The 144179-nt window shown below is 38.5% G+C and overlaps 1 protein-coding gene and 1 pseudogene across 3 annotated transcripts; one reads left to right on the forward strand and one right to left on the reverse strand.

The window, feature by feature from the left end:
* Positions 1–10391: 10391 nt before the first annotated feature.
* On the reverse strand, positions 10392–115633 carry LOC136879002 (lipase maturation factor 2). 3 transcript variants are annotated; one of them, XM_067152684.2, is made up of 12 exons: positions 115431–115633; positions 99009–99189; positions 86840–86941; positions 76355–76560; positions 74874–75052; positions 59596–59716; positions 52246–52374; positions 37562–37767; positions 28465–28705; positions 23974–24190; positions 21364–21640; positions 10392–10765 (listed from the first exon to the last, which is right to left on the reverse strand). In XM_067152684.2, the coding sequence occupies exons 1-11, from the start codon at positions 115525–115527 to the stop codon at positions 21379–21381; spliced, it is 1941 nt and encodes a 646-aa protein (XP_067008785.1). In that variant the 5' UTR covers positions 115528–115633; the 3' UTR covers positions 10392–10765; positions 21364–21378. The 3 variants fall into 3 exon arrangements, with proteins under 3 accessions (XP_067008785.1, XP_067008786.1, XP_068085023.1); XM_067152685.2 differs by lacking the exon at positions 21364–21640; XM_068228922.1 differs by lacking the exon at positions 10392–10765 and having other exon boundaries at positions 10925–21640.
* LOC137501860 (piggyBac transposable element-derived protein 4-like) lies at positions 90813–92106 on the forward strand (annotated as a pseudogene).
* Positions 115634–144179: the final 28546 nt, after the last annotated feature.

The raw sequence follows: 144179 nt of genomic DNA on the forward strand, positions 1-144179 counted from the left end.
AGGATTATTCAAATAGGTCCAGACGTGAATATACTGTATTTGGCAAGAAATAGCAGCATTCAGCACGAGTGTTATCAATAATCTTTCAGCTGATAGAATAGGATCCCTGAATCTGGTATATTTGTTAATTAGTGGTTTTGCCACATGCAGTAACTCTTGAAACATCATCCAGTTCATTCTATAAAATGTATGAAATTGTGAAGGGTTTAAGTTTCTTAGCCAACACAAGCATTATTCTCTTGGCAGTCCACGTTATATGAGTAGAGCCAAAATTTCCTTTTTCTTCTAGTCACCCATGTTCTTTGTAATTCCCGAAGTACTGTAACAAGCCTTCCAAATTACTAGAGGACATAATCACTAATGACTCACAGATGTGTATGTACGTGGCCCATGGGACACAAGTTATTTGTCGTGTCTCCTGTCCCATGTCCAAGGAGTGTGTGCTCTGACTTAAGTAATAGGAAGGAACAAACAGATGACAATACAGTGAAACGTCGTTAGTGACTTCCTCAGTAACAAGTTTTCCCGCTTAGCACGTCGTAAATTCGAAGTCCCGATTCTCATCATATTAAATCTATATAAAAATACCTCACTTATCACGTCACGAATTTTCGCTATTACCGCTTAGTATGAGCACATTTTTCCTAGTCCTTAAAATGTTATTTGTCATCCCTGTGGAAGGAACGTGATATCCAACTCGGGCAAGAGCCCTTGCCGTAGTTGCGTGATAACTGGAAAAGGCCTTGAATTCTTGAACTTAACAGGATAAATTGCACCTTCGAGGGAAAAGCCATTAGCCCCAGAAATGCTCAGTTTTGCCTGCTGGTTAGCAGTGAAATTGCAGAATAACACAATGAGCCTGTTTGTGCTGGAATTTTGCATTCCATTCAGAAGTTAGAAATGTATTTCTTGTTTATTTGTACAGTAACGGGTAGCGAATATTTGTCACGTGATAGCCTACATCTGGAACATAATCGTGTGAAGTTGGTCAGCGTGGTGTGGTGTGATAGCCTAATTACGGATACAGAAGAAGTCTTGAAATTCCTTGCTAATGAAGACAAAATTAAAGTTTGCCAACAAGTCGACTGGCATCTACATCTTTAAGCGCACAGAGTGGGTGGAATGTTGAAACTCTTACCTTCCAATTTTGATGTACAATATTATAGGAACAATAATGAAGTTTTTAACTTTAAATTCCAATTTTGACTCGATCTTGGTTGGCCGAAGTTTAGTTTGATTCAAAATGGTGCCCAAAGTCATTTTGTTGCAGTCGCACATGGCCGTGTATAACCTCCAATTCATTATCTAAGTGTGAAACCAGAAAAATGATGTGTAATTAACCACTGGTCTGAAATAAAAGGCTTTCTTTAACTTTGTTTTAGAAAGAGTGTGATCTGCAATAATACTTCGATATTTTTATGGGCCCCGTTCAAATGTTTTCATATTACTTGTTTGATGTTTTTAACACTTTTTAGTGCATTATTGTTATGTTATAAGCCCCAGTGGAATAAGTTTTCATATATTTGTCCTCTTGTGTTGTTTCACCCCTTTTAATACTCTCTTCTCATAGTTTCACTGTACCCGTGGATACATGACGCAAAATCCCCTTATTACAATTTACGAACTTACGTTTCTTAGTTTTAAATCCCCTTATGTCGGAAAATCGTATCTACGCATTTCCATACCCCTGTTGGATAGTTTTTATTCGTGTATTCAGTAGTATATTTTCTCGCTTAACACGTTAATTTTCCTTGTCCCCTGCAGAAACGTCTGAACGAGGTTTTACTGCACTATCACTAGGGAGCGGATTTTTATGTACTAAAAATGTGAAAAATATTTATTTTTTATGTGCTGAAAAACTTTAAAATATGTGATAAAAAATTGAAATTAATTTCCCTTAAACATCACATAACTACTCGCGCTCAAGAAGTAAATAAGTATAATGTTTTGTAATAGAATATGGTGCTACCAAACGTGCTCCTTAAGGCAAAATGGTGCCTGTGTATGGAAATGTGCTGTATGGTATATTCATTTTTGATATGCCAGAGTAGATATTATGAATGGTTATTTTTTTAAAGGTAATGTTTTGTTCAAATATGGCAAAAGCAACCTATCATCTTTGAAAAAATAGTACCAGTTCGTACTCATCCATCACACGCTGGAATATTAGTTGCTAGAAGTAGTCTCAGAATTGCAGTGAACAACAAAGGTCATCTCCAAATTGTCCATCACAAATTCATGCCTATCATCTCTAAAGAACGCCTTATACTGCGAAAACGATCGCTCCACATCATAGGAAGTCAGACGAGCATAGTTAAAGAGAGGAATGTCACCAACAATAACGCCATCAATTTCGCCAACATGAGCACCCTCTAATACATTAGAAATTTGGCACATTGTTTGAAATCCTCTGTTTTTCCTGAACAAATTTTGATACTTGACCTTTAACAGTCCCTGTACCTGCGAAGCCGGGAGTAAATCTAATTTATTTTCAACAGCGCGCACTTCCTTCACTGTTTCGGACAATAGGTTAGTGGATTTTTCAAGTATGTCTATTAGTTTTACACAAGAAGCTTAGACTGGCAGATATAAACGCCAAATCATTTTTCAAAGAGCTGTCTTTTAGTATCTCTTGAAGAATCTCAATTGACGACGCGTCGTTTTTATCTAGCACGTTCACAACGGATGCAAAACTTTCAAAATTGTCTGCGTAGTATACCACAGTGCTAAGCCAAGTACCCCACCGCGTAACAATAGGCAGAGGAGGAAGCGCAAGATCCGGGTTTTTCTCTTTAAAGAGATAGATTCTTGAGGGTGCTTTTACGAAGACTTTTTTGCCATTAGACACTAATTTATCCACTTGAGGATACTGAGCCCGCACAGTTTCACATAACCTGTGTAGAGCATGAACAACACAAGTTACGTGTATCATTTTCGGAAAGCTCACAGAAAGGCCTTCGGCTGCCTTTTTCATGTAAGCTGCACTGTCAGTAAGGAAAAGCAATACGTGGTCGTATTTTATGCCTTTTGGCCAAAGTAACCTAGGTACAGTGACATGGTTTGCAGCAAGCATTTCTTTACATGCTAGCAAATGAGAATGTTCGCAAGCAGGTTTGTCATTCAACACACCAACTACAACATTTCCTACTTTTCTGCCCCTTGAATCAGTGGTTTCGTCAATACTCACCCACAGTTTTTCGCTATCACATACTGCCCGAATTCTCTGTAAAGTTTCTTCGTAACATTTTGGGAGATAGTTTTTCCTTAATGTGGATTCGTCTGGAGGCTAAAAATTAATGTTATTTGTTAGGAAATTTCTCAGTCCCGGATTATTTATTTTACCAAGAGGAATGTCGGCACAAACAAATGCTCTGCACACATCTAAATAATACTGGGAATATTTAGATGGGCTTGCATTTGAAGTAGCTGGTTCAGCTATTAGTAATTGTCGCGAACCCACACGTGAAGCAGCCGCAGTATGCTTATTTCCAGACAAATGATGGGTTACTTGAGAACGTTGATCTGCACGTACTGTTTTACCACACGGTTGGCAAAATAATACTTTTCCATCGGTAGTGAAAATGCTTTTAAATTCCACTACATATTGTTGAAGACGCGATCTTGTACTCGACTTCTCTTTTGGCATTATTTTGCAGGTTACGACACACGCATTTACGGTGAATCACTGTTTCAATAAAAAGAATAGCAGCGGACACTGAAGGAAATATTTCTTATAAATCCACACAAAATCACACGACCACGGGAATGATATATGGACCCGAACAGCTAACCTTACTCTTAGGAGTGATGAAATTCCACTACCTAATGGTGGGGCAATATTCTTCCGAGTCTCCCATGTTGTAACGGAATTACGTCACCTTATCTCTCCGTGATTGCCTTTCGCTGATATTCTATAAACAAAATCCGAGAGGGCTGACTCATAATGACATCATGCAAGGAAACATCTTGTGCAGCAAATCAAATCGCTGTCTAAATGTAACGACTTAGCCAGTGACCAGCAAGTTTTAGAACTTATGGAGGGAAGTCCATAAATAGCCTAAACATTCAGATACATTATGTTAAATACACTGTTAAAAACAATACCGTAATCTTAAAATGAAAATATGAGAATTATTTTATAACACAGAAGCATTTTCAATTTTATTGATCAACAACAAATATTGCCGATTTATGTGCTTATTATAGATTTTCTTAAAATATGTATTTGCATTTTTAAAATGTGAAAATATGTGTTTTTATGTGAAATAAGATTCAGTTTTTACACTTGGGGATGCACAATAGGAATTGTGAACTTCGTAACTTGCGTTAAAACTTATGCAAAAAAAATATGTAATTACATAAAAATCCGCTCCCTAATTATCACTATTTATCTGGTTCCTATTCGCCTTCCTATATTTGATTTGTTTTATAATTATATTCTTGTTCAAGTTTCATATATAAGATATAATAACTGTTCCGTAATAATAAATTTGGAGCTTAATCTATAAGGAAAATAATTTATTGTACAGGAATATTTCCTAACACCATCATTGACAAAAGCACTTCCACTGGAACATAAAAACACACGCATTACGCACTTCACGACTGTAATCTGTTTTGAAACAAAACTTAAGGGAGGGCTGTCATGGTACCAACCACTACAAACACATAACAGGATAGAAATCAAAATTCTCTTAACATCCTCCTCACCTTGCAATTTTGTTTACACTAATCCACAGAAAAAATTGCAACACAATGAAAATAGACAGCAGCATTCTACAATAAAACATTACAACCTTTCATTTGACACCGATTCTCATACAATGCTTGTCTCTTCTGGAGTATTTATAAGTCCAAACATTTTGGTGTTTTCACTATTCTACCACTTCTTGTAGACTTTACTTGTGGATTTGCCACTGCATCCGATGATCCGTGCAAAGCCTTCTCTGGATGTATCTCCAGGATAGAATCTGGGTGATTGCTCTGCACTACTGCAGATTCATCTGATGAGGCGACTTCTAAGTGATAAAGCCTTTGAACTGGCCGCACCCTCTTGCCCGCAGCTGTTCTCAGTTTGACAACCCTGACGACGCCATCCTTACCAGGGTACACCTCCTGGACGACACCCAGTGGCCAATCGGCTCGTTTGATGTCATCAGCTCCGATCAGCACAACATCTCCAACGTTCACTTTGTTGGATGTCCTACCTCCCTGTTGAATAAGAAGAGCCAGGTATTCTTTGCGGAACCTCTGCCAAAGATCGTCCCGCAGTTTCTGTAGATAACGCCATCTTAATTCTATTCCTTTTCTGTCCCAATGGCATCCAAATCTGGCACATCAGTGCTGGGTATCTCATGAAGAAAATCAGCTAGTTTCAGTGGTTTAAGATCGTGTAACTCATCGGATACATATGTCAATGGCCGTGAATTTATAATAGCTTCACAGTCACACAGTATCGTGCTTAACTCTTCGCAAGTAACCGAAGCCTTGCCCAAATTACGACGAAGTAGCTCTTTCACCATTCCAATAAGCCTTTCCCACCACCCTCCCCACCATGCAGCAGTGGGAGGGTTGAATTTCCAAGTTATTCTTTCTACAACACAACTGGAAACTATTTCTTCCCAGTTTAACCCTTGCAAAGCGTGGTTAGCCCCTGTGAAGTTTGTGCCATTGTCGGAGTAGATAACAGACACCCTGCCCCTGCGAGCAATGAATCTTCGTAGGGCTTGTAGGAATGCGTTTGTTGACAGAGACCTGACAAGCTCAATATGAATTGCTCGATAGACGGCGCATGTGAATAACACGAGCCACGCCTTTTCTCCAGTCTTCAGATACAATGGTCCAGCAAGATCTACCCCGGTGACTTGAAATACTGCGGTGCAGTTAACTCGCTCCTTAGGAAGTGGGGCAGATTGTGTCTCCATTGACTTGGACCGATACCTCTTACATCTGACACAGCTCATTATGACTCGCCTAACCAACTTTCTTCCTCCTATGATCCAGAAGTCTTCTCTAAGCATTGTTAATAATGTTTGAAGTCCAACGTGCTTAGACAGGCAATGTTTTTCCATCACCATTCTCTCAACGACGATGTTATCTGAAGGCAGCACAATGGGGCACTTGAAGTTTTCTGTACAATCACCGTAGGCTTTGTTCGCAGCCTTAGAATTCCCCGACTGTCTTCAAAAATCTGAGTTTTCTTTTTCATCTTTTGCTCTATGATCTCTCTGTTCTCTGTATGAACACATCTTATCAGACACTTTTCTGCCTCGACGACTTCTACAGATAGTTCTCCATTCCTTTTTGCATCTCGGTTTCGTAGGTTGTAGACAAATCTCAGTGCCCAGCCAGTCATGCATAACGTTCTATGGTAACTAGAAAAATAGCAGAGTCTCGATGTAAACTCTTCCTTATCAAATACTGCATTCGTTACGAGAATCTTTCTATTCTCCTTGTTGACTTCATCCTCAGGAGCCGCAATGTCCAATTTAGGCCATCGTTCAGTGTCATCCTTGAGCCATGTGGGACCTTCCCACCATTTACTTTCTACCAGAAACTTTGCGCTCATGCCTCTGGATAGTAGGTTAGCAGGGTTTAAAAACTCTGAAAAATGATGCCAATCCTTTGGGTTACTGAACTTGCGTATTTCGTCACAACGATTTCCTACAAATACACTCCAGTTTCCTTTCGTCTTGATCCAGGTGAGCACCACTGTAGAGTCACTCCAAAAGTATGTTTTACAGTCTTGGAGGTTTAATGCCCCTTTCACTTGTGTGCATAACCGAGTGGCTATGACTGCAGCTAACAATTCTAGGCGGGTTATAGTTATTGGTCCTAAAGGTGCAACCCTAGCTTTAGCTTGGACCAACTGTAATGACACAATAGAGTCCTTTTCTGCCCTTAGGAATATACACGTAGCATATGACAACTTGCTGGCATCAGCAAACACATGAATAGTTAATCCCCTGCTATCAAATTCCCATGGTACAAGTCTTCTTGGAATCCTGCATTGTTTCAACAAAGGTAAGTGTTTCACCCAAGAATGGAATTTGTTATTCGTTCTGGTAATTCCTCGTCCCATCCACATTTTTCTCTCCAGGCTTCCTGCATCAATAATTTAGGGATTAATGTTACTGGACACAGGAAACCAGGTGGATCAAAAATACGTTGTACAATTGACAGTAAGCTTCTCTTAGAAGTTGAAAGTGTGGTTAGCTCAACTGTATTAATGATACAGAACATCTCATCTGACCGAGCATCCCACATAAGACCAAGTATTGAAACAATGTTCTCTGACTCTGATTTTTCTGGTGAATTGCTTATCCACCCTCTTAATTCAAAATGTGCTGAACTCATCATTTTAGTAGATTTTTCAATGAACTCGCTCATCTCTTCTTTGGTTTCACAGCTAGTGACACAATTGTCCACGTAGAAAGAATTCTGCAGCTTCTTGGCCGTTTTCAGATCTTCAGCTGAAACTTTACTCAGGTGATGCGCTATCGTTGCTCCTAATAGGAATGGGCTGCACGTAACCCCAAACACTACTCTGCAATGCCGCAATGTGATGACCTCGTCTTTGGAATAATCTTTCCACCAGAGAAATCTTAGAAAATCCCTGTCATCCTCATAGAGGCTTATCTGCAGGAATGCCTTTTTAATATCAGCCGTGACCCCTATGGCATGCTTTCGAAACTGCAACAAAAGTTTGGGAATAATCTAGATTAGATTTGGTCCCTTCTCCAAGCATTTATTCAGCGAATTGCCACGTCTGTCCTTTGCCGAGGCATCAAACACGGGCCTAATTTTGGTAGTTAAACTTGATTCCTTAATTACTGCTCTGTTCGGTAAATAGTGGCCTGACGCCTTGTCATTTTCATTTACAGTCTCCACGATTCCACATTCTATCCACTCCTGAATCACATCATCATAATCTTTAAGCTTGTCCAAGTTTACCAATCTTCTAGTGACTGCTTCCAACCTCTTCTCAGCCAACTTCCTGTTATCCAACAATTCTGAATGGCCATCCTTCCAGGGGAGACGAACCTCGTATCTCCCTTCTTCATTCACTCCTTACAGTTTCATTGAAGTGTTTCACGACTTCCTCTTCCATCTCTTTCTTTGACTGAGACTCTGCAGGGTCCTTTTTGCCAATAGTTTCTAACTTCCACAAGCCTGATATATCCATTGCTTTACCACAAGTGAGACTGACTAGTGACTGATTGCCCTGAGCCGGATCGCGCTGACCCATCACTGTCCAACCTAACCTGGTTTCCAGTGCATACATATTTTCATCCCGCTTAATCAGAACTCCTGTAAGCAGCTTCCCCAAAACATCTGCTCCAAGCAACAAATGCACCTCTGGAACATTGACCCCAACATCTGTTAACTGAATGTTTCTAGTTGCAAGAACAGGGTAAACATGTTGAGTTTCTAACCTTGGAACATAACCACATATTTTCTTCTTATCAAGCACCGAGACTGTGCATTTGAAATCCCCTTTTAGCGCTTGTAGTGTTACATCATAAACATTATGGGTCTCTTTGCTAGTTTCTACACCCCCAAACAAACAATGAGACATCACTTCCTTTCCCAGTTTTTGTAGTCCTAACTTCCTAGCGCTTTCTTTGGTTATGTAAGACATTTGTGACCCAGAATCTAATAAAACTCGTGCAAGCTTGACCGGTCCTTCACTACCAGAAACCTTCACAACAAGAGTCTGTAATAGCGTCTCTGCATTTTGATAGGCAGTTAAAGTCTCAGTGTTTTGATTATATTGATTATCCTTTCCCTTTGAACTTTCCCTCTCCTCTTTCTTAGTAACTAAATCAGGACATAATATAGCACAATGATCCCTTTTTAAGCAAATCATACACTTCACAAATGCTTTACATTTGCTCGAGTTATGCCCCTTCCTCAAACAACGAAAGCAAGCACCCCTTTTCTTCAAAATATCCTTCTCTCCATTCTGGAGATTCCTCACTTTAAAACAATCAGCAGATCTATGGGAACTCTTGTCACACCAGATACAACCTGTTTCAGTTTTCTGACCCTCACCTGAGTACAAAGCAGCAGCAGTAGTAGGAAGTCTCTCTTGTTTACCTGGCTTGCATAACATGTCATCCCTCTTCACAATAAAACTAGAGCGAGCAAGTGACAAACGTTCTTCACTCTCCACTTCTTGTTTTATAAACAGTAACAACTTGCTTAGGTGATGATCGTGATCATTTTCTGATATATGAGATACACAAACTCTCTCCCATGCCTTCATAACCTCTTCTGGTAATGCAGACTCCACCAAAGGATACAGCATTGCTACATACTTATCACTAGTGACTCCTAAAGATTCCAAAGCTCTCAGTTGTGTTTCTAATTTATCATAGAGGCTTCCAATACTAAGGCTACTACCTTCGGTAGCTTGAAGCAGAACAAGATTTAGAAGTTCTCGGACATATACTTCTATAAGTAATTCTTCCCTGGCATACCTGGATTTTAGGTGATCTATTGCTTTTTGATAGTTTGCTCCGGACGGAGGGAAACTCTCAACTAGCTCCCTGGCCACGGAACCTGGAACAGTAGCCTGTAGAAGATACTGAAATTTATCTTCCGGGTCGATATCACTATCGTCGTTTATTTTCTTAAACTGTCCCCAAAAACCAATCCAGTTTTTTATATCTCCATCGAAACTGTTTCAGCTGTAGCTTGGGTAAACTGAAATTCCTTTTCTTCGTCATCTTGATCTCACTTGCTAATGCCTCACCTCCAACAACAGATAAATTCACTTGAAAATTACTTTCGAACCTAACCTTAGCTTGTAGCCACTTCTCCCGGTACGTTTCTGCCGTGTCGAATTCCTTGGCGTCGTCTTTTTCTGTCGTTTCTTCAACGCCCCTAAGTGCTTGTACCTTTTTATCTAAAGATAACATCCTCATTGCCTTATCTTCTAAAATACGGAAGTATGTCAACATTTCTTCCGCATCTACGACTGCTTCAGATATTTTTGTTTGAAACTCGCCATGTGCTCTCGTAAACAGTCTACGTATTTGTGATCTTTCCTTATTATACTGTTTAAGCTCCTGCATCTTAACTAAATCCTGTCACGGTCGCCAGAAAATGTTCCGTAATAATAAATTTGGAGCTTAATCTATAAGGAAAATAATTTATTGTACAGGAATATTTCCTAACACCACCATTGACAAAAGCACTTCCACTGGAACATAAAAACACATGCCTTACGCACTTCACGACTGTCATCGGTTTTGAAACAAAACTTAAGGGAGGGCTGTCATGATACCAACCACTACAAACACATAACAGGATAGAAATCAAAATTCTCTTAACAATAACTTCAAACTGTTTGTAGTCTAATCCTAGATTGATTCTTCTTCTTCTTCTTCTTCTTGTGTCGTCTCCGTGTCTGAGATTGGCAATCGTCATTACAATCCTTAAGAATTATGAATTTCATTATGAATTCATTTAGAGGCTGCCGTTTGAAACTGAGATGCAGAGTGAAGTTCAAACCATTCCTGCAAATTCTTGAGCCAGGTGAGATGCTTCCTCCCTGGTCTGCGCCGTCCTATCTTGCCTATCAAACAAATATTAGCTGCTGGAGGCGGTACTTCTTGTTTCAAGTCATGATGCCAAAATACTGGAGTTTCTGTTGCTTGATATTGTCGAGCCTTTCCATCTCCTTGCCTATCCAATCTTATTCTCTACAGATAATTATAATCACATTCTCCCCACAACTAAAGGAGTCGAAGACAAAAATCTGAAACAAAGACAAAAAAGGCTGCTAGACCAAAGTAACTTGTATAGAACCTTACGTTGCAAGTGGTAAAGGGGTAAAAAGAAAAAGTTATGCAGAGGTACAGGATAAAAGATAACTTGTACAACTGAATAAACACTATTTGGAAAGAAAGAAACCAAGTTCATTTTATTAATTTTATTTCAGATTCTTATTTGAAATTTAAAACAGACTTCAACATATTTTCTTAAGCACACAACTAATTTCATTAAGTATAAAAGGACTCAGGGTGATGTAGGATTGGGAATTATAATGGTGGAGAACTGGAAGTGGTGCATAGAAAACCATGCCATCTGGAATAACCCCCGTTGTAACAAGAAAACTTAACTTCCATGAAAGCATAAAATAACATGATTCAGAAAAGCTTCAGAACAGGCCCAAGGAATGATTACTATGCACAGGAACAATGTAAAGAAAGGAGTGGGATAGGGAATACATTAAAATAAAGGCCTTCACAGAAAATATAGTATCCCTTAGTTACTGCAAAGAACAAGCTCATATGCTTGATAAAAATAGCCATATGGCACCTCATAGGCCTTTTAACAACAATACAGTCTTTGGACGTCATCACGCACAACCACTAGGACAGCAGCTACACTTCTCCAACAGGAAATACATCTATCATTCAATTGTTAAAGATAAGCTCACCAATACAAACATACTTACGAACCTCATACATACTAAACAAGTGCAAACAATTCACCGTATCCACCAGTTGAAGATGTTTTACAAGTTAATTTATGTCATGGAAGTGGTTAACTCAAAATTTCTTTAATCATCACTCTCCTTTTTCATAGTAAAACATTTCAGAGAACAAAAATACAGTTAAATCATAAATTAACATAAACTAGTTAACTGCTGAGAAAAGCACAGGGTTATTTGATTGTCATGAGAAGTTCTGTTATTCTTACCACCAACTCATTCTTAACAGCCTATAATGTATTGTTATATTAAAGGAAAACTACTTGACCAGTTTATCTCAAACACATTCTGTACTTGCCATTTTGTCCTCCAGAGCATACAATTAAAAACCCTACCCTTAAAAGAAAATTCCTCAGTCTCTTTAGCACTCTTAACTCTATTTCCCAGAGAAATGACAGTCACATTACCTTACTGAAGGATAAAAGAACTTTCTCTTTATGCTGGAGTTAACAGTCAAGCTACTAGTTCTACAAATGACAATCACCTTACCCATTTTGTAGCTTATAAAATACCACAGATCTCTCTTGTACATTCTTGGAACATCCAAGATTAGATTAGCAATAGCTAAAGACCCACACCTTTTTCAAGGCAAGATCAGTGGGCATTTAGCTAAATAATAAAGTGTTTGTAGCTATTTAATAGATTTTTCAAAGTGGTGTTTCAAAATAATGTGAAATAAGATTCTTTTGGTAGCATTATATATAGCAAAAAACTGAAAAATTAACTGCAGTTTTATGGGAAAAACATGTTTATTTGCGCATATGTTTGTAAAGATTAATTAATGCATTTTGGTTAGTTAATTCAACAACTGAAATATTGTAACTGAATTTTACTGACCAGCCACACAACACTTATTACAACTAGTGAAATTCGTTTTGGTTCCGTATTGACAACACAACACTTTTATCAATTTCAGTCAAATATCAAGTATCCCAAGCAACACCCTATAGATTCTTTTCAAGCAGTTCTAAATAAAATTCACTGAGGTGGTTTGTTGAACTGAATTCAACAGGTTTCCACAGATTAACCTGTGTAACAAGAAAGAATTTTTTTTTTTTTACAATTGGCCTTACGTCGCACCGACACGGGTAGATCTTATGGCGACTATGGGATAGGAAAGGGCTAGGAGTGGGAGGGAATCAGTCGTGGACTTAAGGTACAGACCCAGTATTCGCCTGGTGTAAAATGGGAAACCTCAGAAAACCATCTTCAGGGCTGCCAACAGTCGTATTTGACCCTATCTCCCGAACACAACCTCACAGCTCTGCCCTCCTAACTACACAACCAACTAGCTCGGTAAGAAAGAATTGTAGTTGTGTGAGAATAATCTCAAGACCAGACCCTGCTTGAAAAATGCGATATTTTTCAAGGTGGATATTAATCCTGTGTAAAGATATAAGCTAAACATACCGATAGAACAGCCAGTGGATACTTCATACACGTAACTATTGCATCATTACTCTCTCAAAAACTTGATAAATAGTTTGATATACAAATAATTCCCTCTATTATATCCTGCTGACTAAAAACTAGCGCTAGAGAAATAATATGGCAAGTGTAAAATTTCAATTATTTAAATATTATAAAATAATAAAATAAAATCACTAATCAAATTATAATTAAATTTTTATAAAAGAAAAAACAACAACCTGGAAGTCTTAAAGGAAGTTAAAGAAGAGAGAAGATTTTTAAACGAAATGGAAAACAGGAAATTAAAATTTATTGGACATGTCATCAGACAATACTTTCATCACTAACATACTTGAAGGGAAAGTGCTGGGAAAGAAAGGGAGGGAAGACCTAGGATGAAGTATTTGGACGACATCAAGAAGAGGTTAGGTTGTGACAATACAATGGAACTGAAACAAACAGCCAATGAAAGAAAAGTGTGGTTGCATCAACAAGGCATTAGCCTTTGGAATATTGATTGAATAGCAGTAAGGGTCTTTTTTTCTTTCTTTGCAGGGAATAATGAATAAACACAAATGGCAAACCTAATTATGTAAAGGAAGGTAAATACTTTAAAAAAAAAAATTAAATCATAATCAATTGGTAAAATAATGTTATTAAAATAAATTTTCAAGAGACTTAACAATGAATAACTAGTATTATCACTGAAACACACACCAGGAAAGATTTCTAAGGACTTCTGTAGAACTGTACACTCAACCCCTTCCTTAATGCACGATATCTTATACTGCTTTTGTACTGTGATTGTTAGAGGAAAAATATAGCAAGACAAACAAGATAATAGGAAATACACAGAAATATTTTAAAAAGTACTAATAGCAGCAGCAACAGCAGCATACACAAATGTATAAAGAAACTTGAGAAAAGATCGTTGCGATCCACGCATCTTAAATATATAGTCAACCATACAAAAACTGGTCATCGCAGAAGATGACTTTCTTTCAAAATCCTCTTGTTTAATATAGAATGAACGTACTGTGCAGGTGTTGATTCCAAATATCATCTCTTCGGCCACAGGCAACCCACAGTTCACAGATACTGTTTCGAGAATGTACAAAATTAAATATTTCTTTGCTGGCCAATTTTTGTGCGGTTGAGTGTACACGTGCGGGCAAATTACAAAGTTCATACACATGGAAAACAACTGAGAAAACATGAAAAAAAATTTCTTTTTCCAGGAACTTCCCTAGATCTTGATTCAGCCAGGACTGGGAGTGGCCCTGTATTTGACAAGTGTCAGAGAAAATAACCACACAGTTGTCTTGAAGTTCAACATTTCTTTTGCTACAAAAGTCTGCACACTAGTGATAAAAAGCAGAGTATGCTACAAAAGATAATGTTTAGAATCCTATTTTCCTATTATGAATTCAGGAAAATTCCTTATACATTTTTGTCATTCATTAATTTTCCAAATATCAGAATTATATATTTTGCAATAAGTACTAACATATTATACACCTTTCCAGCTCAGTATGGTGTCATAAGCTACACATCTAAGAGTTTTCTGATATTTTCAATTTTTAAATCAGCGTTATCATGCTTCATGTTCTGAAGAGACCCCGTGACTCCGTTTTAAGACAAGCGTTTTAAAAGGCAAACAATATATGGGAAAATTCTGATTCTAAAAATATATCAAAGGGAGAGGAAAATTTCTTCTCACCTAAAATACGATAATGTTATTAGTTTTACATCGCACCAACTCCTTTTGATGTTTTGAGAGATGCCAAGGTGCTGGAATTTTATCTCGTACGAGTTATTGTAGGTGGCGTATATAAGTCCTTTCAAAACCACCAGATTTAAGTTGGAATCAAATCTGTCAACTCTGGTTCACTCTAAAGCCCAGCCTTAAAACATTATGTAAAATGAGACCTTCCAACCTATCAAACATAAACCTCATGATGTACCTAAAAAATCTCAATAGTTCCAAGAATCCTAAAAAGACATGGGACCCAGTTCATCACCATTAATCTCAATAATTCACAGATAACTTGACATCAGATAGGGAATCTGCCACGTGGACGACTGCCCTCAATGCAGATCAATGTTGATTGATTGTTGATTGTAGGATGGTCAACATGTTGAATGATTTAAAAAGCAGTAGCACAGAGCAAAATCTGCCCTCAACTTTTTCCTGTAATAATACTACTGTAATTTAATTTTTACTTTGTAAAGGACAATTTTATTCTTTATTAATAATTTGAAACATAATATATAACAGATCAGCAATGAGTATTTTAACTCGGCAAGCCTGTGATGAGAAAAATTCATGTAGGTCTATATACAAACTCATTAATACAAAACAAAAAAAACAACAATACACAAAAACTATATCAAATGCCCAATTTGATATACTTACAAGAGAAATTCTATTAAGAGATTCTTCAAGGATACAAAAACATTCTATAATCATACCAATTTTCCATTTGAAAACTATAGCTATATTAAGACTAACGTAAACAAAAAACAGTCAATACCCTAGATATACAAGAAGTTTAAAATATTTTCAGTTCTTACGCATACAGTACGAGATGCAGCTCAGCGAGCTTTAATAAACTTTCCAAAGTAAAACTACCAACACTTCTACAATATGTACACTTGACACCGATATAAAAAGGATTCACAGTAAAAGTTTTCCTCTTTTTAGTAGTTTTTCATTACATTTTTATACAAAGAATGCATCTGAATCACACCAGAAAAGTATTTAGTCACCTTAATAGCACATTCAGAACTGATCATAACACAAAATATATTTTACAAAAGGGTAATGCCTTTAAAAAAAATGTGTGACATGCTGAAGAGTGCATACCTTTGATCCTTTTACACTTTTTTCCTGCAATTTATCACAATTTGTAATTTGAATATGGAGCCAATACGAAGGACAGTCTCGTACACTCAGAGCTAAAGTATGCCGGTATTAAAGAACTTGAGAATAAATGTTACTTTTAGTTGCAAAATCTCATTACAAACATTCTTTGATCTCCAATGGATAATAAATCATGTTTTCTTTCTCAGAGGTGGTCTGTACTACATTGGTACTAATAGCATTAATGTTGTGTAGTTACTGGATGTGACAGTTGTAGTTCACATCAGACTACAGTTTAACAAACTATGCTGAAGCTGTAACTTTGCATATAATTAGGTGACAGGCCTGGAGACACACACACATCAGTGTCTTGAGGTGTTGAATGTCCCACAGTGCCAACTCCAGATCTCACGAAATATTTCAAGAAATTGAAAATGCAGACTGATTTTTTCTGGGTGTCAAAAATTAAAACGGTAAACAGTCTGATCACATAGACAAAAGGTGATGAAAGGATACTAACAATCTACTATGGAAAACTGTTTATATCCACGTATTTTAAAAATATATATATGTGTGAGGCTTACACATCCAGGAAAGATCCAGTATACTGAACATAGTGCTTCTTTCCAGATCAGCCTACGTTTAGTCAACAAAGTGACTCCAAGATTTTCATCCTGACAAACAGTGACCAAATATCTGACAGGACCCATCACAGATGTAATGTGTGCTATGAGGAAGAATCATGTTGGGTGAATGTACATCCCCAACATGTCTGAAAGGGAACTCTTAACAGTCTAGCAGGATATAGAAAGAAAATCATTGTTCAAGTGTACCGCAAATCAATGACAATGCTTTTCCACACTGAACTGTAATGGTTGAACATCTAAACACAGATGGTATTAGGCCAGTTTGTTTCCTTGATTTAAACCTTAAAAAGCATCTTGAAGCTGTATATGAACAATGCACTGGGAATATCAAGATACTTCACAGAGTTCAGAATGGAAGTGGTTGAAGGTTGGGATTCTTTCATTACAAATGAACTATTGCAATCATATTAATCCTCGGCATTGCATGCACAGTTGCCATTACATAAAATAATAGACATTACATAACCTTTACGTGGAGTTTCTTTGATCGGTTGGCCGGTGAGCAAGTGGAGCCTGTCAGCAAGCCATTGACTCACCACTCCCGACTCTGCGGCATAGCGACACAAGCTCGGCAATTCCCTCACATTCTCAATTGTGCTCCGTGCTTAGAAGTTTTAAAGAGTGCTGATCTGTTGCCCCAACTGTTCACCAAGATATGTGTTAGTTCAGGGAATAATTCTCAAAATACCTCTAAATGTGTACACAGTACAGGAAAGTATATTTATGTACAAAAGTCATGTAAAAAGAAAAGACTTTCAGGGAAGCCATTAGACAATTCATAACAATTTTCACGTGTATGCCCTCCATATAGAAATATGGTGCGGAAACTCGTAAACAACCAAGAGGAATGGGTTCGTTATTCAATAAGAAGGTAAGGATAAAAAAACAGTGATGCTTAATGAGGGGAAGATTTTTTAATACAATCTGCTTTATGTTGCACTGACACAGATAGGTCTTATGGCGACGATGGGATAGGAGAGGACGAGGAGTTGGAAGGAATCAACTGTAGCCTTAATTAAGGTACAGCCCCAGTATTTGCCTGGTGTGAAAATGGGAAATGGCTAAGATCAAAGTGAACCATCTTCAGGGCTGCCAACAGTGGGGTTTGAACCCATTATCTTCCAAATGCAAGCTGATAGCTTCTATGACCCAAACTGCACAGCCTGGAAAGTAAACTAAATCACAGAAAAATTACACAACATACTATTATTTGGACAAGGAACTGGGGTTTTGAAGAACTCAGCATGATGAGCTATGAAAATGTTAAAATTGAAACTATACAATGTAACTGCAGTACACATACTGCATCCACGTGATCATGATAAGCAGGTATGTTCTTTTTAATTGGATGTTTTGAAACTTTTGTGATGAAATAATTGATCCACACTTAATATTGTTCTCTGATGAAGCATGGTTTCCATTTACATAGGTATGTTTTAACACAGATATTGGAGTGCAGAAAACCCTATCGCATATACAAAGTTATATCTGATCTGGTTTTTTAATACAAAGTTTCTCTGCATGATGAACAGATCGTAGTATGATGCGCGGTGAATGGATAGAGAATAATAGGATCACTGTTTTTTAAAGCAAACTTAATGCACAAAGGTACGTAATATACTTGAACCATTTTTTGATGAACTGACTGACGAAGAGAATGTTTCCAGCAAGACTGCCAACCACTGTGCTTACAGTTAATGATTCTTAGCTTCACTGAGGAAATTTTTGAAGATCGGTTTAAAGGTATTGGCCATCACTGTCTCGAGATTTAACTGTTTAAGACTTATTTATGGGGAACTTACAAAAATACGAGTGTGCACAAAAAACCCCAACATGCTAGACGAACTGAAAGAACGTATCAGGAGAGAAATAGCCTCAATTACAAGAGAAGACTAACTTTCTTTTTTTTTTTTTTGCTAGTTGCTTTACGTCGCACCGACACAGATAGGTCTTATGGCGACGATGGGACAAGGAAGGGCTAGGAGTGGGAAGGAAGCGGCCGTGGCTTTAATTAAGGTACAGCCCCAGCATTTGCCTGGTGTGAAAATGGGAAACCACGGAAAACCATTTTCAGGGCTGCCGATAGTGGGGTTCCAACCTACTATCTCCCAAATACTGGATACTGGCCGCACTTAACCGACTGCAGCTATCGAGCTCGGTAGAAGACTAACTAATGCATATGAATTTGAGTTTCCTAACATAATGCCAAAAATGTGTGAATGTAAGAGAACATTTCCAACATCTCCTGTCATAAGGAACATGCTTATTTTCATCATTTCAATTGTTATATCATGTCATGCACAACAAGGTGAGGGAAGTGCCGTATTTGTTGCTATGCCGCAGACCGGGGAGGAATGAGTCAAAACTCACTGTAGTTGTCTACTGTTGGGTAGCTTTAAGTCATTTCCGTTAACTGAAGACAAACCATAATGGAGGATTACATCATTTTACTTTGATTGCACGGAATTTTATATTCTTAGTGCTTGAGCACCAGTGGACTTGATGTTTAGTAAAATAACAAAAAACCAAGGAACTATACATTAGTTCACAGATCATATACCGCCACGCCATTCCACAGCGGTATCATTAAGAGTCTGGAATCTTTACTAAAGAAAAGGGTTGAAAAAATTCTGCAATGTTGCCATTAGTGACATTCAGCCAACTGAGTGATGTAGCAGCATATGAGTTTGAGGAAGATGGAATGTGTCACATCACGTTGTAGTGAAATCCATTATTCTTAACTGCTGCGATCATATATTAAAAAGTAATATTGTGTATATAACAATTAAGTACATCCATTTTCAAGTTCAGGTATTAACTGCATATTGTCACATTTCTATAAGACATTGTTTCAACTAAAGATGGGGCAGCATTTTCTTCAATACTTTGATACGATAGTTGCCATTATCTACATGCAATTAGCCGTGGCAATTGTTCTTCCTGAACATTGTTACACTCTTTAATAAAAGATATACAATCCAAATAGGCTATAAAATCATGTAGAAACATTAGAGAGGTCGTCTCTACAATTGGCACACAATTTTATACAATTGCTTCGTAGACAATCATGTTGAAAGACACCAGCAAGTTTAGTTTACTTTTGTGTTTTTATGTGCAGTTATAACCAATTTTTACTGCAGATACCCTTGTATTATTCACCACATTCACTATTCTAAACACTGACACATCCATTATAAAGCCCAGAACACGCAGTAACTGAAATATAAAAGCATGGCTTACTGTCACTGGTATGAGCATGGAGGTGAAGAAATTAAGGTTGCAAAGAAAACTGTCCAAAGTCCTAACCTACTGAATACATCTTCTTAAGATAGGCAATGGACTTAGCTGCCTTTCAGGCCTTCTTTGGTTCTGGTTTCTTGGTGGGCACATTTGCTGCTTTTTATTTTCTCTTCTTAGGAATGAACCTTCTGCTTGAAAGGATTTAGTACCTTATTTGGTCATTACCTTGAATGGGGTTCAAACACTAACATCTTAGCCACTTAAAATGAGATCCCTTCTCTCCAACAGTAATTGAACCTGCATTAATTGATGGTTAAGTGTATTTGTATCAATTACAGAATGAGACTTTGAAGATCAGCATTTCAAAATACAGATGTACCGCAGAATGTTATGTTGGACAAAACAAAATATAAAAATGACACAGCCACACACCAGAAACTTACAACGGGAATGAAATACCCCTCCTTAGGTAATATACAAAGAGGGAAAACGTTACTGCATATAATCATTATGAACAAAAAAGATCAATGATAAGTGGCATACAATGAACAATGTGGCTGTAATCGGATCACATCTGAAAGTAAGCTTAATAGGCTGACAACTGACATTGATACCTAATATAATACAGTGAAACCTCATTAGTACGTTCATTAACATGTTTTCTCGCTTAGCACATCATAAATCCAAAGTCCCAATTCTCAACGCATTAAGTCTGCTATATATAAAAATACCTCACTTATCGCGTGACGCATTGTCACTATTACCGCTTAGTACAATCACATTCAGTAGTACATTTCACGCTTAACATGTTCTTTTGCCTTGACCTCTACAGAAACGTCTTAACGAGGTTTTACTCTGATGGAAAGCAATACACATTGCTAACATTTAAGAAGTAATTTTACTGCAATTATAACAAGAATAAATAATCCTGTACTCATATTTTTTTACATGTAAGTACCGAGGATTATATGAAGTATTTTTAACTATATGCATAATTTTCTCCATAATCATGTTTTCAAGAATAATGCAGTGTAGATTACTTATTACTTATCACAACATCAAAGTATTGAGAAAAATTGGTCTCATCCTTACTCTAATTGTTTTTGATGTCCTCTCTTATATGTTCGACAGAAGGAAGAAGATAACCAAATCGTAGATCGATGAAGTACATCCCTTACTATTGACGTTTACAGGCACAGGTCCCGTGAAAAATTACTCTACCAACCACGGGATAAAATATTCAATTTGCAACAGTTTCATGACATATGACTAGAGCTACCTGAACCTACTGACAATATCAGACTACACCAGCAAGTATTCCTGAACAGTTTTAGATCACACATTGTTAACAATATTGAGTAGCACACACATTAAAGGCAATAACCCACATAAACATATAATGAAAGAAGCAACAGCTCAAAACTGAGTGCACTTGGTTATATAACAAATTTCATTTTAAAAATTATCTGTTACGAAAAACAGGCAAAAATGCATGAAATGCTTTACTACAAAATATTATGTCAATTTAAACACATCGTAGAGCCAAACATATCATTACAGCTCATCACAACCAATTCATTGGTCTCAAGATACAAGTTGTGACAGCTGTTGCATCACAAACAAGCTTACAATTTAAATTTAATGAAACAAAAAGTCAATTCCAAGGTCAGTTCTTCACTCTAAATATAAAGTATACCAACCATTCTATAACATCTTTACCGACGGTTGGAAGTGACTATGATGGCCAACCCAGCAGTGAAGATGGACCATATCAAAATGCTGGGTTCTACCTGCCTGACAAAGAAACGCAGACGGTCTAACACAAGTCTCCAGAATGGTTTGACTGTTTGAGTTTCCTTAGCCTTATCAGAAATAATCTTGAGGTTTCGAAGATAATCCACGAGAGGAGGGTGGTCTTTGGAGAAGACAGGAAAGTACTCAGACACCTTCTGACGGGTCCACCAAGTGTTTGACCACCTAAAACATACAATTAGTTACTACAGATGCCTGCAATTTATTACACTAAAAGTACAAATTTAAATAAAGCATCACTTTTAGCCAATTGTAAGTTATTTTAACTCATAGTTCATGATTTATTTCGTAAGTGTACATCACCTTGTTCTCTATTACCATTCTGGTGAGTTTTGGCATGCTTAAAATGAGATCTTTACAGTTATTTGTTATTTTAATATCCCGTGCCATATACAGACCAGGTTTTCACTAGATTAACCCCTCAACCAATACACCGTTAAACTACAAGCAGCACCCACTGTGTGCTTTAGTTCTAGCCTACTCCTAAAGCTGAATGCAGCATCATATGAATTTTGCTATAATATCCAAACGCGCAGGAAGAAAAAAAAGCAGAATAACAAATTATATACATATGCTAACCTGATTATCCCTAGACAGCTGCACATCAGTAAGTTGCCCCAAGCATCCGCATTTCTCAGCATATTATTATGAATTACATTATCAGCATCACTATAGTCACTGGAGTTACAGCAAACTGATCCTCTGTATTACTCTTACACAGAATTACTTTCCCCACCATTAATAACGAGTAAATTAGCTATTTCTGCATCGCCAACAACTCTGCCAGGACCTGCCGTGTTTACAAACGAAACCTGAAATGTGTGCCAAGGTTTTATACGTAAATGACTGCGAATATATGAGTCATCTCTTGGCAATAACAGACAGCTCAAACTATAGCCGAAAGCTGTTCTTTCGATAAAGCAAATAACTACTACAAAATCCACATAGCAGACACCATTGCCTATTATCAGAGCAGACCAATGGGCATACCATTGTGCTGCATACACTAAGGGGTGGGTTAACATGTAAATTATTAAGCCCGCCAACTAGGGCCCAATGCTTGGGAACCCATGCTGTACCTGTCACAAGCTAGGACAAAGCGAGTAATAGAGGAGCAACATCTCTTAATTAACACAAATGTTAAGTCCGTTCTGCTTTACAACTGTGAAACGTGGAAAGTTACCCAGAAGATGACTAAACAGCTGCAAGTCTTCGTGAATCACTGTCTAAGACGTATCAACAGAAGATGGCCGGATGTTATTTCAAATGAAGATCTATAGGAAGAAACTAACCAGCAGCCAATTGAAATGCAGATAAGGGAGAGAAAATGGCGTTGGATAGGACATACTTTAAGGAAGCCCGCTGGAGCCATTGAAAAGACAGCGCTCGACTGGAACCCCCAAGGCGCCAGAAAGCGCGGACGTCCGAAGAAGACCTGGAAAAGGACGATCGAAGAGGATGTCTAACATTGGGAAAAACTTGGAATGAAGTGAAGAGGTTAGCCAACAATAGGAACAGGTGGAAGTGTTTCACGGAAGCCCTATGCTCCAGGAGGAACAACAGGAAATAAGTCAAGTAAGTCAACATCTCTTAAAACAAAGCACCTTAATCTGGCTGGCAGCACTCTGTAAGGGCTTGTTTCCAGGGTTACATGAGAACATGGTGAACGGTTTTGAAGGCAGAAGAGGACTGCACATCCTAATGGCATGTAAGACTACCTTTACTCAAGTGTCTGTACTTTAGTGAAACACCTGTCAAAGTTCTGTTCCCCAGGGGAGCAGCATCTTGTTAGCACCTGCCAGCAAGTATAAAATGCCTTGAACAACAGATGGGGCAAGCCATACACCTGGTTTCTTTAACGAATGTTAAGTATTAGCACTGCTGTTAGGGAGACTTAAGACATAATTTAACAAAATGGCTTTCATCAAGTATTGTTAACTGTAACAAATTGTTAATACTTGTATTAAATTAACATGGCAGTAGCCCTGTGTAAAAACCTCTTAACAGCTGTTAAAATCTTAAAATGTTAGCATGTAGAAGACGTGTTAAGTTTTGTTGCTGCACGAAGACTATTTATAAAATGAAGGCAAAGGACAACCCATACTAAGAAAAAGACTTTTTAGAGTTATGAGAACAGTTTTTTATGAAGATACCTAATTACCAAAGCATAATGAACAAGGTACTATAAGAAATTGAAAATAGGTTAAGAGTTTCCCGCAGACAAACAGCAGTTGCCTATAGTTCTTAGGTATTATGCTTCAGACTCTTTTCATGTAGGCAACTATGTTCAGGAGTGCAAGACTAGAGAGTGTAGAATTCTGCAAAGAATTCCTGTTGCCATTGCAATATTAACAAGGCTCACTTGAGTAACAGAATTTTGCTGTGGACATTATACGAGTAAATGTGTTAATTCCACTGTGCTCCTTCTCAATGCTCACAACTTTGTAATATTAAACAATTACTATGTTGGGAACTGAAATTGTGTGTGTGGTACTCACCTCTGACTCCAAGGTGTGTAGTGGTAGTGGTACAGGCTAGCCTTCACATACTTGGGAGGTTTGTTAGGGAATGGATTCTTGGACACATCTAGCAGGTGCAGCACTTCCTGTTGCCCATGGAGCAACCTATACGCCAAACTCATGATCCAAGGATTCTGGTGGTAGGTGCCAAGAGCTGCAAACCACATCTGCCAGTCCAACCGTGGCTGGTGAGGAGCTGGAAACATCACAACATTTTAAATAACAAATGCCTATGTGAGTACTATCTAGGTACTGTTTATATATTAGTGCATTACCACTTTATGTTATAATAAGCAATTTAATTACCATTCTGTTATCTTAACTCTTTGTGGGTGGAAATATTTACTCTACTTTTTTTTTTTTTTTTTTTCTTAGGGCATAGACAGATATTTTCCATTCAAATTTTGCAGCTTTACTAGCCGAGGAGGTACACAAATATGCTCATAGAGGAAAATCCCTCAGTATCTCGCTGTGTTTATTCTCGTGTAACTGCGAGTTGTACAATGCACACTGTATGCGATACAATTGTTTTGTGCACGTATTTATTACGCATTTTGCGATTTTCCAGGGAAATGGTATTGAAAAAAAAAAAAAAAAAAAAGATTAGTGATACCAAATGTCAATACTGGATGATGCTATTTGCTTTACGTTGCACTGACAGATAGGTCTTATGGCGACAATGGGACAGGAAAGGCCTAGTAACAGGAAGGAAGCGGCCATGGCCTTAATGAAGGTACAGCCCCAGCATTTGCCTGGTGTGAAAATGGGAAACCACGGAAAACCATCTTCAGAGCTGCCGACAGTGGGATTGGAACTCGCTATCTCCCGGATGCAACCTCACAGCCGCGCGCCCCTAACCGCACAGCCAACTCGCCCGGTGATGTTTCCTTGATGGATCTCATTTCATCAATTACAGTGATGAACAGTAGTGGTGACAGCGCACTTCCCTGTTGTACTCCACTCTTGGTCTGGAACCAGGATGAATAATCACTGTCAACCCTCACACAGCTTGTACAGTCCTCATAATTTCTGAATTTTCCTCACTAATACTTCAGGCACATTTCTCCTTAGACAATCCCAGATCTTTTCTCTTGTCACACTGTCATATGCTTTCTCGACATCCAAGAAAATCATGAAGAGATCCCAGCGTTTTTCTATCAACATTCGGATGCTGAAAATTAGGTCTGTTGTTGACCTATTACCTCTGAAGCCATTTGCTCTTCTAGTTGCTCTTTTAAAATGATCCACCGAGCTCGATAGCTGCAGTCGCTTAAGTGCGGCCAGTATCCAGTAATCGGGAGATTGTGAGTTCGAGCCCCACTGTCGGCAGCCCTGAAGATGGTTTTCCGTGGTTTCCCATTTTCACACCAGGCAAATGCCGGGGCTGTACCTTAATTAAGGCCACGGCCGCTTCCTTCCACTTCCTAAGTCTTTCCCATCCCATCGTCGCCATAAGACATATCTGTGTCGGTGCGACGTAAAACAAATAGCAAAAAAAAAAAATTAAAAATTAAAATGATCCTGTCTCTGTTCGATGACTTTTTGCAGGATTTTCAGCCCATGTGATAGAGTTATTCCTCTGTAGTTTGTGCATTGTAGCCTTTTTCCTTTCTTGAATAGTGGAATGACTACACCCTTGTTCCAGTCTGCAGGTATCTTATTGTCATTCCAGACTGCACCGAGTCCTCTATGCAACCACTGTAGACCTTGTATCCCTGCTGCTTTGATCATATCAGTGCTAACATCATATCCCGGTGATTTTCCAGTGGGCATTTTCTTCAAGGCTGTTTCTGTTTCCATGTTATCGGAGGTTCTTCAGTGTATTCTTCCACAACTGATTTTGTGTTCTTCAGCTCTTTTGTTGTCCCATTTAGCAGATTTTCAAAGTGATTCCAGACCTCCCTGATGCCACATGATCACATTTACATAGCTACCTTCAAGAGCCTTTATGGTATCCATTGGTTTTCTTCCGTTTTTGACCACTTTGTACAGCAACTTTATGTTTCCTTGCTGTCTTCGTCCAGTTTCTGAGTGAAGTCGTCCCAACATTTCAACTTTTCCTCCTCAATTATTCTTTTGGCTTTTAGTTTCTTATCACGGTACACTTGTTCAAGGATTCTGATTTTCACCTCATCTCGTATATCCTGTGACTTTAGTTTTTCACGGTCCTTTTCTCTCCTAGCCAAATTTCTATCCTTGTGTTCCACCAGGGTGTTTCCTTCTCTCATCTTTTGCGCTTGTCTTCCCACATACCTCAATGGCTTCCTTCACTAGAACGTTCTCCAATCTGTTCCATTCTTCTTCTCTGCTCTTCATAACATCAGTTGGTAGCTGTCTTTTTATCCGATCTTTTCCTTGTCAAGGAGTTCCCATACTTGACAGCGAGAACCTTAACAGCGACCACTGGCTATTAGTGGCAGACCTGAAAGACATCCAGGTACCTAAGGTAACAACAAGGAGGCATCCGAAAATCAAAGTATTTTTCGTGAAAGTCAGGGTTTGTTATTTTTCAAAATCCGATACTATGTGAAAGTATTTTCAATTTCACTCTGAAAAAATTATAGTATCACTTCAGAGGCCACTGTGGCAAACTTTCCAGTTTTCTTTAAACAGCATCACCTAACCTAACCATATATGTATCATGAAAACATATTTCAAGCGCATGTAGAGAAATGACAACCTCCTTGCTACAAATTTAAATGGGATCAACCTTTCTAAAATGTAACTAGACTCGAGAAAATATAAACTATCCTCTGATTCCATGATGTACTCTGCCATATTTTGAGGTGAATTGAATTCTTACTTATTTTTAGTATATAACATTAAAATTAAGTGATCATTTACTTCAGCCTTTATTACTAAAGAGTTAACGATGGCCATCGTACACGTTATGTACACACTTATTACGAAAACATTTTCTCCTCATTCATTTCCATTTTACGGAACAGCAGTCGACGGTATTACTACTAGACTCCAACAATGCCTTCGGATGCAGATGAGCGAGCTCACTAGTGGACATAGCGAGGAAACGATACCAAAGATGATTGATCGCATGCAATATAATCACTAGGTGTACAAATATCAGTAACAGAAAAAATCGTGCGCGCTTAATTGCTCGCAATAATGGCTCTTGCTGTAAGCGAAGGATAATACACGGTTTAATATGGCAATTTTGAAGGGACAGACAAAAACTGTAATTATAATGGGGTTCTCGTTACATGACTTACTCGTTATAGTCGACGTCTTCTTCGTTATGAAATTCATAAATGTATACTTGGTTGGGAAGAATCAAACTTGAATACAGAAGTATTATATTTAAGGTCGAGATGGATATTCATCATCCACTAGTATGTCAATGGTTGATAGAATGTTTTTACTCACAAGTAAATGAAGGGTGGTGTTAGATGTGTAGTAATTTTGTTGCTTGTTCATGCTGCTGTTACATATCTTTCACTTGGAAAATGCCTCGATTTTAATCATTCAACTGAGTGTCTTATTATGGTTTTTGATCCTATATCCTAATGACCTAGGTCCTTAGATATATCATGATAAGATTAGAGAACTGGTAATATGTCACACGTAAGTGTAATATTTGTCCTTTCTCATATATTTTATTGACTTCAGTCTGTTTTCTCTTGTACCATCCACTTCTGATTTCTATGGTGTCACACGTCCATTTCATGCTCTTCATTGCTATTTGCTTCCTCTTAAGGTAGACTATATCTTGCATACTTCCATAAAGCTACAAATTGTGCACTCTGCTTTCTCATTACTAGCTACTGTTATCCTACGCCCAAATGGTAGCTGAACTACAAAACGTTTCGACAGCGCACTATGCATCATCTTCAGTATAACTGCCATTCTACAGTGCTACCTCATATGACTTTCTAACTGATGATATTACAGGACCAGTCATTTTCCCCTCATTTTTATTCTCCTGCTATGTTTAGATGAGCTACTTGCTACATTTTTTTTTTTTTTTTTTTTACATATGTTAATTATGTTTTGTATAATTCAGTGAAAGCATTAGGCTACCTGAAATAAAACTTTTATTGTACTCTGAATGTTCAGGAAATCAACTTATCATGATACAATGAATGTAGAAAATTGATGAATGAATAAATGACAACACATTAGAAATACAAATGAAGGACAGGCCATAGAAAGCCCAACTTTGATGGATACTTGATACAAGATAACAGAACCTGGCCTGGAAAATAATGACAAGGATTGGTGGAGGGTTAGAGCAAAGTGGAGAGGAATCAAGCTTGTACTTACCTTGTTGAATCTTTATAAGGAGAAATTATAATGATCATTTAGCAACAGATGTTACCTGGGAAAATTAACATCAAGAGCAGACAACTTTGTTTAATCCTGGGATAGTAGACTATTCCATTCTACAATCATGAAAAATTCGTAACTTTTGACATGGAAAAGTTTTTAGCATACAGAAGTGGGTCAATGGCTTACCTACAAATGGAGGAGTAGCATTAACATTTCCTGGTTTGTACAAGAAGTGATACTCTTGCCAAGGTCCCTCAATGTGGTCACTGCCCTCAATGATCACCTCCGGACGACCACCAACGCCAGTCATTCTTCGGAATAAGCCATATGCATTGACAAGATGGAGGTGGTCAAGCCGTGAGTGCCACATACGGAAAGCAGGTACCACAGTGCTATTTCCAGTAGGATGGAGAGTAGAATATGGAACCTGTAATAGCCATATACAGAAATGTTGAAATTCTTCTCATTACCAAGACAATTTAAACCAGTAGTGAAGGAAAAGTAACTATAATATTTATATTAAGCATAGACAAAATATAGGAGGGGGAAGAAGACTGAAAGACACATACATGAATTGTTTTCTTTTGGTAGGTTATGCCTCTTCTGGTATATGGACAAATTACCAAGCTAGGGCATCAATGAGCTTTTAACCTAGAAGTCACTAAGATAGTACTAGATAAGAAGTTTAACATCTCTCTACACACTACTGGACAGAAAATATGATACAGCTGGAAATTTGCCAGTAAATCTACTGGTAAGCTCTTCCATATAAGCATTCTAAATAACAACAGGATTTCATTCATATTCATTCTGAAAGGAAACATTTATCTTGTTAGTACTTCTTAATAATCTCTATTTATTTATTTCTTTCTTTCTGTAGAATTCAGGGAGACAAATTAATGTTATTTCATGGGCTATACTTTGATCCTAAAAATTTACTTTATATAAAATATGCAAATCACTAAACAATAACAATGAAATTTCCCTCTCTAGCACATTTAGGAGTTGCAACAGCCAGAATTTTAATTCACAGGACCAACCACAGACCAAGCATTTCTTGTGCAAGGCATATTACCACTCATACACAAATAATCACTACAAGTTTTTTTTAAATCTGGTGGTGAAAAGTTGAAATGAGGGTATTATTGGCAGAAAAGTTGGTAAAATGCTCCTAATATACAAAAATCTGGAAGTTGATATTATCCACCTGCTCTGTTGGCAATTCTGTACCCACCACAAATGAGAAGCGCGCACTTACATAACTTTAAGTAATAGGACGTGTTTAGGATGACTAATGAGAGTTCTTGTTCTAGGTTGTTCACAGTTAAAGAAAAGCTCCACACTATTGAAAAAGCAGACCAACTAATCTATTACTCATATGACTTGCAAATTTCTGTTAAAATGCATGTTTTGAAATACACAAAATCTGTTACTTATAAGTGGAGTTTTCAGTAAAGTGGAATTCATTAAAAGATCTTTGCATGCACACGTACAATATTAGCGTGAATATAAGACGATGTCTTTACATTAAAATCCTACAATAAATATAGAATAGCTTTGTAAGTGCACCCTAATGTTTTAAATGATCATTTTCTTAAAGGTCTATTTGTTTCATTTCCTAAAACTGTACTGGCTTGCGTGACATGAGCATCGCAGCTGAGCTCAAATCACGATTAAGCCGAAATTTCTCTAGTTATGTAATTTTTTTTCAATTCATGCCTTCTGACCAATGGCTGCTGTAGTTTGGGTTGGAATCATTGAGTTAAGGCATTCACTTTTGGTGATTATTCCAGACACAGCAGATTGTGTAGTTTAATACATATCCCACGTCGTTCCATCTTAAGCGATGGATCGGCGAACGAGGCTTCTACACCAGTTGCGGTCTCTGAACTGAGATTATGATATTAACTTCAAATTGTGGGTTTTGCACAATGCAGAATGTAGTAATAATGTATAAGCTGCAAAATATGTTTGGTGTTTCAAAGTGTACCTTTTACTTTCATTGGAAGTACTTGTCTGGGCATTTTCCTTTCCTCCATTCTCTGCAGGCGTCCAAACCATCCGAAACGTAACCATTTTATTCTTTCACAGAGACTGTTTATTCTGAGTCTCTCCTTTAGATGTGTATTCCTTACATGATCCCCCTCTTGTTTTTTTCAGTGTACTTATCAGCAACTTCATTTTGCTTGCCTGTATTTTGGGGTCCTTGATGCCCACCCTGTTTTCTGCTCCATACGTTAAGATTGGTGCAAAGTAGCTTTTGTAAGGACCTGTACTACAACTGCCTGTTAGACTTATGCAACCGATAGCACATTTATCCAGAAGTTGGGTTGAAATTATGTATTACGAAGTTCGTGTACAATATGCAATAATATTCTTTAGTTTAGCTATCCCAAACATGAACAACAGTTGAGGCTCTTATGGGGACTTAGCTGTAAGAATCAAGATGGCTGCACATTATGTTGATTTTATGTATCTGCATGGTCCTATATGCAAAGTAAATTATTTGAATGTATAGTAATTTGTGTATATTTAAAAAACAAGACCCACAGAATCAAGACACTCAAAAAAACAGACACCAGACTACAGTCCAAGATCAACAGACAAACCATGGGAAAAGCTATTTCAGACGAGGAGAGATAATCAAGATCCAAGAGAATGAAGAAGTACTGGGCTGAGAGAAAATCGCAAAATCCATTGTATAATGGACTAGTGGTCCAATGAAGGCCATAAAATGTAAAATAAATATATTTGTGTATATACAATAAAATCTATCCCACTTTATGTCCAGCTCTTGGAAGGTTTTCAATAACTCTTAACGGTGCAACACCGTTGTTAGTAGCTGGTTTGAGTTCCTTTGGTTATTATTATTTTTTTTTAACCAACTAAGTGTTGGCCAGCAGGGTACTAGAGATGGTAGTATACAGTTCCTGATATCTAGCATCCTAAAAGCCTGGGTTCAGTTCCAAACCTTTCTGCAGTGCTCACATGGAGCCAGGGTATATGACTGTTGATGGCAACTAACTGGTCAAATGGGGATGTTAAGCTTCGAGCAGAACCCTTGATGTGATTCGACAGGCTATGCGCAGATACCACTCTTTCCCGTGGCTTGCACAGTAGAGTTGAAGAATATCAGCATATAAGGGAAACATTCAAACGACCAAGACAGAAAAATGCTGTGGCTGTACTTTAATTAAGGCCTTGGCCACTATCTTCACCAATCCCAGCTCTTTCCCATCTTTGCATCGCCAAAAACCTTTGATGTGTCAGTGCAACGTTAAACCACCGGGAAAAGGAAATTAAAACTGACGGGCTTGTTACTGGATCCAAGCAGGGGATACAATAATGGGATTATCAATAAGTTGTGAAGATAACAAGGGCCCTGGACGTGTCAGAGTTAAAAGTTCCAGTAACTAAATTCAAGGCAATCCTGAGCTGGTATCTCTCTCTCATTCTCCTCAACCTGATGGTTGGTGGGTAGCATGACTGTCCTCGTCCAACGACCTTCTATCCTGAGCCAGCTGCTTGATTAGTTGATATGGACGTTGCCCTTTAATGCCATTGAGGAACCCCGCTCTAGGTCGTCCTCTTCTAGTCTTTCCTTCCAGTTTCCCTTCAAGCAGTGTGGTGCACCATGATGAATGCCGGAGTAAATGACCTGTCCAACTACATATTCTTTTCACGATCGTTTTCTCTAGACTGATGGTTTCTTCAGCTCTCATGAGAACTTCTTCATTTGTTAGCCTGTGAGTCCAGGGAATTTGTAACATTCGACGCCAGCACCACATTTCAAATGCATTTATTCTTTTTTATCAGCCTGTAATAGAGTCCAAGTTGCAGAGCCATAGGTCGCAATGCTCCAAATGAAGCTCTTAATGAAATGCTTTCTTACTGGTAGTGATATTGCCTTGGAGGTCAATAGGCTTCTTTTTTTTATTGAAAGCTTCTTTAGCCTGGGCTATTCGAGAACGGACGTCCTTTTCACACCTCCCATCAGATGTAATGATGCTTCCCAAATAACTGCACTGATTTACTTGAGTCAATTTTTCTCCTTCCAACCAAACATTAGCATCCTGTTCACCATCCGGAGTACATTTCATTATCTTGGTTTTTGTTTTGTTAACCTTCATATTACATTTTAGTTTTAGTAGATCATTCAGTTTCTTTAGTGAGGTCTCTATCTCTTTCTCAGTTTCAGCTATGAGGGCAATATAAGGCTACAGAAAGATGTTTTAAAACTTAACATATGTGCTGAGGTGCTAGATGCTACGGACGTTGCTGCGTAATATCTAAGTATGAAGCTGTCCTCAAGGTCAACAAAGATGAATAGACTGCAACTAATAATCGTCTAGTAAAGGATACAAATTTTACCGGCTACACATGTTAAGTAACACTGTAAGAGTGACCAGTTACTGGATGTATTCACAATTTTCTGTCGTTTCCGTTTTGACATAGTCTACCAACCAATCGCTTTTAATGTTATACTTAGTTCAGTCACAACTTTTCAAAAAAGGTCTTTGAAAATGCATGATTATCTACACCAAGGTACAAGTGCAACTACGTTAAAAATGCATTGTGTTACTGGGGCGTTCAGAAGCCTATATCATTTAAAACACAGAAACCTCCACTTAATATATGGTGCAGCCAGGGTGAATGAATGTTCATTTCCATAAATTTTCCTCATAATTGGGCACGAGATGTTACCCAATGTTAGTTTTAATATAAAAACTTTCAGTTATTTCATTCAAAAAATATGTGAGCCATCCATGGTTAGCTATACAACCTGTAATTTTTAACTCTCTTTGCTATTGGTATAGCTTTCAACAGGCACACCATCATGGCTGCATATCCAAACTGTTGTTACATATTTGTACATCCTATTTTCGATTTCTGGAAACTTTACTTTTCGTCTGTGAAGTGCCTGGTGGTTAGTTTGTCTGTTCAATACGAGCTTTATATTTCCTCTAATCATGTAAAGAACCCCTGTCCACATCGTTCCTTGTTCCCACAGTTTGTCCAACCCTTGTCCAGTTTCTATACGGGGTCGGGTATGAGGTGAGAACATTTACTCTGCCTCTTTAATTGCCCGATGAGAAAATGGGAAACCACGGAAAACCATCTTCAGGGCTACCGATAGTGGGGTTCAAACCCACTATCTCCCAGATGCAAGCTCACGGCTGCATGTCCCTAACCACACTCACCCGGTGATATGGTAGACTATATCTGGATTAGGAACACGTAAACATACCAATTTTGCTGTTATCACTTAGAATGAGTACGATCACACTTCCCAGCCCTGAAAATGTTATTTGCCATCCCTTGTGAAAGAAACGCGATTTCCAACGCAGGTAACAGCTGTCACCACAGTTGCGTGGTTACGGGAAAGGCACTGAATTCCTGAACTCCACAGGATAAGTTTCACGTTTGGGGATCAAGCCGATGACTCAAGAATGTTCAGTTTTGCTTGCCGGTTAGCAGCGAGATTGCTGAATAACATAATGAGCCTATCTGTGCTTGTATTTCGCATTTCATTCAGAAGTTAGACATTTATTTTGTGTTGAGTGGTACAGTTAAGTGTAGCAAATATTTGTCATGTGATGCAGTAGTCTATATCTGGATTATGAACATAATTGTGTGAAATTAGCTAACGTGGTGCATATTTTTCTTGTTATAGCCTAGTTATGGATACGGAAAAAAGTCATGAAATTCCTTACACACACATATATCTATACTTTTGTTTACGGCCGTTAAGAGATCACATAAGGTAACAGTTACTTGTTTCTGGAAGTCTTCTTCACAGCCCAAAACTTTAGCAGCCTTTCTCTGGAAGCCTGTCTTCTTTCTTCCGTCCACCCACGGTCAAGTTTTGGTCAGTTATAGAATCCCTGGAATTTGTCGACCACTGACCTAAACTTTGTTCGGTTTGAGATGTGTCCTGAATTTAGTCCCACCTGTTTCAAATCCTTTCTCGCCTCCTGAACTATTTGACACTAAGTCTGCTGTCTAGTATTGTGAAAATTCTTTTCGTTAGTCTCTTCTCATCCATTCTAAATAAATGCCCATAGAATAATCTCAGTTTTCTCATGGACTCAATTAGCCTTTCATTGTCACAGTAAAGTTCTTCCCTTCCTCGCAACCTATACTGTCCGTCCACAATCTTTGGGCCCATTATTTTGCGAAGGATCTTTCTTTCGCATTTCTCAGCTTCTCTCAGTCCCACTTTCCCTGACATTTGGAGGCATTCACTAGCGTACAGACATTCCGTTTTAATCACTGTAGAGTAAAGCCTCAGTTTAGTTCGCCTGGAGATGGTTTTCTTCTTGTGTACAGGATATGTCCTACAAAAAGTCGCAGCCACCTTCCCCCGATTGGTGTTGCTTGCTTCTCTTTCATTAGTTTTCAATTGCACTATTTCACCAGGTACTTAAAGCTATCAATTCTTCCTATTTTACTGTGTTCTGTCTTCAGGTACCAAGGGGCTATTTTGATGTTTGTTATATATTTAGTTTTTCTGAAAGAAATCTATAGTCCTACTTTTTCTGCTTGTAGTTTTAGTGCATTCAGCTGTTCTATAGCTGTGTCAGTATTCCCAGATAGCAGCACGAGGTCATCAGCAAAGGCAAGTCAATTAACCACGACACCACTTTTTGATCCTCCAATGTATACTTGGTTAAGTATAAAATTAAAATCTGTTGGAAAGTGGACTGGCGTCTGCATCTTAAAGCGTGCAGAGGTAGCGAATGTTGAACTTGCACCTTCGAGTTTCGACTATCACTCGAATTGGTCAAAGTTTATTCAAAATGGAGACCATAAGTCATTCCTCCCGGTCGCTCATGGTCGAGTGTAACCTCCAATTCACTGTCTAAGAGTGTGACCAGAAAATAACGTTTAATAACCCACTGCTCCATAATAACAGGCTTCTACTAACATTTGTTTTAGAAATGTGATCTGCAATAATACTTTGATATTTTTACTGGCCCCCATGCACATGTTTTCATATTTGTTGGGTGTTTTTGACACCTTTCAGATCACTTGTTCTTTTATAAGCCCCAGCGGAAAAGGTTTTGATATTTGTTCTCTGGTGTTTTTCATACCTTTTAATACATTCCTCTAATCTTTAGAAATGGTAGATATAGTTTTTGCTGTACCCGCTGATAGACAACATAAAAATGCCCTCATGTTGGAAAAAATCTCATCTAGTGTTCCCATATCTCTGTTGGATAACTCATTCGTATATTCAGTAGTAGGTTTCCTCACTTAACATGTTCCTTTTTGTTGTCCCCTACAGAAACATCTTAACGAGGTTTTACTGTATATGAAAGTCTTTGGACCAGATAGTCTCATGTTTTGGTGAAAACTGAGATATTGACATCTGTATGAAGGCTAACCGGAAGTTTTTAGCAGCCCTTAAACCGCAATTGTGAGGACAATGAGATTCTTTCCATTTGGAAAAACGATGTTTCTCAACCTTGGAACATGCGTGCGCTCATCTCCCAGCGGTGGTTCCCCCACAGCACATGAAGAAAGCAAGGCAGTGCTGAATCAGACACGATGCAAGATGGATCCATCGTGCCGAGATTTCCATGCAATGAATTTTTATGATTATAAAAAGAATTTACCTGCCGAAGAACGCCATTCTTTTTTGCTGCATGTTTTTGGTGAGGCTTCCCCTTCTAGGGCCACAGTTGGAAATTAGTTTTGAGAGTTTTCAAGGGGTCGGCAGTCAAGTGAAGATGAACCCCGTCCCGGCCGACCAGCAACAGCTGTGACTCAGGAAAACATCGTTGCTGTGAGGAAAATGATGGAAGAAGATCCACATCTTACATTTTGTGACATTGACGAGACCCTAAATATTGGGTCAATAACAGCACAGACCATCGTTCACAATTATTTAGGCCGTACCAAGAGATATGCCTGCTGGGTGCAACATTCACGGACAGAAAGCAAAACGGAGGCGATAGAGGACTGGTGTCATTTCATGCTAGAAAAATTAAATGGAGGGCAGTCCCAAGACACCTACAATATAGTCACAGGTGATAAAACATAGGTCTACCATTATGACCCTGAAATGAAGAGACTATGTATTGTGTGGTGCTTTCTAGGGGAGAACCACCCACAAAAGTTTGACGAAGTCTGAGCTCTGGAAAGAAGATGGTGGCAACTTTTTTTTTTTTTTACAAACATGGGGCATCTCACTTCTGTGACCTTGGACACACGTACAGTCAATGCTGAATGGTACGTGAATGATTGTCTTCTCAAAGTCTCGCCACATGGAGGTCACAGCACCACAAGTCCAAGAGTGGGCACCTTCTGCTGAATCACAACAATGCATCTGTGCACAGGGCTGCCAGAACAATAAACTTTTTGAAAAAAGAGAAAAGTGTGAGTGTTACCTCTTCCCCCCCCCCTATCGCTTGACCTGGCCCCATGTGACTTCTTTTGTTCCCCAAGACCAAGGAAAAAATTTGTGGGCAGCGTTTTTTGTCAGATGAAGATGCCGTTGCAGCGTACGAGATTGCACTAAGCGACATCCCAAAAGAAGCTTGGACTTTGAAGTTTTCGAAGTGGTTTCAGAGAATGGAGTATACACGCTAATGGAGAGTATTTTGAAAAGTTGTAATTGTTATTTTGCAAAAAATAAAAAAAAAATAAAAAAAAAATTAAAAAAAAGGGCACACACTGCTAAAAACTTTCGGCATAGCCCTCGCATATTCCTAAGGCTATATGTCAACAAAATCGCAGAACGCAGTAATTTTTTTTCTAGATTTCCTGGGTTAACTTGATATTCTTTCAACTAAACAATCCTATGCCATTAGTTTTACAAGATTGTGAGAAACTGAGCAGTAATTTGCCACTCCCCAAAAGAAAGCTATTTGTGTGCAACAGTGATGATGAAGCTGCCCATATTAGTGCTAGAAGTTCAGATGAATTTATACCAAAATGAGTCTGAAAAAATTCACTAAAGAATTTGAACTCTTTTGGCAAGGAAGCCCTATTCCAAATCTAAACTACATTTTCAATATTTAATATATTTTACAACAATGACTGCACAAACACACATGAACTTAATAATGGAACATTTCGAAACACATTCACTAACGTAATAAAATATAAAAGAATGTTGGTGATATGATTTACGTATTTATTTCAAACATGCTTTGGTTTTTATCTCATTTAGAGTCAGATGTGACAGGAGCTATCTACTTTCAAGCCCTTCGTTATATATTACTCACACCAGTTTAAGAGTATCAGATCCATATTATTAAAGAACTTTTGCACTTACAATGCTTAGCCCAAAGATGAAGATAGCAGCTCCAGCATAGAAAAGAGTAGAAAGTACAGTGCGTAGCTTAGCAAAATTTCCTACAGTGTCCATAATAGAAGAGAATACAGCCTGTACTATGATGAATGACAGAGATGCTAATCCTAAGTACACTGTCACAGGAAGAGCCTTGGCAAGTGCATAGTCAAATTCCTGGCGAGTGAAAGCTGAAACAAATTATAAAATAATTAAGAATATTGAATATTTCAATAAAAACACATTCAAAAAGGCATAACATTGTCTTTAAGGATTGCATCAATCAGCTTTATAGATGCAATCAAGAGAAAATGAACACACAGCGTGGAATGAAAAAAACAGGACATTGTAGCAAGGGAAAAAAATTGAACTGAAGAAATACTGCAACATCAAGGAGAGTTAATGAAAAATTATACAAAATACCAAAAGAACAGATGTTTGTTATAATCATTATTACTGAAGAATAAACATACACAATTAAAAATACCAAAATCTGCAAAAAGTAAAAAAAGATGTGGCATAAGAAAACCAACACTACAAAAATGATTAAATCTGTAAAAACAATTATATGTCCACACAAATTACTGTAGAAGTCCATTATAGCAAGAACTCATAACGGTGAAAAATTTACTCGCTATAGCGGATTGTCATTACATCAGATTTTTCGTAAAAAAAAAAAAAAAAACAACCCACACACATTAAAATTTGCATGCAATGGCAATCAGCTTGTCCAGAACTTGCCTTTTCGGGGATGACATCCACAGTACGGCTTAATTTTTCTTCTTCTTTTCTTCTTGTGTTCCGGCCTTCTAAGGACCACGTTACAATTTCAATTGTTCCTCCTTAGGGGTTCTTTCCTTTTCTTCCAGTATTCTTTCATTGTTTCACTGTGTTTCTTTTTCCTGTCTTCAGTCCACTTTGTGACTGTCTTCTTTTCCTTCCTCCCTTGGAATCCTTCCTTTTGTAAGACTCTCTTCCTAAAAATCTTTCTTTCAAACTTCTCGTATGTTGTTCCTCTCCAGGTCTTTCTTGACTTCTTGAATCCAGGTGGTAGTTTATTTCTTTTCCCAAAGGTACTTGAAGATTCGTTTAGTTAGTCTATTGTCATCCACTCTGTAAATGTGTCCAAGAAATATCAATCTCGTTTTTCTTATTGTTTCTGATATGTTTTCTACGTTCTGGTAAATTTCATTGTTACTTCTTAATTTCCAAAACTCTGCAATTCTTAGAGGACCTAATATTTTCCTTATAATTCTTCTTTCTAATATTTCTATTTTATCAAGCTTTTAGTTCAGTGCTAGACATTCGCTGGCATAAAGGCATTCTGGTTTCACTACTGTGTTGTAGTGCTTTATTTTAAGTTTTCTTGATAAGCACTTTTTGTTGTAAGTATTCTTAGTTATACCGTACGCTCTTTCCATATTTTGTATCCTCTCCTCTATAGCAGATTTTTCTAAACCATTTTCTTGAATTGTCTCACCCAAATATTTGTATTTCTTTACCTTTTCTATTTGACCAATATCTGTTACTACAAACTTTGGGGCACTTTTTATATACGTCAAAAATTTTGTTTTCTCGGCAGAGATTCTCAAGCCTGTCATGTTGGCTGTCTTTTCAAGGAGATTGACTTGCATTGCTGCATCTGTAAGGCTTTCTGAAAGTATGGCAAAGTCATCTGCAAATGCTAGGCAATTTATTGCAACACCTTTGTTCTTCCCCAGCATGAGTGGCAATACTTTATATTCTTTCAGTTTTTCATTCTAAATTCTTACAATTTTCTCCATGACACAATTGAAAAGGAGTGGAGATAGACCATCGCCCTGCCTGACACCTGTATTTATTTTGAAAGGTCGAGATACTCCACCCATAAATTTTACTTTCGAGATAGTGTCTGTAAGTGTTTCACGAATTAGGTTTGCCAATTTAGTTTTAACTCCATATTCACGGATTACTTTATCTAGGGTTTCCCTATCAACGGAGTCAAAAGCTTTCTTAAAGTCAATAAATGTTACAACTATGTCTTTGGAGTTTATTAATCTGTGTCGAATTATAGATTTCAGGTTGAAAATCTGTTCGGAGCAAGATCTTCCTCCTCCAAATCCACCTTCATATTCACCCAATTGACTGTCCAGTGTCGATTTTACTCTATTTAGCAGTATTGTTGAGAATATCTTGTAAGCAACTGGCAAGAGAGATATACCTCTGTAGTTGTTGACATCTTGCTTGTTACCCTCCTTGTGTAATGGGTGTATTAGAGCCACTTTCCAATCCTCTGGGATCTTTTCTGTTTCCCAAATTTCTTCAAAGATTATTTGTAGATCTTCTATAATTTTTGGTTTAGCCCATTTTAAAGTTCAGCTGTTATGGAGTCTTCCCCACTAGCTTTGTATTTTTAAGATTTTTTAATGCTTCCTTTATTTCTTCCGCTGTTGGAGGTGAATCAGCTTCTAGATTTTCCTGAATTTCTGAAAATTCTAATTTATGATTTGGCTCAGGGCAGTTCAGCAGGTGTTCGAAGTGTTTTGCCAGAATCTCACAATTCTCGGCATTGTTAAGGCCAATATTACCATTTGCATCTCTGAAGCAAATGCTCCGGGATTGATAACCTTTTAGGTTATTCTTAAAGGTCTGATAGAAATTTCGGGAGTTATTTCTTACAAAATTATTCTCAATTTCTACTAGCTGCGATTTTTCAAAAGATCTTTTAACCTGCCTTATTATTCTTGTTGTTTCCTTTCTTTGTTATTTAAATAGCTCATAGTGTTCATTCTTCCCGGAATATTTCCATTGTTTCCACTTTTTCGTTCTTTCCATAAGTGCTTCCTCACATACGTTATTTCACCATACTTTCTTTTTAGTTTTAACTGATCCAAATACTTTCTTCGCTGCACTATTAATCTGTTTAGATAATTCTGGCCATTTGCCATGCTGAGTTATTTCTTCCTGAAAGTTTTCTATAGTTGCTTGTGTAATGTTGAGCCTATCTATGTTGTATTTCATTAATTTTCTCGGCCTTCTTTGATTCCTGTGAGGTAGAAGCTTTAGCTTAATTTTAGAGAGGTAATGATCGGAGCCAAACTCCCCACTTCTTATTACTTTAACATTCATAATTTCCTTAATACTTTTTTGAGAAACAGCTACAGGGTCCAACTGAAACTCACCTAAGATCAGATTTGGGGACACCCATCTTTTAGCCTTTCTTGGAAGTTTCTTAAAGAAGGTCGACATTAATTTTAGGTGAAAGGATTTACAGAGATTAATTAGTCTCATGCCATTTTTGTTTGTTCTTTTGTATTCCGGATATGCCCCTACTGTTTTGCTGAAAACTTTTTCTTTGCCTATCTGTGCATTAAAATCACCTAGTAGAATAAAACATCTGATTTTGGAATTTTTGACATTTCATCATCTAGAAGACTCCAGAATTCTTCAGTTTTACTTGGGTTCTTGCTATTTTCATTTATTGGTGCGGCTTAATTTTTATTTTTTGAAATCCGATTCGTGGAAGTATGTTTAATGTAATTCTGAAAAATTCAGTATCACACCAGAGGCTTCTGTGGCAAATGGTTCAGTTTTCTTATTCAAACAGCAACACCTAACCTGTATATGTATCATGAAAACATATTTCAATCACCCGTACAGAAATGATAACCACCTCGCTATAAATTTACATGGGAATAGCGTTTCCAAAATTTAACCAGACGCGAGAAAACAAACTATCCTCTGAAATCTGTGATGCACTCTGCCATATCTTGAGGTGTCTCACTTTCTTACTTCAATTCAGTATAAAACATTAAAATTAAATGATCGTTTACATCAGCCTTTATTCCTAATGAATTTACACTGCTAGTGACCATGTTATTTATGTATTTATTATGAAAACACGCTGTCCTTTCATTTCTAATTATCTTTAAGTAACAGCAATCGACAGGTATTACAAAATCAACTCTCACATCGCCTTCAAATGTCGACAAGAGCTAGCAAGTGCACATAGTTAGAAAACGATACCGAAGATGATCAATTGCATTCTGTAACAAACTTTTTTCTTATACAAACTGCATCACCTAACTTAACCGTATATAAACCATGAAAACATATCAAGGCCAGTAGAGAAGTGAAAACCTTCTCGCTATAAATTTACACTGGAATAGCCTTTCTGAAATTTAACCGGACACAATGATTACAGACGATTTGGTGGCTTCAGTTGAAGCGAAGATTCGTGAGAACAGGTGCTTCACTATAACAGATCTCTCAAACAAATTTCCTGACGTGTCAAGATCAGTGCTTTACAACATTGTTTATGAGCACCTAAAATTTAGGAAACTGTGCTCTCGTTGGGTCCTGAAACTCCTAACAGAGGACCACAAAAACTAAAAGTCTGAGTGTGCAATGAAGTTCTTGACTCGTTATGACGAAGAAGGTGATGGCTTCTTGAGTCGATCGTAACTGGAGACAAAACATGGGTTTCACATATCATGCCCGAATCGAAGCAACAGAGCATGGAATGGAGACACACACACTCACCTGTAAAGGTGAAGGTAAAACAGACTCTGTCCCAGCGCAAAATCACGGCGAGAGTGTTTTGTTGGTCGACTTCATGCAACGAGGAACCACTATCAATGCATCAGCATACTGCCAAAACCTGAGAAAGCTACGCAGAGTGATTCAAAACAAAAGACGTGGCGTGCTGACAAAGGGAATTGTCCTTCTCCATGACAATGCAAGACCTCACACTGCAAGTCAGGCCCATGATTTACTGGACAGTTTTGGCTGGGAAGTTTTAGACCACCCACCCTAGAGTCCTAATCTTGCACCGAGCAATTACCATCTGTTCCTCCACCTCAAACATCACCTCAGTGGCAATCATTACAATGATGACAACGACGTGAAAACGGCACCGAATTCTTGGTTATCGGAGCAGGCAGCAAGTTTCTATGAAGAGGGTATTTTAAAATTGGTTACGAGGTATGATAAGGGTTTGAACAACCTTGGCAACTATGTCGAAAAATAGAGTGAAGTATGTACTTTCTGAAAATAATTTACTGTTTTGAAATAACCTTTTGTTGTGTACTCATTTTCAAACGGATCTTACTTAAAAAAACACTCCTCGTATTGTGGAAACATATTCTCTTTCATTTTGATTTTTCTTTATGGAACAGCTGTCTACAGATATTACTAATCGACTCCGACGCCCTCTTCGAATGTCAACGAGAAAGCTCGCTAGTGGACATAGTGAGGAAACTGTACCGAAGATGACTAATCGCATTCAATATAATTGCTGGGGTGCATAAATAACTGTAACTGAAAAATGTCTGCACGCTTAATCGCTCGTAATAATGGATGCATCACTAAAAGGGCTCCCGCTGTAACTGACGGACAACACACAGTTTAATATAGGAATTTTAAAGGGACAGAAAAAACTTATAATGGGGTTCTTGTTATGTGCCATACTCGCTATAGCGGACTTCTACTGTATATAACATCACCTACCTTTGTTCAGCAATATATCTCATCATTCACAACTTAAAATACTGTATTTCCTGGTATATTTGTCACCACAGCATACGTTAAAAATTAAATAATTGAAAAAGAGGTTCAACCTATTCAATACATAAAAGAAAGAAATGTAGTGATTACAGTCTTATTTAATAGTAACTATAAATGGTTGTGTTCTGATTCAACACTTTCAATGTAGCCACCAGTAGCCATTAGTAATATTAAATGAGGAATCAACCAACGCAGCCTCTACACTTCTTCATCTCAACAACTTAGACTCTAACATTAAATTCACCCTTGAATCAGAACACAACCAAACTCTTAATTTTCTAGACCTAACTATTACTAGACATCCTTCTTCTTTATCTTACAAAATTTTCAGAAAACCAACCCAAACAGCAACCACAATAAGACAAGATTCTTCGCATCCCCAAGCTCATAAACGTGCTACTTATAATGGCTTAATTTTTCGTGCCTTCAACACCCCTATGTCCAAAAAAGATTTAAATAACGAATTAAACACCATCCGCAACATTGCTAAATTCAATGGCTTTAACAACTCCTTCATAAACCGCATCATCAACAAATTCAAACACCGTCCAAAAACCACTTTATCTAAAGACACAATAAAACCAACTGCTTTTTCCACCTTCACTTTCACTCAGGATGCTTATAAAATAACTAATATTTTTTAAAAACATAACATGAAAATTTCTTTTAGAACTAACAATAGAAATCTTGATATCTTACACAACTCTAAATCTCTAAATAAGTCTAATGCCTTTTCTAAATCTGGTGTATACAGATTCAAATGCAACAACTGCAATTCCTCCTACGTCGGACAAACTGGCCGCAACTTCAATATCAGGTACTCTGAACATGTCGACGCCATTAAATACAACAGATTCTCTGCCATAGGACAGCACATACAAGACTCCAAGCATAGTTTCACCAGTATTGACAATGACATGAATATACTTAAAATCATTAACAAAGGCCCCCTCTTAAACATTACTGAAAATTGCTTTATCCACCTTGACCAGTACTTCAACCCTAATTTCAATTTAAATGACATTTCTGAAAAACCCAATATCCTTTTTGACTTCTTAATTCTTCTTCTCAAAAATTCCAAATTCCAAAACCCCAATTCTATTTTCCATGCCTTACAAAGTTCCCACCCACATTTTCTACCTCCAATAACCCACCCTCCTAACCCACCCTAAACTACCCCTCCTTCATTTCCCTATCTTATCCTTCCTCAATACCATCTAACTTCAATTTCCTTTATTCTTTCTCTTATTTCACTATCACTCTTCCTCTGTTAATTTATTCTACCTTCTCTATAAAAATAAAAAAATAAAAAAATAAAAAAACCCTCGACCTTCATTTCGGTTCTCCTCTTTCAAATTTTAACTCTTGTCTTGCGCCAACTTCGACTACTTCAATCATGACCTAAAATTTTTTCAATTTAAAAAATAGCGCACTGTGCATATAAGTTTTCATTTGTTTTCCGATATTGCGCTTTTTACTATATTTTTTTCTCTCTTTACAATTGTTTTTTCAAGTAAACTGTTTTCCAAGAACTTAGCAGGAGCACAAGTACTCATTCAATTATACTGATTTGCGTTGTATATTTCTATATATACGTACTTAACTTCCCGCAACCGAGACAAATACTGGACCTTCAGGATATTCTCCATTCTACTTTGGCGTTCGAGACCGCAGCGCATGACCTTGAATGTGCCACGCTAATCACCGGGAGCTGGCGGTTTGCTTCTACAAATCTATTCGTCTGCGACTTCAAGTTATCTATGATCTTCATATATTATTTGATAGTGTTGTGACTTTGTGCCTGACAGTGTGGAAACTAACCCATTTGACCGTTCTCCAATATTCATAAACATTGTGAGACTTCGCGTATCATTGCGTGTGCCATACTACCATTCTTAATATTACGTACTGTTTTCTTTTAAGTGACTCACAATTTCTACCCCCATCGTTAATTTATGTTTCCGATCCAGAGTTTCACTTAATCTTTTTCTTTTTCATATGCATTGTTTTACATGTTTTTACGGCTGACGATGACCTGGACTAGGGTCGAAACCGGTCCCATTTATAGTTACTATTAAATAAGAATGTAATCACTACATTTCTTTCTTTTATGTATTGAATAGCTTGAACCTCTTTTTCAATTATTTAATTTTTAACGTTAATACTTTCAATACGGAACAATGAAATTTTTATCTTTATACCACAGCATAATCAATGCAATGTATTTTCCAAGTCCTAAAATCAGCACAAAGTTTGACGGCATACTTGTTGCTTACTTTTTTTCTAAGAAAATATTATGCTGTAGAATCCTCAGTCGATATTTTTAAAGTACCAGTATCACAAGTCACTGGGAAATACCAGTGCGTGCAATCAGCTGCTGCGACCACCAGTTGCGATCATGGTAAAAAGGATGCGAAGCTATTGCGATTTGTGGAATAGCATGCCAGTGAGCAGTGGCAGAACAGTATCTAGTCAGCTAGTGCATGTGATATTTTACCCGAGAGATTAGTGACGCTTTGGTAATGTGGGAAAATATAAAAATTGCACAGCAGGATTGAGACTGATCAAGACCGGAAGATATTTTAAAAATCAAACAAAAACAGGTGTGCAGTTACAGGCCCTAAAACAGATGATTTTTTGCACATAGAGCAAGCAGATTTTGATTATGTTCAGCAAGTGCACAATGATGGTTACAGTGTTAACAACGATATGGTGTAAAGAGACGTGAAGTGGCTTGGCACAATGCCATTTAAGGAAAGTTGAGTCTGAGCCAGTGGATGCACGTGGTGCTATGTTATCTGTTGAAGACAACTATACAGAAATTGCCATCGGATTACACGGAGAAAGTTGTTGCCTTCCAACACTTTGTGCAACGCCAATACCAGGAAATCAGAAATCAACAAAGCTGGTTTAGTCTGATATGCCTCACAGTAGAACAACTGCATAACGAGGTGCTTTGAGCATTCCATTAAAATACACAGGTAATGAACGAGAAACAACATTCTACAGTAATGCTTGCCATTTCTGCAGATGGAAGAAAGCTGCCACCATACATTCTTTTTAAAAGGAAAATTGCCAAAAAGCATTAAATTCCATCTAAGCGAACAGATGTGTGCAACCCAAGGGATGGATGGATCTATGTGATGGTGGACTAGGTGAGGATAATGTGGGACAGATGACCAGAAGCACTGCCGAAACTGCCAACTATGCTTCTCTTGGACAGTTTCAGAGTTCATCTCTTGACCAAAGTAAAGTATCTTTTTGATGAAAGGAAGACAAAGCACACGATTCCCTGTGATGTGACATCCATTCTGGAGCCCTTGGACATGAGTGTTAATAAGCCATTTAAAGACCATCTTTGTCTGTTTTATAACAAATGGATGATTAGTGCAAATCACAAATTGATGCCTGGGCAAGAAGATTAGATTGTCGTCACTGGAACTAGTGCTCCAGGGTGATTAGTTGAAAACTTATTCCTCTTTAAACAATGGTGAAGAGTTTCAAAAAGATAGGGATTTCCCAATGCTCTGGATGGGAGTGAGCATGACTCACTGAGGCAGGGCAGTAGCAAAGATGGCAATATCTCACAGCATTCAAGCAACGGGGAAGAGAGTGCGTGTGACTTACAAGATTCAGTTGTCAGCAGCTGAGGGATGTAAGTTTCCACAGAGATGTATTCTACTGCGATTTCTCGAATTTTAACCAATGACATACAGTACAAAATTACTAGTACAAATCTGTAAGTCACTTGCTACTTTCTTTCAGATCAGCAAAAATGCAATTCAAGATCAATGTTTCCTAAAGTGATTTTACTGATGAAATCTGACATGATTTATGGGTTCTGGTGTTCCTATAAATAGTTTTGTGATTAGAGTAGAACCTTGATAATTCGAAATCAGTCAATTCAAAATCCCACCTAAATAGAGGAAGCTTTCGTTTCCGGAAACATGAAATACAGTTTTGCATGCTATTTAAATTGTTTAATTTGAAATACGGATAATTCGTAATTCGAAGTACAATGTTGGCCCCATTACCGAAATTCAGACGTTTAATTCGAAACTGCCTTTACATTTTAAAACAACAGTATTATACAGATTAATTTCAACTCAAAATTTATCCGCGTCATAATAGAACGCGTTCCGGAACGTGGAGGGGTAGCTTTCCGCACGTACACATACTTCGGTGGGTTTAGAGTGCACTTCATGATTGCTAAGTTGAATGAAATCGGAATTCCTTTGTATTCAACCTTCTAAGGAACGACGTAATATCACGCAACAGGCAATGTGCGGAAAAACAGAATCCGTGAACCCTAGCAATGCCGACAGTTGACGAAAAAACGTGGCTCATATAATAAATTCGTAGGCACCGAACAATATTGCCATTGCCGATGAAACTGCATTGCGAGCCCAAACGGTCTTATGGGTTTAAAGGAGAAAGTTCCAGTCGGGGAATCGTACAATGGTGGGGGATGGGAGTCATTGTAGTGCGTTGCAATGCACGTGGAAGCGAGAAACTTTATCCCCTCGTCATAGGAAAGTTCGAAATGCCACAATGTTTTAAGGGCGTCTGGCACTTTCCATGCCAGTACAAAGCATCTAAAAATGCAAACAGAATATAAATCCAAGAAATAATGCATTTGCACAGGGGAACCAACATAATTTATCCTCGTCTTTGAATTGTGAGATTTTTTTCTTTTGTTGCGTGAGGGTATGTTTGTCAGTGATTTATCCAAGTGCATTATTTGAACATTGTAAATGCACCTTGTTGGATACATTTCGGAAATAGTTTTTTCCATGGTATTTGAAAGGTATAACCTGTAAATCAAGGTTAAATGCTTGCAGTAATGGGCCTTAGAATATTTTGTAACGTGGCAAGGGTTGGTAATTCTGAATTGCGAATTGGCGGTTAATTCGAAATCACATAATTCGAAGTTTATTTTTTAGTCCCAACGACTTTGAATTAACGAGGTTTTACTGTAATTAGTTGATTAATATGCAAGTGTTCTTTGGAATTTTTGTGCATTTCTAATTCTTTGACAGATTTTTCTAAAATTTTATTGAAGAGATCTGATATGATGTATGGCTTCTGATATTCCTATAGAGTTTTGTGGTTAATTATATACCGTATTTAAGTGAATAATCCCCACACCCTAATTTTTGGAAGGCTCATTTTGAAAAAATAAAATGAATTAAAATTTCTTCCAACAAAGCGTAACTTAAGCAAAAACATTTCATATCACTTGGCAAGGTCCATGTGGTCTTTACGCAAATACGAATGTAAATTTACGGATACACCATACTTAATCGAAAATTCGAAATTCCCATGGAGGGAATTAGATATTTTTCACCAATAGAGCATGTCAAAAATGTCAAAAACATATCAGATGTAAGGCTTTCAGGCGTTTGCTCTATTAACCAGCGTTTCCATCGTGGAGATTTATGTCCCGTGTGCAGTTATCAGACTGTGCCTCTTGTAAGGGCTTTTGATAAGTTCACCTGCATACACCCCAGCGTCAGTGGGAAGGGTCTAACACATCCCACTCTAATGAGTCTAGTGTCAGACCTAGGACCAAACGCTGGTTGATAGAGCAAACGCCCGAAAGCCTTATATCCGATATGTTTTTGACATTTTTTACACCATACTTACTCGTGTACAGACCCCCCTGGCTTTTTGAAACGAAGGAAATGAAAAAAAATAAAACTTGCATTCAAGACCCCTCCCAACGTAATTTGTCAGAGAAGAACGATTCCGCTTCGGAGTGGGTACAAGTCTTATGGCAGCTCTGATGACATTGCACAAATTTGTGAATAGTTTCGCCCGTACTAAAGTATGCAATGAAAAGGCATCTAAGTCATGCGGTACATCTGCGTTTCGTAGTTAAGAAATGTCCGTCTCCGTATCGCAGGCCTCCTGCAGCTCTGATGACGTCGCACAAATAGCTGAATAGCTTTGTGTCCGACCCACACACTGCGCCGACCCACACACTGCGAGCATGCATCAATCATTATCATTATCAATCATTATGACGCTCAATCAAATGCGTGGATGACCGTCACCCTATTTAAAGACTGGTTCTTTCATTTTGTGCCAAAAGTCAAAGAAAGCTGGGTCTACCAGAAGACAGCAAAACCATCCTTCTGGACAACTGTAAAGCACATCCACCAGAAGCTGAGTTAGTTTCTGGAAATATATTTGCTACACTTCTGTCACCTAATGTTACGTCCTGATTCAGCCAATGGATCAAGCAGTAATCCAGAACTTCAAATGTTTTTATAGGAGTTCTTTCGTTCACAGCCTGTTAAATGCTGAGTGTGATGTAACTGAACTCCAAAAAAAGTTTAACGTACAAGATGCCGTTTATGCTGTCGCACTGTCCTGGTCTCAAGTAAAAATAGTTACTTTACAACGGTGCTGGGGAAAAATTTGGCAAACTGCGGATCCTACATTTGATTCAACACCACAGACTGTTGTGGAGGAACAACATCCCGAATCAGTGCCTGAAGTCTTGGATGTTGTAAGAAGTGTAAAAAACAACAATCCTTTGGATAACAAATCTGAAGAGGAATTCACAACTTTATTTTCCACCTTGTCGATACACTAAATTGCTTAAGGCAACTTACTGGTTAAAAGTGGTACATGTTTTGTATATTATCAACATCTTCAGCCACATAACACTGTTTAGATGAAACATACATATATTTGACAAAGTATCAATGTTTTAGAGGAAGTGTCCACCTTGTCGATACACTAAAAAATACTTAGTTGTGAACCCGTTTAAGTGCGATACGGACCATGAAGCTGATTTTATGTAATCTGAAGAGGAACTCACGGAGTGGATTAAAATGGATAACAATAAACCTACCGAGCAGGAGCTATCCGATGAGGACCTTATCCAAAGTGTATTAAACCCTCAACCTATACACAATCCTGAAGAGAGTGACTCAGATGAGGAAACCAAAGAAAAGGAGAGAATCAGCTGGACACTTCTGCTGAGTGTAATACTAATTATAATTCCACAGAACTTACATATCAAAAATAACTTTTATGCCAAGCGGCAACAATCTCTAAAACAAAAAGATATTTGAGATATTTTTAAGTCACACTAAAATACTGTATAGTACATGTATGTAAACTGAATGTGTTGAATGAACATTTGGTGCTGCCCTAATTTAAACTAATGATTCTGCTGATCAACATTTTACTGCAAAACACCATGTTACAGCTGTTTTCGCTGTACACCTTAACCTATATCGTAGTAAGAGGTACCGCCCGATAGTCTGGCATTTTTAGTAATCCGGCACCGGGCCGGTCCCGAACGTGCCGGACTATCAGACTTCTACTGTAACTGCCAACTCATAATTCAGGAATGCCAACCCTCACCGCGTCACAAAATATTCTAATAACGGTCATTACTGCATGCAAATAACATTGATTCACAGTTTAAAACTTTCAAATACCATGAAAAAAACTATTTTCAAAATGTATCCAATAAGGTGCATTTACGTTAGCCAAATAATGCACTTTGATAAATCACTGGCAAACCCACTATCTCCCGGATGCAAGCTCAAAGCCGCGCACCCCTGACCGCATAGCCAACTCTGCTGGTAGACTGTAGACTGACTGCCACCGAGCGCTTACGGTAAAAGTGAAAGTGTTTGGGGTGGGCGAGCACGTGGTGAGAAGGTCGGTTGCCAAGTCACGGCGACCACAAGTGTGCTGATGTCTGATTTCAGACTTGTTCCATACTTAGCAATAATTTTACTGGGCTCATAAACTACAGCATTCTTTTAGGAAAGTTTTTAAACACATTTATATTATAAAACAAATCTCCAATATCACATGAAATACATAAGAGAACAATACAGTACACGTATGTCCATTTGTTATTTTCAAACAAACACTGTCTGAAGACGTGGCTGAATCCAGTGCCAACCCTTAAAACTAAAATACAGTAAAAATAACTTACTCCCCAGATGTGTGACGTATCGCACCGTGAAATGAAAGGAATAAGACCCGCACCCAATTTTAAGAAGTGGTATTTAAAAAAAGTGCAGAAGGTATTCGGGATTATACAGTATATGGAAGAACTTTCATGCCTAGGACCACCGGTAATTTCACCAAAGAACTTGTTTTGTGAAACATGTACACTACTTTTCAAACACATGATAACTATCCATGCCATTTGAAATCTAAAAGTACATGATTGGTATAAACGCTTAATTGCATCAAAGGGTAATGCAAGATGCTCTCTCTATTTTAACATGACAATCGAGTTGTATGGGCTAAATGTTACTACATATGTTTTTTGGTTGAACATACCCTAACCCTCTATTATTTGCAGTAGACTATGCTACAATGGACAGCTGCAGTCTAAGGTGGTGTTGGTGGTTCTTACTTTCACCTAAATAAATGTCTGCACTACATTATATAAGCAAGAAAAATAAGCAACATAGTAAATAATCGGTGCAGGCACGTAATGAGTAGTAACAAAAAAGAAACTCAGCACATGCATTTGGAATTTGCCTCATGCTTACTGTTAAAAGGTTGTGGATAACTGTTTCTATTTCATAATTTTGTAACAAAATATATTCCCATAGCGAGTCTCCAATTACAACCTTTTTTTTCTCTTAATGTTTGCAGCAGACATGGAGATTTTATTTTTAAAAAGTTTGATTTTGTGAACTCCGTAATAATCAATACTGGTTCCGTATCATATTATATGTGAAAAAGAAAAGAAAACATAGAAATTGTGGAAAATCTACAATAGTTAGCATCTCTGTCTATGTAAAAACACAAGTGCACAAGGATGTGAATACTCTTTGTCCTTTTTAAGTTTTCCCAATTGTCCTCTCCTCTTCCTCTTCATTCCTCTTGTGATGCTGATCTGTCATTGTGTGTGTTCTATTACAAATTCCTGTTCATGTTGATATTTTATACACAAGTTGATATACCACTTTCTTACAGCTCCTGAAGTTTATTTTCCACAGTTCAAGATGCAACTGTATAACAGTATGTTCTACTAACCAACACAATTCATAATATACAGCCCTTCTCTTCTCCAAGGTAAATAAATTTGTAACCAGAACATTTTTGCTACCTCAAGATACAATATGACAGAGACTTACCTATGTCTGACTCAATGGTGTAATTGGGAGTGATCCTCAAGCTGTAGTATTTGACTGTACCGTAGAGAACACCTATATATACAGCCCACGTAATGATTTTGCTTATAATGTTGGACAAGCCTCCATTTCCTGTAAATATATAAATAAAATAATAATAATAATAATAATAATAATAATAATAATAATAATAATAATAATAATAATAATAATAATAATAATAATAATAATCAGTAAAAAATTTAACAAGATGTTATTAGCAAGCAACAGTATTTCCAAAGGGATGGATAGACTCTTGCATAATGCAGGGTACAATTCAAAGGAAAGTCTATACTATGGCAGGTTATTGGGGTCCTTAAAACTTAAATCACTACACAGAGACGTGGCAGGTTTTAAACTCTACTAAATTCACTGAACTACTATTTACAGATAAATCACAAGTTCACTAACGCTTGAGTTTTCCATTTGACACAGTTTCTCTTCAATCACACACATGCACTTACTCGAGCAACTACACTGCATACCAGTCCATCCAAATAGCTCCCCACAGTACAGCGTCATTCCAGAACCGTTCACAGTTAGTTCAGCTTCTAACTTTGCGTGGCTGCCTGATGGATTATCACAATGCATGACTTGTCATGGATTCGCGTCTGTCTCAAACGGCTTACTCACGAATGACACGCAACGCTCTCACTTGAGATAGACTCCAGACTGACTGGCATACACCACTTGTGCTCTCATAAAGGCCCATAGAAGATTCATTGGTCCCCATTCTGTGTGCCTGGTCCATTGTTAATCAGCTTCCAGCTTCTTCTAAGAGCTTCCTCATAGTGGGCTTAAACAATTCACCAGCGATATTGATAGCTCGATGCTGGCCCTGTCCACAGAGTCGCAACTGCACCACAACTATTATCTCTCGCTGGCATCGTCGGCCAGCACTCTGCCTGGATTGTCAATATATCTGCCAATTTTTTAAAAATAATTTTATGAAAGATTTCAGAAATGTCATGCAAGTCCAAATGAATATTGCTTTATATGTTTTGATTATCACCCCAATCTTCACATATAGCCTGAAAACTACCACATTAATGAGAAAGGAAAGCTTGAAACTCCCAAGCAGCCGAAATAAAGTTTCTGTGCATCATGATCCAGAAGACTAGGAAAGACAAAATTAGGAATAAAAAAGAGGTGGGAATAGAAAACACTACAAAGGATCCAAAAGGAAAGACTAAAGTGGTTTAGCCATGTAAAAATGGTAAGTGTCAACAAGATGGCAAGGAAGGGAATATGAAAAAGAAAGAAAAAAAAAAAAATCAGTGAGGAGATCTGGAGAAAAATGGACTGGACTGATTTTGTGAAGGATGTAGTAGAGAAAGACATCAGGAGAGGGTTTGTGAAAGAAAAATGGTTCATGGACAGAGATGGTGAGGCGTTCACACTCCAGGCAACTGGAAATAGTCAACGATGATGTTACGAGGCGAATGACAAAGACCAGAAATTAGAATGGAGGATAAGAACATATACAAATAACACAACTTGTCAGGAATAAATCAGAATGAAATGCTCAGAACAATAGATTAATAATTCAAGCAACATAAAACAAGGGATTATTACAAGACGTTTAAACAGTATCAGTCTAAGTTTACTCCACCAACACTTGTGCATGCCACATAACAACCAAGACAATGCAAATATCTTGGCAGTCTACTTCAGAAAATTACTCAACTGCAAAGACCCAAGAGAATATCTGGAGTTTGACCCTAAACCAAAAATCAAAACACCACTAGAAAAGGTTATACCACCAACATATGAGGAAGTGATCAAAGCCATTAACTTGCTCAAGAACTATAATGCAGCAGGAGAAAATCAGTTGGTTGCAGAATTATGGAAGAATGCCAATGATCACTCTCTCCGAAACTTGCATAAACGTATTAATGACATATGGAACTCTGAAAAAATGCCTGAGGAATGGAGCTCGGCAATAATCCACTCCCTACACAAGAAAGGTGACAGGTCAGATCCCAATAATTATAGAGGGATATCCCTTGTCACATATAATATCTTTTCCAAAATTATTTACTGAAGAATACAGGAACAACTGAACCAAGAACTTGGTGCGTACCAAGGAGGATTTCGGCCAGGCAGAAGTTGTCCAGATCAAATCATCGGTCTTAATTGGATTATGAAGCATCAAAGAGCTTGCAGTAAGAACCTAGTCATCACTTTCGTTGACTTCAAAAGAGCTTATGACAGTATTCATCGGGAGTCATTTCTTAATACCCTTCAAGAATTTGGTGTTCACAGAAAACTGATCAACCTTATTGGAATCACTCTCAAGAATACTAAAGCAAAAGTTAAATTTAAAGAGGAAATGTCAGAGCCATTTACAATCAAAACTGGACTTCAGCAGGGGGATGGTCTCTCACCTATTTTGTTTAAATGTGTACTGGAGAAGGTCATGCGAGAATGGAGAAAGAAACACCAACCGAACATCAAGATTGGTAGAAATATAAAACTAAACTGCTTAGCATTTGCAGACGATCTTGCACTACTGGCAAATAATGTGGAAGAGGCTAAAGTCCAAATTGAACAACTAGAAAACATTGCAGCAAAAGTGGGATTACAAATTTCATTTGAAACGACAGAAATTATGCCCACCTTTGAGGTGGACACTCCTGTCATTCAATCGAACGATAAACAAATTAAGGTTGTAAAAAAGTTCGAGTATCTTGGGGAAATTATAACTTGGAACCTAAATGAGAAAGCCTCCATAGAATACAGAACAAAACAGACAAGCACAATGAGTCACATGATCAACATACCAGAAGAAACCTCTCTGCCAAATTCAAACATTATGGTTCAGTAGTTAAACCCGAAGCAACTTATGCAAGTGAAACTCTTAAGTTGAATACCAAAGCAACAAAGGATAAAATCCAAAAAAATTGAAAGATCATCAGGACAATCATCAATAAAAATATCAAGTAAATGGACAATGGAGACTGCTGCCTAATGAAACAGTCCATTGAGAAAAGGAATCAACTGTGGATACAATGCGAAAAAGGAGAATTGCCTTTTTCAGCCACATAGTAAGACTATTAGAGACCAGACTAATTTCTTTTGGAAAAGTAAAACCAAGAACAACTGGTTCGTTAAGGTCCAGAATGATTTAGAAGAGCTGAATATAACAAAGAAACAAATTGCAGAGAGAAAAGAGAAGAGGATTCTGAGAAATAGAGATACAAGACTAAAATTAAAAACAGCCAAACGAAAACAGTTCACCATTACAGATGAAGAGAGGGCGACCAGGTCAGAAAAAATGAAGTTCTGGGATGAGAAGAGAAAGTTGAGAAAACATTACAACTAATATTGTGAAGACTGTAGTGTATATGAATTTAAGTGCTCCAATGTGGGCTTAAAAAAAAAAAAAAAAAAAAAAAAAAAACCTAACATAATATCAACGAAAATTCCATTGACAATTTGCTGGCAATACCTGTTCTGTGTGTATCTACAATATGATGATCCATCACGAAAACATTCCTGTTGTCTATACAACAGTTATTAAGAGTCAGGTACAATCGGCTGCTGCTAGAAACATGTCTCCCTTGCCGGTTTCGGCTGGCTAGCAAGGTAAGACGTGGACATTGCAGGTCGAGTTTAGTGCGCCGTGTTATGGCCATTCCACCCTTGTGTTTTACGCGCACATACCTCCACTTCATCTTCGACTTCTTTAAAGCCTCCTTGTTGCGGGCCACTGAATGCATTTTTTGTACAGTATGTATTTTTAAGCTTTGTCTCCACAGCAATGCAGAACATTGGCATTAGTTATGCCGTATTTTCTTGCAACTGCATTATTATTCTTCATTTCCATGTTTTTAATAACCATTGACTTATTGGCATTACAATATCGACTAGATCCTGCTGAAAATTTGCCAACAATACCTGTTCTACCTGTTTCTACAATACGATGATAAATCACGAAAATATTCCTGCTGTCTTTAAAACTTACCTTTCCTAAGCGTCTAGTACAGTACATGCGTTATAACTTGGGTCACCAAGTAGCCGTGAACTTTCTAAAATTCTAAGGTTTGCACCCTTGCTATTCCAATTCGAATGATATTTTCTGCGCAGCTGGGGCTCGGAAGTACATTATGGTCGACCTTGCAATGAATTAGCTCAAGAGTGTAACGATTTTATGTCATTCTGCAGATTTGAGAAATGCAGAATGCCATTCTCTCTTTACTATTTTCCGAGAACCAGTGACACTACACAGACGCTATACAATCAGCTGCCATGGCTAATGATGTCTAATAGACGCGAATAATGAAGGTTGAGTTTATGCGAACGTGGGAGGTGAAGGGAAGCTGCGTTGTTACCGTTGTAGCTGCCAGTGGCGTTCAGTACTGTTAGGTCGCGAATGTAAGACAACCCTAGATTTTTCACACGAAATTGAGAAAGAAAAGTTCTTGGATTCTGAGAAATACGGAAAATGTTATGACAATAATAATAATAAAAATAATATTATAAAGTTTATTGGCCGCATTGGACCACTTGAGTTGTTTCACATCCGTTTTCTCTTTGAAGGTTGTACTCTGGTTCTCGAGATGTGCCCAGTACTTTTTCATTCGTTCAAATCATAATTTTCTCGATTCGTCTCAAATCTCTATATCCCTTCTGTGTCATTTCTGCTGAAAATCTGAGTCTTAAGAAAGGTGTTAATTTTATTTTTGTTCTCTGCATCTGGTATCTCAAGTTCAACTGCTTTGATATCTTGCTGAATTTCATGGATCCATTATCCTCCTGTCTTGTTTCCAAGATTTCCCATCATTAGTTGTAAAATCCTGTTTCCTGGTAGTCTCATGATGTGAAAGAAATACGAGATTTTTTCCTTCTTCATTGTGCTAGTGACTGCGTCAATCTCTAGATAGACAGTTTCTCTGGGAAGGATTCTCCAGATTTGACCTAGAATTTATTTATGCGAATTCTTCTTCTTTCAGTTTTGAGGAGCAGACAAGTTCTTAAATCATTTTTAATTTGGAACAGGGTTTCGCGAGCATACGTAGCTTCTGGGAGAGTTACGTTTTTTATAGCGTTGGACCTTAGTGTCTATTGCCAAACATTTCTTGTTATTTGTTGACCAGGTTAGAAATAGAGCTTTTTTCATATTATTAGTTCTATTTATCCATGTTTCTTTCTCATTTAAGTTGTGTGTGGTGATTTCTCCAAGATACTTAAATTGTACAACTATGTTGATTTTTTGATCATTTATGAAACCTTTATTTTTACTCAGGGGTTTCAGGGGCATGATGGCAGTTTTATCAAAGAATATTTGTATTTATAATCTATTAGCTTCATTATCCGTATTGATGATTCTAATAATTGCAAATATAAAGAAAGGAACTTTCCACCTAATCAATACATTTATTTCTTAGAAGGTACTCAAAATATTTTTACATAACAGTTCCGGTTTGGACCTTATTTGTGGGTCATCTTCAGCTGCTGAAGAACCTTTGTCTTAATAAAAACAACATATAATATTAAAACATTACTTAATTAAGAATCATCATCATCATCATCTTCCTTCCAAGTATTGGGCCATGTGACCCGTTACGGTCTTGCATTTTACTTTTTGCAAGACTTGAAAGCAATCAAATGTCCTTCCAACGGGTTGCTAGCCTGAAGGAAGCTTTTAAGAATAAATAATAATAATAATAATAATAATAATAATAATAATAATAATAATAATAATCGTATGGCCTCAGCTACCGTGTGCAGACATTTCAATTTGATGCCATCTGGCTGTCTGCTCATCAATTTCGACGTTCCGTTTTACGCTAGGCCCCCACCAGATGGCAGACCGAGTAAACCGAAACTCTCTTGGGCGTCTATGGCTGAGATTTAATGAATTTTGTCGGGTAAACACCAAATGTGACACCCGAGATCTTTTACATGCCGACATTGTACGACATGGAGTGTCGAATGGACTTTTTCCGCCCTTCAAAAATCTGACTACCTCTGCCGGGTTTGAACCCGCTATCTTGGGATCCGGAGGCCGACACTCTACCGCTGATCCACAGAGGCAGCTATTAAGAATGACTATGCTAAATTACACCAATGGTGTGTTGTGGTAATAAAATAGGCTTGAAAGAGTAGTTTTGATAGTCTAAAATGTTCACCAGTTCATTATGACAATGATCTGGGTGTTCACTCACTCATATACTCATTCATTCAATCTAATTGTTATAATGTTGACATGCTTATTTTAAATTAAAAACATGTTAATGTTGAGTTATATGGTACTGTATTTTATAAAATCCACATCAGGAGGAGATTTGGTAATGAATAATGATGTATGTTGATAAGCTTATGTGATGAGATATGCATGAGTCCCGTGTTTTTAACAATAAATTTGAAATGTTCTTAAGCTTAGCTCCTCTTCATAATAGCATTCTGTTGGACTATGTCAGATGATCTAGGTGGAAGAAAGAAGAGTTTTACTGTTAGAGAATGTCTATGGAATGTGTTTTAAAGTTCAATGTGTGTGTTACTTGCTGTCTTGGCTTGTCATTTGTGTGCTATTCGGGAGCATGCCGTACAATGTTTTGTGTACGCCGGGGACTAGCTAGCCTTGGGGAGGGGTTGGGGTAGGACGGGGCATTTATTTTGGAGGCTCAGTTGTGCACTTTTGCTCTTGTTTGTTAACTCTTTAAATAAATGTTTAAGGGAGGGACGACAGCATTAAAAAGGATGTTTGCTTTTTCTGTGATCTCATTCAGATTAAAATTTCGATTGGCATACTGATCCATACTGATATAGAATTCATCCAATATTTGTAATCCTACTTTTAGGGCTATTTTTTGGAGACTGGTGATATGGGCATGAACTACTTCCATGTAAAGTGCTAAGAAAGCTAAATATTCTGCAAACGCTAGGCAGTTTATTCTTATTGAGGGGTTTCTTCTAATTTTGTTTTTAGTTAAGTTTTCCTTTTGTCAAAGTTTCATGATGTAATTGAGTAATAATGAAGTGCAGAGAGAATAATCCATCATCTTGCATGAGGCCAATTATTGTAAAGCTTTTGACACCTCTCCCCTCAACTTTGCCTTTGAATGTGTGTTGTTTAAGTTTGATAATTTTTATTTATTTAATAATAATGATTATATTATTGGTTTTAAAGTCCCACGAACTAATATTACTGTTTTTATTGCCCTACACAAGCTCCTTTACATGCCAATAAATCTAATGACATGAGGTTGACATATTTGAGCACTTTCAAATACCACTGACCTAAGTGGGACTGAATCAGCTAACATAGGCACCATGTGCTTACACCAATAATGTAGCAGATGAACTCACCTTTCTGCTGCTTCTTCTTCAGGAAGAACTCATCATCCAGCAATGAGATACACAAGGTGAGAGTCAGGAAGTTGAAGAAATTGTAGTTCCCAGTTGCAATGATACATACTTGCAGGAAAGCCTAGAAAATGATATGTTTTATTATTTAATTACTTAGTCTTATGGCAACATTCAAGTAACACATTAAGTCTACAAATCATTTAAATTCAGTCGCTGGTTAATAGCATCAGCTGTAAGATCATAAATAATGCCATTAGGGCTTCCAGGTGAGGAATACAGAGAAAAGCATTGGATAATATGCTCAGTGGTCAGCTCTTTGTGAAAGATGCACATTATAGAGCTCGGAGTGGAGAAGGAGTCCTCCACCTCCTACTCAGAAGGTTGCCTACCATCACAGAGATTCTTGCTTTAGATGATGCAGCACTAAACTCCTCAACGGTGGAACAGTTGAATGAAGTTTTCAGATTATCAATCCAAGAAATGAGTCTTCTTCCTGGTCTTCTTTCGCCTTGTCTCTTCCCTTGAATGACCAGCCGCGGTAGATTATATTTCTCTCCTCACATCGAGATACTGCAGCTTTCTGATTTTGACAGTAAATATTTCCTTTCTCTTTCCCATTCGCCTCATTACCTCGTTTGTGACCTTATCTGTCCAAGTCAACCGCAGTATCTTGTACATCCACAACTCAAATGCCTCTAATTTGTCCATTTCACTCATCCTTCCAGACTTGGTTAAATGTTGATGCATTATACTGAGTATCGCCAGGAATACACACTGGTCTCCAAGATCCCAGCTACTGACCCGCTGTGTGACAAAATTCCTGGTGAAGAAAAAGTTAGTATGTTGTCCAGATGATCTTTGCTATTTCAGCAGTACTTGCTACCTCTTTAGGTGTGGTGGAGGAATGTAGATGACCAATGATAACAGGCATGGGGTTGACCTCACGCTGTTAAATAGTATCATGGTGACAATTGCTGAAAACTCTGTTATTATGAAAGAATTCCATACTCATATTAAAAAATACATGACATAAAAATATAAGTACAATACTGTTAATTGAAGGCAATATACCATAGATCGCAAAGCATTGTTGACATACTTTTGGGCAAGTTTTCTGATGCACCTAACATCTACCCCAGTGCTTTCCAAACTGAGTGTTGCAACATCCAGATATAAAAGAAAAGTATGTAATTGGTCCACCTTCGTCTATACACAAATGTGTCTTAAAATTAAAAGTCTATACACGAATGTGTCTTAAAATAAATTAAGAAAAAATACATGGTAGGAACATGCTTCAACCCCTTTAGGCCTTCTTCAGCCTTAAAAATGAAGTTAAGAAAACACACTAAAACACAAGCCAAAGTCCTACAAAAAGTTAATCTTGAAATATCTTATCGTTAAAAACATACAAAAACACCACACGGAGGAACATATAAAGGCACTCATTCTTGAAGTCTTGATGTACGAATTGACTTAAGTGTGACAGTGGTTATAAATATCAATTGGTAAGATACATCTAAAAAGTAATCATGTAGAAATTATTTTTTAATTGAGAATTAGAAAAATGAAAATTGAAATATGTTGTCAATATGGAAAAGTAGAGAGTTGCACTATTAAAAAGTTGCATATGAGATAGGAAAGAAAAAATGAGGAGAATAATTAAATGATGATGATGCTAGTTGTTTAAAGGGGCCTAACATCCGAGGTCATCGGCCCCTATGTTATGAAATGAGAGAAAATGCAATTTAAAAGTACAAAATTCATCCATTGACCAGAATTCAAAACGTGATGATGAAGAATGAATTGATGAATATGAATTTAAAACAATGAGTGGATCTGACCCGCAATGCCTCACAATTCCAGAAACAATATTACTGACCAAGCGACTGCTTCCAAAGCACAATCCTGAATCTATGATTCTTGTCTAGCCGGGCTGAGTGACGGTTAAGGCGCTGGCCTTCTAACCCCAACTTGGCAGGTTTGATCCTGGCTCAGTCCGGTGGTATTTAAAGGTGCTCAAATATGACAGCCTTGTGTCGGTAGATTTACTGGCACATAAAAGAACTCCTGCGGGGCTAAATTCCGGCACCTCGGCGTCTCCGAAGGCCGTAAAAGTAGTTAGTGGGACGTAAAGCAAATAACATTATGATTCCTGTCTAAAGGGGTTCCATATCCATGTCAACGGTCCCTCATAATGGCACTTATCGCTAGTAAAGCAGAACCATAGTATTTCAAGTTGCGGTACTAATCAAAGGTAGCAGAAAATCACGGTGTTCCAAACATTATGGTACTACTCACAACTATTGTACGTCATACAGTTAACGCAGACCTCTGGTGTTTCGCACATAATGTCGCCACTCATAGGCAACGCAAGTTCATAGTGTTACCCACCTAGGAGTACTAATGACGGGCACCGGTATTCCCGTGGTGTTCCACACATAGTGGGTACTAAACGTAGGCAACGAAGACCCACGGTGTCGCTCATATTGTGTTACTAACCAGAGGCAACGCCCAGACCCGTGGTGTGTTTCACATGATGGCACTAATCACGGGGCGTAAGTCAGTGTTGTTCCGCATTTAGTGGTACTAATCACAGGTACTAGAAACCCACAGTGAACCCTGCTGGACTGCTACGAATCACAAAACAGAGTGGTACTACTCACAAGTAAAGGCGACCTATGGTGTTCCCTGCATGATGGTACTAATCACAAGTAGTTTCATGGTTCTGAGTCAATCATCCCTTGGTCGCCCCTTTTAGTCTCCTCTTACAACAGGCAAGGGATACCGTGGGTGTATTCTTCATCTGCGTCCCCCACCCACAGGGGGTATAATTAAATGAAAGGGGATAGTAAATTTAAAATGTAATAAATGTGATTCGCTTCATGTTGCGTGTTCATAAATGTAAAACAATTGAAAGTTGCAAAACATGAACTAAGACTGCAAGCAGGTCAACTGTTAACTGTGGGAGGGGAGAGACAAGAGGAAATAGAGGGAACGAGAACTTCTTTACCTGAAAATTTATGAAAGACTGGGTGACATAACTATGTTTTATCAAGACGGATTTTTAATGCCTCAAAAGAACATTACTCTGCTCGGGAATCTCACTTAAACTGAAAGTAGCGTTAATCTCCTTGAATTTAAATGTATGAAAATGCTTTCTCAGATGTTAAGTAATTTGCCCTTATTTTCTCAATGGAGAATAGAATAAATCATTGTCAATGGATGTAAACTGACGAAAATCTGACATGTTCACTAATAGCTAAAAATCTATTGAGCTCTTTTGCCACTAACATGTTCCTGATAACAGATACAGCCAATTTTACCAGTTTGGCCAATGTAGCTTGAAGTGCAGTTTTGACATTTGAGTTTGTAAACACCTGTGTTATTAGCAGTTTTCCAACCACCCTGAGCCGAGAAAAAATTACTATACAAAACTGACTTTTTTTCTTGGAAACAAAATTCTGAGATTTATAAACATTGTACACTGTATTAAAATTTGGATTAGATCAGACGACTGGTTTTTGAAGTTGACACATGGTTGAAACAAGTTTAAAAATGGTATATTCTGCAATCCACCTGCGATAAAAAATACTAAAATATAAATTATATATTCAAAACTACATGAACTAACGTGACATCAAACTCGGAAAATTCTGTCATTGGATTTTCTGCAGGCCTATTGGTTATTTCATAAGTAACTTCAAACTCAAGAGCACATATTTGGTAGACAGTAGGTTTGCCACACGTTGAGTTGGTACGAAATGTAGATTTTATAACAGCAATAAACCTTGCCTCTCACATCAATAGAGTACCATTTCAGTTAACAGTTTTCCGCCACAGTGAAAACTTGAATTCAGGCTCATTTTCCTGCTGTTAATCAGTCTGTGTGGTCTTCAGTTCTATCTCGTCATAACAGATAAAAGGTAAACTGTTTTAACAATACAACAAAAATTGGAGGTTATGGAAAAACTCTGCTGATAAGCCAGTGGGGTATTATATAATAGAAGTACAAACTACCTGCACTCCCAAGGAAAATAAAACAAAGTAAAGCTGGAGGATTCAACGCAAAACAGTATTAGTGGCAAATATTCAAAATGTAAAGTTTAAGTATTTTTAAAATAAATACTCTTGCTATGTTTTAAATCAATGGCACATGCTCATAGCCCTAGCTGTGCAATTGTTCCCGCGACGTAACGTACCTTGACAGCTCGCAGCCGTGAAGTCAAGCACGTATTTCAGAAGTCTACCAAGAGATGGCACTGACATGTTATATACCATTGGAAAAAAGAAAGTTGCTCTTTCTTGCTATGGTGATTGCATTTGACTTTCTTGACTAATTCACATTATAATTGACCTTGAAAAGTTTTCTTCCTTAACCCCTGTGATCCTCGTAGATCACCGATGACTGATGAATTTGTAACCATCCACTCCTCCCCCAAGTGTTCAATAATGGCTGCTGTGTAACTGAGCCTAGATTTAATTTTCCCAGTCCCCTTATGTTTCTCCTTGTAAAGAATATAGCTGTTCAACACCATCCTAGCTATCATTAAAAGCCACCTTCTTCCAATACCTTAGTTTTCCTTTCATCCAGATAACTATATAGCATCAAGTCAGATGTGTCAATTTCTCCCATGAATTTATTATAATTTGCAATTATTTCTGGTTTGGTCTGCCTATTGAAATGATTATGGGATACTGGAACTTCTTGATCCTTAGCTGTAGCATGACTGCACAGAAGAATGGCTGGGTGTTTTGGAGAGTTCTTTTCACGGAAAGCACACGCTAGAAGTGGACCAGATCTATAGTACACATTCTGTCAAACAGAAAATTTATTTTTAAATTGTTGTGGCAAAAGTTTTCTGTTCCTCCTAACAGTTCCAGTTATAAACGTACACAGCTGATAGAAGTGGCAAACAAGTGGCACTGACTTAAAATAATTCTCAACAAATACAGGGTAGCCTGTGTTCAAGTAACCCCCCCATGACCCGAAGTTTCTTCACAACAGTGTACCCCAGACCATTTTTTGCAATGTTGTCTTTATCTTCTTGAGGTTTGGCACCTCTAAGTGTAAAATCCCAGACAATAGTTGGATACTGAGTCACAAATCATCCCCTTTTCAACTTTTACAGCCCAAAAAGTAAGGGGGGAGGTCCAATATGCAATAAGTTCAAATTTTTTGCAGTGAACACATGGATTCTAGGCTATAAAGTGCTATAAATTATACATGTAAACATTCTACACTATTGTTTAACAAACTTATGAATGTATTTGAGTTATACTGGCTATTTTCATCTAAAGCAGTATTTCTACATGTAAGAAGACAAATGGTGAACACGACTTATAGGCCTACATATAAAGTAAATATAGTCTGTTTTAGTTACTCATAACACGTCGTTCATCTTGTCTCTAAACCTCTGATTAGGCTGACGTCAGGAAAAGCATACGGTTGTAAAAACTCACTACGAAAAGTAGTCTCACTTCATACTCGACCCCGCAGAGAAAAGGGATAAGGGTATTGTATTATCATATTATGCAATAGTGATACAAAAGAATCTAATGGCCAGTCATTTGTCTCTATCAGTTCAGCAGTAGGCCTACCACACAGTACAACTGAGTAAACCTGAACACTACTTTCATTTGAATTATCATCTTGGGCCGTCAGCTTCCCTGCTACCATTCCAAATGACGTACCGTATTTCACGGCATAATCGTCGCACTTTTTATACCAAAATTTTCGAAAAAAATTGTAGGGTGCGACCATTATACGATGAATATTTAATACCAGTATTTGTATTACTCAAATGTATTTATAACTAAATTGTATTTGATACAAATTTAAGATGCACGTAATACTCGCGTTTATACATCAAAATAATTAAAATAGTCTAAAACAAAATTCATAATTTTTCGCAACAATTCGGCGAACGTTTTTCCAACCTGAAAATAAAAATGAACGTATTAAGTTAATTTGTCATTAATTTGAGTATTAAAGTTAAAAATATTACACTTGCAAAAAATTATCGCTTTGTTGTGAAATGCGGACTTACCGGTACGCAATTTATTCCAAATCTTCGGTGTCGCTATCGCAGGTTTCGCTATCTGATGCGCCGTCCTCGCCTCTGTTAATACCAGTAACAGATTCTTCGTCTCCCTGCCACACTGCGTCATCTTCGGAACCGTCTAGTGCATTCGAAATCCCAGTCCTTTTGAAGCTCTTGGAGACTAGTTTAGGTGGTATAAGATCCCAACTCTTCTTCACCCACGAGCATAACAAGTCCAAGGGTGGACGCCTGATATTTCCGGCGGGCGTCAATTGCTGATCGCCGCTCATCATCCACTCGTTGTAAAATCGACGTAAGTGGTCTTTAAAGGGTTTATTAACACATACGTCTAGTGGCTGCAAAGCAGATGTTAGACCACCAGGAATGACTATCTGTCGTGTCTTATTTGTACTGAGAATTTGCTTCACTTCGTTCACGAGGTGACCTCGGAAACTATCTAAAACAAGCAGAGCTGGTTGTTTTAGTAGTGCACCAGGTCTTCTATTCCACACAGTTTTAACCCAGTCCAGCATGAGTTCTACGTCCATCCAACCCTTTGGTTGCACTCGTACATGAATTCCACGGGGAAACTGTATATTCTTAGGCATCGTTTTCCTCTTGAAAATGATGTAAGGCGGCAACTTTCTCCCGTCAGCTGTAATGGCTAGCATTGCCGTGCATCGCAACTTCTCACTACCGCTGGTTTTCATTAATACACTCCGTGATCCTTTTAGCGCAATAGTGCTGTTGCGAGGCATATCAAAAAAGATTGGAGTCTGATCGGCATTACCGATTTGAGAAAGCAAGTACGAAGTTTAATTGCGCAAACGTATGACAAATCGGTGAAAATTTACAATCTTGTCCGTGTAATCAGCAGGCAACTTTTGGCTTAGTGTTGTTCTCCTTCGCACTGACAGATTGTGTCGTCGCATAAACCCCTTAATCCACCCACGAGTCGCCTTAAACTGAGTTCACAATTAAGTATTTATTTTCCACCTAGTCGATACAATGATTGCTTAAGGCAATTTTTAATGGTCAAAAGTGGTACATGTTTCGTATATTATCAACATCTTCAGCCACATAACACTGTTTAGATGAAAAATGTATAAAATTGACAAAGTAATGCTTTAGAGGAAGTGTCCTTAAAATTAACATAAGATTGACAAGATTAAAACAAACAAATAACTCAAGAGAAAATATATAAATTATTTCTACAATAGAAAGCAGTCATCAAGGAAACACTTGTACAATATTCCATAGAGAAATTGTCCTAATAAATATTCTTTTCTTAATAATTCATGAAAAAAAGATCAATTTATAAATTAAAAATTATACAATTTATAAGTAATTATCGAAATGAAGAAATCCTGATATCACAGTGCGGCTCTTATTATTAATGTAGATGAAGATATAACTAATTCCTAGTTGTCAAATCTTATTAAGCCTGCTTTCCTTTGGAATAGTAACTCCCGTCATTCTTTCACAGTTTTGCGCCGGGTGTAATATTGATGATGCGTTCTTCCTTGCTCTTGCACTTGAGGAGGTGGAGGTGTGTCAAGAACTTCCTTGCTGTCACCTATAGCTTCAACTGAGGAGGAATAAGTTGTAGGGCTATCTGTAGGAGGAGAAATTCCAATTCTTTTTTCGTGATCCTTCTCAAGCATTTTCAAATATACTAGAATTTGATAATATAATGGATTCTTATATTCTACAGCCTCATTAAGGTTATCATTTTTCTTTACAAGTTGGTCTAGATGAATGTACAGGTCTTCATATGTGTTCATTAAGCTGCCCTTTTTTAACTTTTTTATGATGGTCAGGTCTTGTTCTATGTTGGTAAATTTATGACCTGTGGCAGTCATGTGTGATCCCATTGCTGAGAATCTTCTATGTTTTTCAGCATTCACATGTTCCAAATATCTAACTTTAAAATTGCGGCCAGATTGTCCTATGTATGTATTCTTACATTCAAAGCATGTGAGTTTATATATTCCGGAATCGAAAAATTTATCTTTTTCCGAGAGATTTATTGTATCATGGTTGAAAATACTATGTTTCATGTTGTTATTGGTGGAAAATGCAATTTTAAAATTTTTTCTCTTAAATAAATTTGTTATTACATGAATGTTTGGATTATTATATGTGAACTTGATATATTTTTCAGTTTTACTAGGTTCGACTGCTAATTTAGATTGTTGCTTCTCCGAAAATTTATTAATTATTTTATCAATCATGTTATTGTTGAAACCATTCAAGAGGGCTTGTTGTCGGATAAGCAACAGTTCTTTATTCCTTTCAGATTTGGATAAAGGAATACTAAACGCTCTGTTAACGTAACTATAATATGCTGATCTTTTCTGTGCCTCAGGGTGTAACGAGTTGTTCTTGATAGTGGTCAGTGTGAAAGTGGATTTTCTGTGTATTTTGAAAGAAAATCCTTTTTCTTCTCTTGTTGTGACTATGTCCAGAAAATTCAGTGATCTTTCAACTTCTTCTTCTACAGTGAATTTTATATTGGAATCCAAATTATTCAGTATATTTAAAACTTTATTGCTATCGGTGAGTCTGTTATCTATTATAGCGTAAACATCGTCCACATAACGTGTCCAAAAATCCAAACCCTTTATTTGATTAATAATTTTCGTGTGTTCCAAATAGTCTAAGTATATATTAGCCAATATTCCTGATGCTGGGGCTCCCATTGAGAGTTCTTTTTGTCGGTAAATTTTATTATTAAACGTAAAATAATTTTGATTTAACACGAATTTTAAAACATTAATAAAATCTTCAATTTCTGGTATGCTTACTAATTTGTTCTTCGTTAAATTCTTCTTAATGATTCTGATAGTGTCTTCTATTGGAATGTTTGTATACATGTTGGTTATGTCAAACGAACATGTCGTGTGAGATGATCCAAGTTTAAAATCTTTAACTAGATTGCAAAAATCCACTGAGTTTTTGATGGGTGTTTTACAATGAAAGAGCAAGGAAGAACGCATCATCAATATTACACCCGGCGCAAAACTGTGAAAGAATGACAGGAGTTACTATTCCAAAGGAAAGCAGGCTTAATAAGATTTGACAACTAGGAATTAGTTATATCTTCATCTACATTAATAATAAGAGCCGCACTGTGATATCAGGATTTCTTCATTTCGATAATTACTTATAAATTGTATAATTTTTAATTTATAAATTGATCTTTTTTCATGAATTATTAAGAAAAGAATATTTATTAGGACAATTTCTCTATGGAATATTGTACAAGTGTTTCCTTGACGACTGCTTTCTATTGTAGAAATAATTTATATATTTTCTCTTGAGTTATTTGTTTGTTTTAATCTTGTCAATCTTATGTTAATTTTAAGGACACTTCCTCTAAAGCATTACTTTGTCAATTTTATACATTTTTCATCTAAACAGTGTTATGTGGCTGAAGATGTTGATAATATACGAAACATGTACCACTTTTGACCATTAAAAATTGCCTTAAGCAATCATTGTATCGACTAGGTGGAAAATAAATACTTAATTGTGAATCTATTGAAGTGCGATACGGACCATGAAGCTGATTTTATGTAATTAAACTGAGTTACCGGTATGTTGTGTTTGCGCGCTACCTCCTGTCCCTTAATTTGTAACATTTCATATGTTTAAAGATAAAAATTTCATTGTTCCGTATTGAAATTATTAACATTAAAAATTAAATAATTGAAGTTCAACCAATTCAATACATAAAAGAAAGAAATGTAGTAATTACATTCTTATTTAAATGGGACCGGTTTCGACCCTAGTCCAGGTCATCGTCAGCCGTAAAAACAAGTAGGCGAAATCACACAATGTTTATGAATATTGGAGAAATGGGTCAGTTTCACACTCTGTCAGGCACAAAGTCACAACACTATCAAATAATATATGAAGATTATAAATAAACTTGAAGTCGCAGACGAATAGATTTGTAGAAGCAAACCGCCAGTTCCCGGTGATCAGCGCGGCACATTCAAGGTCATGCGCTGCGGTCTCGAACGCCAAAGTAGAGTGGAGAATGTCTTGAAGGTCCAATATTTGTCTTGGTTGCGGGAAGTTAACTGGCGGTTTGCTTCTACAAATCTATTCGTCTGCGACTTCAAGTTTATTTATAATCTTCATATATTATTTGATAGTGTTGTGACTTTGTGCCTGACAGAGTGTGAAACTGACCCATTTCTCCAATATTCATAAACATTGTGTGATTTCGCCTACTTGTTTTTACGGCTGACGATGACCTGGACTAGGGTCGAAACCGGTCCCATTTAAATAAGAATGTAATTACTACATTTCTTTCTTTTATGTATTGAATTGGTTGAACTTCAATTATTTAATTTTTAATTTTAACATTTCATATGATACACTGCAGCCATTGTTACGTATTTCACTGACGTACCTAAACATTTCTTCGTCAATTATAGGAAACTTCCCTGTTTTAGGACCTCTAAACGCGCGTCTAGAAGGGTTTGTGCTTTTTAGCTTGTTTTTTACTTTGCGCCAGTCACGCACCAACTTTTCACTCACAGAAAATTTTCTTTCTGCAGCTCTGTTCCCGTGCTGTTCAGCGAAGGCAATTACGCTTAGCTTGAAGCCCGCAGAATAGTTTCTATATTTACCCATAATCGCTTATAAATGCTTCGCACGTTAATGTTTTGCGATATAAATGACTTTCCGTAATTGTTCACTATTAAAACAAATTATTTCTGCAAACACCCAAAACACAAATTAAAAACAAATTCTCACGCACACATGTCTACAGTAATCACGTAAATTTGAAACAAATAAATGCATCTGTGATCTGTCCATTCCAGAGCAGCCAATACTGTTAGGCAGCAAGGAAGCATGCAACAATTTATCAGTTTAGCTCGTTGGTTGCGACACACTACTGCGCTTGCGCAAAGCTCGCAAACCGGAGCTCTAGCTAGCGCGGTGTAGATCTACTGTATAGTTGACTGTATTCCGAGACGTCAGTAACAAACATTCATTTTTTCAATTTCTTTTAAACATACGGTAATTAGGTTAATATTTCTTCCCAGTTATTGATGATTTTACATTACATTACTGACGAGTTTATAAAATAAAACTTTAATAGCATTGGATAATAATTATCTTGACTGCTTGGATAAAAGTTTTCATCCCATGCCCGGACACTTATGACGTAGTAGTAAGATAAGAGTCTAGCGATGACAACTGAGACATCGTAAATAATTCGGCTGAATAATTCCGTGGAAATCTGCGTTATCGTCTTGGATTTCACTTCATGCGCAATAACACAGGAGCCGGCCCCATGGAGTAGGGGTAGCGTGCTTGCCTCTTACACGGAGGCCTCGGGTTCAATTCACGGCCGGGTCAGGGAATTTTACCTGTATCTGAGGGCTGGTTCGAGGTCCATTCAACCTACCTAGCCGGTATTTCCTGGCGACGTTGCCGATAAGCGATAACTTACAGCCTTACATATTTCAAATAGGAACTCATAATATGTAGGTGGTGAATAAATAGTACACTGTCTCGCGACCACGTTGTCAAACTGCCGATAGCCTACCGGTAAGCATAATATGTAGGTGGTGAATAAATAGTACACTGTCTCGCGACCACGTTGTCAAACTGCCGATAGTCTACCGGTAAGCCATGCGTCGTACATATACCGGTATTATTTATTTATACGTTGTGCAACATGTCGCAAACGTGACTGTGTTGCCAAATTGCCCACAAACCATACACGTATTTAAATTGCGCATTCATGTGCAACTTACGTTGCAGTTCCATTTACCTTTTAACCAGATTAGTGAACAAAATTTGGACGTGCGACGATTATGTAATTAAAGGTTTAAAGTCCGATTTTTGTATTGAAAATAAAGGATGCGACGATTACGCGGTGGCGACGATTATGCCGTGAAATACGGTAGTCTTCACGGCCATCTCGTCAGCCACGCATCGAGAGCATTCGAGGTCTCTTTCTTCTTGAAACTTTTAAAAATAGTGTCGTTCTCGACTATAGAGTCCAAACCGTGAGACCGTGGTTTCTGGAGACTGTCTCTGATATTCTCAATTGCTGTATGTGTAATAGAAGCCACTCCTGAATAAAGGTGTGCTTTGGTAGAAAGCGTGCCAAACCACCAGCTGATAACTAGCGTATGTTACAAGTTGTACTTTCGAATTTAATACATAGTGATTGGTAGCGTTCTTTGGATAACTGCTGCTGTTGAAAACCAAACCCTTATTTTTAAGTATATTTCATGTGTGTTCTCCATTTATCACATCAGGACTTACCAAAACAGATGTAAATGAGATGAGAGATCATACTGTTTAGTTTAGGTAGGTTATCAAGTGCCTGCACAGTGCCAGAAGTTCCACGATGGGAAGATTAAAAATAAATACCGGCGTAACAATATATTCTAAGACCCATTACTGCATGCAATTAACCTTGATTCACAGTTTAAAGCTCTCAAATGCCATGGAAAAAAACTATTTCCAAAATATATCCAACAAGGTGCATTTACAGTATTCAAATAATGCACTTGTATAAAACAATGACAAACATAACCTCACGTAACAAAAGGAAGAAAAACACGATTCAAAGAAGAGGAAAAATTATGTTGGCTCCCCTGTGCAGTGAATTATCTCTTGGATTACTGTACTGTTTGCATTTTTAGATGCCTTGTACTGGCAAAAAAAGTGCCTGACGCCCTTAAAACATTGTAGCTTTTCGAACTTTCCTATGACGGGGGAAGGAAGTCTCTTGCTTCTGTGTGCACTGCATAGCAACACAGTACATTTCCCGGCTGGCAATTCTCTCCTTTAAAACCATAAGTCTGTTTGGCCTCAGCATTTAAAAAATAAAACAAACAATGCAGTTTCATCGGCATTGACAATTTTTTGTGCGTACGAATTTATTATAGGCTATAAGCCATGCTTTTTCGCCAACTGTCGGCATTGCCAGTGTTCGCGGATTCTACCTCTCCGCACACTGCCCGCTATATGATACTGAGTCATTCCTTAAAACGCCGAATCAAAAATAATTAGCATTCCGCTCAAACATAGCAGATATGAAGCACACTGTAGACACGCCGAAGTAGGTGAAAGTGAGCAACGTTATCCCTGCGCGTTCCGAAAGACACGTTCTTTCATGACGCAGAGAAATTTTGAATTTAAATTACTCTGTAAAATACTTTTTTTTTTTCAAATGTAAAAGCAGTTTCGAATTAAAAGTCTGAAGTTCTACTGTATTTCAATAGCAGTTAAAATACCAAAACAAAAAATAAATGATTTCCTAACACTTCACATTAAATTCAGGGGTATTTTGCTCTCTGTATTCTGCTGGGGCTAGTGAGAAAACCCACCCTTCAATCTTACTGGTCGGTTCACAAATCTTTTTTTTTTTTTGCTAGGGGCTTTACGTCGCACCGACACAGATAGGTCTTATGGCGACGATGGGATAGGAAAGGCCTAGGATTTGGAAGGAAGCGGCCGTGGCCTTAATTAAGGTACAGCCCCAGCATTTGCCTGGTGTGAAAATGGGAAACCACGGAAAACCATTTTCAGGGCTGCCGATAGTGGGATTCGAACCTACTATCTCCCGGATGCAAGCTCACAGCCGCGCGCCTCTACGCCCGGTGGTTCACAAATCAGCTTCCACTCCATTTCTAATGTGTCATTCAACAGATTTTTGCTCTTCTCAAAATTACTTTACATATAATGAAAAATGTGATCCTGCTAATAGATTAGCTAAACTTTAGCCAGTCATCAGTCACCTCCAACAAAATTTCAGGGTCACATATTATCCTGATGAGAATATAGCAATAGATGAAAGCTCTGTAAAATTCAGAGGCTGACTTTGTTACATTCAGTTCAACCCTGAAACAAGAGCTTGTTTCGGTATCAAGATTTACAAATTCTGTGATCTGCTAGTGGGTACTGCTTATGGTTTGACGTCTATACTGAAAAAAAAACCCACACAGAACATCAACTGAAACACCAACAAGCGGAGCTGTAGTTATGGATCTCATGGAACCTTACCTAGGCAAGGGACATACTGTTTTTGTATATAACTGGTATATCTCACCTTTACTTTTTTATGAGGTTAGTGAAAAAATCTAATGCTGTGGGTACTGTTAGGGTTACTCGAAAAAACATGCTATTTCAAAAAAGCAAATTAAAGAAAGGCAAAACTTTTGTTAGGTATTCACATAAACTGTTTGCTCTTCAGCAGATAGATAGAAAAGCCGTAACCATGTTATCAATTTATCATGAGGACATAGAAATGACTCAAAACAGGGAAAATAAACAAGAAACCCAAATCAGTCGTTATCAAACCTAAGCCAGTAACTGAATACACTCCATGAATGGAATAGACAGACATGTTTTTCAATTATGAGAAGGTATGCAGGGAAGAATAAAAAGCTTTTTTCCTAGCTCATGGATGTGTCAATATACAATAATTACTGTATTTACGCGAATAATACCCACACATTTATTTAAAAAAATTGGGGCACAAAATTGGGGTGCGGGTTTTATTTGCGTCAATGTTGGCATTTTTTTTCAAAGTCAGCCTTCCTAAATTTAAGGTGCGGGGATTATTCGGTGGCAGGGATTATTCGCGTAAATACGGTATATCCTAAATATTACTGGTAGAAAACACATATCACTGAATTCAGAATCAAACTGGCCGAACAAATCATAGAAAATTACTGTACCCGAGTTCCCTAGGCAAGACCACAAGAGGGTGTTTCCCTATGACATTGCAGGCTGCATAAAGTGAGCACATTTCGTTAGATTTATTCCACCCAACCCCATAAAGACAGTGCGTGGTGTGCACAGCACAGAAGAAAAGAAGCAATAGCTGTTATGTGTCAAATGTCTTTTAGCTCTGCACATCCCCGACTGCTTCAACATCCCTACATTAACCTGAATAATAGGGAGTTTAATGTAGTCTGGAACAATGGAGAATGAAGAATGAAGGTTAGCAGAGAGGCATTAATCTGAGGCAGCAGCCCAAAAATGGCTCCAATCTATAAACTTCTAAATTATTTACAAAAACTAATTCTTGCCAGCTATAAACCCCTAGGCTACAGGCAACGTTCACTACTTATTCAGATGCTTTCAGCTGAACATGTTCTTAACACTAGCCACCTTCTTCAACAGTCAATAGTGATAGTATTCTGTACTCTGTACGTCCCCAAGGGAAGACTAGAAACTTTCTCTCAAGCTCACCTGAATGTAGAAGGCGACTACACGAACCGCACGCATTGGAGCAAAGAAAAGGAAGGGAATAACAAGTTCAGCGATGTTAGCTCCAACGGTGGTAAGTTTCAGGAACCAGCTAGGAAGATGGTGAGCATACCAAGCAAGAGCTGTGGGCAGACACTGTGACTCGAAGTGCACGCTGAGAGCTGGAAACATAATACATAGCAGTTACCGAGCTTGTCAAGTACATTAAAAACCTGGAAAAAATAGTGGATTTAGACTCTTAATAACTCTACTTGTTTACTCCTATCACCACCATTAAATTGTGATATTATGACGAATGTTATCATCACAATCTTGAAGCAGCTGCCTCCACTACCTTTAGATCTATATACCTAAGATGCCACACATTATTGAATACAAAAAATAATCACTGAACCACAACATAATTAAGTCTGAAAACTTAGAGATATCACAATTTACCCCATACAGGAGGTAGATATGGGATAATTTGATATATCTTAGTCTCTTAAAAATTTATCAGTAGATTTGTAGCATTGGAATATGCAACTTAATCTGCAGTGGTAAAGTGAACGACTCCATGTTTGAGATTTATTATTATTTATTATTTTTGTCTATTACATCCATGTTTGAGAGTCGAAGAATAGTTACAAATCCGAGCACTGAGCACTGAACAGGTTGCCTGAAAAACCATCCGAAGCCACAAGCATCCCCACCACATTTTAGTTATGTTCAGCAACAAAAATACCATTTCAACATGAAAAGTAAGTTTATCCCAAGAGCCATAAGTTAACTATTCAAAAAAGAAAGTTTCAAAGTGAAGAAATTAAATAGCCCAGTATCATAATTGTTGTCTTCAAACACTTTAGAAGAGGCAGGAGCAAGAATGAAATGACGTATGGCTTTTAGTGCCGGGAGTGTCCGAGGAGAAGTTCAGCTTGACAGATGCAGGTCTTTTCATTTGACTCCCGAAGGCGACCTGCGCGTTGTGATGAGGATGAAATGATGAAGACGACATATACACCCAGCCCCCATGCCTGCAGAATTAACCAATTATGGTTAAAATTCCCGACCCTGCCAGGAACCGAATTCGGGACCCCTGTGGCCAAAGGCCAGCACGCTATCCATTTAGCCAAGGAGCCGGACAGGAGCAAGAATAAAAACAGATGAAACATTTACACACTTCCTATTTGTTGTAACACTCCCTTTGATGCTTCACAGCTGTGATAGCCTTGTTTGTTTCTTCTCAGTCCTACTTGAGTAGATGAAAGTGCATTTGTAACTGTGTCTCTCATTCTAATGGAGGAGGAGGAGGAGGAGGAGAGCAGCAGTAAATTTATAAAGGTACCATCTCAGTACTTGGCCTGGAAATGAAACTGGGAGGAAAGCAAACAGAAAAAATAAAAATAAAAAACACCTATGGAGAGTCGTTTAATCTTAAGTCAATTCAAGAACTTAGGCTTCTATTTTTTTTCATTAGTCCTCACCTGTCAGTCCCCACCAAGTAGGACAACCACTGGTGAGCTTGACAACTCCAGATGAAAACATTAGTCTGAAAAGCAGCCAACGCACTAGCCAGAAGGCTATGTGATCGCTTGGACAAAGAGGAGCTGGCTTACGTCGTGATACAGGGCGATACCTCAGGGGCGCCACCAGAATACAGAGAAAGCCAGCCTCCAACAACAGGACATCCCTGGAACAAAGAAGTGATTTGTGTTCAAGCTCAGCAAAATAAAAGGACAAGTACTTAGACATAGAGAGCAGTATATCAGAAATATATCTTCAGAGTAACTTCCATAAAATATGTCTGGAAGTACTATTATCACTTGGCCCATAACACACAGATGTCAATTGGCTGAAAAAAGACAGTTTAATTTTTATGATAAAAGTAAATTTAGTAGAGAAGGAATGGCTATGCCCATGTCAACCATATAACTGAGGAGTAGAGCAAACACAGCATCTGTATTTCCACATCATTCACACCGGAACAACTACCCCCAATATTGGACTGAAATTCTTTAATGTGGACTGACTGTTGGTTTATAGTGTGTATATATTTTAAGTTTATGAATTTTTATTTGTTTATTTACAGTACAAACCCGATTTGGCGTAGGGATGTGGCGACCCCACCGCCCAGTGGGAAACCACTGCAATCAGCCACCCGAGTATTGGCAGGTAAAATATAACGTTTGAGGGGTATGGAGGAAATGCCTACTCCCAGTCCTGAATAACTAGGATGAATCACCTTCCCAGATCACATCTGGGATTGTAACTCCTGACCACGGTCAGAACATTGATCAATGATCAATCAACTTATCATGGAGAGTCTTCTAACGAAAGAATCCACCGGCTTGGACATCCAACATTCTAGACCCAAGCAAAGACACCATTCGGATACGGTGGGGTGTCACATAGAAGACCATGGCGAGTCGGAGTGCCTGAAAGCCCAACAGACGAACCACGGATACAGACACAGACTTAAATTCAGAAAACCAGGAAAATTCTCTTTCTTTGCAAACATTAAACATCAATTCAATAATGAAAGTTGGGAAGTTGAAACTTAACTGATGTCATGGATCAACACAGGATTCTAATCACAGCCCTACAAGAACTTCGGAACACAGATCAGGACCCATTTGAATCTGGGGGATATTGTCTTTACAAAGGACCTCCAGGAAAGAGAGTAATAAAAAATGTTCCCCAATTTGGAATGGGATTCCTGGTTCATACTAGCATATTAGATTCAGTGGAGGACTTCCAACTGAACTCATCAAGAACTGCAACCTTAACAATTAGATTAGAGAATAAAATATATACACTGATTAATGTCCATGCCCCAACAAATGAAAAAAAACAGGATTAATAAAGAGGAAACTGAAATGTTTTGGGAAGAGCTTGACCAACTGATTTCAAATATCCCTGACAACCATGTTAAAATTATACTTTGAGACTTCAAAGCAAAAATTGGACAAGAGAGAAAATATTGCACAGTGGTAGGTAAATGGCCAGCACACAAATTGACAAATAGAAATGGTCAAAGATTAATTGGGCTTTGCATAGACCATGGGCTTATTCCTGAAACCACAAGATTTAAGAGAAAACCACACAAATTAATGACCTGGAAATGCCCTAATGTTAAACTGGGTGAGTTTCAGATAGACCACGTAGCAATGGATAAAAAAATACCATAGAGAAATTTATAATGTCGAAGTCCTTCGTGAGGTGGACATTGATTCTGATCATTATATTTCAAAGATTAAAATCAAGTTAACCCCAAGAAAACATCACAAACCCTCTAAATTCACTAGGAGGAAATATGACCCCAGCTACTTAATAAATAATGCTGTGTATACAGAGAGATCCAAAACACCTCTAAGCGACAAACTGGAAACTATTATTGATAAACTAAAAAATTGCTCGTATGAAAAGGCGAAAGAAACGCCTGGTGGAATGAGGAATGTGATATGGCAATACAGAAAAGACACAAAGCATGGCTAAGTGACCAACAAAAGAAAACAGCAAAATCTCGAGATGAACTAACTATTGCTAGAAGACAAACGGCCAAAGAACTTAGAAGAATCAAAACGGACATCAAAAAGAAAACCTAGCTAACATAGATGAATCACTCAACACAAGACGCGAGAGTATTACAGGACATTTAAACAATATCAATCAGGGTATACTCCACCTACACTCGTGTGGAGAAATAAACAAGGACAACTAGCACAAAATAATCAGGAGAATGCCAAAATTCTAGCTGATCACTTCAAAGAATTACTAAATGCTGAAGACCTATAAGAATACCTAGAATTTTCACCTGATCCAAAAAATAAAACATGTTTAAACAAAGTTATTCCACCAGACTTCCATGAGGTACTTCAAGCGATTAATTGGCTCAAGAATTATAAAGCTGCAGGAGAAAATCAAGTGGTTGCAGAGCTGTGGAAGAATGCAAATAACCAAACACTTCAAAACCTACACAAACACATCATAGACATATGAAACTCTGAAAAACTGCCTGCAGAATGGAATACAGCTATAATTCATCCAATACACAAAAAGGGGGATAGACTGGATCCAAATAATTACCGAGGGATCTCCCTACTTGATATCACATAGAAGATCCTGTCTTGAATTATCCTCACGAGAATTCAAGAACAGCTCGACCAAGAACTTGGGGAGTATCAGGGGGGATTTCGACCTGGAAGAAGTTGTCCTGACCAAATCATTAGTCTTAAGTGGATTATGAACCATCAAAGAATGAGAAACAGAAAACTAGTAATCACTTTTGTTGACTTCAAGGAAGCATATGACAGTATTCATCGTGAGTCATTACTTAAAATCCTTAAAGAATTTGGGTTACACCAGAAACTCAATCTCGGTGTTACCCTCAAAAATACTAGAGCAAAAGTTAAATTCCGAGGAGAGTTGTCTGAAACATTTGAAATCCGGACTGGACTTCGACAGGGGGATGGTCTCTCACCAATACTGTTTAACTGTGCATTGGAGAAGTTGTGCGAGAATAGTCTAAGAAATGTCAGCCAAATATCAAGATTGGCAAAAATATCAAACTTAATTGTCTAGCATTTGCAGATGACCTTGTGATACTTGCAAGTAGTGTGGAAGAGGCTAAACTCCAAATTGAAGAATTAGAACGAATAGCAGCAAAAATTGGGTTACAAATCTCCTTTGAAAAGACGGAAATGATGCCATCCTTCAAAGTGGAAACATCACCTATCACACTGACTAATAACAAACAAATTAAGGTTGTTAATAAATTTAAATATCTTGGAGAGATTATAACTTGGAACTTAAAAGAGAAAATATCAGTTGAAAATAGAATTACCAAATTAAAACAAGCTCGACACATTACCTGGCCAACCTACAAGAAGAAATCTCTCTTGATAAATGCAAAATTTAAACACTACAACTCCCGTTATTAAACCTGAAGCGACTTATGCTAGTAAAACCTTATTCAATTATGCTAGTGAAACCTTATTCACTTTGAATACGAAATCAACTACAGATAAATTACAGAAAATAAATAGACAAATCATTAGAACAATTCTAAACAAAAAACACCAAGTAGATGGACAATGGCGATTACTACCTAATGAAGTTGTGTATCAGGAGACTGAGTCTACAATAGATACAATGCGGAAAAGAAGAGTTGCTTTTTTCTGTCACATATCACGACTACCAGAGACTAGGGTACTCAAACATTTATTCAATTACTTTTGGAATAGTAAAACTAAAAATCACTGGTTCAAAGAAGTCCAAGAAGATTTAAATAATTAGGCTTGACAATTCAACAAACTGAAAACAGAGAAGAGAAGAGGATCTGAGAAATAACAACGTGAGACAAACTGAAGACCTATACACGCAAACAGTAAAATATAACTGACGAACGGGCAGCCAGGTCAGAGAGAATGAAACTTTCTGGGAACAAAAGAAGAAATATCAACCAAATTTGTAACCAATATTCATAAGACTTGACTGTATATAGATTGATTTCAGTGCTCCAATGTGGGCGTAAAATAAATTAAAAAACATAACCCCAATTTTGCATGACCTTGATTTAACAGAAAAATTTCAAGTACCGAAAATTATTCCATAAGTGCAATGCAATTTTATATTCGATTTAACGTAATTCACAATAAGGCAAAACCTGCATTGAGCGTTAAGGAAATGTTAAAATTCTCAGAATATTTACTGTATTTCTATTCATCTTAGTTATGGGACATTAAGAAGCTATGAAAGAGACTTCATAAGCTTCCTAAGTATGATTCAAGGCAGAAGAGAAATTTAGAGTGCGGGCACTTTGGGCTAAAGTGAGAAATACCTCTGCTATTTGCTTTACGTCGCACCGACACAGATATGTCTTATGGCAAGATTTGTGCTGGACAAAGTGGAGGTGGGACAGGTTTTTCTCCAGGTATTCCGGTTTTCCCTGTCACAATTCATTCCAGCAGCACTCTCCAATATCATTCCATTTTATCTGTTATTCATTGATCATTGCCACAGAGGAGTGCGACAGGCTTCGGCAGCCAGCACAACTCCTATCCTCGCCGCTAGATGGGGGCTTCATTCATTCCATTCCTGACCCGGTCGGATGATTGGAAACAGGCTGAGGATTTTCAATACGTACACGGTAAACCTAGGTTAGGTGACTCCGTTTGAGGTAAGAAAATGGAAATGTTTGCCACGAACCTCTGGAGTGATCCTATTACAATTTTTAAGAATGAAACTGAATATGCATGTTCAGACTACTGAAATTAGAAAATACATGCTAATGAGTAAGCCGCTACTTGGAAAACATCCGTGAAAATATTTAAACAAATAGATTGCAGTCTCATACCAATTTGAATGTGCTTTTGTGCGAGTTTGGTATCTTTCCCAACTTTAATGGAAAATCATGTATAACGTTATAAGAACAACTTTGAACCGAAGCGATTTTGCATTCACCGATAAAAACCGGTCAAAAGGAACATTTAACCACGCACTCCCCATTATCAGGAATAATAGCGAACATATTCCTTAATACATTGAAATGTTCTTAACCAACTAAGAGACCTAGAGGGGGACAAAGTTTTAAGTGGTGTGCAACTACACTGGCGAAATTAATGGATCACCGAATTTCCTAAGGAAAATGTTTAACACAAGAGTTAACTTCAGCACAAACAGTAGAAAGTTGTAACTACAGTACAGTGTGTAGGGTAGATATTGACGCAAATGTAATAAACTGATATAACTTGAAAAAATATATTCTTTAACCCATGGGTAAATAATGCAAATATCGAGCTTGAATTATTATTATTATTATTATTATTATTATTATTATTATTATTATTATTACTTGTGATGTATGGCTATGAAGTGTTTACATCCACTTAGTATCATTATTATTTAACTGAATCATGTTGTCCTGTGACATTCGTAAAATATGAGTGGCATTGGATTCAAAGCGGTGGCTCCTTTCCCATCTGTATCTGTGCAGTGATATTATTCTTATTGGTGTGGTTAAGTTGCGTTTGATATGTGAGCTCGTTGTGTCAACTCAACCACACCAATAACAATTTTAACATAAAACAACAAGATCCAACAAGCAGCAGAGCTGAATATACATATTTTATCCTAATTGTATCCATATAACTGGCACTCTTTTTAAACTTGAAAGTGTTTTATCTATGTATACATATGAAAACAATCTTTTATACACATAATGTGATAATTTTACAAGCAAATCATATCATTCAAACTCCAAAAACATCAACCAAGTGTAAAACTATGAAAATAAGACTTGAACACAGAAGTCAACCGATGAACTGAATAACACACAAGACACAAACGTTCATATGCATGAAGTGTTCCTACATATATTGTTTTTGTCTTATATACTTAGAAGTTAGTTTTAAGTGGAGATAGTGTTTTATAAACTAATTTTAAGACCTAAAGCATATCATTATAGACATATAAATACACTGTCACACACAGTGACATTCACGCCAGTTACCATTTTGACATGCCCCATTTGGATGTGACCAAATATTTGTTACAATATGGCATTCCCCAGATATTGTAATCTGAATCATGGCTTCATGATCTATATATGAATGTACTGTTCAGCTGAAGATGACCCTACACAGGGGGTCGAAACCAGTACTGTAGCATAATAAGTGTAATAAACATGTATTGATAAGGTGGAAGTCCTTTCCTATTTCTTATTACGAGATATTAAACGACAACTTTGTTAATGATCTCGCCTCCTGTATAAATAGCAACATCCGCGAATATTTCTCAACTCAAGTAAACTTGTTTCCTCATCTCGAGGTGGTACAGCTCTTTTTAGACACACCCCCAGTGGAGGGGAGTTACATGTACAACCTTTACCGCATATCAACCTTCCTGCCATTCGTAAATCTCTGGCAGCACGGTACCGGGAATCGAGGTCAGACTCCCGAGAACAGCAACTAATTGTGTTAACCATTACGCTGGCGGACATTATTAACTACAAAATACAGGCATACAGCAATGTGCGGGTCGGACACGAAGCTAGGCCTATTCACCTATTTGTGCAACAAGAAGATGTACAATATTATAGGGCAGGATCCACCTTTCAATACTCCGTAGTAAAAAGTAGTTACAACCTGTTTATTGGGGACCGGTTTCAACACATTTCAAGTTTCATCATCAGCCAATTAGCGAAGATCTTAAAACAACTAATATATTGAACAATATATACATATATATATATACGAAACACAGGTGTACCGCAGGGTCGACGCGTTTTCATTGCATAGGTCGTACGGCCGAAACTATTCACAAATTTGTGCAAATGTCATCAGAGCTGCAATAAGACAATAAGACTTGTACCCGCTTCGAAGCGGAATCGTTCTTCTCTGATGAATTACGTTGGGGGGTCTTATACGTCAGATTTATTTTTTTCATTCTTTTCGTCTCAAAACGCTAGGGGTGTGTGTGTGTGTGTGTCTAATACGCGAGTAAATACGGTATTTTTTCTATCTTGTTCATTCCTTTTGTGTTTGTAATTGTTTAATAATGTAATATATATTTTGCAATATAACTACTTCATTTCTACGGACTCTTATTACATTTTACATTTTTCATACTCATATATATTCCCCCCCTTTGAGCCCCCTGGAGAATTTTACTGTGTGTAACATGTATTTTCACAGAAGTTGTGTAAGATCAACAACTCGAGAAATGAGGCAGAAGATGAAACATGGGAAAACTGACCAGGTGATTATCCCTAAAGATCTGTCCTACAATCACAACTGTAGATGTGTGTATAAATGGACCATTCAAAGCAGCAATTGAACAGCAGACTTGCCAACTTTCAAATGTGAAAAAATCAGGAGAAATTTCACAGCGAATCGCGACGTATTATGACATCACTGATGGCAAAACATGTACAAATTCATTATAATTCAATACATTAACAATTCTATTTGCCCATATATATTTTTTTCATCATTTACATGTGAATACTAAATACTGGACATACCTGAACTGTAGAAACATGTGACTTCTCATCCTTCAACATGGTGATCACTCACATTATGACTAATTGTTGTTCAACACACCAGTAGCTGACTTAGCCCTCTTCAGAAACTCGGAACTAAATTTTTGCTCAAAACACTTGCCTTGCTGAACTGATTTCAAGGTTAAAAGTTTCTCCAAAGTTTGTTCAGACAGCAAGGATCTGAACTGTGTTTTTGTCTTTGTGACTCTGCTAAAAATCCTTTCACATTCTGCATTGCTATGTGGAATTGATAAAATAGCAAGCATCACCTTAGAGAGTCTGTCATATTTAAGTACACCATCAGCTGATTTCATCTGACTTACCAATGCCCATTGAGCATCAATTCTTCCTTTTGCCAGGTCTGTTTCTTCGAGCTGAAAGTTACAGAACTGGGAGTGCAGAATATCAGTTTCTTTATCCAAATGTTCCGTTTCACTAGTCAAAATGTTTGGACACTTGTTAATGAAAAATCTAAGGCTAGAAAATGATGCCTTACTTATAGCAGAAATATTTGCAACTTCTGCATTAATTAAAACTTCATCTTTGAATGGAAATTTGTGAACCATGTAGTCACACGAAGAGAAACACTTTCTAACAGACTTAAAGAATACGCACTTTTCCTCAGACTTCAAGGTGTTCACTAAAACAAACGCAGAGTTCCCTATCATCAAATCACAATCATCCTTTTGATTTGCTGGAGTATGATAATCTACATCTAGGAGAGAGGAGGATCTTTTAATAACGTCTGGTTTCACAAACCTTGCCATCACATTCTTCAATAGTTCCTCCAAAACTGACCTCAATAAGTGGATGTGCGGCATACTTGACTGAAGAGCTACGTTTGGATTCTCAAAGATATCCATAAAACTTGAGAGAAAATGGCAAAAAGATTTATGTAAATTTGATGAAAGGAACATGAAGTCGTTCTTCACGTGACAATGCATGGCTCTTAGTGTGATCAGTAGTTTAATTTTTTTTTAGTGAAACTGATGACTGGATTTTCCTTTTAACTGAGGAGTGAGGTGAAATGTTATGACATTCCTTAATGTTTTCAGACAAACAAGACACATCTGCACTTAAACTGCGCTTAGGAATTTTGTAAGTCTTCAAAGTTCCCATCTGAGAATCCTTACTCACAATTTCGCTCCTGAATAATGTAACCAAAGGGTCCTACTGAAGCAAAATCCTATCTAAACACCTTCTTAGTGATAACCATCGAGTAGGCACATGCTTCAGAATTTTCCTGATCTCAGTGTTGTGTAAAGTCTGAAATTCTCTGAACTTTTCTTTCCTCTTTGCACTCCTTTCCAGATAATAAAATATATCAATTATACTTTCATCTACATTTACGGGCAAGCACACCGCACCCTTCTCGGCAGCAAGATTAATTAGGTGACAAGAGCAGCCTACAATGATTATGTTACTATTTTCCCGCTTCAAACATCCTGCCACACCATTCTTTAATCCTACCATTACTGGAGCATTATCAGCACCAAGAGCTAGGCAGTTTTTTAATGGAATGCAGAAATCCCAAAACGTTGAGAGCAAAAGATTGGCAATGTTAGCTCCAGTAGCATCCCCTTCTAAATTAGGCACAGAGAGTAGACAACTCTGAATTTCATTGAGTTCAGGCCTAAAAAATGTTACAACAATGGGATATATCTTCAAGTCGCTTTTATTGCTACCATCAGTAGCAACAGAAAATGCATTCACCTGCAAATGTGATACAATTTTCTTCCTTTCTTCCATGCACATTTCTGTAATGATAGCCGCTGTTTTCGTTCTAGCACACCCATATCGTTTAGCGATTTCCAAATCAGGAAACATTTTGCGAAACAAAGGCCCGGCGTGATCGGCACAATTTACAGGCAGGTTATGTTCTACTATAAATGACGTAAATAACGCCTTGGCATTCGTCACAGGATTTACATCTTGGTTTTTACATGAAAAGTTCAGTTTCTGGTTTCTTTCTACACACTGGACACTCTCCTTATGTTTTATCGTTTGCATATGCTTGAGTATATCGCATTTCCCGCCATGTGCAACTGAAAATTCACACCTACATACAGTACAGAATGTGAACGTTGGTCCCTTTCTGGATTCACTCAAACACGGAAACTCTTCCCTATAAGCACTTTTAAACACTGCATCATATTTCTTTTTTGACTTTTTGGCCAAAACAAATATTAAGGCACAACACGAGCACTTCTACGGGTAAAACAACTATGGTGTGCTACTTCTGAGGTTAGGTTACTCCAAAGAGAATGTCACTCGCTTGACTCGCTTGCAAAGAGAATGATTGTATTATAGATCAAAGAGCAGCACATGACTAGCCACCGTGCCCCGTACTGCCATCTGGTATCATTATTAGAACTACTATCAACCAGCCATACTCAGCCATATATCGATAGAACGAGGAAATACGCGGGAGTTTAAAATAATACGAAAATTACAGATATTGCTCTGAAAATCGGGAGATCGGACCCGGTGATCGGGAGATCGGGAGGAACGATGAAAAATCGGGAGTCTCCCGCTCAAATCGGGAGACTTGGCACGTCTGGAACAGCCATGTATGGAATGGATGGCTGATGAATAAAGAGTTCATGAATGGCAGAAAAATCAAGCTGCCAGATTTGTGAGTCAAATGTGCAAGGGACTCCATTCTGCTATCAATAGTGGAAAAATCCTTTAAAAAATTATAGTATCACAAATTCAATTCAAGGAACTGAGGGTGACACCCTGTGGGAAGATGGCAAAGACAGATGATTCTTCTGCTAACCCAACTGGTTACATGTATGTACATCTACACTTTAGTCCCATTTCCTGATAAGGAGTCTCGGTATAATTAAGAAAACATGATTATTTAGTAACTTTAATAAACAATCTTGAGATTGTATGAATGTATTTTATGCAGCAAATGAATACTTACCATTGAAACCACATGAATGTCTGCCCCACTTGATAGAGAGAGTAATACAGAGACCACAGGCCAGCAAACATTGGTGTAGTGCAGAATTTCTGAGATATAAAGCTGAAAACAAACGTAATGTTTATTAGCTACAGCAAGAAACATGATAGAAGTTTTCAAAAAGGATTAGACACACTATACAAGCAAAATAATGAAGTAGAGAATAGAGAGCTGAAGAGAAGTGAATGCCAGGCAAGAATGAAGAACACACATACTGAAGAACATAATGAAAAAATTCAATGGCAGTAAAACAAATATTAAAAAATTACAGAAAGAGCATTTAACCTAAGAATCAGCCGTGTGGAGTTTTCTCTATCAGCAATCAAGGCCAGGACAGATAGATCATGGAAACTCAATATCTATTAAAACAAGATATCTTCACTTAAAAATAACAAGTTTTTTCTTTTTACAAATCTGCTGGATTGGAAAAATAAAACTGTGCAGTTGATGCTTAATTAAAATGTTAATTCAACATTAGATAATCAGTCAGATTTAGACTTGGAAATTAGGTAGCTATAACTAGATAAGCCTTTACTTTTAGTGTCACTAAAACCCCATGTCATGGCATTCATGTGCGTCAATTATTACCTACCTACCTCCAATATTCAGTGAAGTAATGCCTCGTCAAATGCTAAACGTTTGGATCACCCAATATATAGCTCTTGATTTCTTAATCTATTTGTCTTGTTTGAAATGTAACAACTTCTGGGATTTCCTTCTGTCTTAAACACTCTAATAAATGCCTGGAAGGTACATGGTCATTTGCCTTTACCAATATCCAGAAATACAGCTATAAATTTTCTATTTCTCCCCCAGTATTTTTCAAAGAGCATCCTTGTTGCAAAAATGAGTCATGCTAGACCAACTTGATCTAAATTCATGGTGCTCTTCCTCCAGTTTAGGTATAACAAATTTGCTAATTTTGTTTTCCAGGATGTATTGCAAGAAATGTTATGCCTCTATTAATATTCTACACTTCTTACAGTCACCTTTCTTAACCCTCAGACACTCAGCGCACCGACAGATGGGCGCGCAGCAAGGTTATTTCCAAAAAACTTGCCGCGCGGATCCATCAGCGTCGACACATCAGGCTACTTTAAGTCTGAAATGTTTGTAGAGTGCAGCACAAGTTAACTACGGTATCTTTGGGTTTCAGTTCATCGTTTACTCACCAGATTGACTCAGACGTAAGAAATAATTCAGCTGAGTGATTTTCCTTTATTTAGTTTTCTGTGATATTCTGTTAGTATTTGTAAGTTTTATTTGCCGTTTTCCAGTGAAGTGTAGTTAATTACCGTATTTATTCGCGTATTAGACCCCCCTTTTCCCCCCACTTTTACAACCAAAAATAGTAAAGGGGGGTCCAAAATGCGATAACCTCAAAATTTTGTGCAGCGAACACATGACTTCTAGGCTATAAAGAGCTATAAATTGTACGTGTAAACATTCTATACTATTATTTAACAAACTTAGAATGTATTTAAGTTATACTGGCTATTTTCGTCAAAAGGCAGTATTTCTAAACGTAAAAAGACAATAAATGGTGAACACGACTTTTAGGCTTACGCTACATATGGTACTCATATCACGTCATTTGTTACATCTCATTAATTTCTCTGGGGAGGTTGACGTCAGAAAGGGCATACATCCGTAAAAACTTGCTACGAAGATTCGTCTCACTTCATACTCGACCCTGTAGAAAAAACGGATGAGGATATCATGTTATCATATAATTATAAATTAATACAAAAGAACATAATGGCCAGTCATTTGTCTCTGTCAATTCAGCAGTAGGCCTACCACACACTAAACCCGATCACTGCTTTCATTTGAATTATCGGCTTGCGCTGCCAACTTCCCTGTCCTGCTACCGGCATGTCAGCATTCCAAGTGACGTCATCTTCACTGCCATCTTGTCAGTCGCGTCAGCCATGCATCATTCTCTTTGAGCCATGCACTGCAATCTAGAGCATATAAGGTCCCATCTTTTTGAACCTTTTAAAAATAATTTTGCTCCCGACTATAAGAGTCTAAACAGTGTGAATCTATTCCCAAATGGTTTCTGGAGATGGTCTCTGATATTCCCAGTTGGTGTATATGTAGCAGAAGCACTCCTTCCGAATAAAGCCGTGCTGCAGAAGGCATGCCAAACCATCAGCTGATGACTAGCATATGTTACGAGTTGTACATCCGAATGTAATACATAGTGACTGGAAATTTTCTTTTGATAACTGCGGCTGTTGAAACAGACCTTTATTTTTAAGTTTATTTCATGCTTGTTCTCTACATTTATCATATCAGGATTTACCTAAACAGCTGTCCATGAGATAAGACAGACCATATTGTTTAGGTTAGGTATATTATCGCCCTGATAGTGCCAAAATTTGTTGTTGTTGTTGCTATTTGCTTTACGTCGCACCAACACAGATAGGCCTTATGGCGACGATGGGACAGGAACGGCCTAGGAATGGGAAGGAAGCGGCCGTGGCCTTAATTAAGGTACAGCCCTAGCATTTGCCTGGTGTGAAAATGGGAAACCACGGAAAACCATCTTCAGGGCTGCTGACAGTGGGATTTGAGCCCACTATCTCCCGGATGCGAGCTCACAGCTGTGCGCCCCTAACCGCACTGTCAACACAGCCGGCAGTGCCAAATGTTCCTCGACCGAAAGAATAAAGTAAATAACAGGAAAATATATCACATTTATGGGTATCTACAGGTGTGGCGGTAATGCGTTTGATTATCATAATGTTTAATTTCGTACGTTCGTCGTTTTTTTTTATTAACACATACCCTAGTACGTTTTGTTTGACGTCTCCAAAAATCGTTTAAAGAACGTGGGGATATAAAGTAATTATTATAATTATTATTTGTTAGGTACGTTGGCAAGTAAATCAATCATTTTAATTGGATAGCTTTCATCACGTTTTAAACTTACGTCTCTCCAAATATATACCTATATTGGCCCGAGTTGTGAGATATTAAATGACCACTTTGTTAATGATCTCGCCTGCTGCATAAATAGCAAAAACCGTGAATATTTCTCAACTAAAGTAAATTCGTTTCCTCATCCCAAGGTAGTTCAGCTCTTCTCTGACTTACTCCCAGTGGAGGGGAGTTACATGTACCGCTTTTACCGCATATCAACCTTCCTGCCATTTCTAAATCTCTGGCAGTATGGTACCAGGAATCGAAGTCAGACTCCCGAGAACAGCAACTAATCGTGCTAACCATTACGCTGGCGGACATTATTAACTACAAAACACAGACATATAGCATGACTGATGCATGCTTGCAATGCACAGGACGGACACGAAGCTAAGCCTATTCACCTATTTGTGAGAAGTTATCAGAGCTGCAGTAGACCTACGCTACGGAGGCGGACATTTCTTAACTACGACATACAGATGTACCGTATGGATTCGACGTGTTTTCATTGCGTAGGTCATACGGACAGAACTATTCACAAATTTGTGCGATGTCATCAGAGCTGCAATAAGACTTGTACCTGCTTCAAAGCGTAATTGTTGTTGTTCTCTGACTAATAACGTTGGGGGGGGGGGGTCTTATACGCGAGATTTATTTTTTTCATTTTCTTCGTCTTGAAAAGCCAGGGGGGACCTAATACACGAGGAGGTCTTAAACACAAGTAAATACGGTATTCCCTCGTTCCAAGTGTTTTTTGTTGTTTATTTTTGTGCACATTTTCAATGGCTGGACCAAATTCATCACTAAATGATACTGAAGTATTAGATTGTTTAGATGAACTAGATAGCAATATTGATCTTATAGCCGATCAGAAATCAGGCCTACAGCTGCTCACGTTGTATCTGATGGTGAAGATGAGATTAATGATGACTACAGGGAAGTTCTGTCACCTGAGCAACCTCTCTCACATCCATTCCAATATCATGAATTATCTGGACCCATGCACATGCCAACTCCTGGTTCCCCTCCAATAGCATATTTCTGCCTGTTTTTCAGATTTCCTTCTTTACCTCATGGTCACAGAAACTAACAGGTATGCACAGCAAATTATTTCTAGTAAGGCAAGTGTACCTTCTCACTTAAAGAACTGGACTAGAACTTCTACTGCAGAAATTAAAGGCTTTCTTGCATGCATCCTCAACATGGGGATAGTCACAAAAATAACCATTGTTTCATAATGGAGTACACTACCTTCTCTGGCCACCCCATGGTTTGGAAAAATGTTCTCAGCATAGGTTCTCCCTCTTGTTAAGATTCTTTCACCTAGTGAACAATGAGTGATTGCCAGTTCCTGGAGAAGTAGGTTATGACCCCTGTGCTAAATATAAACCTTTAGAGGATCATGCCAACAGGATTTTCAGGCACCACTACACTCTACACCAGCAAATTAGTGTAGATATGAGTTCAGTAGGTACTAAAAATAGAACTAGCCTCAAGCAGTACCTACCCAACAACCACCACCACAGATCGGGGATCAAATTTTGGACGATTTGTGACTCAGTATCCAGTGTTACATTTATAGAGGTGCAAAAGCTCAAGAAGATAAAGACAACAATGCAAAACATGGTCTGGAGTACACTGTTGTGAAGAAGCTTCTGGTCATGGGGAGTTACTTTAAGAAAGGCTATCATGCATTTGTTGACAATTATTTTATGTCAGTGCCACCTGTTGCCATCTCTATCAGCTGTGTACATTTATAACTGGAACTGTTAGGAGGAAGAGAGAACTTTTGCCACAACAATTTAAAAATAAATTTTCTGTTGGACAGAAAGTGTACTATAGATCTGGTCCACTTCTAGCATGTGCTTTCCGTGAAAAGAACTCTCCAAAACACCCAGCCATTCTTCTGTCCAGTCATGCTACAGCTAAGGATCAAGAAGTTCCAGTATCCCATAATCATTTCAATAGGAAGACCAAACCCGAAATAATTGCAAATTATAATAAATTCATGGGAGGAATTGACACATCTGACATGATGCTATATAGTTATCTAGATGAAAAGAAAACTAAGGTATTAGAAGAAGGTGGCTTTTAATAACTAGGATGGTGTTTAACAGCTACATCCTCTACAAGGAGAATCATAAGGGGCCTGGGAAAATTAAATCTAGGCTCAGTTACACAGATCCATTACTGAACACTTGGAGGAGGAGTGGATGGCTACAAAGTCATCAGTCAACGGGGATCTACAAGGATCACAGAGGTTAAGGAAGCTTCCAGGAATCTCAGTATGTAGTTTGTAGCACTAAGGAAACAAGGGTCGTACGGACAAAACTATTCACAAATTTATCAGAGATCCATAAGGCTTGTGCCCGCTTCGAAGCGGAATCGTTTTTCTCTGACAAATTACGTTGGGGGAGTCTTGTATGCGAGATTTTCTTCGTCTCGAAAAGCCAAGAGAAGTCTAATACCCAAGGGGGTTTAATACGCGAGTAAATACGGTATTCGGCCAGGAGCAAAGCTCAATAAATGTTGATTCAGCATGGTCCTAAGCGACCCATTCGTGCAGGACAGCTGAAGAGGTTTGGCTAGCATTCTTTTCTAGTTACTTAGCTCCCAACAAGAGTGTCCCAGGTTCGAGTCTGTGATTTCAGATGGAACTTTCAGTGCAAGCCATGAATGGCTCAAGTAAAGACATCTGGCCTGGCTGAGACCTTATTTGAGCCAGGGTGCTATGCCAAACATAGACAAAAGTGAAAAGGTCAGTGTTGGGGGGGGGAGTCAAATTTTGTGGCTTTAAGAGCAATCTTCAATTAACTGCATAAAGGGATGTACAGTATTAGTGTTTCCAGTCGTCATTCATGCATAACAGTAAATATGTTGGAAGATGGTCCGCCTAGTCAATACTATTTATTTATTTACCTTTCACCTTAACATCTAGTACATGTTTCGAGAATATTATGCATTCTCTTCTTCAGCTAGTGGATTTAGAAAACCTACATACACAGATGTTATTAGGAAAGACTCGAACCTCCCAGGAGAACATAAGAAAGTGGCATTTTACAGCTTCATCAATAGAGCAGTAAGAATACCATTAAACAGAAATGATTTTAATAAAGAGATAAACATTATACAAGATATTGCCAAAAGAAACGGTTACCCCAAAAGCTATGTCAATAGGATAAAGAGTAAGGTCGTGAATAGACCTAACACTCTACTTGTAAATAAGGAAGAAAAAAAGAAATTCGCTACATTCACTTACATTAATAAGCAATCATACAGTTTGGTTAAACTATTTAGGAAACAGAATATCCATGTATCCTTTAGGACAGATAATAATAATAATAATAATAATAATTTATTGTTCAATTTGAATAGCGTAAACACCAACAGTAGGTTCAGTAAGTCACGAGTATACAAACTGTCGTGCCAAGATTGCGGGAAAAAATATGTCGGACAGTCAGGTAGAAGTGTGGTGGTACGGTATAAAGAGCATGTCAATGCACAAAAACATTCTAGATACTCTGCAATTTGTGAACACATGCATGAAAGCAACCATCATTTCACAAATATTGAACGTGATATGACTATTACATTCATTAAGCAAAGGCATACAAATGAATGCCCTAAAGAAATTAGAAATACACAAATTGCAAAAATTTGATAATGAGAACAGCCTAAATGAACACATTGCAGAAGACAATCAGTTGCAGCTTATAAATCTCATATTTATTCCGTATTGGCTCAGCACAACTAAGGTTAAGTTATGAGTAGGTTCCCACCTTCCAATACTTATCAATTTCTATATAATAGGTTTATTAATTACATAATATAAACCATATAATCTCAAATTATATAATCTCTAGAGATTATATGGTTTATATTATGTAATTAATAAACCTATTATATAGAAATTGATAAGTATTGGAATGTGGGAACCTACTCATAACTTAACCTTAGTTGACAATCAGTTGTTTAAATTGGTAACCCAATACTCTAGTAAGAGGCCAAATGATGTCAAGCGTGTAAGGGGGGAAGTATGACTGTAGCATCAGGGGCGGTTCCTTCCACCCCTCTTTCCATCCACCACGCAACCCAATGTAATTCCGTAACCAGTTGCCATACAACATCAGGTGCCTTCACATCTATCCAACACATGCATACCACACGTAATATTTACATCATCACACTGGTAAGGTTTAATATTTTTGCCCGGTTGTATTCTAATTTGTTCATGTTGGAGCCTTTTGTTAATTTCTATTTCATTTCCATTTTATAGACCATTTTAACCTATTTTCAACCTGGCTGCATAATACATCTATCTACCGAAGATAATGGCAGGACTCCAAGTTTTAACGCAACTTCATTTAATCTTGTACAAATCCAATCGAACTTCGCAAGATAGTATTACAATTCCAAGGACACCGTAAATTCACATCATTATACGACGCTGCGTCCAATATTTTAATTTAAATAGACATCATTTTAACATCCATTAATGGTGGATATCGGCAGGACTTCAAGTTTTAATGCAATTTCATTCATTCCTAACTCAACTTTTTTGAACTACGCAAGGCAACTTCAAGGATACTGTGAATTCATATCATCACAAGACGTATTTAATTAGACATTACTATATTGTGTTTTTAATTTGCACTTGACAAAATGGGATTTTAATTCTATGTTTGTACCATCCAAATTTTTAAGTGTTACATTGCAATACTCATTGTTTTGAATTTTTAATGGGGGCCCCCCTATTTTAGTCAGGTCTTATTGTATACTGAATTTTAATCCACTAGCTGAGGAAGAGAATGCATAATATCCTCGAAACATGTACTAGATGTTAAGGTGAAAGGTAAATAAATAAATAAATAAATAAATAAATAAATAAATAAATAAATAAATAAATAGTATTGACTAGGCGGACCATCTTCCAACATATTTACTGTTACTAAGTCAATACGGATCCAATCCAGACCATCATGGTCAAGATTATTAATAATTCATGCATAACTTGAGCTTACTTTGAAAATCCTGAACTTATCCTAAGAGAAGTTGGCCATCTTGCAAACGCAATATTATTATTAATGACACTAGGATCTGCATGTGTGTGTGAAAGCATATTTAACTGAAACTGATTACTGAAAATTGCTCATTATTTACAGCTTACCATGCAAAGCTGAAATAGTATGGAAGATTCATGCAACAGGAGAAGTCACCTTATTTTATTAACTGTTATACCTATGGCAACAAATTTGTCACGCCTAGAATTAAATTGTTATGCCTATTGTACACCCAATTTTTTTCTTTCAATTCAATACTTCACAAGAAAAGCTGTCAAAGACTGTAAAAGACCGTTCAACATTGCTGAAGGTTTGACAAGATTTGAAAAGATTAGGCAAGGTTTGAAAACATTCGTTTTAACATGGAGGAAAGAAACAGCAATGTGGTTCTTGGGCTAACAGTGGTTGATGATTATGATGCTCGTTATTTAAAGGGGCCTAACATCTTAAGGTCATCGGCCCCAAAGCAGTGGGATACATCTTTAAAACTAAGAGAAACATGCAATAAATCATAATTTATATGGGGAAAATATTAATGTGGTTATCTTCAACATAATTTTTGTAATAACATCATTTGCTACCGGCTTTACGTCGCACCGACACAGATAGGTCATATGGTGACGATGGGACAGCAAAGGGCTAGGACTGGGAAGGAAGCAGCCGTGGCCTTAAAGTACAGCTTCAACATTTGCCTTGTGTGAAAATGGGAAACCATGGAAAACCATCTTCAGGGCTGCCGACAGTAGGGTTTGACCCACTATCTCCTGAATAACATCATTTGCAGAAGTTATGTTATACTGCATTTACTCACATTAATTGAATAAAAATCATGGTAATGCAATGGAAATTTATGTCTTACAGGAAAACATATTAGGAATATGCGAAGATCATCATAGATCAATCATTGCTGACAGTGTTTAGTTATGGTTACCGTACGGTGAGAAACATAAAACCTGTCCACTTCCTTGAGATATTTCTCTGAAAATCTCCTCATACGCTACCGTTTTATTCATTTTATTGTAGTATACTCAATAACAAGAATAATAATAATAATAATTATTATTATTATTATTATTATTATTATTATTTTGTGTGGCTATTTCTAGCCAAGTGCAGCCGTTGTATGGCAGACCCTCCGATGAGGGTGGGCGGCATCTGCCATGTGTAAATAACTGCGTGTTATTGTGGTGGAGGATAGTGTTAGGTGTGGTGTGTGAGTTGCAGGGATGTTGGGGACAGCACAAACACCCAGCCCCCGGGCCAATGGAATTAATCAATGAAGGTTAAAATACCCGACCCAGCTGGGAATCTAACCTGGGACCCTCTGAACCGAAGCAGCATAGTGTGCACCGTTAATACTTCAATTCCATTGGTCAATTCTGTCAAAGACTTGGCAATTGTTTGATCGACTAGAACATGTTCTAATTCACTTTCAAGACTTTTGAAGATTTCAAGACCTGACAAGTATTGCAAGAGATTTGACAAATACAGTGGAACATCGATTCTCCATTTTTGGAGGGGGGAAAAAAAAAAGCGGGAACAAATTAAACTGTCAACAATTTGGCTAAACATCACAGAAATGAATTATGTATAATTTTAATCTTACAAACACTGTTACTAAACCAAACCAATCTACTGTCCGTAAGGGCCTTTGCCTACCTAGCGACCACTGCAGATTGCAGATTATGAGGTGACTCATACCTCTGGACGTTATTCTTGCTGAGTGGACCTTGAACCATTCCTCACATCCAGGTAAAAATGCCTGACCTGGCCAGGAATCTAACGCGGGGCATCTCCGGTTATAAGGCAGGCGACTGCGGGGCCAGCTTCAAACATGAATTAAAGGAGCTAAAAATCTCGATACTTGACATTTAGTTTTACTGGGGAAACTTCGGCAGTTTCTCGAGAAAAATTCTTTTAGGTCAGCAACTTTAGCCAAGCTCATTGAAAAATCGCTCAAAGTAGTTTTTAATCCTCTAATTGAATAATGATGATGATGATTGTTGCTTTAAGGGCCCTAACATCGAAGGTCATCGGCCCCTCTAATTGAATAAAATAAAGCACATCAGATACAAAAGTGCCCAATATGGTGGCAAAATCCATTTTTTTTTTTTAATATTCTACTTTAATTCAGTAACAAGTATACTGTATGTATATGTTTCAGGAAGTCTTGTACCTCATAAATTAGACCTTCATCGACTTTTAAAAGTTATGTTGAACTCTACAATATGCTTTTGAATGTATCAATTCAAGTTTATGAATGCATTACATTCAATTCTGTCAATCGAATTGGAAAGAAGAGAAATATAGTCAAAACTCCAGAAATTTTGGTATATTTGTGACCTTGAGCCGAGTTTGAAAGCACATTGAGAAACTCCTGACTACAGTGACTATGTACTCACGGCACAAACCAGTACGAGTGGGAAATTATACAAACATTTTAAATGTTACATTGCGTACATAAAACGACTGCAGCTTTTATAAGGAGATTTTGAACATAAAAACTTAAAAATCCCCGTCTAATGAAACTGTAATAGGCAATAACAAGAACTTCCATGACATCAGTTATGTAACGTGCAACATCTGTTCTGGTCTTGAGAACAATATTATCCAATCATATTAAAATACTACATTCATGTTAGGAAGGAGTAATAATTTTGATTCCTGTCTGAAAGCCCAGGGACGGTATAGTGTGCTGAGTGAAGAGCCGAAAATCTGTTAGGCGTTACTATCGAAAAAAAAAAAGTCTAAAATAAACATCTAACACTGGACATATTGTAGATGTTTTACAAGCACGAAAACTTGAAGAATCTTGTTTCGTCTTCTAGTAGAGCTGACAAAATGTGCTCTGTCTCCTTCCAACTGTTGCGGCGACTCTCTTGCTTTGATTTCCGAGGACTGCCTAAGTAATACCAACCGAACGAGATGCTAAGATGGTCCCTTTAGCAAGTTCATCATTTCCCTAGTATAGTACTGGGTCCAACCACTGCAATGATGGGACGTTAACGCCAAGATCCATAGGTATGTCATAACGGTCCTTTCGTGAGATACTGTTTTTTGAAGAATGCTTGATCGAGGATTTAGCGGTGATGGGACTGAAATTTCTGAAAATCGTTTGAGGAACGCACAATGCGGAACTTTTAAAACAAGATTTCATTTGGATGCTCGAGAGACCACATAATTTGAACGGATAATCGAGGTTCCACTGTAAACTTGTGAAGTCTTGAATTTGAGAAAAATGTTATGGTGTACAACAGGATTTGTGCCCATAAAAAATATGAAAAATACAGCATCATTAGTTTAGTATCCTATGCATGTTAAACATTTGATTTACAGGAAGATGGAAAGAAGATTATGTTATGGGAAGGCATCAACGATCGAAGTTAGATGATTGTAGTTTTGATGACACTGAATCGTGACTGATTTGTACACTGAATTTTATTTCTCATTGTTGTGTTTTTATTATTTGTGAAGTATTTTAAATTAGCAATTTTGTGACATATGCATAAATTTTAAAAAATAAAGGAAATTTTTCCCTTTTCCAAATTTTGTTATCAAAAATTCAGGAATGCGGGTCTTATTTGGTGGCAGGTGATATTCAGGATTATATGGTAAACCTTATTTATTAAAATTCCATATTGATTATTTGGTATTAATGTTGGCCGACTCATCCTCTTCAATCATCGTAGAGTTTCATAGACCTAGTCAGTCAACAGCATTTGTGAACAGCTGAACAAGTGGCAGTTGTGGCAAGCACTACATATTTTCTACAGAATTTCTCATTCAACATATATTCTGTTGCGTTACGACAATGTTATTCTGGACACAATGTTCAATATGCATTACAACAGAGCGATGTCAACATCTATGGTACTTGAGAATGACAGGGGTGAAATATGTTTAAGGCACGTGATATATTTTACTTTCTAGTTCAAGTATTTTCTAAATTAGAAAACATACTCTAGTATAACAATTTTCCTCATTCAAATGGGATAATTTAATTTTGATATTCTAAATATTTTTGGAAAGTCAAATAAGTAACATTGACAAAATACAATTCCTGCATTTAAAAAAGGAGTTTGATCAAATGATTTGACAATTTTAGTGGTAGCCACAAGTAATGCAACTGTTATCATTCATACCCTGTAAAAGCGAGGAATATCCCAAGCAATGCCAGCACATCCATCATGTACTCTGTGTTAAGCCCCACATATGGAGCTAGCCAAAGCAATGTAGGTTTGTTGTGGATACGAGCTGTCAGAGTTGTGGCTTTGCTGTCCAGTTGATTCTTGGCTGGAAGAACACCTTTATCTCCATACAAACCTGCAACATTAGAAAACCAGTAGAGCATTACAGTATACTGCATAAATTCAATGAAACAAGTCATAGAAAATCCAATGCAAAGCCATTTAAACTAAATACTCCACTTCAGAAGTTTCATAAATGCCAATATACAATGTCATCCGTTTGGGATGTCAGAAAAGTATAACGTTATAGCTATTATGTTAATGCATATATATGTATGCAATTTTCTGTAATGTACGTGACAATGATGGGAGTTAACAATGACTTCCGTGAGACAACAGCAGTGTAGTTCATAGTGCAATCACCAGATGTCAGGTACAGAGGCAGTACAAGTTAGCGCGTGCACTCAGTGTTGATACAGAGTTGAGTGAAGATGGTCATTACACTACAACAATGCGCTCAGTGTGTCTTATGGTATGCCAAATTTTCTAGTGTAATGGAGACCCAGCGATCTTCCAGACGTCAGTACAACATTAGGCATGCCCCATCACATCGGAGCATTGTTAAATGGTACAACATGTTTTTGGAAAGTGGATTGCAGATGCCTCACACAGGTGGAAGGTGGCGTGATAGCAACGAGGAGGAAGATATTCGACAAGCCATGACGCAGAGTCCACGAAAGTCACTCAGCCGCTTATCAGCAGAGCACAATACCCCATACACAACATGTCACAGGATTGATAGGCGTTATCTTCACATGCATCCATACCGTATGCAGCGCATGCAAGCACTGACACGCCTGAATTACGGAGCTCGACTCAATTTTGTTACGATGATGTGTGAGCGGCAGGAAGGTGATGATCAATGGTTATTAAACGATGGATGTTCACGGACAAAGCCACATTCCATGTGAGTGGCCGAGTCAACACAATCGCTGGTGCGGCCATGGCAGACCTATCCCATGGCCTCCTAATAGCCCTGACCTAACCCCTCCAGATTTTTTTGTATGGGTCTACGACAAGTCGACAGTGTACGCACGAAGACCACAGAATCTGGCTGACCTACGGAAGGAGATTACATCTCAGCAAATCACTCCAGAAATGCTGCGTGCCACGTGGCGCAACATGAATTCGAGGTATCATTTGTGCCGCACGCGTGGCGGTGGATATGAGTGCTAATGTGCTGTGACACAAACTCCAGACTCTCCTTAACATGTATGTACCGTTAACAAGCAATAAATGTGCATAGTTTCTTGTGTATAGTGTTTTACTTTTCTGACATCCCAAACGGATGACCCTGTATTTGGCCAATGATTTCTGCTACGAATTATTTAATTGGTCCCTACAAGAATCAAGAAACTTAACAGTTAACGTTGTGAACATTACAATGAACACTTCCTATAACACAATAACAAAGATATCTTCCACAAAATGTTGAAAAAATGTTCCCTGTTGAAAAATCATAATTCACTCAAGAAATTCTAATTAAATCAATTATGGGAGGATTGACTGCCTTCAGAGTAGAAGTAAATCAACTAGCATAATATGGAGCCTTTTAAAGGACTAGTCTTGAGGAACTGTTTGAAAAACCACAGCGGTGAAACTATAAGCAGGGCCAGAATTTTAGTTTCTGTCTTCTATATGGGATACAGTTTCATCATCATCATCAATGTCCCACTCCAGTCGCTTGGGTGTGGTTGGGATACAGTTTAGTCATGGAATTTGCTCCAATCACTGAACCAGCAATATAATATGGTTGTTAAATATGTAAATAAACTGATAATTTTGCCTTATATTTCATTTCTACCTCAGATTAGGTGGTATGTAAAAGTCAAAAGTATGTTTGCTCTCAGTTTTGTTTTTTCCCCATCACAGAAAAAAGTCACAAGAATTTCTGAATATATAGCATGATTCAAAAGGCTGTGAAACTGAACTAGCATATAAAGGTGTTGAAATACAACTTTCAAACACGAATGTATAGCATACACCGAAACTTTGTGTGACAGCAAACCTGGAAATGCAAGTTAGCAACACAATTGACATTTTTTTTTTTTTGCTAGGGGCTCTACGTCGCACCGACACAGATAGGTCTTATGGCGACGATGGGATAGGAAAGGCCTAGGAGTTGGAAGGAAGCGGCCATGGCCTTAATTAAGGTACAGCCCCAGCATTCGCCTGGTGTGAAAATGGGAAACCACGGAAAACCATCTTAAGGGCTGCTGATAGTGGGATTCGAACCTACTATCTCCCGGATGCAAGCTCACAGCCGCGCGCCTCTATGCGCACGGCCAACTCGCCCGGTAATTGACATTTTATTTATTTCACCAAAATGTTCTATATTCTTAAAGAACTCAGAACAGTCAATCAATGAAGTAATAGTCATTTACATAAACAGTGAAGGTAAGACACTGAATGCTGTTTAAAAAAGCAGTTCAAACTATCGCTCACCACATTCAACGTAGGAATCACATCGACACAGTAAATTAATGCATTCCACCAAATACACCACACACTGCGCAAACATCATTAGATGCTGTAGCAATCCCAGAGAAAAATGTTTCTGGATTGGACACTTGTGTCACACGAGGCTTTTTAAATGCCCCCATATGAAGAAATTCCGAGGCATCAGATTAGGGGAGTGAACTGGCCGTGCAGCTGGACTGCCTCTTCCGATCCAATGTCAGGGATATGTGTGATTTAATATATCACATACTGCAAGAACGGTGTGCAAGTGCCCCAGCTAGTTACATTCACATCTGAGAAAGCACAATCAATGGCAGATCCTCTAAACAGTTGTGGCAAAATATCTTGGAAAATGGTACAGTAAGTCACCGCGTTTAAAAACTGTGGCAGGAGTTACGGTCCAACCAAGTGAGTGCCAATGACATCCGCCCATGAATTCAATGCTAAAACTCTGTTGGTCATAGTGTTCAAACCCAGTGTGGGGATTGTGCCATGCCCAAACATGGCTGCAATGACAAAGAAACAATCTCTAGTGAATTGTGCCTCATCAGTGAACATGTAGCCAAGAAAACTTGGCTCTTTTGCACAAGGGTCCATCAGCCATTGACAAAATTGCACTTGTCCTGTAAAGTCCTCCACGGTCAAACCCTGAACTTCAACTTCTTGCTATGGGATGCAGCTGGTTGTTGTGCAAGACATGGGAAATTCGTTAGTTAAGACTAATGGGATGTGTGCTAGTAGATTGTTCTTCCAGACAACGTGACTGTGAAGTCAAAATGAGGGAAAGGAAAATAAACCCAACATGACATCAGACTACAAACGGTGAAACGCATGGGGTCAATGTTCATGATTAACGGCTAGCTTCCTAACCACTGTGAGAACATACATGAAAGGGTATAAGATGATTTATTTTTGATAATGTTATTGGCTTTATGTCCCACTAACTACTTTTCTGTTTTTCAGAGATGCTGAGGTGCCAGAATTTTGCCTCAGGAGTTCTTTTATGTGCCAGTAAATCTACAGACACGAGGCTGATGTATATAAAGCACCTTCAAATACCACCGGACTGAGCAAGGATCAAACCTGCCAAGTTGGGGTCAGAAGGCCAGCACCCCAACTGTCTGAGCCACTCAGCTCGGCTAATTTATTTTTAAATGCTCTATATGGCTGTACTGAACAGTTTCATCATATGGAAGATTCTAAATCCCAGACAAAACAGCTTCAAATCATTTTGTATAAATTCTGCTGAACAACTTCAAACTATATGCCCACTTACACATACCGGTACAAGCAAGGACCACCCTACTCCCGGGGACACACCCAAGACTTTATAGTAAATAGAAAACTCACTTCTCATTTAAAGTTACATGAACTAAAAAGAAAGGGTCCTATCAAGGCATTGTACATCTTTCGAATGTCCACACTCTAGAATTGCCCATCTTGTGCACTAGTTGATAATATGCATATAAAATAATCTTCCGGGTTGCATGCGTAAAGGAGGAAATCTTAGTTTTGCAGTTGTTTATTATTATAAATATAGAAAATGGAATCTTCGTTCTACGTTGTAAAATGGTGACAACTGTTGGAACACCCTACAACAGGCCTGGCTATTTCACTCTCATGTCTCGCTGGCGCCAGAAAGAACCCTTGTTTACTGCGTTCTGGAGAACATCAGAGATTGTGGGAATGACACCAGAAAGACTTCAGGTATTCTGACAAGCATCAGTGTTCTGGCAACATTCCACCCTCATGTTAAGAATATGCACAGTCTGCTCCGCTCGAATACTGTATATGACTGGTTGTTTGCTTCCCTTGTTCTGGAAGGAGATTCATGCAAACTGGGAGAGGGGATTATATTCTAAGACACAAAGCTAGCATCGTCTATTCACATCTTGATCCTCTGAAGGTGGATGGCGTGTCTGTTCTGAGCTTTTGGCCCTAGGGGGAGTTCTGGCCCAGGTAACAGGATAATGCAAGTTATTTTCTATAACATGCCTTAACCTTTTCAGTTGCAGAAATTTGGCAGGGCAGTCTTGCATTTCCAACAAAATAATTAATTGAAAAAGCGCTTTTCAGCGCTATCACACTTTTGTTTTAGGGGCATCCAACCTAAACATATTACCTGAAAAACAACTTGTGTAATCTTAATTTTCTTTGTTTTCCTTTCTCTCGTAGAAGGGGGCTAACCCATTCCGATAAGGGAATATTAAATTCCGAAACAGGCTTGGTTAATTACATGGTCCAGTCCTTAGAATCCCCTTGATTCTGTTTCCTAAATTGCTACTGTTTTACCTTTGTTTCTAAAATTTTAATTTCCTTTGATATCACCTTTAAACCTGTCAGTATTTAGCGCACAGGACATCACTTGGGTTCTGCAGACAGGACTACCAACCCTCCCATGCCTGCGAGCATGGCTGTCAATTTGGTCGCCCTCAATTGTTTTGTTTTATAGTCCTAGACCTCAAGGGTCACCATATTTGTGAGGAAGGCAACGATTTCAGATCAATAACATAAATTATATCTTCAAATCATTTTGAGTGTGTCGACAAACCCTGTGTAAATGTCTTATTATGGTTAAGCTATGTGTGTTATAAAATCAATTTTGTAGGTTAAGGTCATTATTAAAATGAACCTATAGAATTACATTTAATAACTGATATTTTAAGGAGGGAAGTGAAAAGGAAACATCACAATTCTCTGTTAATATTAGAACTGTGCATGATTGAAGTGTGCAAAATATATTGTTCATCTAATGTTGCTTTCTAACGGCAGATTTAGCACGTATTCCAATGATCACTTGGCACCCCAATACAGGGGGTGAATCTGATTCGTCCACATCATGCCCCCGGATAGGTATTGGATATCTCAAATACTGAACTGACTGTCAGCACTTGGCTGAAGTGAAATGATTACCACACCTATGCTGCACAATGACAGTCCCAGGGAGCAAGGAGGAGAAGTTTATTGCTTGCAGAACATAACTTTCAATGACAATCTGCATTCCTAGAAAAAATACAGCTTCCAGAGGGTATATTTAATTTAAATAATCTAATGAAAATAACGGGTCTTCATTGACAATCTATGACTGATCAGTAATGGATACAATGTATAAGGCAATGTTACCAGAATCCTAACAAACAATTACTCAGAACTTTATGAATTAAGCTCAACAAGCAGGTGTTTAAAGGAGATTACAAGCCAGTCAGACAAGGCAATCTGCATGAATATCTTCACCACAGACACTGGCCTCCCATTTAAAACTAGTATACAAGCTCAAGGTTAAAGCAAACCTTCCCACAGACATATTAATTCCAGCAATCTCTACTGTTACAGTGGCTGTAATACAATCTATAGCTTATGTAACTCCAAGTCCATCACAGCTGACAAATCTCTACTATGCTCTTGCAATTTTAAACAAAAAACAACACACAAGACAAAATGAGAAGCAGGGAAGTTATGATTTTGGTTTTAAAGGGGTTCTATTAAAGCCCTTTCTCTTGTCAACTTAGTGATGTCCTAACAAATTAGAAAGAACCTGGTCGGTAATTATGTCCTCTACAAACAAATATATTATATATGCAAGGATTCTTCAATACAAAAGAAAGTATTTTGTTGAAATAACATGCACTTTCACACTTCAACCTGAAAACCAGGACAAGCATCACTTACCTTGGTCACAAGATTTCAAGAGTTATACTGAAAAGGAATGTGACAACATTTTCCTGACAAATAATGGAAAGGAAGAAATAAGAGATAAATCAAGTTGTATGCATGTGTAATATACAGTGTGTTTCCAAACAAGTGAGGAGCATTGGGGCGGTGTTTATGTACATCTCAAAACAACAACAAAAGTCCCAATTAACATATGCCCTACAGTCGATTGTGGTTGAGTTGCAACTTTCCAACTTTGTATGGGAAGTATTACCAGGCACATCCCACATCGAGTAGCTGTCGCCATATTGGTGCACCAGCAGGGACACTGCATTCCAATACAAGAAGTGTTCAAAATGTCCACCATGGGTTTGAATGCATGCATGAACACGCCATGTATTTTAAATATGCCATTTTAGGATCTTGATGTATTTTATATTCAGACTTGTTGACCAATATTTTAATATGCTGAATATGAATTATTGATTCTCTCCACCTTATCGATTTTTAGACATGTTCAAACAGTCCAGGCATGGATGGCAACCTTGTTCCCCCCACGGCAAAGTACTGCTGTATTCTTAACAGCACACCTGATTCCAAACTTAATCCTAAATACGAACTATCTCCCGAATTACAGCTAACAGAAACATGTGTAGCTTATCAACAACTGACTTCTTGTGTTGTTTTGGGGGGTACCAATTACTTCCCACATATATGGGAATAACCCTATATACAAATATGAGGAAGCACTTTTGGAGTACTTTGAAAATGATGTGAATGGAACACCAAGAATCTTCAATGCTGAAACTACCTGCCAGCCTGCAGGGGAACAGGAAAGATCCAAAGGAAAGTAGCACGATCTGTTCTGGGTGATTTCCAAAAAAAGAGTAATAGTGTAACTTTGATTTAGAGGTAATTTCCATCTTTCAATACTGGTTTATTTACTTTATCTTCAAATATAACAAACACTTAATCTATACAACAGTGTTCTCCCCAGAAATATTCATCAGTTGTGTGGCAAGAATGAGTATGAATATGATAAAATTTCAATATATTCCCCTCAGGGCAATAAGTATAATAATGATAATAACAATAATAATCCTATGGCATTACCTATCGTGTGCAAACATAATTTGACGCCACCTGGCTGCTTGCTCGTCAATTTCAACGTTCCGTTTTACTTTGAGCCGAATCTCTCTTGGGCGTCTATGACTGAGTTTTAGTGAAATTTGTCAGGTTAACACCAAATGTGTCACCAGAGCTTTCACAGGCCGACACTGTACGACATGGAATGTCAAATGGAATTTGTTCCGCCCTTCAAAAATCCGACTACCTGTGCTGGTCTGAACCTGCTATCTTGGAATTTGGAGGCAGACACACTACCAATGATCCACAGAGGGCATTAACAATGATATCAGACAGCTAAATATTTCTTTCAAAACTGAACTATTTTAGTGTAATCACGAACGAGACATAACAGTATTTTGAACTTCTCGTGTTCTACTGCTTGTCCATAATCATTAAACACTGGGGCTTACCACTCTGTTACAGTACTGAGGAGTGCCATACTGGTTTGTGACATCACGTGGAATCGAGTGCTCGGATGCGATTCCGGACACCGCTCGCGCACAATACAACGTGAGAGTCAAGCTAAACATTTAAACTCTGATGTAATAGATGCAATTATGCTGACAATAATGAAGATTTATCATTTAAATAAAGTTTTACAGTACATATATTTTAATTTGAAGCACCCTATGACAAGTACAATGCTAAAAAAGAAAGATGTTCCACCTATTCAATACAATAATTTTAAACTATGACAAGTATGTATTAATATTATGTAACTAAAACATATCTAGATTATGTTAGCCAGGCAGTCTGTAAAAACAGCAGGGCGGTGCACCCATTAAAACAGCCCTAGGTCCACTGTACAAGACATGTTTAGCCTCTTTTTTGAGACCCCTTCAGCTAAATACATACAAAAAATGCATTAAAGCAACTTTAAAATTCTTAAAAACTTGTTAACTTCTTTATGTTTGCTTCTTTTTCTCCTTCCTGATATAGAGCTTTTATCCTTGGTACTCTGTGGTGACATAATTACATGTTCAGTCAACGTTAGCCATGGCTCCGCGCATGTCTTTATCAAAGATGACATGCATTTCCGCAAAATTTGCGGGGTGGGTTCTGCATCAACTGATGGAGAGACAAAAGACTGACGGAATGAAGTCATGTCTGAGTCATCTGCAGCGGTGCTATGAGGAAGAATATGAGTTTCTGTCCCGTTATTATCACGAAAGTTTTAATTTGACTGCCCCGAATCTCTTAAGGTTTTTGGAGAATCCGAAATGCCGGAATTAACTGAATTGTGGCGTCAAAATGCACCAGGTTGGATCTCCAATCTATCTTTTCATTACCCTCCACTTAATCTTTATTAAAGAGAAGACTACAGGGACCATCTATGGCTACAGCCAAGAACTGCAATTCAGCATCCATCAAGGAGTCTGAACTGAGATGCCATTATCACTAAGAAATCTTGGAGAACGTATGATAATAAGGAGCCAAAATCTGTACACATGCTTCACTGACTACGAAAAGGCATTTGATAGTTTCCTGGTGTAAATTATTCCTGCTATTAAGGAACATAGGAGTGGAAGAACAACTCATCTCACTTATCTGGGACCTTTACAACGCTCAAAATGCAGATGTATGTTCGAGAGAAGGTCTTGTTAATCCAATCCCCATCGGAAATAAGCAAGAGAATGTATCTCCCTAATTCTGTTAAACACCTTCACTGCCGCCTTCATTAAACTTAAAAATTGACCCAGAAGCCGACAGATTTTCTTCCTGGATCACTTAAATGCACGTCATCGGCATGTAGCATGAGATTCAGCTGGCATACATACACAACATTCAACAATTGATGAATTTCTTTATTTCCATATCCATGTTGACACTAATTCTCAAATAAAACGGTCCACATGTTCAACACTATCGCATATACTGTATTGTGTTATATATTTGCAGGAATACATGTTACGTCTCTTATAGAGAGATCTTCAGTTCCTTGAAATATAGGCATAAGATTACAAGAACAACACTGTTTATAGGTTAAATTTTATCTTGAGCACCAACTTGCAGTCTATATGCATACACATACTAATATTCAATATTGTAAGGATAAACTTAAAATGTTTTTATTTCCTGTTCTTTCAAAGCCCCTCCCTTCATGTGACATGCAATTTGTTTGACAAGTTTAATAGTTTACTAACAATAATTTTGGCTTTCTCGTAATTTCTACTGAAAAATTAATGATACCTGTCCTTTAAAAATTGTGATGGGCAAGGAGACTTCTCATCTCACTAAGAGATGGGGAAGCAAAGATGGATGGAATGGAGGTAGGAATGTGCTAGCCAGTGATTCCGAGAAACACTTACCACATTTTCATGGGGATTGAAATTGATTTGAATACGATAGTCTTGACACCTGTAGAGTACGAGATCACGCAAGGCCATACCAGAATAATCAGACATGTAGCGCTTGACAGCAACGGCCAACCCTAACCAAAGTAGAGTAAATAAAGATGTCATCGTGCATTATTACCAAAGGAATTTAAAGTCTGTGATACAAACTTGTTTTATCTACAGCCTATAGCCCGTACAATCACGGAAAGCAATGGAAGTTTCAAAAGCGGTGGTATTGTGCTTAATAGTGTATCAGGTTTTTGTGAATTTAATCCATTTATTTCATAATGTTATTGTTATTGCGTTTTTACGTCCCACTAACTACTTTTACGGTTTTTGGAGATGCCGAGGTGCTGGAAATTTTGTCCCACAGGAGTTCTTTTATGTGCCAGAAAATCTACCAACACAAGGCTGAGATATTTGAGAGTTTGATCCCACTTTATTAATGCTCATACAGGAGGGTAGTCAACTGGATACCTTCATGTCTGTGCGTAGTCGACTGTTTTCTCCTAGCATCATATAAGTTATTAGGAATGTTCTGCCATCTGTTGAATATAATTAGAAGCTGGGGAAGGTCAGATTCAAAGTATCTATCAGAGAATAGTATTCTTCAATGATCAGAGGAAGAGTATACACTCTGGCTTGACAGGTAGTATACATGGCTGCATGCAATCATATTACTAAGGATGAAAATTGCATATAATTATATCAGAGTATTAAAGAAATTTTAATTGCTTAGAAACCCGCTATGTACTGAATGTATTGCGGGCTAGGGTAATCCTCCTCCTGCAATTATTGGAGAAGTGATTTTAGGATTACTCTAAGTTGACCACACTTAAGAGGCCTATATATGTCTGGCAGGTAATTCCGAGAGAATAAAAAAAAGAATGAAGCAAATCTGTTCAGTAGAATGGCCGGATGAAAGGCACAAAGCTGGTTTTAGTAAACTTTTAAAATATATAGTCAAATGAAGAAAATGGAAAACCAAACCCGTATTCCAACAAGGAATAGTCCAGGGCACTTAAGCAAGTATATTGCTCAACAAAATAGCAAGAGGTACGTGTGAGCATAGCCCTCAATCTGCCATTTTTTCTCTTAACTGTCATCTATAGGCACCTTTTATTTATATTTCCTGGTGATATGGTTATTTTATTCTACTGTCCTTGAGTAGGATGTTTACAGAGTTTTTGTGACATTTCCTTTTCTTTACAGAATATATCAGTGAGGCCTATATTTCCAAATGAAAGGGGATCAATTTCTTGTCTTAATCCTTATCCATGTTTCATTCACCACAATCCACAGTATACGAGTTCTTGGCCCAGTTGCCTGCACATTCTTCCCATCTTATGACTCACCAGAGGAACTATTTCCTGTTATATCCTTGTCAAGATGCTAGGTTATTTAACAGATATAACCAATGAAGAAATTCAAAACAAGAAAACAGATACATAACTGCAAATCCTAGGAGTCTGCACAGATGTAGGCAACCAGCATTTTACAAATCAGAATGTACCAGAATGACAAATGACTCATTACTCAATAACGGACACAGTAAAGGCAAGTGGTCCTCAAAGAGTTACCAAGTACCCTGCAACACTGGTATTTGTGTTTAGATCCATCCTGATAGTTTTCAGTAACTTAATCATATACAGACAACAAAAATTAGTGTATCAATTAATTCAGGGTGGAATGCATTAATATTTTTGTTTAGACAAACTAGAAAGCCACGATTCTTTCCTGTTGTAGGTTGGTTCAATGTTAGAAGAAATCATAATACTGCATAGGTTTTTAAATCTTTATGAAGTGGAGTGAGTACAAGACAGCAATAGATGATGTTAGCAGTGGCGAAGCTAGCTATATTACTTGGGGAGTCTAAGAATATTGTTCAAGCTTACCTTAAATTCTTTTATACAGCAAGTGTATGCGGCGCTCCTTTCTCTCTGCAAATGCATCAATGACACGGTCCCTGAAGCTCTGATTATTTGACAGTTCATGCAATAGAGATTTCTCTATCGCAAGTGTACTTAAATTACATAGTCTACTGTTTGTCATTGAATTCCTCAGGAAGGTTTTTATGCGTTTTAGTGCACTCATACTTCTTTCACTTGAACATGTTGTCACTGGAATTGTGAGAACTAAACGAACCAAACGTGTTGTTTGTTCGTAAACCTTGTCCAGACCATTATCCAACATATATTTTAGCAGTATTTGTGGAGGTAGATGTTTAGCTTCATCAGAGTACACATTCACAAGTTCATTTGTCAGTTGTTCACTGTCCGACTCGTTGGCTGAATGGTCAGCGTACTGGCCTTCGGTCCAGAAGGTCCCGGGTTCGATTCCCGGCCGGGTCGGAGATTTTAACCTTCATTAGTTAATTCCAATGGCTCGGGGACTGGGTGTTTGTGCTGTCCCCAACATCCCTGCAACTCACACACCACACATAACACTATCCTCCACCACAATAACACGCAGTTACCTACACATGGCAGATGCCGCCCACCCTCATTGGAGGGTCTGCCTTACAAGGGCTGCACTCGGCTAGAAATAGCCACACGAAATTATTATTATTAGTTGTTCACTTTCAAAAAAAGGGTACATCTTCAGGAGTTGTTTCATTTTCATTGAGGGAAAACTTGTGTTGTAAGCCTTAAATTGCTAATTGCTTTACGTCGCACCGACACAGATAGGTCTTTTGGCGACGACGGGAGAGGAAAGTCCTAGGAATTGGAAGGAAGCGGCCGTGGCCTTAATTAAGGTACAGCCCCGGGATTTTCCTGGTGTGAAAATGGGAAACCACGGAAAACCATCTTCAGGGCTGCCGACAGTGGGGCTCGAACCCACTATCTCCCGATTACTGGATACTGGCCGCTCTTAAGCGACTGCAGCTATCGAGCTCGGTAAGCCTTAAATTGATTCTCATCCAATAATTCTGCAAAATGGAAGTTTTCAAAGTCACAGAACCGTATTTCCATCTGTACCACGGTGGTATCAATTATTTCATATGCTAATGCTGTGAGGGTTGGCATTACAAATGATTCTGTTGCCATTGCGGTATTGAGAGCTTTGCTGGTGTCTATGCATTCATTCACTGTTTCTTCATTTCTCAGATTTTTTAAGTTATTTATGGTTTGCTTTATCTCATGGTTGCAGATATTTACATTAGATGTGCATTTTGCTTGCAGCACCTTGAATAAATGATCCGTGTAGCAAAATATCTTGTTGAAGACGCACAACAGGAAGAGGAATTTAGGGTCATCTAATCTCTTAACCAGTCCCATAGCACCATTAACAGATTCGCCATCCCATTCTTCATCTTTATCAACAATGTGTGTAAGAGCTTCTTTCAAGTCCTTGAAATGGGATGCTATTGTTAGTGTTGCTCTGGAGCGGAAGTTCCAACGTGTCGTACATACATGCCGGGGGAAGTTTAAAGCCTTTATCTCTTAGGACTTGAGTTCCCTTTGATGACTTGCTGAAATATGTATGGAAGGCAGTCAAATCATAAGTAAAGAGACGCACTTTCTTTATAGCTTTTGCTCCATACAAGAGTACCAAATTAAGTTTATGTGCATAGCAATGTATAAACATTGCATGTGGGCAAACTTGCTTTACGATAGTTTGAACACCCCCTGTAGAACCCGCCATTACGGAAGCCCTGTCGTAAGTCTGACATATTAACTTCTTTTCTACGCCCCATTTTCGTAAGACATCCAATATTACGGCTGACAGTCCAGTGGCACTTTTATCTTTTGAGACGTTGTAGAACCCCACAAACCTCTCGTGAACGTTATAACCAACACAATACCGATATATAATGTTCATATGATTCTGACAAGATATATCTAATGTTTCATCTGCCTGAACTGATACAAATTCACAAATAGAAATTTCTTTCTGAATCTCTTCATTCATCACTTGAGTTACACAGTCAATAAGTTCATTCTGAATGTCACTCGAAGTTCCTTTAAATCCTGAAGTTGCTCCCAGATGCTCTCTCATGAATTGTTGTTCTTGTGCTAGCAATTCCAAGGTCTCGAGGTAGTTACCTTTATTTACGGAGTCACTACTCTCGTCATGCCCATGGAATGGAAGTTCTTGTTTTCCGAGAAAACACACCACTTGAACTAACCAGCCAAGAACCCGTCTATTACGATTTACTAACTCATTATGCTTTAGAACTGCAAGACGAGCCGCTTCTGATATCGCATGATCTATTCTACTCCTGCCGAGAAGAAGAAAACTCTCACTGTTCTGAATATATCTTTTTGAAATCTGGTGTTTACGTGCTCTTCTATGAACATTTTTTAGGGTACTGATGCCACCCTCATTCCATTCACTATCACCTCCAAATAATATGCAAATATAACAATAAAACTTACAATCTGTCACACTTGCTGTAAGCCATGTATAATCCTTATACCATTGGGACTGGAAAGTTCTTATTTGGTTTCCATCCTTTTGCACAATTTTCAATAATGGCTGTGGCCGCTAGTCTTTCAGGGCACATTTTTCTTCGAAAGACAAAGAAGAAAATGGAGTTCGAAGCAAGTATGTAATAAGATCATTACTTTCATTCATTATACACGGATTTAAAAAATACTGGCAACTCTTCACAAAACACAGACCACTAATAAGTTGTAAACTTCACAGATCAACAGATCAGAACGTAAACATTAACTCGTAACTCGAGACTTGGAGACTAGACTCCCAGCTAGGTTTCAAAGCGAGCACTTACCGCTGCATGACGTCATACGTTGTCATAGCAACCAGTACAAGCCCCGCCCGCTAGCAGAAAGGTACGAGTCTGGCTGAAGCCAGACTCAACTGCTAGGCTTAGTGCTCTGTGAGTAGCGTGGCAGATCGGAGAGCCGTGAAGTCTATTAAGTTTATTAGACATCATTTTCGTGCCTTATATCAATAATTTATTATTCATATTTCGTCTGGGGAATCTTAGATTCCCCCCAAGCTTCGCCACTGGATGTTAGATGTTTACAGAATATACATAGGTTAACAAAAGTTTTTCTGAGAACTTCTGATAGCCTACGCTTTACTGGTACAGAGATTTCTAAATTTAACTGTCAAGACTTTTTGTGATTCATGATGTCATGGAATTCACATTTCACTTAAACTTTTCTTTCTTCCACTCACATTTTGAATGTAAACTTTTTGGGTGTAACTCATTTGTTACAAAGGGTAGGAAGCAATTTTATCAACATGACAGCTGATGCCGCATTTAAGAAATAATCGTGTATGCTTCTGAAATCCTGAAAATAGCATGCAAGTTAAGCTACATCCTGCAAAATGTATTACTCGTGCAACTTTTAGTGATATTTGGTGTTATGGAGTTGAGGAGTAATGAGGGAGCTCTCCCAGTTCCAGTAATACTGCCAACTGAATGGAAATGAAATCCTAATTGAATTGATAATATGATCAATCGGTATGAATTTCCTAAACCTTAAGCAAACAACTGTGTCACACACAACATTAATAACATTTCTCGATGCGAATTGTGTTCCTAGCATGAATTATATAGTCTGGCTTTGCTGTGTAAACAACAACAGTACTACTACGTGAAGTGTCCGCCAGATGTCTCACAGCGATGCATAAGCGATTCATAGTTTGTGTTTCAAAGGTTGCCAAAACGAATCTCAAAGATAACCAAGATCTACCGATTCAGCACTAGGGAGCCCATATATCACTAAAAGTTGCGTGAGTGATATGTGATACTATGTACAGTACATCCAACATTTGTTATCAAAGGAGGTCCACTATTTTCCCTTCAACTCTACCAAGCTCTAATAAAGCCTACAGAATATACAAATTTGACTTGTCCATTACTGAAAACCTCCTTTTCAGATGTGTTACCTGATACAATTCAGAACAACCTGCCCATGACAGAAACAGAATGGGATTCATAATTCTGCTGTTTCCTTCTCAAACTAAAAAATTGAGAAGGAACGAACATGTACACATATTTTAACTAGGAGTGCCTTATCATGTACTAGAAAATCTTAGCCCAAAATCCTGACTTGCATCATTTGTGCTCAGACATACACAGCCTCACCCTTTCCATCCAGCATTCAATGTCAATTGTAGAAAAGGTCCACCTACACTTATTACAGCCTTCACTTATACAAGTATACTTAAACAGCAAATTACATACATCACTGATAAACGGCACGTCTTTAAATAATGTACATTTTAAACATACTGACAGAGAATATCTTCCACAATAAGTTAAATGGGAACGTATAAAATCCCTAAAAACTACTCGTATTTACTGCTCGAACATATATAAATACAATGGAAGAAATATGGTAAATAAAGAAAATATCATATGAGTAATAACCATTCAGGACAAACCCTCTTTTGAAAAGTGTACAGGGTCATGGTTATTCTCTTTTATTTCTCGTTAGTGACTGGTAAGAGACTGAATTACCAAATAATTACAACCATTCAGAACTGTCAAAAGCATTTAGCATAACTTAACACGAAATAAATCCAACAGTTACCAGCCATGGATCTATCTAGAAGAAACTAATCACGATACTTTAAATATATGATATCATGTTTCGAGGGGTGGTACCGGTATTTTTTTATACATTGATATACGCTTCGGTTAACTTCAGAGTAAAGAAGCGAAAACTACGGTTATGAATAAATATTTACGTTTCTATACAATAGTTCACTAATCCGTAGCGATGAAACAGCAAACAGCAGATACAAATTAAATTAAGCTCACCTGGGATCTGGATGTAGAATGACGTGAAAGCAAATAAGTAAATAACGCTCATTGCCCGCAAGAAAAGATTACGGGTATATCGAATTTGCACCACCATCGTATTTTTTTGAACACTAACAATACAGCAACAAAAATTTAACAAAAGTAAATTAGCAAATGATTAAACCGAAGCCGCTGCACTTCGTGGGAGTGCCACTACCTAACAGTAACCGCCGACCCACGCTACGCCGATGCAAGTTGTTCACTACCAACTTAACATAGTTGTCTACGGGTCATTCACTTTTATTCATTCATAAACTGTCTCGACTATGGTCCTTCAGGTTAACTGTTACGTTTCTGGTAAGTTTAATTTCATTTTTACGTCACTATTTTCAATCCATCATAATTAATATTCACTTTATGCTCTGCATTACAACCAACTTCCCAATGGCTACATCAAATGTCATATTGTTATGTTGGTGAACTTGGTGATTACACAAGCTCAATCAAATTTACATCTATATTTTATTATTTTCTTTCGCTTAATGTAAAATGTGCATAATGTTAGCACATAAAATATTAATATCGTATTAAATAATCTGCTCTCTATTATAATTAATAAACTAGTTGCCTATTAAGAATATTTCTGTTCTTAATCCTAGTATTTTAGATGGTTATATGATTGTAATTTTCACCAATGAGGAAAAGGAAAACAAATGCTACTTCTTCTACGTTCATTCTCATCAAGATAGCAGTACTACCAGCAAATACAATACACGACACTTACGGATTTCGCCTTGCTAACATGGGAGACAATTCGACGGTGGCGCTCCTAGTGACTTGACCTGAACAAATCGCGCTAATTCAAATATAAATGGAAATGTATATACGGAAATGGATAAATAAATTACGTCTAGAAAGAAAGTGGTATTGAGATATTAACTTTGAAGTTGCTAAAGCAATTCTGGATAAATGAATGAAGAATTTTTTAAAAGGTTATCATTTAAAGACTGAAATTAGACATATAAACAAGGTGTGAAATGGACTGCTGTGAAATGGCTTGATCTTTCATTTATGCATTACTTTTTTTACCTTTAGCATACCTGCCTGAAATCTTACGGTTGGATTTGTCTTTTTCCTCATTTAAAAACATTGTATCATCATATTAAGACATTTGTCAATATAAATATCGGCACATTCCTTACACATATGATGCAATGAATTAACATTTAATAGCTGGACAATTTTCCCCTTAACATGAAGCCTACTAACAGAAAGAAAATCTATAAAATCCCGGCTTTAATCTGAGAAGAGGGATAAAAGAAAGAAAAGTTTGAAAATGTTGTCGATAGTGATGCTTTGAGGAATATTTACGTACAATTAGAGTAAAAATGTAACATACCCTTGGCTGTATAGTCGAGGATTTTTAAAGTCGCTGGCCTGGAAATGATCTGAACAGATTTTATAATTCTTATATAAGCGTAACGTCCCTTCTTTCTTGTACACCTTATCCAAATCACTTCTGTGACATTTCAAAACCCGCAGATCACACTTCAACAACACATCGGTATTGAAGGTTAACTGCTGCACTATACAATAAAATATGCGTATTACATTTTATGCCAGTTAAAATATGGGTCTAGCAGGTCAGAAGATTATGAAGTACTATAAAAATCTCTGTCACTGGAAGAATATATATGCAAACACAATATTACTTACATATTCTTGTCACGAGGGAACCTGAAGAACGACCGCGCATTTTTCTCTATTTCGTAATTACTGCAGCCAAACACAGCACATACCTTTCCCCTCATGTTGAGAGGAGATATCAAGAAATGACACACGCTACTATTTAATTATGTCAACTCACTGAGAACGCATAAATAACACCAAAAACTTCACACAAAAATGCACGTGCTCTTATGGCAGAATCAGTACCGTTCAGGTCTATCCGCTAGAGTGAGCTCCAATAGCTGTCCCTCGATATCTCACTCAGTGTCGTGTATTGTCTCTACTGTATTTGCTACCAGTCCCAATCCGTACGAAGAAGGCGCTATTTTTGAATTTCGCCCTAATTTACAACATATCCCTGCCGTGGGTAATCCATCACTCCTTCACAGGTCACTAAAGGTCCCAAATAAATATATCTTCATGTCCACCTAGTCAATGAAATCAAAGGATCACAGACTGTAAAGGCGAAGTAGTTAATAGCACTGCCTAATAATAATAATAATAATAATAATCATAATAATCATAATCATAATAATAATAATAATAATAATAATAATAATAATAATAATAATAATAATAATAATAATAATAATGTCCGCCTCTGTGGTGTAGTGCTGCCACCCCCATAGGCCCGGGTTTGATTACCGGCTCTGTCATGAGATTTGAAAAGTGGTACGAGGGCTGGAACGGGTCCACTCAGCCTCGGGAGGTGAACTGAGTAGAGGAGGGCTCGATTCCCACCTCAGCCATTCTTGAAGTGGTGTTCCGTGGTTTCCCACTTCTCTTCCAGGCAAATGCCGGGATGGTACCTAACTTAATGCCACGCCCGCTTCCTTCCCTCTTCCTAGTCTAACCCCTCCAAATTTCCCATCCTCCCTACAAAGCCCCTCTTCAGCATAGCAGGTGAGGCCGCCTGGGCGAGGTACTCGTCCTCCTCCCCAGTTGTATCCACGACCCAAAGTCTCACGCTCCAGGACACTGCCCTTGAGCAAAGCCTACTAGATACTAGAAGGCCTGGACAGAAAGCCAATTTCTTGCATTAAAAGCGGGGTAATAGTTTTTCTCTTTTCCACCGCTATGTTCGCGTTTATATTCTGTTGTTTGACGCGAATTCGATGATTACGTGTGTTACTGCAACATATTTTATGAGAAAAAATAACATATTAAACTTCATTTTATAAGGTAAGGCCTTATCTAACATGAAATATGAAGAGTTTTGTCGTTTTTTAATTTATTTGCTCTCAATATTTGCATTATATGGATGGTTGCTGAGATGCATTTAACATTTGTTTAGTAATGTGCTTCCAAATTACCGTCAAGGTGGTGGTGGTGATTATTGATTTAAGAGGAAGTACAACTAGGCAACCATCCTCTATATAATAATCAGAGAGAAAAACAGGAAGGGGCCCGACACTTCGAAAAATGAAAGTATTGGCCAAAGGAAGACAAGAGCCACAAAGGGCGTGAAAATGAAGGACTCCCTAGCCTCAGAAACCTAATGGCGTCGGGGTAGGAAAAGAACTAGAGTTGACCAAGGAAGGTCGCAGAGGATAGATGAAAGTGAGGAGCCTGGCACAAGTAAGTGCAAGAAATGCCAGGGTTCAGCTAAGGGCCCCGTGGTCGCCAACACACACTCCGAACTTCAGAGCCCCTGGGGCCAATTACGGTCAAGTTCCTCTTTCCATTCCGTAGGTTAAGATGGTTTATTGTTGCGTGCCTAACTGCACATCTGACATAGAGAAGAAATATACACAAATATAAATTTTCATCTTTTTCCTAAAGATCCGAGTTTACGGGAGAAATTGAGGCTTGCTATTTCTCGACAGGGCAGCAGAAAAGGATCTCTTTGGGCTCTTAATGATAACTCCAGAATATGTAGCTTGCACTTTGTCGAATCAGATTACGGTGTAAATACTGTGAGGGGAATTCTGCTCCCCGACAAAGTGCCGACGCAAATTCGTCTTCTTCTTAAAAATGTATTAATATTTACAACGCGGGCGTTAGGATATCTCGGAAAATGTAACCTTGTCCGAAAGCTGAAATTCCTTACCACTCCAAAGCTCAAAGAGACGTTTCAGTGCCGCGACTGTGATCAAGCATACATCACATACGTTATACTTACAACATTTTTCAGGCCTGTTCTTGATAATAATGCAAAGCAAGCGACTAATGACTGTGATTAATTAAACAAATTCAAGAGCAAGCCTCTGAGCAGAAAAGTGTTGAATTATAGAAATAGGGAAAAATCGGGTGAGTACTTCTATTTAGGCCTATTTCCCTGTTCTTTATTCTTGTGTGATAACTGATAAACAAGTGCAAAATGAAAGAAATTTATGAAGTGTAGTGTGTTCAAATTGGTTTTATATATTTATATCTGATTCACACCGGGCATAATGATAAAAAAATGTATTGTTTCGCGTTATTGTATGAATCTTCAATATAAGAATATAGACAGAACATGAGAAAAACAGAACATAAACGCGATCCAAGCGGCCATCGCCTGAATTACTTTGTTCGCCCAGAAATGTGTCGGCTTGTCCAGGCCTTCTATTATAGCGTAGGCAACGCCTTGAGGCGGTAGAGGTGGGATCCCTCGCTGAGTCCGAGGGAAAAGCCAACCCTTGAGAGTAAACAGATTAAGAAATAATAATAATAATAATAATAATGGCGTGTGGCCTCCTCCGGAGAGGCCTGGTACAGGTCTTCCGAGTTGACGCCGTATAGGCGACCTGCGCATCTGTGATGTTGGGGCCCAATCTAAGATGAAATCTAATGCTGAAGATGTCACAAACACCTAGCCCCCGACTCATAGGAATTAATTTATGAAAGTTAAAGTCCCTGACCCGACCGGGAATCGAACCAGAGACCCCTTGAACCAAATGCCAGTATGATAACAATTTAGCCAGGGAGCCGGACATAATAATAATAATAATAATAATTGTTACCGTGTTTTGGTGGTAGGTAGAGGTGAAAGAAGGTGCGGGCGTGAATGAGTCTCAAACTACGGAATCAAAGTTAATGTAAAATTTAACAAGGTTATATTTTCTTTTCGAAAACAAAGAAATAACAAGTATGGCAGGTACAAAGTAGCAAATCAAAGGGGAGTCACAATATTCACATAATTTGGGCTTCGAGCCCCGAAAACACAATGCTTGGGCAATCAGCCCAGTTTTACCTCCAAAACACAAGTTTCAACAGAGGGGCAGAAAACCCCATTCATACCTCGGAGCCCTTGCTCCAAATTACACCGATAAGCCTCCACGAGGCATACCACAATTGATTTTTAATAGAGCCACACGCTCTCAAATTTAAGCCTTCTCCCAGGCCACACCAAACTCAACCTTCAAGTTGTCCTCAACGGACCTAAACACAGGGGTAAAATACCCAATCTACTGAGGTCTAGGAAATAAAAAAGGGTTAATTAAATGACCTCTAAGGTAGCAATTTGAGAGGAGGCGAACTTGCACTCCTAATACACTTTGTCTTTACGACCTATTTTGGCTCTTAGGCCACTGATGCAAGGGCTAATCCCATACTACAGAGGTGACTTAAAAAAAAAATATTTACATTACATTACGGAAGAATAGATTGAGAAAATAAGTTCACCTCAAGACAATGTGAGTGGGAGCTCGAGAGGGTTAGCACTCTCTATCCCAGTATGTCGCTTTACAAGAGAATAGAAGAAAAGAGAAGTTACATATTAGGAAAAGGTTACATAGGGGAACGCTTAGAACCCGCCCCGAAAGTTAAACTGCTGAGCTAGCAAAGAAAGAATTTATTAATCGGCCATTACCTTATTGTTGACCGCTGCCGAGGAAAGAGGCGCTTCCCGCCTCCTGCTATGTACTTAATACACTGAAAGATGGAACAGAAGTGGCCCGGAGACCCTAAAATCAGCAGTTTAAATACTCTCGCAGAAAGTTCTAGGCGTTAGGGGAAAGAAAACACCCTCCCACAAAGATTTTATTGGGTAGGACCCCGCAACAGATTCAAGTTGGGGAAAGATACACCAGATTGGTCAGAAATTAATTGAAAAAATTCGTGATTGGATACATTCAAAACAAGGGGAAGAAAGGGGTAAATATTGCCAACTTAAACAATGACAGAAAGAAATTTAACAAGGAACAAACTCCTGAAATTAAATTTTCTCCAACAAAATAGTTCTTTGACTCCGCACTAGGGTGCACTATTGTTGATCTTCAGTAGTGTCCTCTAGAAGAGAAAGTTCACACTTCTTAATACAAGCAAGACAAAAGTACGTCGAAAATGACACAGTTCACAAACTCAAAAATTTCCAGGTAGTGACATCTTCTGAGAAATTTGGAAATTAAGACCGTAGATAAAGTTCAGACTTCCTCCAGAAGAGGAGTTTCAACTGGCGCAACTTTTAAATAAACGGTGTGGAGGTGTTCCGCCCGGTACAATAATAATAATAATAATAATAATAATAATAATAATAATAATAATAATAATAATAATAATAATAATAATAAGGGCCTCATGGTGCAGGTCCTTCAGGTTGACTCCCTATAGGTGATCTGCGGGTGTATAAAGAAGGTGCCCTACCTAAGATTAATTCTAATGCTGAAGACGGCACAAACCCCCAGTCATAGGAATTAACTATTGTAATTTAAATTCCCTGACACGGCCGGGAATCGAACCCGGGACTCCATGAATCAAAGGCCAGCATGCTTAACATTTAACCGGACAAAACTTGTGTCCTCGTCTCGAGATGGTGCAGTTCTTTCCAGCCACATCCCGAATGCAGGTGAGCCGCATGTGGCATTTAACCTCATACAAACCCTCCTGCAATGCTTACATCTCCGGCAATACCAGGAATCGAATCCGGGCCTCCGGTGATGACAGCTAATAGCATTAACAGTTATGACACGAAGGCGAACGTTGCACAGTGTTGAACTACTTCCTTTTAAAACAACAATCACCACCATCACCAAACAAAAATGCAATATTTTAAGGGGTCAAATATATTTAATCGCATATTTCTTTTAGAGCAGTTTCATTTACAAGGGTAAAGTCACAATGATCTAGTGGACGGCGTCCACTACACCGCATGCATGCAGTGCGAAACAAAGAGTTGTCACTGTTTAAAAAATAAGGAAACCAATTTTGTTTATTTTCTTTCTTTCTTTCTTTCTTCCTTTCTTTCTTTCTTTCTTTCTTTCTTTCATTCATTCTTTATTAATCCATGTACACTCCAGGGTTGGCTTTTCCCTCAGCGAAGGAACCTACCTCTACCGCCTCAAGGGCAGTGTCCTGGAGCTTCGGACTTCGGGTCGGGGGATACAGCTGGGGAAGTGGATCAGTACCTCGCCCAGGCAGCCTCACCTGCTATGCTGAACAGGGGCCTTGTGTGGGTTTGGAACGATCGGAGAGGATACACAAGAGAGAGGGAAGGAAGTGGCCGTGGCCTTAAGTTAGGTACTATCCCGGCATTTGCCTGGAGGAGAAGTGGAGAACCACGGAAATCCACTTCGAAGACGGCTGTGGTGAGAATCGAACCCTCCTTTACTTAGTTGACGTCCGAAGGCTGAGTGAACCCCGTTGGAGCCCTCATACAGCTTTACAAATTTCGTGGCAGATCTGGTAATCGAAACCGGGCCTAACTTAAAGCCACGGCCGCTCCCTTCCCTCTTCCTTGTCAATCACTTCCAATCTTCTCCTTCCCCCACAAGGCCTCTGTTCAGGTACTGGTCCTCCTTCAGAGTTGTAACCCCGACTCAATGTCTCACGCTCCAGGACACTGCCTTTTTGAGGCGGTAGAGGTGGGATCCCTGCTGAGTCCGAGGGTAAAACCAACCCCGGAGGATAATCGGATTAAGAAAGAAGGAATAATAATAATAATAATAATAATAATAATAATAATAATAATAATAATAATAATAATAATAATAATAATAGCCGCCTCTGTGGTGTAGTGGTTAGTGTGATTTGCTACCACCCCCCCCCCCCCGGAGGCCCAGGTTCGATTTCCGGCTCTGCCACGAAATTTGAAGAGGGTATGAGGGCTGGAACGGGGTCGACTCAGCCTCGGGAGGTCAGTTGCGTAAAGGGGGGTTCGATTTCCTCCTCAGCGATCCTCGAAGTGGTTTTCCGTTGTTTCCCACTTCTCCTCCAGGCAAATGCCTTGATGGTACCTAACATAAGGCCACGGCCACTTCCTTCATCATCCTTGTCTATCCCTTCCAATCTTCCCATCCCCCTACAAGGCTACTGTTCGGCATAGAAGGCGAGGCCGCCTCGCGCCTGTTCCAGGTACTTGTCCTCCTCCCCATTTGTATACCCCGACCCAAAGTCTCACGCTGAGGCGGTAAAGGTGGAATCCCTCGCTGAGTCCGAGGGAAAAACCAACCCTGGAGGGTAAACGAATTAAGAATAATAATAATCATCGTAATTATTATTATTATTATTATTATTATTATTATTATTATTATTATTATTATTATTATTGTTGTTATTATTATTATTATTGTGCCGGAGGTACACCCGCCCCGCTCATTTAAAGTAAGCGCCTTTTAGAAGGCCATCTATAACGTAAACTGTGAAACTGCTAGTAGGAAAAGTGTGAACGTTCATCGACAGATGTCTCTACTAACAACTTAGGTGCCCTCTGCGGCGAGGATGAACAATTAATCTTTAAAGTAATTTTGTGTGTCAAGGTTTCCTAAACTAAATTGTTTATTAATTATTTCTGGTGTTCTAAAGTTATCAACACTTCTATCTCTTACCGCCGACTTAATATTTCAGCCAATAAGATGTGCTGTACATTTATTTAAGAAGCCAATCAGAGTTTTTGATATTTATTTGATTGTCCAATGAAAATTGGGGGTGTGTCAGGGTTTCGGCCCGGAGAAATCTGGAACCTTCCTCTCCGCTATAAAAGCTGGGACCATTCGGGCCATATTGTCTTTGTGTTCGCTCCAGTCAAGTGGCTTAGAGGGTGTTCGTAACGGAGACAGGGGGAAGGGCTGCCTCGTCCATCTTCGGAAGGTCCACCAGCTCAAGGTAATGGCAGAATCTGTTCAACAATGTAATAGTCTTTGAAAGCTAGCTCGAGGGGAAGGTTCCAAATTTCTTTCGTAATGTAACTTATTTTTTCTACTTGTTTTACGTCGCACCGACACAGATAAGTCTTATGGCGACGATGGGAGACGAAAGGACTAGGAGTGAGAAGGAAGCGGCCTTGACCTTAATTAAGGTAGAGCCCCGGCATTTGCCTTGTGTGAAAATGGGAAACCACGGAAAACCATCTTCAAGGCTGCCGACAGTGAGGTTCGAACACTCTATCTGCCGAATACCGGCCACACTTAAGCGACTGCAGCTATCGAGCTCGGTCGTAATGAAACTTTTATTTCTCAACGTAAATTCTCTAACAAGTCTAAAGAACTTAACCGAACTTAGGGAATAAAGAGTGAGGACCCTCTTGTGTTACCTTTCAACTAGATATTGAGGTGACTATGATTTTGTAACCTTTAAATATGCCTCTTAATTTTGTAACTTAAAGCTTTCTCTCCATCTAGTCACCTCCGTAGTATAGACTTAGCCTCTGTAACTTCGGGCCATAAGCCCATACAGGGTTTTAATGATGTTCTGAAGGAGTGCAAGTGTTCGCCTGCTAACATGTTGATTTTCGGCCAGTAACTTTAACGTTTCGTTTTCAAATAAGGCAACAGAGAATTGGTACTTGTTACCCCTATTAAAGACAGCTTCTATTTAAAAAAAAAAATGTGTCTTGATAAATCAGACCGTTGAACGATTAAGACAGTGTCTACTGTTTCGTTTTGTTAAATGTAGGTACGTGTTGTATACAAGAATCACGATATACAAAGCATAGCATAAAACTTTATTAGTTTATAAATAGTTACACAGTATATAAAAAAATGGACGAAATTTGGCGTGCTGCTTGAAGTGCTGCACGCGTTAAATAACAACATGAACTAGTTGACTGATGGTCTGAGAAATATGTACAATTATACACTTGGATTCTTATATGTACAAAGATATCTATCTTGATAAGATAGGACGCTCGAGGGAATGAATGTTCGTGATAGCTGATGACTATCTGTAGTTGGAGAATTATAAAGGGAACTTGGAGTAAAGTTCGTGGTAGCAGAATGCTAGGCAGAAGTTGGAGAACTTGCAGGGAACTTGTGGTAAAGTTCATGTGTAGCAGAATGCTAGGCAGAATGTATGTCGGTGATACGGGAGGCAGGATAACTTGAGGCGAAGATGTCCTGAGGTGAGATCTCCCGATCAGAATTAGTCCACCTGTTCGGAACACTTTTTTTTAAGAGGGTACCTCCGTGTCTGACATACGGTGTAGTCTGATCGCTGGACACTGTGGAGTGCCTGGAGTGGAGAAGACGTCACCCAATGTATACATGCTGGCTGACGTCACACACGATTACGTCAGCGCTCTGCACTCCACATCTCCTGGTATCTAGAAGCGTCGATGCTGGGCGGGTTGTGGAGCTTGCAGGCGGCGGAGGACACTCACAACAGTAGGTAGGTACCTTAATAGGCCTGGAACTTGTAATTTTTGAGGATAGTCTCCTAGGAAGTAATTGTGCAGAGCAAGGCCTCCCAAACCCCTCAAAATCTCACGCGTGCAAACAGTGGCGCAGAGTTCCTGTGGACAGTGCATCGGTCCCGCTCGGCTCGGCTCGGACCAACGCTTCGTCTCTGGGCTACTCGGCTAAGGTCGGCTTAACTCGGCTCGGATTTGGAGCGTTACGGAGCAAGTGAGGAAGAGGGAGACAGGGTGAGTGAGCGAGACAGGCGTGGGGAAAGAGAAAGACAGCGCTATTGCTTCAAATCGAGGAGTTAGGGTCTGCAATCTGGTCAACCAAGCGAAGTCGTCGTTTGCACCGTGCACAGTGCATGCACCAGGTGCATGCACCCTGAGAGGCCCTGGTGTAGAGCAAAGACGCTCGTCCTATACTGGTGTAAAATTTGGGAGCTCAGCTTCCTTCAGTAGGCATTGGAATGAGTAATGGTGCTCTTGTTAAATTTGTAACTAGGAGGCTTCAAGCTCATGTTGTTAAATGGTTGCTATCTGATTTTGCTAATATTGTTACAGAAGCTCACGAGCTAGACCTTGTAACTTTTTTTGTTATTTGCTTAGCAAATTGTAAAATTTGAAATTAAAAGAAAGAAAAAAGGAGGAAAGAAATATATTCCAAGATTTTAAAGTTTGAAATTGCTATTTCATCTTTTCTCTATCCACCCATTTATGTCCGCACCATCTTTCACCTCTACGTTCTACAGAATCCCCGGAACAGTAATAATAATACCAGCGGCAGAGTCCTAGCAAGAAAGCTCTTGGTGAGACTTTGCTGCTTGGTGCCCATGGAGTGGATTTCAATGGTCATTCTCCTGCTTTGTTCTCTCGGTGTCTGCAGCAGTGGCTTTTCGGATGTTGGGTGGGATTATTCCAACAAACGGGTTCAGTTTCTGCATTGGCGTTGGATTTAGGCATCGCGAGATTATCCTTGCAGTATCAACCTGCTTAACATGTACTCAAGCATTCCACACAGGAGCGGCATACGCAGCGACTGATACGCACAGCGCAAGTGCAGAAGTCCTCAGGATGGCTACCCAGGCACTACCGATTAACTTCGTAAATATGCCATTGCGAGCACTTGCCTGTTTCGTGTTCAGATGTTGCTGCCTGTACGTTCCAGCGCGGTCTAGTGTGACACCTAGATAAACTGGTGTTGGGCAATCACCGCCGTCTCGATCCTCTTATAGGATGTTGTCAGTTGTCTGGTTGTCAGTTTCTACTTTACGGGTTTTTCTCTACCAGATGGTAGAAAAACCGGGACTGCTGAGTGATCTATGGTTGAGCTTTCATTAGTGTTGTTAGGTAAACACCAAATGTGTCACCAGAGATCGTTACGTGCTGACCTCGTACGACATGTAGGCCTGAGCAGAAAGGAGTTCTTTTCGTCCTTTACAAATCCAGCAACCAGTACCGCGTTTGGATCTGCGGTCTTGGGATAAGCAAGGCTACACTACCACTGATTTAATGAAAGCTCAATTAGACTAGACAGAGGAGTGACTGAATAGGTGGCTATATTTCTAGAAAACAGAACTTAGAGAATTAGAGTAGATGAAGCTACCTGATCCTGTAATCATTAAGAGGGGAATTCCCCGAGGCAGTATTATTGGACTTTTATGTTTTCTTATATATACACCAGGTGGCTGTCGAACGCCGTACTTTCTACTTATAAATGCTCCGCATGCACAAATGATGAATGGGATGTCTACCAACTGATTTTCACAGGGGAACTACTGCCAGCGGGCAGCTTACGTCAGAATGCACCCATTGCTTTAGTAAACATCGTTTTCGACCGCATAGTTCTAGGCTGGTGTATGGTACAGCCGCACTATATTTGCTGCCTGCATATCGGCAATGGCTAGTGTGACCAACAGCGGTGAATACACAGACATTATTTTAAGCTGAACAACCTGGTCGGAGTGCAACACAAGCTCCAAACAGGCGTACGCCTTCTACACACATATTTCGCCGAACAGTATTAGTTTTTGTTCCATACAATCAATTCTTTTATCGAGTTGAATGTCTACACCTGTCTAAATAAATAAGTTATTAGATTTCATTTACTGCATCTTTGGCGTGTCTACAAACAGAAGCGGCGGTTAGGGGTGGGTGACGAGGGATAGTCGCTTCCACCCCCACTTTGTAGAGTAAATATTACATTTTATTCCGAGGTCGTGGCCACTGAGTTATAATTCACCCGCTTGCGGCGCGCATTCGTCAGTCTCGTAGTCTCTTTATTGTCGGTTAGTTTCTTAGTGTGTATTCAAATACTAAATGATTTTTAATTGCATAATCATGCCGTACATCTATGTAATTATACCGAGTGAGGTGGCCGTGGGGTTACGGGCGCGCAGCTGTGAGCTTGCACTAGAGAAATAGTGGTTTCGAATCCCACTGTCGACAGCCCTGAAGATGGTTTTCCGTAGTTTCCCATTTTCATACCAGGCAAATGCTGAGACTCTACCTTAATTAAGGCCACGGCCGCTTCCTTCCCATAAGTTCTATCTGTGTCGGTGCGACGTAAAGTCAATTGTAAAAAAAGATATAGGCGTAGGTATTTAATTGTAATTGCAACTTCAACGCGAGCGAATACCAACTTTACTTTCAACGGACTAAATTGTTTCGTTTGTATTATGTTATTTTATGTATTAATGTAATTAATCTGTCCCGTGGATTATTCGTAATAATAGTTTTATTGAGATTTTGATTCAATGCTGTATAATAAAATTTTCACCAGGTCTCACAAACATACTACGGAGCATTTACTTAATAAATAACACAAAGAAATAATTTAGGAACGTTGGTGTTAGCTCCCGTTGAAATACTCTTACAACAGAATATATATATTTTTTTTTACAATTGGCTTTACGTCGCACCGACATAGATAGGATTTATGGCGACGATGAGACAGGAAAGGGCTACGCGTGGAAAGGATGTGACCGTGGCCTTAAATAAGGTACAGCCCCAGCACTTGCCTGGTGTGAAAATGGGAAACCACGGAAAACCCTATTCAGGGCTGCAGTAAATGAAATCTAATAACTTACTAATGTATACACGTGTAAACATTCAACTTCATAAAAGAGTTGATTGTATGGAACAAAAACTAATACTGTTCGGCGAAATATGTGTGTAGAAGGCGTACGTCTCTTTGAGGCTTCTGTTGCACACCGACCAGGTTGTCCAGCTTAAAATAATGTCTGTGTATTCACCGGTGCTGATCACACTAGCCATTGCCGATATGCAGACAGCAAATATAGTGCGGCTGTACCATACACCAGCCTAGAACTATGCGGTCGAAAACGATGTTTACTAATGCAAGTGGGTGCATTAGACCGGGAACGCTGAGTAACATGCTGCGAGCGACACTCCTTTTCTTATCTCTTCATATTCTGACGTAACCTGCCCGCTGGCAGTAGTTCCCCTGTGAAAATCGGTTGGTAAACATCCCATTTATCATTTGTGCATGCGGGGCATTTTGTAGAAAGTACTGCGTTCGAGAGCCACCTGGTTGTAAATGCTACGAGTCAAGAACTGGAATCAGAGATAAGGCTTTTTGCGGATGATGTTTTCCTGTATAGAGTAATAAATAAGTTACAAGATTGTGAGCAACTGTAAAAAGACCTCGACAATGTTGTGAGATGGACAGCAAGCAATGGTATGATGATAAACAGGGTAAAAGTCCATTTGTGATTTTATCTAATAGAAGTCCTCTCAGTTTTAAATACTGCGCCGATGGGTTGAACGTTTCTTATGGGAATCACCGTTAGTACAGTACCCAGGTGTTAATATAAGGAAAGATCTTCATTGGGGTAATCATATAAATGGGATCAGATCTGCACATGGTTATGAGAGTATTTAGGGGTTGTAGTAAGGATGTAAAGGAGAGGACATATAAGTCTCTGGTAAGACCCCAACTAGAGTATGGTCCAGTGTATGGGATCCTTATGAGGATTACTTGATTCGAGAACTGGAAAACATCCAAAGAAAAGCAGCTCGATTCGTTCTGTGTGATTTCCGAAAAATTAGTAGCGTTACGAAAATGTTGCAAAGTTTGGGCTAGGAAGACTTGGGAGAAAGGAGACGTGCAGGTCGACTAAGTAGTATGTTCTGAGCTGTCAGTGGAGTGATCGTGTGGAATGACACTGGTAGACGAATAAGTATGAGTGGTGTTTTAAAAAGTAGGAAAGCAGGAAGGGGAGTTAGAGATTGGAATAATTTACCAAAAGAGATATTTAATACATTATTTAAGAAAATACTAGGAAAACAACAGATAGAGAATTTGCCACCTGGGCGACTGCCCTAAATGCAGATCAGTGGTGTTTGATTGATCCGTAGATGGAGCTGTTTAGTGGGACGAAGAAGAAGAAATCATAAGTTCAAAAAGTCACTTCAAAGAGAGTTGCGGATCTATTATGGGTAATGACCTGAAAGTATGCCTATTAGCCCCTAACTGTTTTCCAGATCCTATTTCTGATTGAATGCCTAATAATGTTAATGAATGACCTAATTAAAGGAGTACTTCCAAGAATCAGGTTATATTTCTTTGTCCTGTCACTACCAGAACTTCTTTGCAACGTTTCGTGGACGCACTGAAGCGTGCAGTGAGAATTATCTCTTCTTGTAATTCAGTTTCGATGTGTGGAAGAAGTTGAGAGAACATAATTGATCATGGCATATTCTTCAGAGGCAAGTAATACTTCATGTTGGTAAGGTAAGCATTGGAATAAAATAACTTACTTAACGATTATGAAGTTGCTGAAGGAAGACTTTCCTAATTATTAAAAGTGCAAAGAAGTCGGTTGGAAAACATGAAGGTCTTCAAAAGATGGAAATGTCATAAACAAAGCCTTTACCAACCTGATAGATTTGGCACCACTAATACCATTTACATTAACGGCCTTTGGAAGTTACCAGTGCCAACCACCGCTGACCATTTTCCGAGCAAACTAGATCAATTACCAGCTCTACGTTTTGCTTCTTCCGAGATAAAACGTCCTTCTGGCTAGAATCAGCCTGTGAGGACAATTGATCAGCAGATTGATACAAAAGGCTGCACTCTGTCACTGACATCGATTTAAATGACAGAATTGCAAATTGTTCTGGCGAGGGTAGTTACCAGAAGGAATTACAGTCACTGTGCTTAATATAATATGAACCTGTCTAAATGGAATAACGATAACATATAATAAATACTACTACTACTACTACTACTACTACTACTACTTAAGCCAAGGCCGCTTCCTTCCCACTCCTAGGCCTTTCCTATCCCAGGTCACCATAAGACCTGTTTGTGTCGGCGCGACGTAAAACAACTTGTAAAATAATAATAATAATAATAATAATAATAATAATAATAATAATAATAATAATAAAAATAATAATAATGCAGCAGAACCTCTTAAACTTATAAGAATTGGGGATCTTCAAAAATAAGAAAAAGTTGAAAGAAGAATTTTTAGAAAAATACTGGGACCTATAAGAAACAACAATGCTGAATTTAGACTACAATCAAACACAGAGCTATATTTAAAAGTTGAAAAACTGACAACTGTAATGAGTAAAAGAAGACTCTAGTTTTTTGGACACATTTATAGAATGAATAACAATATACTAACTAAACCAATCTTTAACTTATTGAACAGTTACAAATCCAAGCCAATGTGGTTCATTGATATTGAAAAGGATTTAGAAAAACGCTGGAATTAAAATAGAGACAATAGAAAACAGAACACGTTTCAGAGAAGTAACACGAAAGGCAGAATTTCAGGAGAGAAAGAAATTAACAACTGGAAGAAAATGGACTCAAGAGGAAAAGGAACAACATTCTCAAAAAATGAAAGAAGTTTGCTATTGGCTTTACGTCGCACCGACACAGATAGGTCTTATGGCGACGATGGGAGAAGAAAGGGCTGGGACTGGGAAGGAAGCGGCCGTGGCCTTAATTAAGGTACAGCCCCAGCATTTGCCTGGTGTGAAAGTGGGAAATCACGGAAAACCATCTTCAGGGTTGGCGACAGTGGGGTTCGAACCCACTATCTTAAGGAAGTTTGGAAACGAAGAAAGTTAAATGCAAAGAAAAGTAAACAAACTTGATTTATCGTGCCCTAAAAAGGGTTATTCAAATAATAATAATAATAATAATAATAATAATAATAATAATAATGTTGTCCAACCCTCATCCCGTTTCTCTATGGGGTTCTGTATAAATTCAGATGAATCTCCGTAAGAAGATTTTACGAATGGATGCCCTTCCTGACGTTAACCCCATCAGAGGAGTTAATGAGACGAAATGAATGATGTAATACTTATATTACACTAAGAAGGGAGAGAGTGAAACCTGATGCCGGAACATAGCTTAAACTTTGGGCCCATGACTTAACATCTATATTCAACAGCGTCATATGCCCTCACTCTATACGAACACTGCGGAGAAGTTTGGAATTAAATCCAGGCTTTTGGCTCGCAATGTAGTTATTAGAAATTGTGTACCATCGGGTCTTTTATACTGTCGGCCAACATTCTGATTTTTCGACCAACGGGATTTGAACCGGCTAACCACGGTATCAGCCCATATAGATTTGACTCCTTAGCAATCATGGCCACTAGGCGGGCTTACTACTGTACGAGATAAGTAACTATGTTTTAATGTGCATTCAATGTCCACAAAGGAAGCGATGGTTGGGAGAATATGTAGAGCAGCTAAATAGTGTTCTGTAAGTGTGAAGTGCTGGAAGTGCCAAGAGTAAATTAAAAAAAAAAACTAAATTTAGAAACAAACTAAGATAGTTTGTATACAAATGTGATATACGTGTGTGTGATCCATTCGTTTGTTACTTGTTAATTCTTGTCAAGTACAGATGGGCATTATTGTGATATTCTGAGACTTCAAATAATCAACGAACATTAGGCAATACGAAGCTGTAAAGACGTTTCCTGCGGTGTTTTTCTCTATCTAATTGTGTGTTCATTTGTTAAATAGTTGAAATCATTTTATGTATTACCTATTACATGTAAATAAATCAGATGAAAAAACTACTACTACTACTACTACTACTACTACTAATAATAATAATAATAATAATAATTTATTGTGTGGTGCTATGTGATATGACACATTTCCTGAGATGTCTTTTTAACAGCCAATTCTAGTTTCGTATTTTGATCCTAGAAAATTTATCTTGTATTTTCGATGTTCTCGCGCCAACTGTCAGAATTTCGGATGCATAAAGTGCTTCTGGTTCGACGACTGTGTTGTAGTGTCGTAATTTTGTTTCTTTCCCTGGTGATTTTGCATATATTTTGTAATTTTGCAATTCCTCCATTGCTTGCTGATTTATCCTCGCTGGTTGAGTACATTTCGCCTAGTTACTTGAATTTATCTACTTAAGCGATAGCGAATTATTATTATTAATTTACAGTAGTATACAATCACATCCGAACAGAGATATCTCGGAAGCACGTTTGCTTTCATTGGTACAGTAATCTTCTTAAGGTAACATACTGTGGGTTTGAGCAATACCCTGCAGTTGACACAAGCTCATACCATAGTATATTCACATTACATTGTGGTGGTGATTATTGTTTTGAGGAAAATACAAATACATAACCATCCCTTCACATTGCATTAAGAATACATACAAACTATTTTGTTTTTTAAAAAGCAGGACTAGAGGTTGTCACTAAATGAAAGAGAAGGGCTACGAAAGGCGTGTAAATGAAAGACTCCCTAGGCCTCGCAAATCGGTGTCGGAAGAAAACAAGAGTGGATCAAGGGGGGCAGATACGAAAGATGGTACAGGTAAGTTGAAGCAATGCCAGACTCAGCCACGCGCCATGTGGTTACCATCCCACGCTCTCAAGATCAGAGCCTCTGAAATTACCTCCTCCACTCGCCTCGTACCACAGACAGAGATTCCGTGGATGTACTGTGCGCACTCACTCCCTCCCTCCCCCATCCCCTCGCCGCGCAGAGGGCTAGGCTACGTCCACAGTCCGAGGTTCGAATCCTGTCCTTTACGCCAGATATGCTTAGTACTCTTCCTTCCCTGTAATTTTCTATACATTGAAGTGAACTGTCTTGACAGTAACTTTAATTTATAACAATAGATATTTATCAGCCGCATGTACGTGCATGAAATTAATGATCAACGTTGTCCCAAACCGCCAACTGAATCAACAACAATCTTCACACCATCTACCACAGGAAGTCATCTTCGTCAGCTGTTGGACTGAGAGAAACATCTTAAAAGGAACTGTTTGAATTTTGTTCGATGCAACAACCAAAATGGGTGACAATCGCCAATTTTGTCTTCCTAATCTTCTCGTGGTACGTTTCTTAGTACCCATGTCATAGAATAACTTAGAATTTAAGGCAGGTTGTAAAAATGCAACAACTAAAAAAGTATACAAGACAGACGCGGAGATAAAGTGTTATTTCTTATATATATATAAGTAAAGAACTGGAATCAGAGGTAAAACGTTTTGCGGATGATGTTATTCTGCATAGAGTAATAATAATAAATAAGTTACACGATTGTGAGCAACTACAAAAAGACCTCGATAATGTTGTGAGATGGACAGCAGGCAATGGTATGATGATAAATGGGGTTAAAAGTTAGCTTGTGAGTTTCACTAATAGGAAAAAGTCCTCTCAGTTTTAATTACTTCTTTGATGGGGTGAAAGTTCCCTATGGGGATCACTGTAAGTACCTAGGTATTAATATAAGGAACGATCTTCATTGGGGTAATCACATAAATGGGATTGTAAATAAAGGGTACCTACAGATCTCTGCTCATAGTTATTAGGGTATTTAGGGGCTGTAGTAAGGATGTAAAGGAGAGGTCATAGCCTATAAGTCTCGGGTAAGATCCAACTAGAGTATGGTTCCAGTGTACGGGACCCTCATGATTACTTGATTCGACAACTGGAAAAATTCCAAAGAAAAGCAACTCAGTTTGTTCTGGGTGATTTCTGACAGAAAAGTAGCGTTACAAAAATGTTGCAAAGTTTGGGCTGGGAAAACCTGGAAGAAAGGAGACGAGCTGCTCGGCTAAGTGGTATGTACCGAGCTGTCAGTGGAGATATGGCGTCGAATGACATTAGTAGACGAATAAGTTTGAGTGGTATTTTTAAAAGTAGAAAAAATCAGAATATGAAGATAAAGTTGGAATTAAGAGGACAAATTTGGGCAAATATTCGTTTATAGGAAAAGGAGTTGGGGATTGGTATAATTTACCAAGGGATATGTTCAATTTTTCCAAATACTTTGCAATTATTTAAGAAAATACTAGGTAAACAACAGATAGGGATTCTGTGTCCTGGGCGACTGCCCTAAATGCAGATCAATGATGAGCGGTTGAATAATCAGAGAAAAATAAGCATATCCTGGAAAGTTGATATTGGTAGAGATATTGGAGTCTTAGATCTTCGAACAAGACTGCTTCTTTGCCCTTTCACGGAGCACTCTGTCAGAGCTGACTGAACATGACCATGAATGTGGATTGTTTCCCTTTACAATGGAAAGAAAATAAAAGTCTATGCTTATTCGACATTGCATCTGAAATTAATGCTGAATGTATTTGAAGTAGATTCATGAAAATATTTTATGTATTTTTTGTTTTGTTTTCGTCGTTCTCGCGGTGAATTTGGGAAAGATGGTAGCATACATCCACGGTATCTCCTGTCTGTCGTAAGAGGTGACTAAGAGGGACTTCTACCGAGCTCGATAGCTGCAGTCGCTTAAGTGCGGCCAGTATCCAGTATTCGGGAGATGGTAGGTTCGAACCCCACTGTCGGCAGCCCTGAAAATGGTTTTCCCGTGGTTTCCCATTTTCACACCAGGCAAATGCTGGGGCTGTACCTTAATTAAGGACACGGCCGCTTCCTTCCCACTCACAACCCCTCCCTGTCCCATCGTCGCCGTAAGACCTATCTGTCTCGGCGCGACGTAAAAAAAAAAAAAAAAAGAGGGACTCCTCACTTGGGAGCGGGGGGGGGGGGTTGACTACCTCGGGATCCCTAGCCAGGTTGATGTTGCTTCCATCTACTTGTGCCCCACACCTTACTTTCATCTTTCTTTTGTGACCTCGCTTGATCAACTTTTGCTCTCTTCCGACCTCGATGGTATTAGATTTGCGAGGCCAAAAGAGTCTTTTCTTTTTACGCCCTTCGTGGCCTTTATTTGGCCGACGCTCTCATTTTTTCAAAGGGTCAGAATTCTCTCATTTCCTCCTCTGATTAGTGTTAAGAGAGGACGGTGCCCTATCGTATTTCCTCTTAAAACAATAATCACCACCAACTCTACCTCACAAGATCATTCTTCAAGGAAACAGAAGAACAGAACACAATTGCATAAATGACTGGCAATATAGATTCTCTAACATCTGTGACAAAACCTATCGAGGACTTTGACCTGCCGAGACGACTGCTACCCAGCCAGGCCCTGCAGGTATTGGAGTGTCATGTGGTCAACGCGACTACATTCTCAGTCGAAATGTTTGACTGCCTTTGCCAGGTCCACTGACCCTCACATTTGAACACACGAGTCTGAGCGAATCTCGTCCTTACATGGTATCAAACCTGGAGCCTCTATGTAAGAGTCAGGCACGGTACACCTATTCGACGGGACTGGCGTCAAATATAAATCTTGCATGAAGTTACATCTTATAGTCAAGTTCAGTGATGAGGAAAATATATTATTCAAATTGCCTTCTAATACAGAGTTCAAATACGTATGTAAGCCCCTCTGTTGACATAAGAACACTTTGAATATAAGGTGCAATCATTTTCTCTGTTAAAGAACTTAGAATTAAAATTCTATTCGCTTCGTAAACAGACTGTACTCAACAAGTGCCGGGAGCTAATTAATTCCCGGAATCTCCGGCGGCAGCGGCACTGTTGTCTGTTTGAATTCTTTAATGGAAGAAAAAGGAAATGAACAACAACGGCGCTGAAATCAAAGCAATGGATACAAAATACCAAACACACAACGATTGGTAGCAATAAGCATTATCCCTTTTCAACTGCTTACTCATATACTTTTCGTTTCTGGCTTACCGACTCAAAATTATGCTTTCTAGTTTCCTTTCAAGGCAGTTAAGACTGTGTGCAAGAAGAAGAATTAAACGTATGTTGTTGATGATTATAATAATAATAATCGAAGTTCCTACCTAACCTTGCCCCAAGTTGAATGATACAGAGCGTAATACGGTAGACAAAAAGTGAGACACAGTTCTCTTTAAGGTCGAATTATTTTTAAAGCTTAAACACGAGCAATCACTACACAATGTAATGAATTAAAACGGTTCCACAGGAAAGTTGACTGACAGCTTCACTGCCTCGAGACTTCTGAATTCCACCAGGAGAGCAGAACTAGAAACACGAAAGGTCCCTGTCGCAATGTTTTACCACATTATACATTCATTTCATAACCAAATTAACGTGTGAAGGTTGCGCTTTAAGAATATCAATCGTTTCCCAAGTAATTATTTACTCCTTTTTCTTTGTTCTTTCTATAATTATTCTTAGATGAGACGCACGAAATGACCACACGCGACACCAGCTCCTTTCAACGGCGACTCTTGAAATATAATTATTGGAATATATTTTAGCTTTATTCCTTTTTCTTCCACACAGTCCATCAAAATTAGAAAAATTGTACCGTTATCCATCTGAGCATTTGAAGATAATATGTCGACTAGAAGCCAGTGGCGACGCTTGGCGTAAAATCCTGGGGGTTACAGTTGACGCTAGCCTTCATTTGTCTAAAATGTGGCATTTTCTAGAAGATAACGGTTTGTATCAAACAAGTATTGGGAAAGTATCGAGTGGCCCATGTGTTAGACCCAATTGTCCGGTTCGAGAACTCAATACAACAGGTAAAGTGATTCCTACAACATCCCATCATCACTATGTCCAGCTCCATAGCTAAATGGTTAGCATGGGGCGTCACTTGAGAGTCCTGCACCAGCCCTCTCTGGAGGCCGCATTATTATTATTATCATCATCATCATCTATATTATCTATATATAGGCCAATATACCATCATTATGGAAGGTATATGGGTTACTCCTCGGTGCAAGAGGCGGATTGACAAAATCTGTGTGTGGCATCCTGTCAAAGTTGGGTTTCTCTGCAGACTTCCTGCGTGATGTCTTGTCTGTGAAAAGACTCTCTCTGAACAATTTGCATCACCATATGCATTTTTAACTAGTAGAGGCTGTTTCACGTATTTAGAATTGATTTACCGGTATTATAACAGTTTTTTTTATCAGTAGTGGACCCCGCCACCAGGAGGGGAAAACGCTGAAGGGAAAGAAGATGATGTCAGATTTTTATTGTATGTATGTACAATTTGCTTTGCGTGGCACCGACACAGGTCTTTTTATTAAAATTATAATAATTTTGTAGCTAAAATGGACTCTTGTGGTCAGCTCTATATATAGTCAGACGAATATAATTATTATCTCATTTATGCCAACATCTCCAGGATGATGTAGGCGTACATTTCAAATCTGTCGAGAGAAGAAACATGCTCTTAATATTCGAATATAAAAATAATCTTCAGAAATAGACTTGTTTTCTTAAAGATTTGCAATATTTTGACGTGGCAACGTCCTTAAAATTGTCTGGCTAAATGGTAAACGTATTGGTCTTTAGTTTAGAGTGCCCCGGGTTTGATTCCCGGCAAGGCCACAGATTTTAACTGTGTTTGGTTAATTCTTAAAGCTCATGGACTGTGTGTTTGTATTCTTTCTTTTGACTCCTCATGCGTTAAGATTGGTTGGTTGATGGTTGCCTAGTTGTACTTCCTCTTAAAACAGTAATCACCACCACCACCACCACCTGTCAGAGCCACAAAAAGGATCTATGCTGTAGAAATAATATATAGGATCAGGACGAACTACCCTCGTGGGAGAGTATGCCTTAGGACTGCACGAAGCTGGCAACAGCCACACGAAATTATTATTTTAGGGCGATATCTTTGAAAATCTTGGAAACGTCGGTCGAATTCTGAAGTTATGATTTTTAAATGTATCAGTCACTACTGATCTGCATTTAGGACAGTCGCCCAGGTGGCAGATTCCCTATCTGTTGTTTTCCTAGCCTCTTCTATGATCGCAAAGAAATTGGAAAATTAATGAACATTTCCCTTGGTAAGTTATTCCAATCCCTAACTCCCCTTCCTATAAACGAATATTTGCCCCAATTTGTTCTCTTGAATTCCAACTGTATCTTCATATTGTGATCTTTCCTACTTTTAAAGACACCACTCAAACTTATTCGTCTACTGATGTCCTCCACGCCATCTCTCCACTGACAGCACGAAACATACCACTTCTTTTCACATTACATTCGCATAACAAAATGGTCCGAACTCCAAACAAGATGGCAAGGGAAGGGTCCATAATTTGAAGTTGGAATTTATTTTGACTAATAACCGTTTCCACCGTCTAAATATCAATCCGACCACTTATGTGGGGTACCGTTAGAAAGCTCGCTCTCTGAGCCTGAGATGATGATACAGAGAAATCTTCCTCCCTGCATAATGGAACCATTGTGGTCAATGTAAGACGTTTAGGTCAGAAGTTACACTCCTTTTTAAGTAGTTCTGTCCTCTTTTTTGTTTTTACATCTATTTGCACCTGATCACCCTAGCTGGATGCACCTCATACCAGCCCACAGATCCAGGTAAAAATCCGTCCTGGCAAGGAATCGAACCCGGGGCCTCCAGACAGGCACGCTACCCGTACACCGCGGGTCCGGTTCATTGCTAGAATGTAACTATTACAATTTTATTTAAAGAAGAACATTACGGACCGCCTCTGTGAGTGGTTAGTGTGATTAGCTGACACCCCCAGTGGCCTGTGTTCGATTTCCGGCTCTACCATGGAATTTGAAAAGTGGTACGAGGGCTGGAACGGGGTCAACTCAGCCTCAGGAGGTCAACTGAGTAAACGGGGTTCGATTCCCACCTCAGTGGTTTTCCGTGGTTTCCCATTTCTCCTCCAGGCAAATGCCGGGATGGTACCTAACTTAACGCCACGGCCGCTTCCTTCCCACTTCCTTGTCTATCCCTTCCGATCTTCCATCCTCCTACAAGGCCCCTGTTCAGCATAGCAGGTGAGGTACTGGTCCTCCTTCCTAGTTGTATCCACCGACCCAAAGTCTCACGCTCCAGGACACTGCCTTTGAGGTGGTAGAGGTGGGACCCCTCGCTGAGTCCGAGGGAAAAACCAACCCTGGAGGATAAACAGATTATGAAGCAGAAGGAGAAGAAGAAGAAGAAAATTACAAGTTAAAATCACCTTTTCTAAAACGTAACGATTTCAAGTAAACCATATTTTAAAAAACATTCGTTACAAGTAATTTGATTATTCTTATACTCAATTACTTCCCAACGGCAGCGAGTGGGTACAGCAGTGTCCCGGATCCTGTTCTAACTGTTAACTCAGACATTAAGCATTTCCGGGCTGATATTGATGTTACTTATTTTTCTTTCCCACATATGAGAAATCTATTCCTGAAAAAATTCCCAGTCCGCCTCTGTGGTGTAGTGGTTAGTGTGATTAGCTGCCACCCCCGAAGGCGCGGGTTCGATTCCCGGCTCTGCCACGAAATTTGAAAATGCTTAATGTCTGGAACGGGGTCCACTCAGCCTCGGGAGGTCAATTGAGTAGAGGTGGGTTCGATTCCCACTTCAGTCATCCTGGAAGTGGTTTTCCGTGGTTTTCCACTTCTCCTCCAGGCAAATGCCGGGATGGTACCTAACTTAAGGCTACGGTCGCTTCCTTCCCTCTTCCTTGTCTATCCCTTCCTATCTTCCTATCCCCCCGTAAGGCCCCTGTTCAGCATAGCAGGTGAGACCGCCTGGGCGAGGTACTGGTCATCCTCCCCAGTTGTATCCCCGACCCGATGTCCCACTCTCCGTGACACTATCCTTGAGGCGGAAGAGGTGGGATCCCTGGCTGAGTCCGAGGGAAAAACCAAACCTGGAGGATAAGCAGATTAAGAAGAAGGAAGAAGAAACATTTCCCATTAAATTTTGTTACATTCTGTTTTGTAAAGGATTTTTCAAGATGTCGTCCAAGGCTATTGTCGGCAGACTGTCAGGTAGAATATCGTTTCCTTTCCTATTTGGAAGAATTGGGCAAACACACGTATTCAGACATTATAGACCTTCAAACCGTGCCAAATCACAGAAGAAAAACCACGACTCTTTAAACTCAGTGTATTCTAATGTCTTCCAAGACAAAACATTCGAACGTTTCTAGTCCAAGTTTTCCGTAACAAAAGCATACAACGGTTATGTTATTTCTGTTCTTGTTGGAGTCATTGGTCTTTAGACTGATTTGATGCAGCTGTCCATGCCACCCTTTCCTGTGCTAATCCTTTCATTTCTACGTAACTATTTCATCCTACATCTGCTTATAATATTGATACCTTGGTCTACCCCTACTGTTCTTACTGCCTACACTTCCCTCAAAAAACCAACTGACCGAGCTCGATAGCTGCAGTCGCTTAAGTGCGGCCAGTATCCAGTATTCGGGAGATGGTGGGTTCGAACCCCACTGTCGGCAGCCCTGAAGATGGTTTCCCGTGGTTTTCACAGCAGGCAAATGCTGGAAATGTACCTTAATTAAAGCCACGGCTGTTTCCTTACCACTCCTAGCCCTTTCCTGTCCCATCGTCGCCGTAAGACCTATCTGTGTCGGTGCGACGTAAAACAACTAGAAAAAAAATACGTGCCAGTAAATCTACCGACACGAGGTTGACGTATTTGAGCACCTTCAAATACCACCGGACTGAGCCAGGATCGAACCTGCTAAGCCAGGATCGAACCTGCTCAACCGTCTGAGCCACTTCAGCCCGGCCGATGTCGCTCTATTCCTTTCAAGTTTTCCGTCGGCTTGTCTCGTTTCACGCAGCATGAATTCAAAACACTCATATCTAGTATTCGGATCGTGATAACATAACTCGCCTCTGGAGGGACGTCAGTGTCCACTAGAGCCGGTCCCAAATCTCCATAAAGTAGGAGTCTTGAAAATGTGCATTTGTTAAAACGCTTAAAGAAACGCTTAAACCCACTGCTCAGCTGTCAATGTTATCAGCAAATCTAACCTGCAACGGGCAGGGTGAAGGCGAGCCGAGTTTATTTCGCTTTAAGGCACCGGGCACTCGCCCCACCTGTTAGGATGAGTTCTTGGTCCTCTAGCATAGAGGTTGGGCGTGGGATTGACAGGTCCAGCGAGTAAAGAATACACCGTTCAGAAACCCCTAGGAAGAGAAAGTGGACAGTCTATCTTATTTATTTATTTATTTATTTATTTATTTATTTATTTATTTATTTATTTATTTATTTATTTATTTATTTATTTATTTATTTATTTATTTATTTATTTATCGTGTAGGACAAATGGTTCATGGAGGTGAGAAAGGATCTCAAACAGGTGGGACTAAATTCAGAAGACATCTCAAAACCGAACAAAGTTTAGGTCAGTGATCGACAAATTTCAGGGATTCCATGACGAACAAAAGCTTAACCGTGGGTGGACGGAAGAAAGAAGACAGGCTGCCAGAGAAAGGATGCTGAAGTTTTGGGCTGTGAAGAAGGCTTCCAGAAACACGTAACTGTTACCTAACGTGGTCTCTAATGGCCGTAAACGAATATATATATTTATCGTGCCAGAAATTATAATCAATCAATCAATCAATCAATCAATCAATCAATCAATCAATCAATCAATCAATCAATCAATCAATCAATCAATCAATCAATCAATCAATCAATCAATCAATCAATCAATCAATCAATCAATCAATCAATCAATCAATCAATCACTACTGATCTGCATTTAGGGCAGTCGCCCAGGTGGCAGATTAGTATTTGTTGTTTTTTCGTGGCCTTTTCTTAAATGATTGCAAAGAAATTGGAAATTTATTGAACATCTCCCTTGGTAAGTTATTCCAATCCCTAACTCCCCTTCCTATAAACGAATATTTGCCTAAATTTGTCCTCTTGAATTCCAACTTTATCTTCATATTGTGATCTTTCCTACTTTTAAAACACCATTCAAACTTATTCATCTACTAATGTCATTCCACGCCATCTCTCCTCTGACAGCTCGGAACATACCACTTAGTCGAGCAGCTCATCTCCCTTCTCCCAAGTCTTCCCAGCCCAAACTTTGCAACATTTTTGCTTGCTATTTGCTTTACGTCACACCGACACAGATAGGTCTTATGGCGACGATGGGACAGGAAAGGCCTAGGAATGGGAAGGAAACGGCCGTGGCCTTAATTAAAGTACAGCTCCAGCATTTGCCTGGTGTGAAAATGGGAAACCACGGAAAACCATTTTCAGGGCTGCCGACAGTGGGGTTCGAACCCACTATCTTCCGGATGCGAGCTCACAGCTGCGCGCTCCTAACCGCACGGCCAACTCGCCCGGTCAACATTTCTGTAACGCTACTCTTTTGTCGGAAATCACCCAGAACAAATCGAGTTGCTTTTCTTTGGATTTTTTCCAGTTCTTGCATCAAATAGTCCTGGCGAGGGTCCCCTACACTGGAATCATAATCTAGTTGGGGTCTTAACAGAGACCTATGTCCGGCTCTATGGCTAAATGGTTAGCGTGCTGGCCTTTGGTCGCAGGGGTCCCGGGTTTGATTCCCGGCAGAGTCGGGAATTTTAACCATCGTTGGTTAATTTCGCTGGCACTGGGGCTGGGTGTCTGTGTCGTCTTAATCATCATTTCATTCTCATCACGACGCGCAGGTCGCCTGCGGAAGTCAAATCGAAAGACCTGCACCCGGCGAGCCGAACATGTCCTCGGACACTCCCGGCACTAAAAACCACACGCCATTTCATTACCAGAGACCTATATGCCCTCTCCTTTACATCCTCCTAAACACCCTCATAACTCTCATAACAGAGATAAAATAAACAAAACAAGGGTGTGTTGGCATAATTTGATCAAATTAGCCACGTCAAGTACATTTGGTATCGCTCCCATCGGATCTTTCATGGTGCATGTGGCTTGTGATAAACACAGGAGATGGCTTTTAATCTGCATAGCGCCGTACTTGCAGAGAACTGACTTCACAGAAAAGCACCACTTCTGCAGGTTGGTCTTGCATCTTGTTGTATTAGAACGTAATCTGAGCCTTCCATGTTGTTCACTTCTCTGAATGACCAGGAGGAAACTCTTCCTCTGGAACTACCCATCTCCCAAATACTGACATTTTCTCCGCCATTTTGAAATTCTTACTTGCTGTGGTGTACCTTTAAGGGCTGTAGTGGTTGCCAAGGAACTCTTTCGTGATTTCAGCCGAGGATGTGCTGGCTGACAGGCTATCCGATAGCAAACTGGCACTGGTGAACAGTTCCCAAGGACAGGGAAGCCGAGGCCCATTGCGTCTTCGACTTACCCAAACGGCGCTCGCCTCAGACATCTTGTGAG

The sequence above is a fragment of the Anabrus simplex genome, chromosome 8, assembly GCF_040414725.1.
Source record: "Anabrus simplex isolate iqAnaSimp1 chromosome 8, ASM4041472v1, whole genome shotgun sequence".
NCBI lineage: Eukaryota > Metazoa > Arthropoda > Insecta > Orthoptera > Tettigoniidae > Anabrus > Anabrus simplex.

Excerpts from the sequence above, each read along its gene's own strand:
- LOC136879002 (XM_067152684.2), bottom strand. The coding sequence starts at position 115,527 with ATGGTGGTGCAAATTCGATATACCCGTAATCTTTTCTTGCGGGCAATG. Across the intron at positions 75,053-76,354 it reads TACTTGGTGGGGACTGACAG|CTCTCAGCGTGCACTTCGAG; the intron begins GTGAGGACTAAT and ends TTATGTTTCCAG. Across the intron at positions 37,768-52,245 it reads CACCATTGAGTCAGACATAG|CTTTCACTCGCCAGGAATTT; the intron begins GTAAGTCTCTGT and ends AATTTGTTTCAG.